Here is a 108,285-nt window from a genome sequence, read left to right as displayed (position 1 = left end):
GTGGGTTCAATTCCAGCTTCTTCCTGCTATATGTCAATTGTGCCCCTGGGCAAGGCACTTAACCTCCAGTTGCCAGATCTGTATATCGGTGAATGTGGCTATAGTGTAAAGTGCTTTGAGTGGTCTGTATGACTGGAAAGTTGCTATATAAGTTCAGTTCATTTAGCTTTGATCACCTTTTCCTTTTGGTTGAGGAGGTCCTTGACATTGCTGGTGATCCAGGACTTGTAATGTGGGAAGCTGCTAGTTTTTGTGGGAACAATAACATCCATGCAGAAGTTAAGGTTAGTCCATAATCAATGAGTTACATCTACAGTGTCCTACCTGTCTGAGTCTAGCAGCACGCTCCAGTCCATCGTGTCATAACAGTCCTTCAGGTTCTCCTCTGCCTCTGGACCAGACCCTGAATGATCATGTGGTGATGAGCTGCCTTAATACCAGTGGTTTATGTCTCTTATGATCTGATTTCCCCAGTGGCGGCAGTGGGATGCCTTGTATGCATCTCTCACATTAGCATATAGCAGACCAATGGTTCGGTTTTCCTGCTACAAAGACGGATAAAAAGTGGGCAGAAAGGAGTCCAGGCTTACATGATTATATCACCAGAAGAAAGCGACAGTGGAGTGGATGATGTCATTTTTAGGACATTAGATGAAAGAGTGATTCGAGCACTGGCATTACTGAACAACAAAACTCTGCACACACATGGAATAAATTCACAACTTTTCTCCAAAATATAAGAATTTATTAACTCCAACTTTTTACTAGGCTTGACCAATTCGGCTAAAACTTCCAAGCAAAATGAAGGAATAAAGAAAACTAATTAACTATGTACAAATAAAGGAACAACGGAACCAATGAACGTGATGCAATGATAGAACAGTTATTGGATATTTACGTTTTAAAACCAAGGTGTATCTTGAGGGATTTGGAAATGAGTTTAAATTAGTTTTACAACTGATTAAGAACAATAGTTGGTACCTGTTCAAACAACTAGACACAAAGCACAATCTGAAGGTAAGTTAAACATCATTTTAATAAAACAATATTTTATAGAATATTTGCTGAATTAGAAATCAACCCTTTTAAATAATTGATTATTAATGTTAAATTGGCGATCCTTATTTCAGTGAAATGACTTTTAAGGAAATATTTGCTGGATCAGAAATCAATGATATTTTGGACAATTGATCTTAATGTTTTAACTAGCCATCACATGGCGTCATGGACTAGTAAAATGGTGACGGGAAACTTTCTTTAAGAAGCTAGGGGGCAAACAGCCAACGTACAGATGGAGGGATCCAAGTCAGCAGCTGCTAACAAAGAAAATAGTTCATTTGACCACCCTATAAGTTTCCCATACTTTGAATGCGATTAGCACAAATATTAAGGAATATACGAGCGCTGACGGTGTATTGCATAACAATGACGGAGCAAATCAAGCGAGCTCTGCTGTAAACAACCTGTCTATCATATTGTGTTACCCAAGCTAGGAGCTTGTTGGCCGCTAGTGGGGACAACATCTGGCATGTTTAAGCAACTATTCAACCTAATTTCAGTAGGTTAGTTTAAGGAGAAGGAGGAAAAATACATGAATGAAACAAACTCATACTACTGGGCCATCAGTGTCCAGCGACGTCATTGAAATAAACTTGTTTTACTCTTAAAGCACAACTGAAGGCAAATAACTCGCCTTCAGGCTGAGGTCTGTTCACATTAGCTGAGAAATAGTTCAATCTTTAGAACCACACAAGGGAAAAACATCAGGAAATGAACAATAATTGGGTTGTTTTATTCTTCATTCATTTTCTTTGCCCAAACATCACCTCTCCAATGAGTGCTGGTTTGAGTAGCGAAGGAGGCTCGGTCCAACAACAGGGTGGACATGAACAAAGAAGCCATGGTGGCTGCTCAGTAGCCTGTATGTGGGGTAGCCTATGTTGGGTCGGCACACAACAGGCGTGCAGAGCTGCGGTTCTGACACCTTCTCCAGGCCCATGGGGTAGACTGCTTGGATAAGAGACAACATCTCTGCCGGGCCTTTCTGGCACAGGTTGCTTTTCTGCAGAAGCTCAGAAAGAAATGTTGAAGACAGATTGTCTTAATTGTCCATTTTTGCATGAACACTGGATTATTTGGACAGCAGATCCAACACAACTTTGGTTGCTCTTGATTGACAGATCCGCTAGCATCATATCGTAGTCACTCTGGATCCAAGTTTGAGAAACTGATCCAGTTTGCCAGCAAGCCGGACATTCACACGTGTTCCAACCAGCATCTTTGTTGGTGTACAGTTCAGAGTCCATGTTTCATCAGGTTTCAGGTTTTTACAACAGGACGGTGCTGTGATCATACAAACTGGACCCACAAGGTTCTGCTTCATGAACGTTATGCTGATTAGTTTTTTAGTTTTTTATTTATCTTGTTTCAGAAGTAAAAATACTTGAACTGAACTGGCATCAAGAATAGCAGAAATAGTCCTGCGGTCCCATGATGCGATAAATAAATGAGACCACACTGTTCTTTAAAAATAAACGTTATCTTCTACAACGATCTGTGAGCAGAACCATGTTGAGTCTGTGAGAGCAGGAACCGGCTCTGAGTCTAACCTAACCTACAAACCACTTCCTGTCTACTCAAGTGATCTGGTTTGTTTTTTTAAATGAGGCCAGCATGTACACACTGATCTTATTTACAACCAGCCACAAACATAACATGTCAGCCAGCAAAAACAGGACGTCTGACACCTGCAGCATGGTCACATGACCACCAAACACCTGCCGATAAAGCCATCAGTTTCAACCTCTGCTTCTTCTTACTTGAAGCCTGAAGTTTCATCTTCAGTTTGGTTCTGTCCTTCTGGGTTTGTGAGGAGAACATTTATGTTTCTGTTTTCCCCCATCAGCCTCTCTCCTCTCTGCATGTTGTTTCACGCCAGCCTGCGGCCTCAGCGTGGTTAGCGCTGTTTCCTTCGCTCAGCCTCTGTCTCAGCGCACAAACCCTCATGGTGTGTTTCATGGTGTGCAGCAGGGCATGCTGGGAGAAAAACGGTGCCACAGCAGCTTTGTGCTGGAACGGCTAGTAGACCAAAAGTAGAGGAGAACAGAGTTTCATGCTGAATGATGTTTTGTGAGGGCTTCAGCTCATCAGAAGATGCACAAGAGGAAATCCACAGCGTTCACTTTACTGAAGGTCATGTTTAAAATGCCAGTTCTACAGGTCCAGTCTGTGGTCAAAATGGACACAAAGACAGTGAGAGACAGCAGGAAAGTTTCTGAAAGCATGAAGAGCTTCTGATGTGGGGGTTACTGCAACCATGGGGGAAACCATCAGATGATCAAAAGTCCAGAAACACATAACTGCAATTAAAAATTGGTAGAACTGACACAATATGTGCATGTTGTGTTGCATACCCTCATCAGCCACTGCATTAGGTACGCCTTGCTGGATCCGAGTCGGTACTTCTTCATCTTTCAGAACTGCCTTAGTCCTCCTTGGAATAGATTCAGCAATGTGTGGGAACATACTTCTGAGGTTTTGCTCCATATTGACATGGTAACATCTCACAGTTGCTTCAGAGTTGTGGGCTGAACATCCATGACAAGAATAGTCTGTTCCACCACATCCCAAAGCTGTTCTGTTGGACACCAGGGAAGACCAGTAAACTCTTTGCCATGTTTCAGAAACCAGTTTGAGATGATCCAAGATTTTTGACATGGAACATTGATTCTATTAAAAATAAAATCTTTGACATACTCCTGAAGATGATTACTTCATCCTCAGCAAGTGAGACAACATTGGAAATAACTGCAGAACCTGATCTGTGTTTGGACTGTTCTGATCCTGTGGAGCTTCCTGAGTTATCAGAAATATGAGCTTCATCTAAACCTTCAACTTGTATGTTAGACCCAATCCCAACCAAATTATTTAAGGAAGTGTTCCCTCTGATTACCAGCCCCATTTTAGATATGATTAATCTATCTTTAGTAAATGGATCAGAACCACAGGCTTTTAAGTTAGCTGTAATTAAACCTTTACTTAAGAAACCTTCACTTGATCGAGATGACAATAAATTACAGACCTATATCCAATCTTCCATTCTTATCTAAAATTCTTGAGAAAATAGTTGCTAATCAAATGTGTGAACATTTATACAGCAATGACCTGTTTGAAGAGTTTCAGTCAGGTTTCAGAGCTCATCATAGCACTGAAACAGCTCTGCTGAAAGTCACTAATGATATTCTTATGGCCTCAGATAATGGACTTGTGTCTGTTCTGGTTCTGTTAGATCTCAGTGCTACATTTGATCCAGTCGACCATAATATTCTATTAGAAAGGCTGGAATATGCTGTAGGGATCAGGGGAACAGCGCTAGGCTGGTTTAAATCTTATCTGTCTGGCAGATTCCAGTTTGTTCATGTAAATGATAAATCATCTTTAAACTCCAGGGTTAATTGTGGAGTACCACAGGGTTCAGTACTTGGGCCAATTCTCTTTACTATATATATGCTTCCAATAGGTCAAATTATCAGGCAGCATAGGATAAAATTTCACTGTTACACTGATGATACTCAGCTTTACTTATCCATAAATCCTGATGAGCCCAACCAGTTAGATAGACTACAAGCATGTCTTGAAGATATAAAAACTTGGATGACTTTAAATTTTCTGCTTCTAAATTCAGACAGAAGTTGTCGTCTTTGGACCGGAGTCTTTAAAAAAGAAACTGCTTAGTCAATCACTTAACCTGGATGGCATTAAATTGACCTCCGGTAATAAAGTAAAAAACCTTGGTGTTAACTTTGACTAGGACATGTCATTTAAATCCCATATTAAACAGGTTTCTAGGATTTCCTTCTTTCACCTCCAGAACATTGCCAAAATTAGAAATATCCTGTCCAGGAGTGATGCTGAAAAACTAGTCCATGCATTTGTTACTTCAAGGCTGGACTATTGTAATTCTTTACTATCAGGATGTCCACAAAATACAGTTGAAAACCTTCAGTTGATTCAAAATGCTGCAGCAAGAGTTCTGATGAAAATTAAAAAGAGAGATCATATTTCTCCTATTTTAGCTTCCCTTCATTGGCTTCCTGTTAAATCCAGAATAGAATTTAAAATTCTCCTCCTCACATATAAAGCCCTTAATGATCTAGCTCCATCATACATCAGAGATCTGATTGGTCCATATGTTCCTAACAGAGCACTTTGTTCTCAGACTGCAGGTTTACTGGTGGTTCCTAGAGTCTCTAGAAGTAGAATGGGAGGCAGATCCTTTAGTTATCAGGCTCCTCTCCTGTGGAACCAGCTCCCAGTTTTAGTCCGTGAGGCAGACACCCTGTCTACTTTTAAGACTAGGCTTAAAACTTTCCTTTTTGATAAAGCTTATAGTTAGAGTGGCTTAGTTTATCCTGAGCTATCTTCCTTATTTTTTACCTCCGCCTTCTTCCCTCCCTGTTGGTTGGAGTAAGGGGGAGTCAGGTTTAGCCTAAACCGGCTCAGTTATGGTTGAGGTGCAAACACACCCTCCATTTCTGCTACCTGTATGACCCCTTCTCTTTTCCAATGGTTATAATCAGTCTGACAGAGAGAGGTATCCCAATCATTGTGGTTTTTAGTATAACAATGACCATCAGTGGGACCCTTTGTGGGGTTCCTTGAGACGACATTGTTGTAAATAAGCACCGTTTAACTAAATAATCTGAACTGAAACTATCTGTGTAGTTATGCTGCTATAGGCTTAGGCTGCTGGAGGATATAATGACCACTTTCACCCTCTTCGCTACATTCTCATACTACTCTCCAATTTTGCATTATTTGCTGTTATTTCAGCTTTTAACTTTGATCTCTCTTTTCTCTTCCTAGAAGCTACACCTGGCCTGACTCTGTGTCTACCTGTGACACCTTTCTGGAGAGGGGCATCGTCCAAGGTTCTGCTGGCAACAACTTAATGCTCACCTTCTACAGATGATCCACATGACCCTGTCTTTCAGTGTTTAACCCTTTCTCTCTCCTAGACATGGCTACTGACTGAGCTTCTACTGTAACTAACTCTATGTGCTCTCTTTCAGACTCTAACCTTGAAAACTGGCTCAGAGTTTATCTGTTCTTTCTTTCTAGATGAAACGACTAAAGGAGCTACATCCATTAACATTTACTTTTCCTTCCCATAGAAAGTACTCCTGGATCAGTGCTTCTTTGTTCTCTTTGTGTCTCTGCTCTGTTCTGTCAAACCTCCAGTCGGTCGTGTCAGATGGCCGCTCACACTGAGCCTGGTTCTGGTTCTGCTGGAGGTTTCTTCCTGTTAAAAGGGAGTTTTTCCTCTCCACTGTCGCTACATGCATGCTCAGTATGAGGGATTGCTGCAAAGTCAACACCAGTGACTGTCCACTGTCTCTACATGCTCATCCAGGAGGAGTGAATGCTGCAAGTCACTGACTGGATGCAATCTGCTGGGTTTCCTTAGATAGAAAAACTTTTTATCCAATTTGAATAAATAACTGAATCTGACTGTTTGATGGTTGGGATTAACTGGAATGTATGAACCTGACTGTTGTGAAGAACCTTGAGACGACATGTGTTGTGAATTGGTGCTATATAAATAAACTGAATTGAATTTAACATTATCCTGCTGGAAGCAGCCTTCAGAAGATGGGTCCACTGTGGTTATAAAGTTCATAGTCACCTTAATCTCCTTTCTTCTCCAGTCTGATGCTCGTTTTGATCTTCAACGAGTCGTCTTCACCATGTCGCTCTCCATGTCCACATAAATGTGCTGAGCTGCTGTTATGTAAATGTTGAGAACTTTGATTCTAAAAGAAACGAAAACATTTCAAGGAAAAATGTTCTTGAATCAGATCTTTATTAGATGAATTTGCTGTGAGTCTGATTCGTCGTTCAACTTCAGTTAAAGCAGAAGCTCTAAAAAAGTCATGAAGATCCTTTAATCTGCTTCTGAAAAATCACACCAATTTCTGTCTGTCAGGGAACCTAAACCGAAGACTTCAGGAAAGGAATGAGAGATTTATGCTATGAAAAAGTAAGATCCCAATCCTAATCCTCTGGATGGAAACCGATTGTTTCATCTTGTATTCAGTGACGAGGAACAAAGGGAATCCTGAGGGAGAAGAAAGGAACGTTCTGATCATCTTCAGCAGATTAAAGGTCTCATTTTATTGTTTCTCTGGCTGAAAAAGAACCTCAAGGTTTTCCCTCTTAATTTAGTTCTTAATTAACTAAACTATTGGAGACGGTTGGAAGGAAAAAGGTCCAAATGTTTCTGGCACAACTTCACCGACTTCCAAGGTGGATGGAGAGGGTCAAAGAGCTGGTGATGTGAAGAATCCAGCAACACTTGAAGGACTTGAAAGCAACTTTAGTAGTAGACCAGCATTTTTTGGCTTGTGGTCTTCATCAGGGTGTGAAACTGATGAAAGTTTGACTGGAGTCTTCATCTCACCAGAAGGAAGGAGGTCCACCTGGTCTTGATGCCTGAAAACACCTAAGCTAAGGACATTCTTTAACTTTCAGAGAAGAGTCCAGTTTCAAAATAAATGATGAAGAACCAGATACCAGAACCTGGAAGGAGACACCAAGGTCTCAGAAAGCTCTGAAATGTCCTTAGCAGTGGAGAAGATAAAGTTGACTAAGTTTCAACCTAACAAGAGAGAAGATACCTTCACACGTGTCCAAATAAAATGTTTATCATAGTCAAAGCATCTGGAGGACCTGAAGAGAACAGTCTGTGGAACAGAAGGTCAATTAGGTCCATCTAAAGTCACAACAGTGCTGGATGTTCTGAGCATCTATAATAATGAAACATTAAAAGAGTTTATTTCTGATTCATTATCATTTGTTCTGGACCAAACTACTTTCTTTGCTCAACCCATCAGGTTTTATTATCTAAAGACAGAAAAAAAGTCAATATTATTTAATAATGGCTGTTTAACCTGAATAAGCTGGAAACCTCCAGCTGTCTCCAGAAGGAGGTCAGGTCATGTGTCACCTGCCTGGCAGCAACATCACCTCACAGGAACCGCCTGGCCTGCATTTGAACCGGGTTACAGATAAGCTATAAATGGGCCCCATATGGGATAGGGTTATTATTAGCATCACGGATGCTTGATACTGGGTTCTGGTAAACTATTGAACCAGCTGGGGCTTCAGATACATTGTTTGGGCCCATGCACAGTCAGCCACACGAGAACAAAAAGAAAACAGCAGAACCTGTTCTTATGGGACCCATTTCAGCAAAATGGGGAATTTATAGCAACTAAAGTTGGCAGAAATTCATTGTAAAAACTGCAGGAACATTGCATATCACAATGTGGTATATTTAGTTTGATACTGAATATTTCACAGTTGCTAGACCTTATTTTTGTTTATGGGGAATATTTAGTTCCCCATAAACACCTATAAATTATATAGAAAAACAAATATAAAAAAAGTTTTAAACCACAGAAATACTGTGAGTGTGATCACGGTCTGCCGAATCAGGGTTGAAAAACAGACGCAACTGTAAAACATGTTAAGTTTTTTATTTAAACGTTTCCTAATAGTGTCTGCTAACACCTGGAGACGGTCTAGATGCCTGAAGAAGGAGACTGTTTCCAGACTAGAGCCATATGCTGAGGACTTGTGTCTATGTCTGGACATCTCTGTTCAAAGATGAGTGCAGATTTTCTACAATCCACTCTGAAATCCCTCCAGGTCCGATCCATCCATGTGTGCCTTTTGATGCAGGCCTGGTTGAAAAAAGGATGCTCCTGTTCAACCAAGTCCGAGTCAGCAGAGTGTTCTCCCTGCAGCACCAACCGTACACCACAACCAGCAGCCAGGAATAAACATGGAGAAAGAAAAATACTGTAACGGTTTCCTGATTGGGGGAGTTTACTGTATTTACTGTGTTTGGTCGACATGTTTAACACAACTAATTAAAATCTGTGCCGAGTTCTGGGAAAAAAGCATATCAGATCTCCATAGAAACGGGTCAGGAAGGGTAGTTTAGTCCCAGGCTGTTGTAGAACCCTGTGGGTTCTGCAGAGCATGATCGCAGTTTGTTCTGTGTGGCTCTAGCTGAAGTGCGTCAGTGGGAGGAATCAGGCTGTGAGCTGAAGGTTGGCGGGGCGACGAGCTCTCGAGCGCCTGTGTGGGTGGTTGCTGTGGTTACCGTGCTGCTCTCAGTGTTCAGGAGACCAAGTGGAGAAAATCCTGGAACCAGAGGAGGAAAACCATTCCAGTGGAACCTGTGAGCCATGTGTCCTTTCCTCTGTAGATCAGGAAGGATAATGAGGTTCTAGGAGGTTATTTCTCCATTGAACTAAACCCAGTGTTTGGATGGGACTCAGCTGCTTCTGCTGCAGCTTCTCTGGGAAGAGAAGCTCACCTCCGCCCCCGCCAAACCACACGGCTGAGGTTCCTATCTCAGCTCAGCATCGAAAACATCTTCAGCTGTGGTTTCATGTCTTTGGTTGCCTCCCTCTCAGGCTCTGATGGGAATCTGATGAGCCACCTGTTCACAGAGAAGATGTTCTTCTAAATCGTTCAAGGAGCAGCGATGGAGAGAACGTCTCAGACTGTTAGATGTATAAAGACAACATGAGGAACACTGATGACAGGGAAGCAGGAAACACATTGATCACATTTGTTGAAGCCTTTGGGACAAATTTAACTAAACAGCTTTCAGTTCAACGTTAAAGGTGGAGAAACATCTAATTAATGAAGATATGTGTGACTGGGTCAGAGTGAAATCACCAGGAACATTCTCAGATCTGCCTATAAAACACCTTTCAATCAGATGCTGTCAAGCCTGTGGCCCGATCCTGAAGACCGATGATCTCCAAGACATTTTAGCACGCAGACCTTCTTCAGGAAGGTCAGATAGATCACCTGTCCTCTTAAAGAGACAGCACAGCATGACTCCACCCCTTCAAGCACAACATGAGGACACAGCGAGAGGAGACATCAGCAGTTTGCAGCCAGAGCTCAGATAAAAAGTGATGCAGCAACCCATAAATCCTCAGCTGCAGAAGAACATCCAAAACATTTCAATAAAGCGTTAAATCCAAGTCCTCTGTGAGGCTGGGGAAGTTTCACGTTTCTCTTTCTAAAACTAAAAATCTCTTTGGTTTCAATTTCTCCCTTTCTGATGGACACTGGGAGGTGATCCCAAAGACAGGTCACTGTTATGGTGATCCAGAAGGTCTGACCATGGGACAACTCAGATTAGCTTGGTCTGACCACAAACATTTCTGCTTTATTAATTCACCATAATTTAGTTTGTTCCAGATAAATAAAAGAATGATAAAAACTACCCAAAGCTGAAGTTAAACCAGCAGGAATGATCAGATTGCTGCAGTAATAAAACACTGTGGCCCGAGGTGTAAATGATGAACAAAGTTCTTACATAAATGTGTTTTCATGAGGAAAAACATGAAATCTCCATGAGATGACATAAAGAAAACAGCCTTTTTATCCAAGTAGTTATAGTTATTATAGTGTTAGAAAAGCCCTATTAAAACAACTTATTTCCCTATAAAGTGAAGATTTACTGCTGTCTGAGCTGAGCGGAGGAGAAACCGTCTGCAGGCTTCCTCCCCTCCATCCTGCAGCAGCTGAGGCCCAGCGAGCTGCAGGCCTAAGGAAGTTTAGGAGGCCGTATAGAAGCTGGCTGAGCCTGCAGGATGTCCCTCTCACACTCGTATATGAACATCTATACGTACAGAGATGAAGTCTATTTCTGTCTTTGCACCTACACCCATGCATGAAACCACAGTGTAAAATCTCCTGATGCTGAATATGAGTGAAGCCACACCAAACTGAGCAAGTCTTTGAAGCTGAGGCTACAGCAGCCACATGAATGTTGCTCCTTAGAGCTTCCTGCTGCTCCTCCTCCTCCTCGTCTTCATCAGGCTGCCTGCAGCTTCTAACATGCTGCTGAATTTCTGAAGAAAGGTGATGCACATCGTGCAAGCAGGGTTAGACTTGTTGAGAAATGACTCGTCACCACATCCTCTTCGTTGACTCAGAATTCAGCTCCATCCTCTGACAACAATAAGCAGCTCCACTACCAGCAACCAGTGAGCAGATGTTCCTGTAAGATCTGCAGATTTTACTTCAGGAGGACGCAGGGACACCGGCAGGCTGGAGGTGACCCCAAGAAACCTGCTGTTTCTGCACCGCCATAATAAATCACTAATCAGACAGAGAAATCAAATACAGCGACCCCTGCTGGAATGACACACACACTGCACCCACATCAGTTAAGATTAACACACACTCCAGATCCAGCTTCTCATGACTTCAGTGTTCCTTCCTGTGATCCAGAGTCCTGAATCAGCAGTTCTGCAGAGTTTCTGATGGTCCTCCAGTGCTTTGGACGTTTTTTCACTCAGCTGCAGTCCAGTTATTGTGCATGGTCATGGCAGCATGATGATAGAAGTAGGAATGAATTCATTTACAATGATGTTCTGATGTCCTGAAAAGTTCCACTAAAGCTGTGTTGATCCCACATTAATCATGTGTTTCTAGAGGGAATAAAATGTGTGTGTGTTTTATGAAGTATACAAGAAGTCAAACACAGAATCTGAGTCAAATAAAAGAGTGAAGAACAGAAGAAGTCTCAGGATTAGACTAAACCGCAGCAGGAGATCCGTACCTGAGAGGCGGGTGTGAGAGAAACAAACTAAATCTACTTAATGAGCCTTCAGTGGCCCCCAGACCCGGTCCTCGGGTCTAATTTTCAGTCCATATACAATGTCCCCAAGTGGACCAGTCAGCATCTCAAGGTCTTACTGTTCACTGGGAGTAGAATGGTACGGGAAGCTGGGACAGTGCCTGTACTGGTCTGCTGGATAACAGAGAGCTGAGTTTAGTGGAGTCCCTGCTTCTCCGGATCACAAGGATCCAGCTGAGGTGGATCTCCTGGACCCCTTCCTGGGGAGGCAACATGTTGTCCTCATTTGGGAAGACAGATGGACAGAAGGACCGAGTATAATATCATGTCATGATTGAATGATCTTTGGTATCCCTCACTTGTATTTTCAGAGATCCTGACCTCTGCTCTCTGCTTCATTGTAGTTTTACAGTTGTTGTGCCTGAAGAACCAAACCCTGCATGGACCTACACACAATATGTCAGAAAATAACTGCCAGGAAAATACATGTTCTTCTGTTCTACCTGGACTGTTCTGTTCAGTTGCTTCATAAACTAGAACCTCTGAATAAACCACTGACTGCGGTCCTAAACTCTTTTTTCCCTGCAGACATGGATTGGTGCTAAGTCATTAAAGTAATGATTGTTGGGGAGAAGCAAAACTGATACATAGATGGTTTGGACCTCAGAACGGGTCACAGAAACCAGAAAGCTGCAGTTTATCAGCAGACAGAACCAGTAGAGCGTGAAACGTTCCCAACCAGCCGTGTTTACTGACAGGGAACCCTGCTGTGGTTCAGGACTGACGATGATGCTCCCTGCTGTTTAATGTTCAGAGTTTATTGGTGGGCTCTCACAGGATGTTTGTTCTGCTGAGGAAGCTGTGTGGCACCTGAGCAACAGGTAAACCACAGATGGTCTCCCACAGTGGGTTACAGCTGCTCCAACTGCCACCAGGCTGCTATGGGAATCATCTCAGTTCCTCGTTCACAGACCTGTTGCAGCTCTGAGCTAACAGACACTGCTGCTGCGTCGGAGCAGGTCTGAGATGATTAGTTAAAGTTGCACGGAGGAGGTGTTCCTCAGGTCATCAGGCTTCATGCAGCAACAATCATCATGTTGATCTTCATCATTACTGAGGATCAGATACCATAGGTCAGAAACCTGACATTAATCACATCATTCACCAGTTTGTGGATTCTTGGTTTTACATGAAAACCAACAGAGATGTTTCCTTAACTATCAGAACTGTGATCAGGTCAGAACCAGTTCTAAGTACTGTACTTTCATGTGATTCTGAAGCTGAATGAAACCCAAAACATTATGAACATTTAGTCCCCGAACCTCCCTTCAGTAAAGAAATATAACAGCAGTAACACATTCAGGTTAGTGCAGGTTCTCCTTCCTTCTGAAGGTACATTCTTCCAAGAATGAGTCGCCTAAGAGGAAGCTGACGGTCCAGAGGAACAGACTTAGTTCAATGAAATCATTCAGTGGGGGAGCGCTCAAACCAGCCAAGGCTTAGGAAATGTGTAAAATATCTGAGAACTTTATCTGGTTTCTCAAAGTAAATAGTCAGAGCAAGTTAAAACTGCAGTGATGATACGAGTTCGACTTTTTATCCAATATCTTTAAGGAATTAGTCCATTGGTCGTAGTATTGACCTTCCTGGTTATGTCCAAATGGTCAGACATTAATTCATACGTAAGTGGATCAGCTGTAGAAAGACATGAAGTTGTTGCCAGCAGAAGCTCGGACAATTCCCTTCTCCAGAAAGGTGTCACAGGTAGACACAGAGTCAGGCCAGGTGTAGCTTCTAGGAAGAGAAAAGAGAGAACAAAGTTAAAAGCTGAAATAACAGCAAATAATGCAAAATTGGAGAGTAGTATGAGAATGTAGAAGAGAGGGTGAAAGTGGTCATTATGTCCTCCAGCAGCCTAAGCCTATAGCAGCATAACTACAGAGATAGCTCAGGATAAACTAAGCCACTCTAACTATAAGCTTTATCAAAAAGGAAAGTTTTAAGCCTAGCCTTAAAAGTAGACAGGGTGTCTGCCTCACGGACTAAAACTGGGAGCTGGTTCCACAGGAGAGGAGCCTGATAACTAAAGGATCTGCCTCCCATTCTACTTCTAGAGACTCTAGGAACCACCAGTAAACCTGCAGTCTGAGAACAAAGTGCTCTGTTAGGAACATATGGACCAATCAGATCTCTGATGTATGATGGAGCTAGATCATTAAGAGCTTTATATGTGAGGAGGAGAATTTTAAATTCTAGTCTGGATTTAACAGGGAGCCAATGAAGGGAAGCTAAAATAGGAGAAATATGATCTCTCTTTTTAATTTTCATCAGAACTCTTGCTGCAGCATTTTGAATCAGCTGAAGGCTTTTAACTGCATTTTGTGGACATCCTGATAGTAAAGAATTACAATAGTCCAGCCTTGAAGTAACAAATGCATGGACTAGTTTTTCAGCGTCACTCCTGGACAGGATATTTCTAATTTTGGCAATGTTCTGGAGGTGAAAGAAGGAAATCCTAGAAACCTGTTTAATATGGGATTTAAATGACATGTCCTAGTCAAAGTTAACACCAAGGTTTTTTACTTTATGACCAGACGTCAGTTTAATGCCATCCAGGTTAATTTTTTGACCAAGCAGTTTCTTTTTGAAAGACTCTGGTTCAAAGACGACAACTTCTGTTTTAGAAGCAAAAGAATTAAACGACATTCAGGTTTTCAGCTACGTGCATCTCATGATCCAGAAGCTTGTAGAACCTGTTTCAGCAGTTCTGAGGCAAAGAGGACTAAATTTAGTCTGCACTAATATAGATCATCCGACGCAACACTTACTTATTACAGTTTCCACCCACTGTAGTTTCATTTCATCCAGTTTGTGGTTTCATCATCAGAGGAATCATCTTCAGCAGAGAATCCTGACACTAAAGGAAGGGCAAAAGATCAAACAAAAAGGAAAACGGGAACGTGTTGGATCTCCTTCATGTCAGGATTATTTTTCAGAAACATCTACAGTTTTATTCTAAGACTGAATTATCTTGTTTCTGTTTCACTCTGAGAAAATCAAACCGCATTGTTTCCATTAGTAACGCCCTGTCCTCTAGACTGCCTCAGCATGAAATCAATCCTGATGGTAGAAACACATCCATGGAAGGAGCTGTAAAAATACAACGATTAAAGTCCTGTAAGGTGGAGCTCAGAGCCACTGAAGAGCTTGCTGGAGGCGGTTAGGGTTTACTTTAAAACATTAGTGCTGATAAAATAAAACAGAAACTGATCTGATGATTGTTTAGGCTGTTTTAGGATATTTTAACTTAACTTTTTGAGGCCTTTACTTTGAAGGTCAGAAGTTAAAATGTTTGGAACATCTAGTCAACAGGTACTGGTCAAAAATTAGAATATCATGAAAAAGTTCAATATGTTTTGTTACTTATATCAGAAAGTGAAACTCATATATTACATAGATTCATCATACAGAGTCAAATGTTTCAAACCTTTATTTATTGTCATTTTAATCAATCGGGTTTACAGGTAAAGAAAACACAAAGTTTAGTGTCTCAGAAAATTTGAACATTGTTAATACCTGTAGCATATTCATAGAAAGTTGAGTGGAAGAAAAAAGTGTTGTAGGAAAAGGTGCACCAGCAGTAGGGATAACTGCAGCCTTGAGATGATTGTCAATAAAAATGTATTCAAGAATTTGAGGGAGCTTCACAAGGAGTGGACTGAAGCTGGAGTCAGAACATCAAGAGCTGCTACACACAGACGAATCCTGAACATGGGCTACAAGCGCCTTACCTGGGCTGAGGAGAATAATTACTGGAATGTAGCTCAGTGGTCCAAAGTCCTGTAGATGAAGTGAAAGCAGGGTTGGGTTCTACAACAACATCCCAAACTTTGAAGCTCTCCCAGAGCTCTGTTTAATCCATCATCTGAACATGGAGAGAGGATGGACCACCTGCAGACCTACCAAGACATGGACGTCCACCTAAACTGACAGGCTGGGCAAGGAGAGCATAAATCAGAGAAACAGCCAAGAGACCCTTGGTAACTCTTGAGGAGCTGCAGGGATCTACATCCCAGGTGGAAGAATAAAGATGTGGACTCCACTCATCTGTGCTTTATGGAAGAATGGCAAGAAGAAAAACAAAATGAGTCTTTTTGACCTCCATGTGTAGCGAAAAAACACCCCACATCACTCTGAACACACCATCCCCACAATGACATTTCATGGTGGGAGCATCATGATGGGGGCATGCTTTTCTTCAGGAGGGACGCAGTTAATGGAAAGGTGGATGGAGCTAAATCCAGGAGAATCCTGGAAGAAAACCTGTTAGAGGCTGCAGAAGACCTGAGACTCAGGTGGAGGTTCACCTTCCAGCAGGAGAACCACCCTGAGCATGCAGCCAGAGATACGGTGGATGGTTCTGTTTTGTTTCTTGTCTGAATTTAGAAGCAGAAAAAGCTGGAGGTTTCATGCATCATTGCTTAAAGATGAAGATTTCATCAAATAATTTAAAGAGTGGACTTCATATTTGGAGTTTATCGACCTCCTGGGGACATCATCTGCTCTCTGGGAGGCAGGGAAAGCAGTGATGAGAGGTAAAATCATCTCATTCTCATCACATAAGAAGAAAAAAGAAATGTATTCAGGAATGAAAAGAAACCATTAAATTGATTTCCCAGGAACAGGAAATGCTGAGCAAACTACGTAAAACCAAACTAGAATTAAATGAAATTACTGACAGAAAAACCCAATTCTTAGTACAAAGACTTCAAATAGAAAACTTTGAACATGGCAATAAATCAGGTAGCTTTTTAGCTAACCAGCTAAAAATAAATCAAGAAAAGACAAGTATATTTGCTGTTAAAGACTCGACAGGGAACACAGTTTATGATCCTGAAAGAATAAAAAGCACTTTCAGAGATTTCTGCAAAGCTTTATACTCCCCAGAGGTAGAACCGGGCGGAAACACCTATTTATCCGAGCTGCCACATGGCTGTCAGACGCATCGGATCTCCCATGAATCCTTTTTCCCTAGAAGCATCCACCACTGTTTTCAACACCGTCTCTTAAAGGAATGACTGTCCAGCCTTTCTATACTAAATCAAGCAGATGAATGGTTACAGAGATCAGCGCTGAGGCTCCCGTTGGATCCGCTCGGTGATTGAAGTGATCCTGAACGAAGGTCACACATGGTTTTTATGTCTGGTACTCCCTCCATGTGTTTATCAGTAGACTATGTGACACCATTCTGGTGTCTATCTGACAGAGTGTGTAGTAGCAGATGTCCAGTCCATCTTCCAAGTGTGGCTGCTGCAATCTAATCAACCCGGTTACAGAACGTCCCACAATCAAACCCAATGCACTAAACTTTATGTCAAACCGTGGGTCATTTGTCCTCATGGTCTAGGTCAATGAGGATTCTTATCCTAAGAAAAGTGGAAACATTAGCATTCATACTTTATCATTCTGGTCTGTGTGTAGAAGCTCATCTTTACGTAATAGTAAGGTTATTCCTAAATGATCAGATAATCAAGCGATGGCCCTGGATCTACCACTGACTTCAGCTGAAATCCAAAAAGCTCTCACCAGCATGCCCAATAAAAGGTCTCCAGGCCCAGATGGATTCCCAACAAACAAAATCAAAAAAGACTGACTGACTCAGTGTCTTTTACCATTTTTTTGTCATGAGTCATGAATTCATCCAGGTTGTGACATCAACACTGCTGGGCAACCAGTCCCACCATCCTGTCTGCCGAAGCTGTGAAGATGCTGTTCAAACTAATTGTGATGATAGAAAGTGCTACAAATCTGTTTATTACTCGCTCATAAATCCATATTCAGCTTTATAACCCAGTTACATGAGATCACAGGCAGTCTGGATACAGAAGAGAAACTATTATGGGATGAAGATCCATAGCTTGAAATGAAGCTGATCTCAGTGACTCTATGAAGAAAGCAGCAACAACAGTGAAGTCAATCATTTTATATATATTTCTGTCTTCAGAATTACACCAAGATCTCAAATTATTTCCATCAGCTGACAACAGAACAAACTTCATTTCTGAAATATATTCTGTGAAGGCTCTGCAGGTCCTCCAAGCAGAACATTTCCAGAACTGCAGCTTTCAGTCAAACCCAGAAACTATTTATACAGAAAATGTTTGAAAGTTCTGACGGATGAATCTTTATTACAGAGGAAGAATGGATCTGCATTAGTGACAACCAGGAAGGAAGATGATTCCTTCAGTTGTCCTGCAGCTACAGGTCATAAGAATCATCTTCAGCAGGCTGACGTAGAGATACCATCACTTCATGGCACGCTGCAGACACAGACTCTTCTGGCTGAACTACACCGGATTTAAATATTTTACACAATAGTGTCACCACAAACTAGACCAATTACACAGGAAGAAGATTAGAAACTGTCAAAATAAAAGCTGAACATAAAAGACGCCCGACAGGGAAGGAAATGTTGAGTTTTAGTAGAAATTCTGGTTCATATTCATCTTGATTACAGAGAAGTATGAAAAGTTCTGGATGGTTTACAGTCGTGTTTAAACAGAGGAATTTCTGCTTCGACCCGTCCTGATTCACATGGTTCTGGTTTACAGTCCAACATCTGCTAAAACAAACAGGATTTAAACATCTGGAGGCTCCATAAATATGGACAAGCTGTAGAAAACATGTTCTGACGTATCTCCAGCTGCTCCTCTTCCTGTTAGAGACCAGCTTTCTGGGGAAACGTGCAACTTTCTACCCAACATTCATCTGTAAAAACATCTCTGCAGCTCATCGTTGACCTTCACCCTCCAGCTTCACTAGCTTTGACCTCCTTTAATCAGTTTACTTCCTCTAACCTCAGGTATAAACTGCACTAAACACACAGATCAGATGAACAGATCCGGGCCGAACCACAGCCAGGAGCTGATGATCTGCTAGATGTCAAGATGCTCAGGAACATCTCAGAGGTCCTGCAGATCAGATCTGGAGGAAAGGGGCGAATGAAGTGAAGATTGATGTCTAGAGTCTGTGGATCTCTGAGACGTCACACCTTGATGAGGAAGTCCAGGCCGATGGAGGCGGGGATGTGCATGGTCTCCAGACTCAGAGCAGAGGGAGTGTATGGGAAGAGGACGGGGAAGGTGTGTTTGGTGTCCATCAGGAGGTGAGGAGGGTCGTTCCTCTCCTGGAGGATATTCTGCAGACACACACAGGCAGAAAGGTCAAACAGAAGCTCTGCATGCTGTGAAGAGCATGGTGAGCATACAGATTGGGTCACAGCAGAACCGGCTGCAGAACAGAACCCATTACACTCTCAGAACCATCCTCTGATCTCTGTATCTGGAGGAGGAAATTATCTAGACAGAATCTGCATTAAAGTCAGACCTGGGCCAGATTCTTGGTTTCAGGAATGTTCCTGCCAGTTCTCCGAGCTTCAGGTGGGTTTGGGTTTCTCCTATGAGGGGAAAGTACTGGCCAGAAATCAAGAGCCCATACATATGGCCCATTTATGATCAGGATTTCATTGTGATTGTACTCAGAACAACGTTCTCCTCCTGCTTGCCTCCTTCTCTCCACGGATCAAAACTATGACAGATTTTTTCACGTTGCCACAGTTTTGAGTTCTTGATAAAACGCTTTGCTGGCTGAGAAACCCGACGCTGATGGCCTTGAACCAAGATCACATTGGAAGAATTTTCTTATCGTCTAGTTGTAGTTCAGCCTGGTCTTCAGCCACGGTGGCCTGCATGTCTAGATGTTTCAGCACACCTGATGTCAGTTGATGGATGATCAGGTTTTTACTGAATCAGGTGAAATGTTTCAAACATGCAGGCCAGTCTGGCTGAGGACCAGGCTGAACTCTCAGGTGTTCAGTTTTATGCCCAACTGCTGACTTTAATATTAAAACATTTCTATCTATAATATTTAATACTAGCCTGCACTTCTCTGGCACTTTAACTGGTCCGAGGACCCCGGAGCACTTAACCATCCACCCACTGACAGTGGTGAGCAACATGTTAGCCACAGCTGCCCCGGGACAGACTGGCAGAAGCCAGGCTGTCATACAATCAGCGCCACCGGGTCTCTGACCTCCATCAGCAGCCAAGGAGGGGGAAGTGCCTTGCCCAAGGACACAACGACTGAGACGGATGGCTATAGTTAGTGCTAGAGTCTCTACTTGATTGTATGCTACAAGTCTGCCTCGTGTTCTGGTCCATCACGTTGCATCTGACTGGGACCAAGCTGTGGACCTTCAGGATGGATGACAAAACGATAAGGGCTTCAGCCTTAGATTTCTGAATAACTGCAAAGAACTCTAATTCCATGACTCTTTCCATTTGGTATTTTCCTAATCTGTAAAAATGTATCCAAGCATCCGATTCTGATTCTGCAGTGGGTCTGAGGTGTCCCAGATAAACCCAAACCGAGGTTCTGTTTCTTGCTTCCCCCCTGATATTTTATTTGACACCTCCAGACGCTCACATGCAGGACTTCCTCCAAGTTCCCAATAACACAACCACAGGAAAAACCTGAACATTTCGTACAAGGGGTGAGAAGTTCTGCAGGTTCTGAATCAATCCCCACTTCCCTGAACAGCACATCTGAACCCTGGTAAGAAATGAGATTTATTTTAATGGGAAACTTCATCAACCTAAAACATGTCGGTACAATGAGGACCAGATGTTCACGATGGGTTTAGCAGATATTTAGTGTCCATCGTGTAAATCAATGCAAAGCTAAAATCCTGCTTTAAGGTTTGACCGACTTTAAAACTGTTAAACTGACAAAAACAACCAGCTGCAGCTTTTCAGAACACCTCAGTGAACATCAAAGATCAGAGAGGGCTCCAGCTGGACCTGCATGATTTAGATGTTCCTCTTCTCCTATAAACGGACCATCAGCAGGTTTCTGCAGAACTTTAATGAATGAGGCAGAGGCTGAAGCTAAAGACCATCGGCTGCTAGCTCCTCCATCTCTTTCTCCACTTCCCTTTATACCTGCACTCCAGTTCTACACTGTAGTCTGATCCCCTCTGTCAGAACCTGCCAGAACATGACCACTGGTCTAGTGTCTAACCAGCTTAACTGTTTAGTTCTGGTCCAAATGATTTTCACTCAATAAACACAAGGAATGTTTAAACAGAACCAACGATGGACTGACCTGAATGTTTCTGATGAAGGACACGGTGACCCGCTCTTCAAACTCATTTAGAGGCGTGTACAGGTTCAGGATCTTCACGATCTGCAGGAATCAAACAAGAAGAGATCAGAAAAACCGGTTCTATGTGCAGGTTCTGACGGCTGGTTCCATTCGGGCTGCACAATAACAGGTCATTGTGATAATTTGACTGGATATTGCAACTATGTTATTGATTCCAATAAACCTTCATGGCGAACGTTAGCATCTTGACCAAGAAGCACTGTGGCCATCAGGGGATGAATATTCTGCATCCTTTCTGTCACGTTCAACCCACTGATTTGGTGATTTTGATTCCATGCGTTGTGTAGCTCTAGTTTACACCAATAAAACAAGAACATCAGATTCTGCAGGAGCTGAAGTCCAGAAGTTAAATCAAGATTTTTCTCGTCTAAAATCAGTTGCATCAGCAGAGCTTCCTTACAGCCAGTAGCAGTGTGGACTTACACACGGTTCTGTTTACTACGTTTTATCTGCTTCCCCTATGACGTCGTTCATTGATATATCATCGTTGTGCGAATGATATTACGCCAAACTGTGGGACAGTAAAAAAACCAAAGCTGCTGAAGCACCTTGACATACTGCTAAGACCTTCTAGCAGAAGACTTTAATGTAAAATCAATTGAACAAAACATGGGTTAAAATGATTTCCTAATCACTATTTAAGGGTTTCAACTTCTAGAACTCGTTAAGATGAGTTAGACTGATCTTAGCAACCTGCCTGATGTTCCTCCAGGGAAACAAGAAGCTGCTGTGTCCACTGACCTGCTGCACGTTGAGTGCAGAGCACAGCGAGCAGATGGCCTCGGCATCCTGAGACGTCTTCTTCTTGACCTGCAGCAGCTGAGCAGCCTGGATGATGGGCTCCAGCGTGGCAGAAGCTTTGCTTTGAAACAGGTTGTTGGCGCGGAGCCACTCCTCCATCTGACTGGTGTTATACCTAAGCAAACAGACAGGGGGCAGCAGTCGTGTGTTTACAGCAGCTCAGATAGAGTTCTAATCACCCAGATTCTAGAAGTCCATCGGTCGGATGGACCAGCGCTCCTTCAATGTCATTAAAAACTCAACTTTACTTCACATTAAGAACAGAGCTGTGGTTCCTAATGGGACCGAGCAACTCCCAGAAATGTTCTGGTCCGGTACCTGAGCTGCATGCCCGTGCTCCAGGAGCAGACGTCTTTGCGCAGCAGCAGGTTGTTGAGCGTGACGGCGTTGATGCAGTGGAAGAGCTGTCGGACCACCTGCCCTACGATCTCGGGGTCCAGTCCGTGGTCCCTCATGGTGCTGTTGAACTGGCTCAGCTGCCGAATCAGCCCCTGCAGAGTGTAGGTGGTGGGCCCGTCGGCGTCCGTGTCCATGCTGGACGAGCGGTTCCTGTAGCCCATTGGCTTGACTCCGGCCAGGCTCGGGATGCTCTCGCTCTCCAACATGGCCGACACTAGGAGGGCGGAGACATGAGAGGCGGGTCAGTTAGAACCTTCAGATACAGTGAGTCTGTTAAAGCTGATGTCTGTGCTTCATGATTCACTCAGACAGATCCAGATAGAATCCAGAAGCTGCTCGGAGAATAAAAACCAGAAACAGACGGACTGGGAACTGGATTTCTGGATTTCTAAAAGTCTGACCGCTCTGCTGCTTCCCTTCTCTTCTGCTAAATACTGTGACTGGATCGCTTCTTACTTATCATTCAGAACTGCTTCTGCTGTAAAATCAACCTTCAAATCATCTTCTGTTATTCTTAAGCATGGAGTTCTACAGGGTTCTGTTCTTGGCCCTGTTATGTTACTATATCTCCATGGTTTAAGATCTTTCAGTGGTACCTTCTAACTGCTATGCAGATGACATTCAGCTATTGTTTACATGTAATACATTTCTCCAGATTGTTGTGAACCTGGGTTTACTTTCATCCCTTCTTGCCAACGCCAAGTCCAAACATCTCAGCCTCACCTCTCTAACATCGTCTCTAATAATCCTGTTTCAAGTTTTCTCCCAAGAAGGAAGCCTGGAGGGCTCCGATTGGTTAAAAAAACGCCGGTTTTGTTGCTGTGCAGAAATGTTCTAAATGAGATAAAGTGCAGAGATAAGAAGGAGCATGACCTCGTTAATAAACACGGTCTATCATCATACATGAACTTCAGAGAAACCAAGCCCTTTCTAACCTGGTAACCTGTGTGGTTGCCATGGTAACCAGTGTAACCAGTCAGAGGACGATGTAATGATCAGAAGCTGCAGCCAAACTCACCTTGAACAGGAAACAAGGCTCTGCCGCCGCTGCAGAGCGCCCTGCTGCTGTCATTCTTAAACAGTCTGAGCTCTGCAGCGGCGGCTTCCTCCTCTCTCAGTTAAACTGAAATCCTCTCAGTAAAGAGCCTTACTCATTCATCACACGCTGGTTCACACAGAGAACTCATGTTGCGGTTCTGGTTCTGCTCAGAGGTGACATGAAACGCTTTAAATGTGTTCACAAACATCCTCGGTTCCAGCAGCTCAGCTGAACGTCCAGCATCACATACCTGAAGTTTATCTAATGATCTGAGGCACGTTTTCATCATGAACGGAGCAGCGGAGGAGCAGATCCTGTCAGAGGAGGACCCTCAGACACCAGAGAGCCTCGGCTGGATCCCTGGGCTCTCCCAGCTGGTCTCACCTCACATCAGGATGTGATCCGGATCAAATCAGAGTAACCATGATCTGCTCCAACATGGAGAGAACCAGGTGGTGAAATCCACCAGGAAACTCAGGAGCTCTGATGGCAAACACAAACCAACTGAATCCGACCGTAAGGAATCTGAGCGGATAACATCCCTGGACCATAAATGATATGAACGAACATCAAGGTTCATCCATCGGATCAGAACCCGTCAACTCACTGCTTTGAAATCAGGAAAAATAACGGATTTTTCAAGTTTAGTCGGATATTTTAAAGCAGCGTTAATGTGCCGTTTTTTCCATCTGAGGAAAACCTGGAGGAGGTAGAAAGATCAGAACAGAGAGCCGCAGGCGGACCGGGCAGCACCACTCAGCAAGCATTTAACCCAAACATTGTTTAAAGTGGGGGTGGGGAGCTGCTGACCTCGACTGAGGACATTATCGGGCGGTGGAAGAAGTCCTTCGAGGATCTCCTCAATCCTGCCATCACACATTCCCTGGTGGAAACAGAGGCTGGGGACTCGGGTTTGGACTCTTTCATCACCCAGGCTGAAGACACTGAGGAAGTTAAAAAGCTCCGCGGTCGCAAGGCTTCGGGGGTGGATGAGATCCGCCCTGAGTACCTCAAGTCTCTGGATGTTGTGCTCCAGGAGTATGGAATCAGGGGCCCTTTATTAGGGGCCATCCGGTCCCTGTACGAGCGGAGCAGGAGTTTGGTCCGCATTGCCGGCACCAAGTCGGACCTGTTCCCGGTGCATGTTGGACTCCGGCAGGGCTGCCCTTTGTCACCGGTCCTGTTCATAACTTTTATGGACAGGATTTCTAGACGCTGCCAAGGGCCGGAGGGGGTCTGGTTTGGGGACCAGTGGATTTCGTCTCTTCTTTTTGCAGATGACGTGGTCCTGCTGGTCCCCTCTAGCCAAGACCTACAGCATGCGCTGGGGAGGTTCACAGCCGAGTGTGAAGCGGCTGGGATGAAGATCAGCTCCTCCAAGTCCGAGGCCATGGTACTCGACCAGAAAAGGGTGGCTTGTCCTCTTCAGGTTGGAGGGGAGTTCCTGCCTCAAGTGGAGGAGTTTAAGTATCTCGGGGTCTTGTTCACGAGTGGCCATGAACTTTGGGTCATGACCGAAAGAACGAGATCCCAGATACAAACGGCTGAAATGAGCTTCCTCCGTAGGGTGGCCGGGCACTCCCTTAGAGATAGGGTGAGGAGCTCGGAGTAGAGCCGCTGCTCCTCCACATCGAGAGGAGCCAGTTGAGGTGGCTCGGGCATCTATACCAGATGCCTCCTGGACGCCTTCCTCAGGAGGTGTTCCAGGCACGTCCCACCGGGAGGAGGCCCAGGGGACGACCCAGGACACGCTGGAGGGACTATGTCTCTCGGCTGGTCTGGGAACGCCTTGGGCTCCCCCTAGAGGAGCTGGAGGAGGCGTCTCTGTTTAGTCTGCTGCCCCCGCGACCCGGTCCCGGATAAGCGGAAGACGACGAGTACGAGTACACAGAACCAGACCCAGTTTAACTTCCCCTACCAAGCCATGCTCGGTTCAAGGAACCTTGTCATCCTGACATTCCATGAATTTCTCAACTCAAACCTTCAGGACTAATAATTATTTATCTCCTGATGGATCTCAGGATCTCTGTACTCCACTTTCTCTGATCTTATGTGAATCAGGGGGTTCCTTAATGACTTCGCAGATCTTATTATGAATATTTATGCTGCATTAAACAAGCGTCACTGATTTACAGCGCAGGAAGATCTTCATGACAACCACGAAGCCTGCAGTGATAAAGTTGGGATACTTCCTGATGTTCAGAATTGAACTTTCTCTATTTGGTTCAAGGATCTGTAAAAAACCCAGCAGGAGCTTACCGATCATAGGCTGGATGATGCCCTCAGCCACCTTGATGAGCTGCTGGTAGATCTGGATGGACAGGTCGCTCAGAACCTGCCGGTACTCGGCCAGGTCAAAGTTCTTCAAACAGTGCTCGTTTTGTGTCTGCGTGTTCTGAGTCATGAAGGCCTGAAGAAGAAGAGGACAGGTCATGTCACAGAAGAGGCCACAGCAGGACGTTCCTGATGTTCCTCAGGCCGCAGAGCTCACCTCCTCTCCACTGTACTGCTTCAGGCAGTGAAGCAGCCGGCTGCTGTTGGCCAACCAGAACGACATCATCTCAAAGTCGTCATTGTTCCTCTGGAGAACCAGCAGGAACAGGTTAGAACCAGGCCAAGCGTCGGTCAGATCAGACAGCAGTGTGTGTGTGCAGAACAGACCTTCAGGACCTTCTTGATGGCGTTGATGGTGGAGGTGAGCAGAGACTCCACCTTCTGGTCATCATTGATGTAGTCGGCGTGGCGGATGCACATGAAGAGGATGTAGGCGGGCAGACAGGGAACGGTGGCCGACACCATGCTGGGTCGGATGTCTGATGACAGAAAAACACACGTTACTCTGAAAATCCTCCTGATGAGGCAGGAAGGTACAGGGTCCAGGTTGGAGATCTGCATGTTCCAACCTTTAGGCAACAAACCGGTCCAGTTTGGTTAAGAGTTCTCCAGAACTCTTCATGATGAATCTATAATCTGCTTGTAGACCTTAAGACCCAGTTTAGACATTCAGACCTTGTTCTGATACCAACACATCCTTGTAAGAAGGTTCTTCCTGATGCATTTCTCACACATCATCCAATCCCGAATTCAGTCAGAACCATAAGGTCCACTGAGGTTCTCACCTGTGATGAGGGTCTTGATGAGCCGGGCCTCGTCGTCCTTCATGTACTGCAACATCCCCTCAAAGTCCTTGTCCTTCCTCTGCAGGTTCCCCGGGGTCCTCGGCTCGGGTTTGTCCCTGCTTTGAGCTGTGGCCTGAGCAGCTGGAACAGAACCAGAACCAGGAACACAGTCAGGCAGAGACCGACATAAATGTAAGGAGACAATCTGGGAAAGACATCTACACAAAAATGTCCCTCAATGTCCAGCTGTTGAAAACGAAACGGAAGAAGACTTGAAGACGTCCATTTATGTCAAAATATGTTTGAAGAATAAAACGCCAATCAAAAAACCTCCAGGTGAGAATTTAGACCAACCATCTCATCCCAACATGGACCAGATGTCCACATGACTGTCTGAAAAATAAAACGTGACCAGACGTCTGCATGAGGACATCTGTCCACCTTTGGCTTTGAGAAAAACACATCTGGAGCCAGAGGAAGATGTTCACGGAGATCCAGCGGTTGGAGGATCTTCCTACCTTGCAGTTCCTGGACCTTCTTCATGTAGAGCCTCAGCTGCTTCTTCAGCTTCCTCTCGTTCTTCTCCAGTTTCTCCACCAGCTCCTTGAGGTCCTGCGAGCAGACAGAAACGGGTCAGGATGCTTAAGCTGGACTCATGATGCGTTTCTGCAGCGGTCCAAGTTCCTCACCAGGTTATCGTTGGTGAGCCGAGTGATCTCCTGTTGGACGCTGTACTCCACCTTGGCCTCTGGAGACAGAGACGAGGTGTAGTTCAGGAGCTCCTGCTTCTTCTCGATGTCATCCTTCAGCAGCTCGATCTGAGTGTGCAGAGCCTCCAGCTCATCTCGGTGCTGTCGGGCCTGGGTCTGCAGCTGGGCCTCCAGCAACCTGGTGGACCACAGAGTTCAATTAGACCCCAGCTAGTTTTACCCATAAACACTCAGTCTGACAGGACCAACTCAGGTTCTGGATGAAAACTCATTTCATCTCAAAGTTCACAGCAGACATCAGAACCTGACCCAGAGGTTCTTCACACCACGTTCACACAGAGATCTCTAGAGCTAACAGGGAGCACACAGAGACCTGGCTACTTGTTTCAGACCCTGGTAGGCCAGGCCCAGCTCTCCGTCTTCGTTCAGCAGACACCAGTCCTGCAGGTTACTGGTGTCCAGCAGCAGAGGACAGCAGAGACAGACACAGGAGGACAGAGCAGAGTGAGAACGATGCAGAGCAACATGTTCAAGCAGCATCATGAGGAACACAGTCAGAGGTTTAAGAAACCAGATTAGATCTGCTTGCTTTGTCCAGGCTGGAGGGCAACACGTCTTCTCAGGGTCCAATAACCCCCAAACTGTCAGTACCAACACAGCTCATGATGTTTGGTTTGGACCCGGTTATTGTTCTGACCCGTAACACCAGAAGAACGACAAACCTTAGAAAATTTTAAGAGATTTGTTGTGAGATGAGCTGCTAGAACTTTATAAAATGATCCCTAGTTCTGATCCCTGGTTCTGATCCCTGGTTCTGATCCCTGGTTCTGATCCCTGGTTCTGATCCCTAGTTCTGATCCCTGGTTCTGATCCCTGGTTCTGATCCCTAGTTCTGATCCCTGGTTCTGATCCCTAGTTCTGATCCCTAGTTCTGATCCCTGGTTCTGATCCCTGGTTCTGATCCCTAGTTCTGATCCCTGGTTCTGATCCCTAGTTCTGATCCCTAGTTCTGATCCCTGGTTCTGATCCCTAGTTCTGATCCCTGGTTCTGATCCCTAGTTCTGATCCTTAGTTCTGATCCCTGGTTCTGATCCCTAGTTCTGATCCCTAGTTCTGATCCCTAGTTCTGATCCCTGGTTCTGATCCCTAGTTCTGATCCCTGGTTCTGATCCCTAGTTCTGATCCCTAGTTCTGATCCCTAGTTCTGATCCCTAGTTCTGATCCCTGGTTCTGATCCCTAGTTCTGATCCCTGGTTCTGATCCCTAGTTCTGATCCCTGGTTCTGATCCCTAGTTCTGATCCCTGGTTCTGATCCCTGGTTCTGATCCCTAGTTCTGATCCCTAGTTCTGATCCCTAGTTCTGATCCCTGGTTCTGATCCCTAGTTCTGATCCCTGGTTCTGATCCCTAGTTCTGATCCCTAGTTCTGATCCCTAGTTCTGATCCCTGGTTCTGATCCCTAGTTCTGATCCCTAGTTCTGATCCCTAGTTCTGATCCCTGGTTCTGATCCCTAGTTCTGATCCCTGGTTCTGATCCCTAGTTCTGATCCCTAGTTCTGATCCCTGGTTCTGATCCCTAGTTCTGATCCCTAGTTCTGATCCCTGGTTCTGATCCCTAGTTCTGATCCCTAGTTCTGATCCCTGGTTCTGATCCCTAGTTCTGATCCCTAGTTCTGATCCCTGGTTCTGATCCCTAGTTCTGATCCTTAGTTCTGATCCCTAGTTCTGATCCCTAGTTCTGATCCCTAGTTCTGATCCCTGGTTCTGATCCCTAGTTCTGATCCCTAGTTCTGATCCCTAGTTCTGATCCCTGGTTCTGATCCCTAGTTCTGATCCCTAGTTCTGATCCCTGGTTCTGATCCCTAGTTCTGATCCCTAGTTCTGATCCCTGGTTCTGATCCCTAGTTCTGATCCTTAGTTCTGATCCCTAGTTCTGATCCTTAGTTCTGATCCCTAGTTCTGATCCTTAGTTCTGATCCCTAGTTCTGATCCTTAGTTCTGATCCCTAGTTCTGATCCTTAGTTCTGATCCCTAGTTCTGATCCTTAGTTCTGATCCCTAGTTCTGATCCTTAGTTCTGATCCCTAGTTCTGATCCTTAGTTCTGATCTCTAGTTCTGCTAAACTAACATTGTGTTGTTGTAGTTCTTAAACATAAGCAGCAGGTGGCGCCAGATCTCCTGGAACCACGTCAAATGAAGAGCTGGAAGTAAAATAAACTGAAGGACAGAAAAATAAAACAGAGATCTGAGGTTTGTTATTGACTGAAGAGCAGCAGCAGAAACAGAAGAAGGAGGACACAGATAACTCAGAACCCTCCAACAGGGGACAGAGGTTAGACGCTGCTGCAGGAGGACATGGACTTACTTCTTGGACTCAGACAGTCCATAATACGCTTTGAGGGCCTCGTCTTTGTCCACCGGCTCTTTGCTGTTGTTCAGCCCTCCATCGACCTCACTTTGCTGTTCAGACAGAGAGGAGAGGACATGTTGGACAACATGAAGAGGAACACTTTTAGTTTTGCTTCCAGAGCTCCGGCTGACAGAAGATCACAGAGAAATGTTCCCTTCAGATCTAAAAGACGTATTCATTCTCTACTGAAACCAGAAGGTTTCATGGAGCTCATTCATTCAACGCCACACAGACAGAACCACCAAGTATCTCAGGATCCATCAGGGTGAAGATTTTCATCTCAAAGAAGCTTCAGCAGTTTTCAGAAAAATAAATGAAACTTAACCAAGAAAATGTTGAAATAAAACCACAGAAAAAATGTTATTATTGTAATTAATATGCTTTCAAATATATGAATACATTTCAACTAATTTTATCTTCTCTTATTGCTGTTCAAACATGAAAGATGTATTAATAGCCTCATACATCAGTACAGATTATTATCAAGAGGTTCCTACAGGAGGATGAATGCTGAATCACACTGCAACACTTGCAAACATGAACTTCTCAGTAGATGATGTTCGGGTTCATCTGGCAAATATCTGATCGTCTCTCCTCTCAGTTTTATACTGAAACTCAAACTGCCTGAATGCATGAGACTCACAATGCGTTCGCTCTTCTCCTGCAGCTGGGCGTTGCTCACAATCTGAGTCCTCAGGATAAGCACCTCCTCCTTACGGGCGTCTAGCTCCTCACTGGCTGCTTTCAGCTGACTGAGCAGCAGGTTGTAGCTGTCCTGCAGCTCATTGGATGAGCTGTCCTGTGATGCGCGCTCAGCAATGGTCTTCCTCAGCTCATTCAGGTCATTCTTCAGTTTCTTGTTTTCTAATTCGAGCTCCTGTCTCTGAGGAACACAGATTCTGTTACCACCAACACTTTAACTGGTTTTACTGGTGACATCAGAAATGTTGAAACATCATTGTAGTCTTTGAACATCTAATTCTCAACAGTGTTGTTAAAGAAAGCTTTACAGCACCAACAAACTCTCTTTGGAGAGATATTAGAGATGAACTTCTCTGACATTTGTTCTCCAGTCGTACTTCCGTTCATGCATGGTTGCCTGTAACACTCTATGCAGACGACACCCAGCTATAAGTCTCATTGCCACCAGATGGCTCCACAGCTTCAACATTAATGTAACTAATGTTAGTAAATCCAGGAGATGATGAAGTCGGCCTGGTTCTCATTCAGTATGTTAGACTGAACAATTACAAGTAAATGGGTCGCTGAGAATTTTGAGGTCTGGCTACATTGTTTCCCACAGTTTGCAGAGTTTTAGATTCTCTATACATTTAAATTTTACAGAAAATTTCAACCTTAATCATGAACCAGTTCTTTTATTCACTGTGTGCAGTCTGATCTAAATGGGAACAGCGGGTGTGTCACATTTTTCCACCCAGACCATAAAATCCTTCAGCACCGAACTAGCTAATCAAAGATGTTCCAGGTCTGAACTAAAGCAAACTATAGTCAGACCTGGTAGACAAAAAGTATGTATGGTGTGAGCCAATCACAGACAGCTCTCTTCATCCAATCAGAGTGTTCCTTGAAAACTTTTATCTTCCAGCAGTTGGAGCCTCTGTGCTTTACCCAGCTGGAGGAAACAGTTACCAGCATGAAAACCCCCTCCTGTCCAAATGATCTCCTCCCAGCTGCATTTTCAGAGAATAAGTTGAAAGATGTTGAGTCTAATACTTCAGAGACGTTTAACAGCATATCCGTTCAGGTTTTTCAGCCTGTTTTAGACATACAGTCACTGATGAAATATAACATTGATTCGAATTTTAGGCCCATTTTAAAACTTCCTTTTTAATCAGAACATTTTGAAAGGATAGTTTTTATTCAGCTTGAGTCCTTTGTAAATTAACGCCACATTTTTTGAATGTTTTAATCTGGTTTAAAAGCCTTCACAGAACTGAAACTGCACAAGGTTTAAAGATGTTTCATTAGCTGCAGGTACAGGAGACTCAGCTGCTTAAAGGCCTTGACGGCTGTCTTTGATACAGCTGACCACAATATTTAGATCTCCCAGCTGGACCTAGGTGGTATCCAAGGCTCTGCATTGGACTGGATCAGGTCTTATTTGTCTGACAGAAGTTTCTCCTGAAGCCTCTGAGAATCTGTTTCCTCCTCAGCTTCCCTCACATGTGGAGATCCCCAAGGATCCCTTATAGGACCCATTTTATTTTCAATACATGCTCTGATCAGGTTCCATCTGAAGTAATTTCTCCGTTGTGAGATCAATAAAGTCAATCTTATCTTATCCATAGAAAATTCAACATCTCAAATGCAGATGATGCTCAGGTCTACTTCCAGCTGAAACACAACGGTCGTTTTCCACTAGAACCTCACCAAGGTCAAAGCTTGGATGACTTCAAATTTTCTAAACTCCAATGAAAATAAAACTGAAGTTATTATTTTTGGTCCAACTGGAAATCATAGCTCTTCTTCATCTCCAGATCTAAGGAAACTGGAGCAGAGCAGAGAACACCACTAACCTCTAAAACGTTCTCCTATAAGCTTCTTCTAAAGGTCACACCAGACTTCTAATGCAACAGAAATCTCTTCTAGCTGCTGGCTTCCTGCTTCTAGGATCATGTTTCAGATTAGCAACCATTTAGGATTTAAAGGAGATGGTGATGACTTCATGTAAAATCAGCAGCCCCGATGTTCTAAACTCAAACCTGCACAAACAAGATGGAGACGGTTCCTCTGAGTACCTTGAGGTTGTTGTAGGCCAGATCTGCAGTCTCCACGTCAGATGTTGGACTCTTGGTCTCAGGACCCTTCAGAGGAAGAAAAACGTGAATTATTTCCTGCAGAACGTTAAGGTTTAGTGGATGCTGCAGATGAAGTCCACATCAGCAGACCCTTCCTAACGCTGGCAGACAGAACGCTCACCTTACGCTTGGCGAGCTCCTCCATCTTGTCCAGGTTGACCTGCAGCCTCTTATTCTCCGTCTCCAGCTCCCTCACTCGTTTCTGCAGCTTCAAGAACACACTGATGTCCATCGCAGCCTTCTCTACACCCATCTCCTGAAAACCAGCCGCACCACACAGAATTGACCCGGTTCTAACAGAACACATCTTTCAACAGAAAGGAGAAGCTCCGCCCCCTGACTCACGTCCACCAGCTGAATGGAGTCCTCAGTGTCTCCCACCTCTGAGAGGGAGAAAGACGGGTAGTTCGAGTCCGACTCCTGGCTGCTCTGAGTGGACGGATTCCTCTGGTGGCCGGGGTGGAACTGAAGAAGACCAGAGGTTAACACGGACTGAAAGGACTCAGAACTTTGGTTCAGTCCAGTTATAAACATATATGTTTATCATGATTCTGTTCCTTCAACTGTTAAACATCACCCAGAGTTCTGATAGCTGCCCAGAAACAATCAATTAAACGGCCCAGAGAAGCGAAGCTGCTACAGACAGAAGCTCAGGGTGAAGAGCTGAGGTGGAGAAGGTCTCTGCTTGGCCAACATCTATTAAAAGACCAGAACTGGTTCCTTCAAGTGAAAGGAACCGTGTGTCAAACTACTGGGTTGTGACTTATTGCTGATAAAGAGCTCGGTATGGGTCTGACAACCTGGTTCACTTCGGGCAGAACCAAGCCTCTTCTCAGCATCGGATTCTGCTCTGCCATCTGCAACCTTCTCCGGATGCTCCTCAAGCTAAAGATCATTTCCTCCAACATCTGACAGTTTTACTGCTTCAAGTGATCCACGGGTCTACAGAGTTCTTCTGCAGCTGATCTGAGGTCAGTCTCACCTTGCTCAGAGACATCTCCTCTTTCAGGTTGTCATATCTGTGCTCCAGCCTGGAGAACTCTTTGACCAGGTTCTGGTAGCGCTCCCGCTCCTGATCGAGCTCAGTCAGCAGAGATGTGTTGTTCACCTCTGATGGACAAACAGAAGATGGTTATTGTGGAGAACATGAACCTGGATTATCTGGACCCCACTCCTGGTTCCTGTTTCAGCTCAGACTCTTACCAGCAGAGTTCTTGGACGTCTGCTGGATCCGCCGGTTCATCTCCTCCTTCTCAGTCTTCAGCAGAGAGTTTTCTCTCTCCAGCTCCTCCACCCGCTGAGGATCAAACACATCATCATCATCGTCATCGTTGAGTTCAGGTGACAATGAAGATAAATCTGAGACCTTCAGGGAGAACTCAGACCGCAAAACCAGCAGACCTCCGCACATTTACAGAACTTTGCTCCAGACCTGAACCTTCTAACCCAGATGTCTCCACGGATATCAGTGACATCAAAATCTCAGGTGTACTCTCACCTGAGTGAGGCTGAGCTTCTCACTGCCGTGCTCCTCCTCCATCCTCTTCCTCTGGGTATGCGCCTCCTGCAGCTCCTCCTGCAGCCTCTTCAACTCCTCCTGCAGCGACACCATCTGACCTCCATCAGGCTGCTGGTTCTGGATCAGCTCCAGCTCCTTCTGCAGCTTCGTCACCTCTGAGCCCAGTGAGGTGTTCTCCGTCAGCAGCTGCTTGATCTGGGTTTTGTACTCCTGGGACTGAAACCGACACAGTGTTGGTGGTGTTCCTGTGACCCTGTGGACCTGAAGGTGCGGGTGTGTGTGCTCATACCTGCTCGTCCAACCTTTTCTGCTGCTCAAAGATCTTCTTCTCCAGGCCTGTGTTGAGCTTCTTGTGATGTTCTGCGGTGCGAGCTTCGATTTTCAGCTCCTTCAGCTGCCGTTTGGCTTTTATTCTTCTGAAGGCGCACTGGATGATGATGGCGGCATCCCGCGCCCGCCTGAACTTCTTCCTCTGCAGCCAGCCGCGGACGTTCTTCTGGATGACCATGGCCTTGTGGTGCAGCAGGAACTGCAGAGGAACCAGTGATCAGTAACTAAACAGCAGCGAGGTTAAATCTATTTCAGGTCAGCTTATTATGGTTTGAAGAAAGGCAGCACGAGTTGAAACTAAAAGGTCACCAGAGAAGGTTCCGTCTGGACTTTCAAAGTAAAGCACACAGATTCTCTACAAAATAAAAGTCTATTTTTAAAGGGAAAGATTAAAACAAAAGAAAGACTCAAATTCCTATTGGGCAACACTGGTGATCAACAGGAGATGTATTTGTCCTTCAAAATAAGAGCCTAAGACTTACAGTATATACGTTAGATGATTAGGGTTAGATCAACAAGGGATTAATTTAGACTTTTAAAATAAAAGCCCAATAAGTCACATGTTAGACTCTTCACTTTATTGTGGGATTATGCTGGGCTTTCAGAATAATATTCTACAAAATAAAAGCCTCAATGATTGATATTTTAGACCACAGAAAGCAGCTTCTGAATTACTAAATGGGCTAAACCTGTGATAACGGGATGAAATTAGCCTTTCAGAATAAGATTCAGACACACTTCAAAATAAAAGCTTTGTTTTCTATGTTTGAGTTATTACAAAGGAAGGTTCCAGGTTTTTAGAGGGTTTAGGAGTGGTTTAGAACCACTGTCCTTACTCGAGATAACAAGGCGTACTTTGTTGCAGCCACATGATCCTGTTTATTATCTGTTTCTGCAGTAGAGCTCAGCTACCAGCAGATGGTGCACAAACAGAAACCTGGAAAGTTCCCTCAGCAGAGGTTCTGATGATGTTTCAATATGAAAGAGACAGAAGAATCCAGAGCACATGCTGGATAAACTGTGATCTAAAGCTCACCAGACTGCAGGAGTCAGATTACTTGAGGTTAAAGTGCAAACATCCAACATTTTGTAGAAGAACACGTCTATCGTCATTCTGACTAGATGTTTGACTGAACCTGGTGGAGTTTTGGCTTCAGTCTTCAGCCTGCTTCAGGTTCACAGTTTATGCAGGAAAACAATGACTGAGAGGCTGGAAGCACGGTCATGGCTGCAGGCTGCTGAGGGACACTTTTCCACAGAAACATCACCGTGGTCCATCTGCACCACGGATCAGCGCTCTGTGCTCAGGGAAAAGTTCTACAGAACATGCTGCCTCCTGCTGGAACCCTGACTCGTTACAACCTCTGATTACAGCTTATTAATGTCCGTTTACCTCATCAGAACCACTCAGTCATGAGCTTCTAAATGTGATGTGGGCCGATCAAGACTCAGGCTGTGGTGCTGGTTCTGTACCTCCCAGTAGATCCTGCGGGTGAACATTCCTCGGGTGTAGGCCTGGATGGTGACCACGGCCCATCTGATCCTCAGGTAGTTCCTCCTTTCTCGGACCATGCGGTACTGTTTCTGACAGATCAGGGCGGCTCGGTTCTGACGCAGGAACTCTGCGTACCTGCAGGAGAACAGCACGTGTCAGACACCAGAATCTGTTTGGACCAATCGGGGGCTGAGGAAACCTCACCTGCGAGCCAGGTAGCCTCGGCCGTATCTCTGTAGGCCGATGGCAGCCTTGCGGATCTTGCGGTACCGAATCCTCTGCAGCCAGCCTCGGACCGTCTTCTGGATCTTGATGCAGGCCGATCTGAAATTATCAGCCCGCAGCTTCTCCAGGTAGGCCACCTGACCGGCTCGGAAGAAGATCTTGGTCTTTCCAAACTGGAACATGTCGGGTTCCTGTTGGGAGAACAGACGGAGATTCGGACTCTCAGCGGGTCACATACCGACTCAGAGCAGAAGAGATGAAAACATGTAACACGTCAGATTCTGAACAGGACCGAGAACTTTGAAAAGCTCTGGGTCTCTGTCAACTAGGAACCTGAGAAACTTTGATATGGAACCCATAATGTGACAGAACAATCTGAGCCACCACCATGCCTGAAGCCCAGTTACTGTGTTCAGTGGTTCTGATAAAGGCTGAACTGTTCGAATGAAGAACATGATGACCAGAACCAAACAGAAGAACCTCTGAGGTGAATGTTCTGCATGTCTCCTCACTGGTTCTCCTCCTGCAGCCTGAAGATTTGGTCCATTTAAGGTTTTCCTTCATCTCTTGAATCTGGGAACATTTTTCATTTTTATCTTCCGTTTATTTCTGATTTGAAGATTTGAGGATTTTAACATTTACCACATTTAATCCGACATAAACTTATATTTAGTTTTATTTTAGTGAGACAAATAATCTGATCATCGAGGATGAAGCTGAAGGGCCTGAGAAGATGTGGTTCCACCTCCTGCTTCCTGATCCTTCATGCTGAACTTCACACAGTTCTTTAAATAATTACTTCAAAAGTTCAGCATCTAGAATAAATGATCTGATTTCCTGATTATTGTCTATTTACAGACCCGGTGTTGTGGTCCAGACTGAGTGTGTGTTACTGGATCAGAACCAGCAGCTCCTGTAAACTGTGTGCCATTTCTCACCTTTATCAGCGTCTCCAGCAGGTTCTTGCACACCTGCTTCTTATCTGCTGACGTGATGTCTGACTTCTTCATCAGAACCCGGTACCTACTGAAGAAGTCGGGGTAGGTCCACCTGCACACACAGAACGCACGTTATCCAGCCCGTCTGAATGCGGTTCTGAAGCTGATGAAAACAGGACAATCATCTGATGAACATGTTCCTCACCTGGACGGATACCCGGCCGCGCTGATCCGGATCGTCTCCAGAACTCCGCAGGCTCGGAGCTGCTGCACGGCCCGCTGTGAGTCGAACCTGCAGAAATACAAACATGTTAAAACTAAGACATAATGCGGTGTGACAGCCAGGTCGGGTCAGAACATGGAGGTTCCCCTCATCTTCTTGTTAAGCATCAGGACAAACTCTGCAGCAGCTGCAACCAGTCGACTGACTGCTGAAAGCGCAGCCCGACCCAAAACATGTGACCTTAATAAGATTTGTTCTGACACACACTCACATCACATTCCTGCACAGATGTTTATCTGCTGCAGAGGCGGACTGGGACAGAACCACAGAGCTGTTTAACCTCTGAATGTTCTGAAAGAGCTGCAGGAACAGAGGTTCTGGGCTTGATTCTGAACGTCTCAGAGAGACGAAGCTGAACGGACACAAAGAGAATCTCTGAGTCCAGTCTGAGGTTTAAACAGAGCGCCATGAACTTAGATTCAGTGTGGAACCACTCAGGATCAATCACAAACAGAAAGTTCTGCTGTGATGGACTGAGTTCTGTTGAATCCCTCTGATACCTGCAGCATAAAGGAACCAGAACCAGAAGCCGGTATTTAAATAGATTTATCTTCATTCCTTGATATCAGGACAGTGTTCCACCAGCAGCTCTGTAACCTGTCCGTATCTGAACAGAACCATCGTCCTGGCCCTGGACTGTAACGGTTCTATAAAGTTCTAACTCACGAGAAGGCCTCCTTGAAGTCGTTGGGTTTGATGCAGCGGACGTAGTGAGGCGTTGTGGCGTTCAGAGTGTCCATTAGGAGATGCAGCGACGAGCGGAACTGAAACAGAACCAACGTTCAGAACCAGAACAAGGAAATTAAGAGAATGTTCCTGCAGAACCAAACTCACCTGATGTCCCACGGTCTTCCTGTGCTCCTTGTTGGGAACTTTGGGAACAGTTTTCAGGGCCCGGACGTTCACCTTGGAGGGTTTAGAGGAGGAGACGTCGTCTTTGTCTTGGAACAGATCAGCAACCAGCTGAAACTGGGAGGAAACAGGAAGGACGACAGTTTATGGTCCAAACTGGGCTGAGACCACTCAGAACCTGGTTCTGGTTCCTACCGTGCTGGCCTTGAGGATGTTGATCTGCTCCTCATAGACTGTGTCTCTGTTCTTCTCCAGGAAGCCTTCACACTGATACTCCACCTGCAGGATCACACCACTCAGGATGAAGATGATGAGAGGAAGAGGAGGAAAACCTGAGACATAAACCCTAAAACCCAGTCAGAACCTTGATCCGATCCTTCAGGATCTCAGTCACACTGCCCTCTGCTGGATACATCTCATTTTAGTCCCTCATGTCAGGAAGTGAAGCTCAGAGATCCGTCACACTAGACTGAAATATGTCAAGCCTTTATTTCCTGTAATTCTGGTGACTCTGGCTCACAGATGTGAGGGTCCATGTCGCCCATGTTCTGAACGCTGTAGGTGGTGATCACCTCCTCCCTATGATTCTGAAGCTGCTGGTACGGGTTGATGGAGAGAATGAAAACCCAAAACTCTTCGTCTCAGAACATTAGAATATTGTGAAAAAGTGAAACATTGGAACATCATGGTGTCCCACCTTAATTAACTCCAAACACCTGCAAGGGTTTCCTGAGCCTCTAGACGGTCTCAGTCTGGGTCAGTAGGAGACAACCATGGAGGAGACAGCTGGCTGGACAGATGTCCAGAAGACAGTCATAGACACCCTTCACAAGGAGGAGAGCCACAAAAGGTCATTGCTGAAGAAGCTGGTTGTTCACAGAGAGCTATATCCAAGCATATCCCTAGAAAGTTGAGTGGAAGGAAAAAGTGCAGCAGCAACAGGGCTAACTGCAGCCTTGAAAGGATTGTCAAGCAGAACTCATTCAGGAATCTGGAAGCTTCACAAGGGGTGGACTGAGGCTGGAGTCAGTGCATCCAGAACCACTACACACAGATGGGTCCTAGACATGGGCTTCAAGCTTCTTATCTGGGCTGAGGAGAACCAGAACTGGATTGTTGGGTGTGTCATGTCATCTGCTGGTTCTGGTCCGAGCTCAACACAGCCATCTACCAGGACATTTTAGAGCACTTCCTGCTTCCCTCTGCCGACAAGCTTTATGGAGATACTGATTTCCTTTTCTAGCAGGGCTTGGTACTGGCCCACACTGTCATAGGTACCAAAACCTGGTTCAATTACCATGGTGCTACTGAGCTTGACTGGCTTGCAAACTGGCCTGACGTGAACCCCTTATGGAACCTATGGAGTTCTGACAAGAGGAAGATGAGAGACACCAGAACCAACAATGCAGATGACCTGAAGGTCACTATCAAAGCAACCTGGGCTTCCAAAACACCTCAACAGAACCACAGGCTGAGGTCATCCATGCTAAGCTGCATTGATGCAGTAATTCATGCAAAAGGAGCCCAGACCAGGTACTGAGTCAATAGAAATTAACAGTTTTCACAAACCTGACATTTCTCATTAAAATGTCATTTCTATTGATCTGATGTAATTCAGTGATGTTCTGAGACTAAATTTGGGTTTTCATTTTCAAGCAGAATCATCAGAATTACAAGAAATAAATGCTTGAAATATTTCACTGTGTGATGAATCTAAAGAATATATGAGCTTCACTTCCTGAAAGGGGGGCAGCACGGTGGCGCAGTAGGTAGCACTGTTGCCTCGCAGCTAGAAGGTCCTGGGTTCGATTCCCAGCCTGGGGTCTTTCTGCATGGAGTTTGCATGTTCTCCCCATGCATGCGTGGGTTCTCACCGGGTTCTCCGGCTTCCTCCCAAAAACATGCCTGTTAGGTTAATTGGTCTCTCTAAATTGCCCTTAGGTGTATGAATGAGTGTGTGCTTGGTTGTTTGTGTGTTGCCCTGCGATGGACTGGCGACCTGTCCAGGGTGAACCCAGCCTCTCGCCCATAGACTGTTGGAGATAAGCACCAGCTCCCCCGTGACCCACTATGGAATAAGCGGTAGAAAATGACTGACTGACTGACTCTCTGAAAGGAGGGACAGAAGGGTTTTTCACAATATACTGATATTTGACCCATACACCTGATCTAAGCTGATCTCTAGAAGTAGAATGGGAGGCAGATCCTTTAGTTATCAGGCTCCTCTCCTGTGGAACCAGCTCCCAGTTTTAGTCTGTGAGGCAGACACCCTGTCTACTTTTAAGACTAGGCTTAAAACTTTCCTTTTTGATAAAGCTTATAGTTAGAGTGGCTTAGTTTATCCTGAACTATCTCTGTAGTTATGCTGCTATAGGCTTAGGCTGCTGGAGGACATAATGACCACTTTCACCCTCTTCGCTACATTCTCACACTACTCTCCAATTTTGCATTATTTTCTGTTATTTCAGCTTCTAACTTTATGTTCTTTCTTTTCTCTTCCTAGAAGCTACACCTGGCCTGACTCTGTGTCTACCTGTGACACCTTTCTGGAGAGGGGCATCATCCAAGCTTCTGCTGGCAACAACTTAATGCTCACCTTCTACAGATGATCCACATGGCCCTGTCTTTCAGTGTTTAACCCTTTCTCTCTCCTAGACATGGCTACTGACTGAGCTTCTACTGTAACTAACTCTATGTTCTCTCTTTCAGACTCTAACCTTGAAAACTGGCTCAGAGTTTATCTGTTCTTTCTTTCTAGATGAAACGACTAAAGGAGCTACATCCATTAACATTTACTTTTCCTTCCCATAGAAAGTACTCCTGGATCAGTGATTCTTTGTTCTCTTTGTGTCTCTGCTCTGTTCTCTCTAACCTCCAGTCGGTCGTGGCAGATGGCCGCTCACACTGAGCCTGGTTCTGGTTCTGCTGGAGGTTTCTTCCTGTTAAAAGGGAGTTTTTCCTCTCCACTGTTGCTACATGCATGCTCAGTATGAGGGATTGCTGCACAGTCAACACCAGTGACTGTCCACTGTCTCTACATGCTCATCCAGGAGGAGTGAATGCTGCAAGTCACTGACTGGATGCAATCTGCTGGGTTTCCTTAGATAGAAAAACTTTTTATCCAATTTGAATAAATAACTGAATCTGACTGAACTGTTCAATGATTAGTATTAATTAGAATGTATGAACCTGACTGTTGTGAAGAACCTTGAGACGACATGTGTTGTGAATTGGGGCTTTATAAATAAACTGAATTGAATCCATTCTTCAGCAAACAAATAAGGTTCTAAGTTTGTCTCGGTTTTACCCGCCTGCACTTCAACCGGTTCTAAGCTCAGATTTTTCCTCCCGGAAATCATGATTGGTTCTGTGGACCTGATGACCCGTCTGGTTCTGCTCACCTTGTCAGCAAAGTGGATGATGATGAAGGATGTATTGGACATTCTGGGTTTCTGGAAATGTGCACTGCTGGCCTGCTGCTTGTAGAGCTTCTGGGCCCAGTTCTGATCAGTCCCTTTTGGAACCTGAAAAACAGTCAGTTAGAGACGAGCAGGAGGAGCTCAGAGGAACCGATCTGTGAGAACAGTCATAGAACTGTTCACCCCATCCGATGGATGGTCTGATGTTCAGCACTGAAGCCCATAGATAATGAAAGTGTTTGGTTCACTGAGACAAGCTCTGGATCTGCTTCTTCACAATGAAACATCTGCAGGAATGAACCTCAGTCGAGATGTAAATGCTGGTCCTCTGGAAGACTGAACCTTCTCTGTCCAGCAGGTTGGACCTCAATCTGGTGTGACGTTGCACCAGAATGTGGAAAGATTGTAGACATTAAGGTCAGAAAGTTCAGGCAGGTTCTAGTTTTAAAGGACAAGAGGCTTCACCAGCAGCCAATAAACAACAGCTACCAGAACCAGCAGAATTCTTCTTTGGTTTTGATGCTTTGTTCAAAAGATGGACCTGTTGCCACACTTTGGTTAAAAGACAAATGAGTTACCCCCAGCATGATAGGAGTTTCAGAACCTGCTGAAGAAATAAGTCCTTACTTTGCACTCCTCATCCAGCAGGTCCAAGATACCAAGCCGGGCCTCGATCAGGTCAATGCAGGGCTGGTTGTCGTAGAAGTCGATGAGGGTCCAGGGGATGTTCTCCTTCATGTATTCATCCTGCTCCAGCTTGAAGACATGCTGTGGACACGGAGCAGAAGGAGGAAGGTGAGAAACACAATCCAGATGACGCTGTGATCGGGTCGGTTCTGCAGAACTCACAGAGTTGAACTGTTGCTGGAGCTTCTCATTGGCGTAGTTGATGCAGAACTGCTCAAAGCTGTTCACTTCGAACGTCTCAAACCTGCAGAAACACAAACAGCCTTTACATGACATGAGCCTACCAACAGGAGGCGCTCTGTCAACTCTCTGTGTACCCGTAGATGTCCAGAACCCCGATGAAGGAGTGCTGCTTGGAGGAGGTCTGCAGCGCCTTGTTGATGTGCCCCACAATCCAGTCGAAGAGGCGGGCGTAGATGTGCTTGGCGAGAGCGTTGCGGGCGTTGTTCGCCTGTTTGCAAGACATGGTCTTCACGTAGGTCTCTGAGGCGGTGGCCAGCTTCCTGTGGCAGAGCCAGTGATCCATCTGCTTCAGCTCCACACCCAGAAGTCTGCAGAAGTGCTGCAGGTGGACGTCGTTCCTCTGCAGTACAAAGAGGACCGGGTCAGAGAGCTGACAGAAACCCAAAGATCCTCAGATATGCTGCTGGACTTACACCGACATGACAGGACTCTCCGTCCCGCTCTGAGATGATCTCTACATTCCCCAGGTGAAGGATGGAGGCCATGATCTTAAAGATGCCGCTCTGACTGCTCTCCTTTATACCTGCACAGACAATAACTGGGTCTTCATGCTCCTCCTTCCTTAGTTTAACACTTGTTTTCAGTAGAGGTCACCCCCCAGGGTTTAAAAAGCAGATGCCTCAGACAAGGTGATGAGATGTTTTACCCAGCAGTGTGAAGGCCTCTCTGGTCTTTTTTAGGTCTTCAGCATCATTAACTCCATCGATAAAGATGTTCTCTCCTAAAGACGTGTAGGTGAAGTCCTCAGCACTCACTGAGAGAGAAACTCAGAGAAATCAGTCACTGGAAACATCTTCTGAGGACACACCAACCTGATCAGCTCTCCAACATCCAAACATGAAATCTGTCAGATGGTCAGAGGTCGACTTACTGAGACCGAGCTCTTTAAACTCTGGTAAACTGGCCGAGGCACACAGCTGGTAGAAGATGTGATAATTCCTCTCATCTTCAGCCTAAAAAACAGGCGAAAGCCCTTCAGCTCAGACAGGAGGAGTTGATCAGCAGCAGGTGGTGCTGCAAGGAGTAGAACTCACCTGGAAGACGACGCGGGACTTCTCCAACAGGTACGTCCTCATGTTGGCTCCGATAATGTGGTAATGTTTGCTGAAGACGATCTGGATGTACTTCCCGAAGCGGCTGCTGTTGTCGTTTCGTGTGGTTTTGGCGTTCCCGATGGCCTGATAGGAAAAGTTGGGTTTTATGGAACAAATTTGACAAAAGCTTCACAGATGTTTCCCTGCAGTTTAACTTCAGGCGTGAAAAATCTTAAATGGTAAAAATGGTAAATGGCCTGAACTTGTGTAGCACTTTCTCTTGTCCCCAGAGCCCTTCCCACTACAGTCATCCACCCAGTCATCCACCCAGTAATCCACCCAGTCATCCACCCAGTCATCCACCCAGTTATCCACCCAGTCATCCACCCAGTCATCCACCCAGTTATCCACCCAGTCATCCACCCAGTTATCCACCCAGTTATCCACCCAGTCATCCACCCAGTCATCCACCCAGTCATCCACCCAGTTATCCACCCAGTCATCCACCCAGTTATTCACCCAGTTATCCACCCAGTTATCCACCCAGTCATCCACCCAGTTATCCACCCAGTCATCCACCCAGTCATCCACCCAGTTATCCACCCAGTTACACACCCAGTCATCCACCCAGTTATCCACCCAGTCATCCACCCAGTTATCCACCCAGTCATCCACCCAGTCATCCACCCAGTCATCCACCCAGTCATCCACCCAGTCATCCACCCAGTTATCCACCCAGTTATCCACCCAGTCATCCACCCAGTCATCCACCCAGTTACACACCCAGTCATCCACCCAGTTATCCACCCAGTCATCCACCCAGTCACCCACCCAGTCATCCACCCAGTCATCCACCCAGTCACACACCCAGTCACACACCCAGTCATCCACCCAGTCATCCACCCAGTCACACACCCAGTAAGCCACCCAGTCATCCACCCAGTCACACACCCAGTCACACACCCAGTCATCCACCCAGTCATCCACCCAGTCATCCACCCAGTCACACACCCAGTCATCCACCCAGTCACACACCCAGTCATCCACCCAGTCACACACCCAGTCATCCACCCAGTTATCCACCCAGTCACCCACCCAGTAATCCACCCAGTCATCCACCCAGTCATCCACCCAGTCATCCACCCAGTCACCCACCCAGTCATCCACCCAGTCACACACCCAGTCATCCACCCAGTCACACACCCAGTCATCCACCCAGTCACACACCCAGTCATCCACCCAGTTATCCACCCAGTCATCCACCCAGTCACCCACCCATTCATCCACCCAGTCATCCACCCAGTAATCCACCCAGTCACACACCCAGTCACACACCCAGTCATCCACCCAGTCATCCACCCAGTCATCCACCCAGTCACACACCCAGTAAGCCACCCAGTCATCCACCCAGTCACACACCCAGTCACACACCCAGTCATCCACCCAGTCATCCACCCAGTCACACACCCAGTAATCCACCCAGTCACACACCCAGTCACACACCCAGTCACACACCCAGTCATCCACCCAGTCATCCACCCAGTCATCCACCCAGTCATCCACCCAGTCATCCACCCAGTCACACACCCAGTCACACACCCAGTCATCCACCCAGTCATCCACCCAGTTATCCACCCAGTCATCCACCCAGTCATCCACCCAGTCATCCACCCAGTTATCCACCCAGTCATCCACCCAGTCATCAGCCCAGTTATCCACCCAGTTACACACCCAGTCATCCACCCAGTTATCCACCCAGTCATCCACCCAGTCATCCACCCAGTCATCCACCCAGTCATCCACCCAGTCATCCACCCAGTCATCCACCCAGTCATCCACCCAGTCATCCACCCAGTTATCCACCCAGTTATCCACCCAGTCATCCACCCAGTCATCCACCCAGTTACACACCCAGTCATCCACCCAGTTATCCACCCAGTCATCCACCCAGTCACCCACCCATTCATCCACCCAGTCATCCACCCAGTCATCCACCCAGTCACACACCCAGTCACACACCCAGTCATCCACCCAGTCATCCACCCAGTCACACACCCAGTAAGCCACCCAGTCATCCACCCAGTCACACACCCAGTCACACACCCAGTCATCCACCCAGTCATCCACCCAGTCACACACCCAGTCATCCACCCAGTCACACACCCAGTCATCCACCCAGTCACACACCCAGTCATCCACCCAGTTATCCACCCAGTCACCCACCCAGTAATCCACCCAGTCATCCACCCAGTCATCCACCCAGTCATCCACCCAGTCACCCACCCAGTCATCCACCCAGTCACACACCCAGTCATCCACCCAGTCACACACCCAGTCATCCACCCAGTCACACACCCAGTCATCCACCCAGTTATCCACCCAGTCATCCACCCAGTCACCCACCCATTCATCCACCCAGTCATCCACCCAGTCACACACCCAGTCACACACCCAGTCATCCACCCAGTCATCCACCCAGTCATCCACCCAGTCACACACCCAGTAAGCCACCCAGTCATCCACCCAGTCACACACCCAGTCACACACCCAGTCATCCACCCAGTCATCCACCCAGTCATCCACCCAGTCACACACCCAGTAATCCACCCAGTCACACACCCAGTCATCCACCCAGTCATCCACCCAGTCATCCACCCAGTCACACACCCAGTCACACACCCAGTCATCCACCCAGTCATCCACCCAGTCATCCACCCAGTCATCCACCCAGTCATCCACCCAGTCACACACCCAGTCACACACCCAGTCATCCACCCAGTCATCCACCCAGTTATCCACCCAGTTATCCACCCAGTCATCCACCCAGTTATCCACCCAGTCATCCACCCAGTCATCCACCCAGTCACACACCCAGTCACACACCCAGCCATCCACCCAGTCACACACCCAGTCATCCACCCAGTTATCCACCCAGTCATCCACCCAGTCACCCACCCAGTCATCCACCCAGTAATCCACCCAGTCACACACCCAGTCACACACCCAGTCATCCACCCAGTCATCCACCCAGTCATCCACCCAGTCACACACCCAGTCATCCACCCAGTCATCCACCCAGTCACACACCCAGTCACACACCCAGTCATCCACCCAGTCACACACCCAGTCATCCACCCAGTTATCCACCCAGTCATCCACCCAGTCACCCACCCAGTCATCCACCCAGTCATCCACCCAGTCACACACCCAGTCACACACCCAGTCATCCACCCAGTCATCCACCCAGTCATCCACCCAGTTATCCACCCAGTCATCCACCCAGTTATCCACCCAGTCATCCACCCAGTAATCCACCCAGTTATCCACCCAGTCATCCACCCAGTTATCCACCCAGTCATCCACCCAGTCAAACACCCAGTCATCCACCCAGTTATCCACCCAGTCATCCACCCAGTCACCCACCCAGTCATCCACCCAGTCATCCACCCAGTCACACACCCAGTCATCCACCCAGTCATCCACCCAGTCATCCACCCAGTCATCCACCCAGTCACACACCCAGTAAGCCACCCAGTCATCCACCCAGTCACACACCCAGTCACACGCCCAGTCATCCACCCAGTCATCCACCCAGTCACACACCCAGTAATCCACCCAGTCATCCACCCAGTCATCCACCCAGTCACACACCCAGTCATCCACCCAGTCATCCACCCAGTCACACACCCAGTCACACACCCAGTCATCCACCCAGTCATCCACCCAGTCACACACCCAGTCATCCACCCAGTCCCACACCCAGTTACACACCGAGTAACACACCCAGTAACACACCCAGTCACACACCCAGTAACACACCCAGTCATCCACCCAGTCATCCACCCAGTCCCACACCCAGTTACACACCGAGTCACACACCCAGTTACACACCGAGTCACACACCCAGTCACACACCCAGTCATCCACCCAGTCATCCACCCAGTCATCCACCCAGTCACACACCCAGTCATCCACCCAGTCCCACACCCAGTTACACACCGAGTCCCACACCCAGTTACACACCGAGTCACACACCCAGTCACACACCCAGTCACACACCCAGTCATCCACCCAGTCATCCACCCAGTCATCCACCCAGTCCCACACCCAGTTACACACCGAGTCACACACCCAGTCACACACCCAGTCACACACCCAGTCATCCACCCAGTCATCCACCCAGTCACACACCCAGTCATCCACCCAGTCCCACACCCAGTTACACACCGAGTCACACACCCAGTCACACACCCAGTCATCCACCCAGTCATCCACCCAGTCACACACCCGGTCATCCACCCAGTCCCACACCCAGTTACACACCCAGTCACACACCCAGTCATCCACCCAGTCCCACACCCAGTTACACACCCAGTCATCCACCCAGTCATCCACCCAGTCATCCACCCAGTCACACACCCAGTTACACACCCAGTCACACACCCAGTCACACACCCAGTCATCCACCCAGTCCCACACCCAGTCACACACCCAGTCATCCACCCAGTCCCACACCCAGTTACACACCGAGTCACACACCCAGTCACACACCCAGTCACACACCCAGTCATCCACCCAGTCATCCACCCAGTCCCACACCCAGTTACACACCGAGTCACACACCCAGTTACACACCGAGTCACACACCCAGTCACACACCCAGTCATCCACCCAGTCATCCACCCAGTCATCCACCCAGTCACACACCCAGTCATCCACCCAGTCCCACACCCAGTCATCCACCCAGTCCCACACCCAGTTACACACCGAGTCACACACCCAGTCACACACCCAGTCACACACCCAGTCACACACCCAGTCACACACCCAGTCATCCACCCAGTCATCCACCCAGTCATCCACCCAGTCATCCACCCAGTCATCCACCCAGTCACACACCCAGTTACACACCGAGTCACACACCCAGTCACACACCCAGTCATCCACCCAGTCACACACCCAGTCATCCACCCAGTCCCACACCCAGTTACACACCGAGTCCCACACCCAGTTACACACCGAGTCACACACCCAGTCACACACCCAGTCACACACCCAGTCATCCACCCAGTCATCCACCCAGTCATCCACCCAGTCCCACACCCAGTTACACACCGAGTCACACACCCAGTCACACACCCAGTCACACACCCAGTCATCCACCCAGTCCCACACCCAGTTACACACCCAGTCACACACCCAGTCATCCACCCAGTCCCACACCCAGATACCCACCCAGTCACACACCCAGTCACACACCCAGTCATCCACCCAGTCCCACACCCAGATACACACCGAGTCACACACCCAGTCACACACCCAGTCACACACCCAGTCATCCACCCAGTCATCCACCCAGTCCCACACCCAGTTACACACCGAGTCACACACCCAGTCACACACCCAGTCATCCACCCAGTCCCACACCCAGTTACACACCGAGTCACACACCCAGTCACACACCCAGTCATCCACCCAGTCATCCACCCAGTCCCACACCCAGTTACACACCGAGTCACACACCCAGTTACACACCGAGTCACACACCCAGTCACACACCCAGTCATCCACCCAGTTATCCACCCAGTCATCCACCCAGTCACCCACCCATTCATCCACCCAGTCATCCACCCAGTAATCCACCCAGTCACACACCCAGTCACACACCCAGTCATCCACCCAGTCATCCACCCAGTCATCCACCCAGTCACACACCCAGTCACACACCCAGTCATCCACCCAGTTACACACCGAGTCACACACCCAGTCACACACCCAGTCATCCACCCAGTCATCCACCCAGTCACACACCCAGTCACACACCCAGTCATCCACCCAGTTATCCACCCAGTCATCCACCCAGTCACCCACCCATTCATCCACCCAGTCATCCACCCAGTCACACACCCAGTCACACACCCAGTCATCCACCCAGTCATCCACCCAGTTATCCACCCAGTCATCCACCCAGTCATCCACCCAGTCACACACCCAGTAAGCCACCCAGTCATCCACCCAGTCACACACCCAGTCACACACCCAGTCACACACCCAGTCATCCACCCAGTCATCCACCCAGTCATCCACCCAGTCATCCACCCAGTCATCCACCCAGTCACACACCCAGTAAGCCACCCAGTCATCCACCCAGTCACACACCCAGTCACACACCCAGTCATCCACCCAGTCATCCACCCAGTCATCCACCCAGTCACACACCCAGTAATCCACCCAGTCACACACCCAGTCATCCACCCAGTCATCCACCCAGTCATCCACCCAGTCACACACCCAGTCACACACCCAGTCATCCACCCAGTCATCCACCCAGTCATCCACCCAGTCATCCACCCAGTCATCCACCCAGTCACACACCCAGTCACACACCCAGTCATCCACCCAGTCATCCACCCAGTTATCCACCCAGTCATCCACCCAGTCATCCACCCAGTCATCCACCCAGTCACACACCCAGTCACACACCCAGTCATCCACCCAGTCATCCACCCAGTCACCCACCCAGTCATCCACCCAGTCATCCACCCAGTCATCCACCCAGTCACACACCCAGTCACACACCCAGTCATCCACCCAGTCACACACCCAGTCACACACCCAGTCACACACCCAGTTATCCACCCAGTCATCCACCCAGTCACACACCCAGTCACACACCCAGTCATCCACCCAGTCATCCACCCAGTCACACACCCAGTCACACACCCAGTCATCCACCCAGTCATCCACCCAGTCACCCACCCAGTCATCCACCCAGTAATCCACCCAGTCACACACCCAGTCACACACCCAGTCATCCACCCAGTCATCCACCCAGTCATCCACCCAGTCACACACCCAGTCATCCACCCAGTCATCCACCCAGTCACACACCCAGTCACACACCCAGCCATCCACCCAGTCACACACCCAGTCATCCACCCAGTTATCCACCCAGTCATCCACCCAGTCACACACCCAGTCACACACCCAGTCATCCACCCAGTCATCCACCCAGTCACCCACCCAGTCATCCACCCAGTCATCCACCCAGTCATCCACCCAGTCACACACCCAGTCACACACCCAGTCATCCACCCAGTCACACACCCAGTCACACACCCAGTCACACACCCAGTTATCCACCCAGTCATCCACCCAGTCACACACCCAGTCACACACCCAGTCATCCACCCAGTCATCCACCCAGTCACACACCCAGTCACACACCCAGTCATCCACCCAGTCATCCACCCAGTCACCCACCCAGTCATCCACCCAGTCATCCACCCAGTCATCCACCCAGTCACACACCCAGTCACACACCCAGTTATCCACCCAGTCATCCACCCAGTCACACACCCAGTCACACACCCAGTCATCCACCCAGTCATCCACCCAGTCATCCACCCAGTCACCCACCCAGTCATCCACCCAGTCATCCACCCAGTCACACACCCAGTCACACACCCAGTCATCCACCCAGTCATCCACCCAGTCATCCACCCAGTTATCCACCCAGTCATCCACCCAGTCATCCACCCAGTCACACACCCAGTCACACACCCAGTCATCCACCCAGTTACACACCGAGTCACACACCCAGTCACACACCCAGTCATCCACCCAGTCACACACCCAGTCATCCACCCAGTCACACACCCAGTCATCCACCCAGTTATCCACCCAGTCATCCACCCAGTCACCCACCCATTCATCCACCCAGTCATCCACCCAGTCACACACCCAGTCACACACCCAGTCATCCACCCAGTCATCCACCCAGTCATCCACCCAGTCACACACCCAGTAAGCCACCCAGTCATCCACCCAGTCACACACCCAGTCACACACCCAGTCATCCACCCAGTCATCCACCCAGTCATCCACCCAGTCACACACCCAGTAATCCACCCAGTCACACACCCAGTCATCCACCCAGTCATCCACCCAGTCATCCACCCAGTCACACACCCAGTCACACACCCAGTCATCCACCCAGTCATCCACCCAGTCATCCACCCAGTCATCCACCCAGTCATCCACCCAGTCACACACCCAGTCACACACCCAGTCATCCACCCAGTCATCCACCCAGTTATCCACCCAGTCATCCACCCAGTCATCCACCCAGTTATCCACCCAGTCATCCACCCAGTTATCCACCCAGTCATCCACCCAGTCATCCACCCAGTCACACACCCAGTCACACACCCAGCCATCCACCCAGTCACACACCCAGTCATCCACCCAGTTATCCACCCAGTCATCCACCCAGTCACCCACCCAGTCATCCACCCAGTAATCCACCCAGTCACACACCCAGTCACACACCCAGTCATCCACCCAGTCATCCACCCAGTCATCCACCCAGTCACACACCCAGTCATCCACCCAGTCATCCACCCAGTCACACACCCAGTCACACACCCAGTCATCCACCCAGTCACACACCCAGTCATCCACCCAGTTATCCACCCAGTCATCCACCCAGTCACCCACCCAGTCATCCACCCAGTCATCCACCCAGTCACACACCCAGTCACACACCCAGTCATCCACCCAGTCATCCACCCAGTCATCCACCCAGTTATCCACCCAGTCATCCACCCAGTTATCCACCCAGTCATCCACCCAGTAATCCACCCAGTTATCCACCCAGTCATCCACCCAGTTATCCACCCAGTCATCCACCCAGTCAAACACCCAGTCATCCACCCAGTTATCCACCCAGTCATCCACCCAGTCACCCACCCAGTCATCCACCCAGTCATCCACCCAGTCACACACCCAGTCATCCACCCAGTCATCCACCCAGTCATCCACCCAGTCATCCACCCAGTCACACACCCAGTAAGCCACCCAGTCATCCACCCAGTCACACACCCAGTCACACACCCAGTCATCCACCCAGTCATCCACCCAGTCACACACCCAGTAATCCACCCAGTCATCCACCCAGTCATCCACCCAGTCACACACCCAGTCATCCACCCAGTCATCCACCCAGTCACAAACCCAGTCACACACCCAGTCATCCACCCAGTCATCCACCCAGTCACACACCCAGTCATCCACCCAGTCCCACACCCAGTTACACACCGAGTCACACACCCAGTAACACACCCAGTCACACACCCAGTAACACACCCAGTCATCCACCCAGTCATCCACCCAGTCCCACACCCAGTTACACACCGAGTCACACACCCAGTTACACACCGAGTCACACACCCAGTCACACACCCAGTCATCCACCCAGTCATCCACCCAGTCATCCACCCAGTCACACACCCAGTCATCCACCCAGTCCCACACCCAGTTACACACCGAGTCCCACACCCAGTTACACACCGAGTCACACACCCAGTCACACACCCAGTCACACACCCAGTCATCCACCCAGTCATCCACCCAGTCATCCACCCAGTCCCACACCCAGTTACACACCGAGTCACACACCCAGTCACACACCCAGTCACACACCCAGTCATCCACCCAGTCATCCACCCAGTCACACACCCAGTCATCCACCCAGTCCCACACCCAGTTACACACCGAGTCACACACCCAGTCACACACCCAGTCATCCACCCAGTCATCCACCCAGTCACACACCCGGTCATCCACCCAGTCCCACACCCAGTTACACACCCAGTCACACACCCAGTCATCCACCCAGTCCCACACCCAGTTACACACCCAGTCATCCACCCAGTCATCCACCCAGTCATCCACCCAGTCACACACCCAGTTACACACCCAGTCACACACCCAGTCACACACCCAGTCATCCACCCAGTCCCACACCCAGTCACACACCCAGTCATCCACCCAGTCCCACACCCAGTTACACACCGAGTCACACACCCAGTCACACACCCAGTCACACACCCAGTCATCCACCCAGTCATCCACCCAGTCCCACACCCAGTTACACACCGAGTCACACACCCAGTTACACACCGAGTCACACACCCAGTCACACACCCAGTCATCCACCCAGTCATCCACCCAGTCATCCACCCAGTCACACACCCAGTCATCCACCCAGTCCCACACCCAGTCATCCACCCAGTCCCACACCCAGTTACACACCGAGTCACACACCCAGTCACACACCCAGTCACACACCCAGTCACACACCCAGTCACACACCCAGTCATCCACCCAGTCATCCACCCAGTCATCCACCCAGTCATCCACCCAGTCATCCACCCAGTCACACACCCAGTTACACACCGAGTCACACACCCAGTCACACACCCAGTCATCCACCCAGTCATCCACCCAGTCACACACCCAGTCACACACCCAGTCATCCACCCAGTCCCACACCCAGTTACACACCGAGTCCCACACCCAGTTACACACCGAGTCACACACCCAGTCACACACCCAGTCACACACCCAGTCATCCACCCAGTCATCCACCCAGTCATCCACCCAGTCCCACACCCAGTTACACACCGAGTCACACACCCAGTCACACACCCAGTCACACACCCAGTCATCCACCCAGTCCCACACCCAGTTACACACCCAGTCACACACCCAGTCATCCACCCAGTCCCACACCCAGATACCCACCCAGTCACACACCCAGTCACACACCCAGTCATCCACCCAGTCCCACACCCAGATACACACCGAGTCACACACCCAGTCACACACCCAGTCACACACCCAGTCATCCACCCAGTCATCCACCCAGTCCCACACCCAGTTACACACCGAGTCACACACCCAGTCACACACCCAGTCATCCACCCAGTCCCACACCCAGTTACACACCGAGTCACACACCCAGTCACACACCCAGTCATCCACCCAGTCATCCACCCAGTCCCACACCCAGTTACACACCGAGTCACACACCCAGTTACACACCGAGTCACACACCCAGTCACACACCCAGTCATCCACCCAGTCATCCACCCAGTCATCCACCCAGTTATCCACCCAGTCATCCACCCAGTCACCCACCCATTCATCCACCCAGTCATCCACCCAGTAATCCACCCAGTCACACACCCAGTCACACACCCAGTCATCCACCCAGTCATCCACCCAGTCATCCACCCAGTCACACACCCAGTCACACACCCAGTCATCCACCCAGTTACACACCGAGTCACACACCCAGTCACACACCCAGTCATCCACCCAGTCATCCACCCAGTCACACACCCAGTCATCCACCCAGTCCCACACCCAGTTACACACCCAGTCACACACCCAGTCATCCACCCAGTCCCACACCCAGTTACACACCCAGTCATCCACCCAGTCATCCACCCAGTCATCCACCCAGTCACACACCCAGTTACACACCCAGTCACACACCCAGTCACACACCCAGTCATCCACCCAGTCCCACACCCAGTTACACACCCAGTCACACACCCAGTCATCCACCCAGTCCCACACCCAGTTACACACCGAGTCACACACCCAGTCACACACCCAGTCACACACCCAGTCATCCACCCAGTCATCCACCCAGTCCCACACCCAGTTACACACCGAGTCACACACCCAGTTACACACCGAGTCACACACCCAGTCACACACCCAGTCATCCACCCAGTCATCCACCCAGTCACACACCCAGTCATCCACCCAGTCCCACACCCAGTTACACACCGAGTCACACACCCAGTAACACACCCAGTCACACACCCAGTAACACACCCAGTCATCCACCCAGTCATCCACCCAGTCACACACCCAGTTACACACCGAGTCACACACCCAGTCACACACCCAGTCATCCACCCAGTCATCCACCCAGTCACACACCCAGTCACACACCCAGTCATCCACCCAGTCCCACACCCAGTTACACACCGAGTCCCACACCCAGTTACACACCGAGTCACACACCCAGTCACACACCCAGTCACACACCCAGTCATCCACCCAGTCATCCACCCAGTCCCACACCCAGTTACACACCGAGTCACACACCCAGTCACACACCCAGTCACACACCCAGTCATCCACCCAGTCATCCACCCAGTCACACACCCAGTCATCCACCCAGTCCCACACCCAGTTACACACCGAGTCACACACCCAGTCACACACCCAGTCATCCACCCAGTCATCCACCCAGTCACACACCCAGTCATCCACCCAGTCCCACACCCAGTTACACACCCAGTCACACACCCAGTCATCCACCCAGTCCCACACCCAGTTACACACCCAGTCATCCACCCAGTCATCCACCCAGTCATCCACCCAGTCACACACCCAGTTACACACCCAGTCACACACCCAGTCACACACCCAGTCATCCACCCAGTCCCACACCCAGTTACACACCCAGTCACACACCCAGTCATCCACCCAGTCCCACACCCAGTTACACACCGAGTCACACACCCAGTCACACACCCAGTCACACACCCAGTCATCCACCCAGTCATCCACCCAGTCCCACACCCAGTTACACACCGAGTCACACACCCAGTTACACACCGAGTCACACACCCAGTCACACACCCAGTCATCCACCCAGTCATCCACCCAGTCACACACCCAGTCATCCACCCAGTCCCACACCCAGTTACACACCGAGTCACACACCCAGTTACACACCGAGTCACACACCCAGTCACACACCCAGTCATCCACCCAGTCATCCACCCAGTCACACACCCAGTCATCCACCCAGTCCCACACCCAGTTACACACCGAGTCACACACCCAGTCACACACCCAGTCCAGGGTCCAAACCGGCAACCCCCTACCACCTGAGCCACAGCCGCCCCTTAAAGACAGTGTCATCTGCATAGAAACAACTCCAAAGGTTGATGTTACGCCTCATCATTTCTGTTTCTGTCCACAGACGGACCTCCATGATGGGGTTGGAGGCCAGGACTTTCTCCTCCACGTTGGCATCGCTGGATGAGCCGCCCACCGTGGCGAAGTATCTCATGGCGTACTTCGCTGAAACCGTCTTTCCTGCTCCAGATTCTCCGCTCACAATGATTGACTGATTCTTCTCGTCTCTAAAATGAAAGAAGCGACGGTGATCACATGACTTCAGATCAAACCTGTTTTCTATCTGGGATTTAAAAGCTGAACCTTCTGATTTAGTCAAAGCAACAAATCCCAGCCACTCTCTAGTTGTAATTTGTCCTCTGAGATGTTTTACACCATTTTCATCATCTGCTGTCTTGAGCTGCGGTTGCCTTGCTGCAGGCAGATTCAGAATCAGAAATCAACAGCGGTCAGCCTCCTGCATACCTGATCATCTGCTTGTAGGCCTCCTCGGCCACGGCGAAGATGTGAGGGTCCATGTCGCCCATGTTCTGACCGTTGTAGGCGGTGATCACCTCCTCCCCATAAATCTGCAGCTGCTCGTACGGGTTGATGGCCACCAGGACGATACCTGGAAACCACAGACATCCTTTAAGTGTTCTGATAACAGGAAACATCTGCTGGAGGAAGCAGCGTGAAGAACATGTAAGCCATCACTGATGGATTTATAGGTGGTGTGACGGAAATAATTATATGAAGCCATTTGTTGCAGCAAAACCTATGAGTGTGGGGGCGGAGCTTCAGCAACAGGTGATGAGAGACATCGTTAAATGACCCAGGAGACCTTGCATTAAACCAGTCATAAAAACACAGCTTTAAACATGCTGGTTTTAAATGAATAAGTAAAAATAAGAAAGTTATAAATAATCAAACAGGTTCAGATAAAAAAATTATAAACCATTCAATTATCAGGCTGATCATAGTGGACCATTGTGAGTTTGGTTCTGTGTGAAGCTCTGAGTGGACTGACCACAGTAGGTGTAGATGTTGTTGGACTCCAGGAAACGGACCCTCAGGTTGTGTAGCACGGCGGGTTCATGAAGGTAACTGAGAGCCGTCAGGTCGTTCTCTCCAACCAGGATGTCGGGATTCCTCAGGAACGGCAGCGCGTTGGACTTTGGACCCACCTGGTACTCCAGGGGCTGGACCAAAACACAAAACACAGTCTGGACCGAGATTTTCCCACAACTTTGCAGGTTTAGACGGATTAACTAAAAAGTTAATTTAGCTGTCAGAGTGTGGTACTTTTTCATTTCTGTACTTTAACCGTGAAACTGAACTAAATATTAAAACATGTTTGACCTAAACTGACACTAAAGACTGAAAATCAGATTTCTTTCCTGTCCGATAGGAGCGTGTCTGCTACAGCTGAAAATCAACAAGTCATAAAGCAATACAAATATTCTTCTTCCATGGTTTAAAGTCAGCAGCTGTCTCATCAGCAGAGTTTGGGACCGTGAGGAATGATTGGTATTTACCAAAGTTGATTTCTAAAATGAAATGATGCCAGAAAACAGATCTGAAGCGGGTTTAAATGTTCTGAAACTAAAGATTAAACAAACCTGAGTTCATAAATCATAAAACCAACAGACACGTGACCTAACAAGGTCAGACTGGATTTGAAAGCTCAGATATGAATGCCTTCGCAGTCTGAGCCCAAATCTCCATAAAAGGAAAACTGTTTCAGATGCAGAGCAGCCAATCAGAAAGCCCGATCAGCTCTGGGATCCTAAGCATTTCATTAGAGGACGGATTAGGACCCACAGAGCTCCAGGTCTTACGGTAGGTAGGTGTGATGTTTTCATCTGGAAACATCTGGAGGATCCAGAGGCCAGCATCTCAACTGGCTTCTTACATTAAATATGACGACACGGTTTTGTTTACTGTGACCATGAGCTGATCCTCAGCCATAATCAGTAATATGGTTAAACTCAGTCAGAACCTCCTTTCTGTCTGGAAGCTCTGATTAAAACAGGCTCAGATCCGTCAGGATCAGAATGAAGGTCCAGAACCACTGACCGTTCCATCCTCCAGCTGCAGGTGGAGGACCAGATCTCCCTCCTTGTAGTTTCTGGTGATTTCTGCAGCTTTCCATACTTCATCCTGGTCCGGGATCCAGACCCGTGTGAACTGAAACACAGAACCACACAAACATTAGGCTGGATGTTAGAGCAAATGATCTAGACAGGAAGTGACTGCAGACCTGAAACTGGAAACAGGGAATGAGACAGGGCAGATTTTACTGAAGGTACATGGTTCATGTTGAAACTGAAGTATCACTGGAAAGTATCCCAGCTGAGCTTCATGTCTGCACAAACCGGCCATGAGCTGCTTACTGGCATCAAGGTTTGTCATACTGGTCCTGCAGGTCAAAGTCCTTTTAGTGTCAGAGAAAGCACAGAGTGACCAGAAAGTTTCTCCTGCTGTGTGAAGCATGGAGTGAATCTGAGCTGCCTAAAGAAGATCATGTGAGATCCATCCAAGTATGCAGGGTGTTGTTCTGGAACTCATCAGAGAAACACCCTGGGGGAACAAACTGTCTCTGTAGCGCCACCTGGAGGTAAGTCTGTAGGGGTGCCGTCTCAGAGAAAGATCTTCAGGTAGAATATTACATCATAAAACAACTCTCCACGGTCGCACATCCTTCACTGTAAAACCTGCAATTAACTTTCTAATCAGCCTTACCTTCTCAGAGTCAGCTAGCTTGATGGTCTTCCATCCAGTTCAACCAGTTCACTGCTGAAGCTCAGACCAGTTGTTTTTCCTATGCTTCTGGGCTGGACTGTGTAATAAAGTTCCTCACACAGTATCACCAAAACTAGTTGTTTACTTCTACATGTACATGGACTTTGATGACATCCTTAACCTTTAAGGTCCAGTTTGTTGATGGACACATTGTTACCACCAACAGAAACTTGAACTATTCTGTAAACATCTTCCAAGGTTTAGGAGTGTCTTCATAGTTATCAGAACCAGAACTGCAGCCTCCGCTCTAATTCATCCCAAAGGTGTTGAGGAAGGTTGAGGTCAGGACTCTGAGCAGGCCAGTCAAGGTTCTCCACACCTGCAGCCATGGAAGTGACTGGACCATCAGAACCCATTGATCTGGTGGTGGGACCCAATATTTCTGTTTGTAGAGCGTAGATTTGGACACTGACACAAGTTTGTTTTTCCCTGTTTACTGAAACATCTTGCAGTTAGTCAGATGACGTGGTCATTATCAAGAAGCTGCAGACCTCCAAGCAGAACACCTTCATCGAAGTTCTGGACGTGGTCATGACATGGTCATTATCAAGAAGCTGCAGACCTCCAAGCAGGACACCTTCATCGAAGTTCTGGACGTGGTCATGACATGGTCATTATCAAGAAGCTGCAGACTTCCAAGCAGAACACCTTCATCGAAGTTCTGGACGTGGTCATGACATGGTCATTATCAAGAAGCTGCAGACCTCCAAGCAGGACACCTTCATCGAAGTTCTGAACGTGGTCATGACATGGTCATTATCAAGAAGCTGCAGACCTCCAAGCAGAACACCTTCATCGAAGTTCTGGACGTGGTCATGACATGGTCATTATCAAGAAGCTGCAGACCTCCAAGCAGGACACCTTCATCGAAGTTCTGGACGTGGTCATGACATGGTCATTATCAAGAAGCTGCAGACCTCCAAGCAGGACACCTTCATCGAAGTTCTGGACGTGGTCATGACGTGGTCATTATCAAGAAGCTGCAGACCTCCAAGCAGAACACCTTCATCGAAGTTCTGGACGTGGTCATGACATGGTCATTATCAAGAAGCTGCAGACCTCCAAGCAGGACACCTTCATCGAAGTTCTGGACGTGGTCATGACATGGTCATTATCAAGAAGCTGCAGACCTCCAAGCAGAACACCTTCATCGAAGTTCTGGACGTGGTCATGACGTGGTCATTATCAAGAAGCTGCAGACCTCCAAGCAGAACACCTTCATCGAAGTTCTGGACGTGGTCATGACATGGTCATTATCAAGAAGCTGCAGACCTCCAAGCAGGACACCTTCATCGAAGTTCTGAACGTGGTCATGACATGGTCATTATCAAGAAGCTGCAGACCTCCAAGCAGGACACCTTCATCGAAGTTCTGAACGTGGTCATGACATGGTCATTATCAAGAAGCTGCAGACCTCCAAGCAGGACACCTTCATCGAAGTTCTGGACGTGGTCATGACGTGGTCATTATCAAGAAGCTGCAGACCTCCAAGCAGGACACCTTCATCGAAGTTCTGGACGTGGTCATGACATGGTCATTATCAAGAAGCTGCAGACCTCCAAGCAGGACACCTTCATCGAAGTTCTGGACGTGGTCATGACGTGGTCATTATCAAGAAGCTGCAGACCTCCAAGCAGGACACCTTCATCGAAGTTCTGAACGTGGTCATGACATGGTCATTATCAAGAAGCTGCAGACCTCCAAGCAGGACACCTTCATCGAAGTTCTGGACGTGGTCATGACGTGGTCATTATCAAGAAGCTGCAGACCTCCAAGCAGGACACCTTCATCGAAGTTCTGGACGTGGTCATGACATGGTCATTATCAAGAAGCTGCAGACCTCCAAGCAGGACACCTTCATCGAAGTTCTGGACGTGGTCATGACGTGGTCATTATCAAGAAGCTGCAGACCTCCAAGCAGGACACCTTCATCGAAGTTCTGGACGTGGTCATGACGTGGTCATTATCAAGAAGCTGCAGACCTCCAAGCAGGACACCTTCATCGAAGTTCTGGACGTGGTCATGATGTGCAGACTCTCAGCTTTCATTTGAAGGTTTCCACCTTCAAACTGGATGTATGGTTTAGGAGTTTCAGCTCGTGGTGCCGCCATCTTTTTAAATGGACCAGCAGGCTACTTCATGGGCGGGTGAGTCAACCCCCTCGTTAAGTCATCATTACTTAAGCAGATGAAAGGCCTGGAGATGATTTCACGTGTGGTGCTTGTGCCTGGAAGATCTGCTGTGAATAGACGACATGTGGTGGAGGAGTTCTCCAGGCAGGAGAAACAAGCCATCTGAGAAGCAGCTGGAATGAAGAACCGGTCGGGAAGCGGTGGATGAACAGTTCTTTCATGTGTAAAATGACTTCTGAGGCCCTGAAATGAAGGGATCGTGTTCTGAGGTCCAGTCGTTTTGATCAACCCACATGAATGAAGGCAGAACGCCTGGAACAGCTTCTGAGTTTTTGTTAACCGAGTCAGAACCACCTCCCTGGTACCAGAGCACTGGGTGTTTTTACTGATGGTCAGCAGACTGATCCGATCTCAGCCTGCTGGAGCCAACACAGAGTTCTGACTTTACACACATTGGGTTCTGATCCATGTTAGCTGAAGCTGTAAAGCCCAAACCCACAGCAGCTCCTGGCCCAGATCTTTGGCTGGCTCCATGTAACGGTTCTGCTGTGAGGAAATTAAACTTAATGAACTTTTTCTCACTGAGGTTCTGATCACAGGAAGAACATTTTTATAATTAAAGGTCCTGTTTCAAGCTGATCCAGATTCGGCTCCATGTTTATCCTCAACAGATAATTCTGACCCAACCCATCTGAGTCAGCAGAACCAACCTTGACTGATGGATGCTGTTCATGGAGATGTTACAGAAAACCGATTTGCACTGAACCTGATGTTTCTCCACTCTAACTGACCCACTGCTCAGCAGAACGGAACCAGCAGCTTCCTGTCAGCAGACAGCTGCTCTCCCTGCTTTGACCTCAAACATCGCCACCTGCAGGCGTCTCTGGAGATCAACATGATCCTCAAACATCCCGGCAACCTGATCAGGACATCAGGATGATTATGAGCAGAGTCTTCTGATCCAGGTCACCTGATAAGAACCATCCTCAGTCCCAGAACATTCTGCTCAGCTGGTATCAGTAACTGAGTGCATGGTTTCCTCACTGTTCCTGCTGAGGCTTGATGAGTTTCCACAGAAGATCAAAGTCCTCATTAACTGATAATCAGCTCAGAGGAGATGACGGAGATGATGGAGGAGGATCACAGAATCACAGAGCTCAGAGGAGCAGCTCAGATTATAGGAGGAAGCAGCACCAGAACTTTTACCTAGCTGAAAACTTAACTCACAGTTCATCACATGATCTTCAACTGAGGGTCCAACAGGTCAGATCACACACATGAAATACTGTCACGACAGAAACCACTGAAACTACAAATCCCAGAATGCACGTCATCATGAGCCAATCATTAAAGCTTTGCAGGTCCAGCTCTCTCTGCTGAGCTCAGTCCAGGAAAACTGAGAACTTCTATCTGCTCAGTTGGTTAAAAGCCTTGTTTACACCATGATCTACTAAGGTTGGAGCTGAGAAGGTAAAGTTGGACCTTCTCAGTAACCTGTTAGCTGCTGACATGGAAACAGCAGAGGACAGACTGAAGCTGGACTTGGACCTTGTTCACTGAACTGTTTGAATGTTTCCAACACCAGGCAGAGATCCATCACAGGTATTCTTCTCAGCGAAGCTCACCTTTACTCAGCCTGGAGAATGTCCACCAATCAGACGATGATGGACCTGCAGCTCAGTGCAGAGCTCTGCTCTGGTGGCTTTATGTCTGAGCTGCAGAGTCAGATCCAGTTTCTCTTCATCTTTGTTGAATATTTGTTTTTGAAGTCAGGTCATGGAGGTCCTTCATGCTGCAGCTACCTTCCTTGATCCCACCAATGAGTTTCAGTCAGATTCAAATCTGAGAACCGAGTAGAACCTCTTCAAGGCTTCCCAGGATCTTACTGGAAGGTCTGATGATCACCAGTTTGTGGGCAGAAATGATCGCGTTTCTCCTAAAATTGTGAGGAGCTTCTGGGAATCAATCATGAGTTACCTCCATTCCTGGGTGTGGACCCCATCCCCCTGGTGTTCTTCACACCAGCCAACACAGGTGAGAGAGACTCAGCTTCTGAGTACTGATCCACAATCATCAGTAAGGTTTGGTCCTGAAGAGCTACAGCTGCTGCACTTCACATCCAGATCCAGAATCTGACCTGTTCCTGGACCCTATGATCTTGAACGATCCTATCCATGACCCTCTGATCTAACCGGTCTTATCTAGAACCATCTAATCCAAAATGATCTGTAACAGAACCATCTGTCTGAGAACAGTCTGATCCAGACCCATCTGCTTCAGACCTGCTCCAGATCCATTTTATCCTGAGTGTCCTCAGAATCAAGTGCTTTTAAACTTTCTTATCCAGAACCATCTGTCTCAGATCCATTTGATCCATTTGATCTAGAACATCTTGTTCAGAACTTTTTTATTCCAAAACATCTGTTTCAAAACAGTCTGATCCGGAACCATTAATCCAACATACAGAAACTTATTCAACACCCCTTTATCCAAAACCGCGTGCCCCCGATTTGATCCAGAACCTTCAGGGTTCTGGTGTTTTCTGGGACTGAGCTCCAGATGTTAGAATAAACTGAAATGTTTTCTGATGCCACTCAGTTAGAAAAGCCAGAACCGAACTGGAACGTTGGACCTCTGTGCTGATGTTACTTCACCATCTGAACACAGGAAGTGACATCAGCAGCTTCTCCCCCTTCCATGGAAATGTGCTCACAGGAAGCAGGAGCTCATTTCCATGCAGTTTACATGTAGGTGAGTCACCTCTGGTCACATGACCATCAGTAACTGATCACAGCAGGTTTCAGTGTTCGGCTGCTGGGTGAAGGTTTGATTCCCAGTCAGTCAGAACACCAGGTTCAGAATCTTCCTCTGTTCTGGTTCTGAGCAGTTAATATGTGAGGAACCTGCTGTGGTCCTGCTGACTGGTAAAGCCAAGGTGGGGACAGTTCAGCTCCTGCCAACTCTTCAGCATGAACTGAAGGTTTTCCCAGTTATTCCCAGCTCTCCGTGCCACGGAGCTGCAGGGTCATGCTGCGGCTCAGCCAATCAGAGGAGGCCTGGGGACAATATGAAGCCTGTTTATCTAGGACACACCAACACGACAGCCGATGGCTGAGCAGCATGTCGGCTGCATGCTGGAGAGTCTCAGCAGGAAACACACACACATCCGTGTTTTACTATCTTTATGAGGACTTTTCAGTTACTTCCATTGACTTCCATTCATTTTCTTTGATTTTTAGTGCCTAACCCTGATCCTAAAACCCACTCTAACCATAACTCAATTCATACCCTAGTCCTAAACCTAACCCCTGTTCCAAGGACAGAATTTGGAAAGATGAGGACCAGAAAATGTCCTCCCTTTGTCAAAATCAGAATCAGAATCAGCTTTATTGCCAAGTTCGTACATACAAACAAGGAATTTGACTCCGGAATACTTTGCTCTCTGGTTATTGTTTTTTGCATTAAAGAATATACAGTACAGACCAAATGTTTGAACACACCTTCTCATTCAAAGAGTTGTCTTTATTTTCATGAATATGAATATTGTAGCTTCACACTGAAGGCATCAAAACTATGAATTAAATCATGTGGAATTATATACTGAACAAAAAAGTATGAAACAACTGAAAATATGTCTTATATTCTAGGTTCTTCAAAGTAGCCACCTTTTGCTTTGATTACTGCTCCACACACTCTTGGTATTCTGTTGATGAGCTTCAAGAGGTAGTCACCTGAAATGGTTTTCATTTCACAGGTGTGCCCTGTCAGGTTTAATAAGTGGGATTTCAAGCCTTATAAATGGGGTTGGGACCATCAGTTGTGTTGTGCAGGAGGTGGATACAGTACACAGCTGATAGTCCTACTGAATAGACTGTTAGAATTTGTATTATGGCAAGAAAAAAGCAGCTAAGTAAAGAAAAACGAGTGGCCATCATTACTTTAAGAAATGAAGGTCAGTCAGTCCGAACAATTGGGAAAACTTTGAAAGTGTCCCCAAGTGCAGTCACAAAAACCATCAAGCGCTACAAAGAAACTGGCTCACATGAGGACCGCCCCAGGAAAGGAAGACCAAGAGTCACCTCTGCTGCGGACGATAAGTTCATCCGAGTCACCAGCCTCAGAAATCGCAGGTTAACAGCAGCTCAGATTAGAGAACAGGTCAATGCCACACAGAGTTCTAGCAGCAGACACATCTCTAGAACAACTGTTAAGAGGAGACTGTGTGAATCAGGCCTTCATGGTAAAATAGCTGCTAGGAAACCACTGCTGAGGACAGGCAACAAGCAGAAGAGACTTGTTTGGGCTAAAGAACACAAAGAATGGACATTAGACCTGTGGAAATCTGTGCTTTGGTCTGATGAGTCCAAGTTTGAGATCTTTGGTTCCAACCACCGTGTCTTTTTGCGGCGCAGAAGAGGTGAACAGATGGACTCTACATGCCTGGTTCCCACCGTGAAGCATGGAGGAGGAGGTGTGATGGTGTGGTGGTGCTTTGCTGGTGACACTGTTGGGGATTTATTCAAAATTGAAGGCATACTGAACCAGCATGGCTACCACAGCATCTTGCATTTCCATCCGGTTTGCGTTTAGTTGGACCATCATTTATGTTTCAACAAAACAATGACCCCAAACACACCTCCAGGCTGTGTAAGGTCTATTTAACCAAGAAGGAGAGTGATGGGGTGCTGCGCCAGATGACCTGGCCTCCACAGTCATCGGACCTGAACCCAATCGAGATGGTTTGGGGTGAACTGGACCGCAGAGTGAAGGCAAAAGGGCCAACAAGTACTAAGCATCTCTGGGAACTCCTTCAAGCCTGTTGGAAAACCATTTCAGGTGACTACCTCTTGAAGCTCATCAACAGAATACCAAGAGTGTGTGGAGCAGTAATCAAAGTAAAAGGTGGCTACTTTGAAGAACCTAGAATATAAGACATATTTTCAGTTGTTTCACACTTTTTTGTTCAGTATATAATTCCACATGTGTTAATTCATAGTTTTGATGCCTTCAGTGTGAAGCTACAATATTCATAGTCATGAAAATAAAGAAAACTCTTTGAATACAGTGTTGTTGAGGATGGTGAGGGGGGTGTATGGGGGTGGTGTTCTCCTAAAGTCCACCACCATTTCCACAGTCTTGAGTGGGTTGAGTTCCAGGTAGTTCTGACTCCACCAGTGGACCAGCCGATCCACCTGCTGTCTGTATGCAGACTCATCACCGTCCTGGATCAGTCCAATGACAGTGGTGTCGTCTGCAAACTTAAGGAGTTTCACGGACGAGTCCGATGAGGTGCAGTCATTTGTGTACAGAGAGAAGAGGAGTGGAGATAGAACACACCCCTGGGGGGCACCAGTACTTATTGATCTGGATCAGGAGAAGATGTTCCCCAGTCTCACCTGCTGCTGTCGGTCCGTCAGGAAGCTGTTGATCCACTGACAGGTGGAGGCTGGGACGTTGAGCTGGGCGAGCTTCTGGTGGAGGATGTCTGGTATGATGGTGTTGAAGGCCAAGCTGAAGTCTACAAACAGGATCCTGGCGTACGTCCCTGGACGGTCGAGGTGTTGCAGGATGAAGTGTAGACCTAAGTTAACAGCATCATCTGCCGACCTGTTTGCTCGGTAAGCAAACTGCAGGAGGTCCAGCAGGGGGCCTGTGATGTCTTTCAGGTGCTTCAACACCAGCCGCTCAAAGGATTTCATGACCACAGACGTCAGGGCTACAGGCCTGTAGTCATTTAATCCTAGGATGGAGGGTTTCTTGGGACCCGGGATGATGGTGGATCGTTTGAGGCAGGAGGGGACCTCACATTTCTCCAGTGACTTGTTGAAGATCCATGTGAAGATCGGAGCGAGTTGATTTGCACAGGCTTTCAGGCATGATGGGGAGACGTTATCAGGTCCTCCAGCTTTCTTTGTTTTCATGCGCTGAAAGAGCCTGTTTACATCTTCCTCGGAGATCTTTAGTGCAGGTAGGAAGATCTGATGGTGGGGGGTTGGTAGCTTTGTGGGAAGAACTTGTTCCTGAATGGGATGTGGAGGAGATGGTTTGAGGTGTGAATGGCTTCTTGTCATGTCTGCAGTAGAAGCCATTCAGACGGTTGGCCAGGAGACGACTCTGTTCAGGATGGGTGGAGGGGCTCCTGTAGACAGTCAGGTTTCTCAGACCGGTCCATACAGCTGAAGTGTCACCAGTAGAAAGGATGTTCTTCAGCTTCTCACTGTAGCTTCTCTTAGCTGCTTTGATCTCCTTTGTTAGTTTGTTCCTGGCCTGCCTGTACCGCGCCCAATCTCCACTGCTGTGAGCTTCTTCCTTTTCCCGGCGCAGATTCCTGAGGTGTGGAGTAAACCATGGCTTGTTGTTCAGAAGGTCTTGGTCTTGGTCTTGGTCTGCACACACAGGTCTTGGTCTGCACACACATGTCCTCACAGAAACTGATGTATGATGTCACCACATCAGTTAGTTGGTTTAAGTCAGTGGCTGAAGTTTCAAAAACAGTCCAGTCTGTGCATTCAAAGCAGGCCTGTAGCATCTGCTTTGATTCCTCAGTCCACTTCTTAACAGTGTGAACCTTGGGTTTGGAAGCTCTTAGTCTCTGTCTGTAGGTTGGGATGAGGTGGATAAGAGAATGATCTGAAAAACCCAGAGCAGCCCTGGTAACAGCATGATATGAGTCCTTTAAAGCTGTGTAACAATGGTCCAGTGTGTTTTTATCTCTGGTGGGACACTTAATATGCTGTCTGTATTTGGGGAGTTCATTTGAGAGGTTTGCTCTGTTAAAATCTCCCAGTATTATGATGAAAGAGTCTGTGTATTTTTTCTCCAGGTCTGTAATCATCTCAGCAAGATGTTTTTCAGCAGCAGAAGTGCAGCCATGCGGTGGAAAATATGAGCCGATTATTATAAACGAGGAAAACTCTCTCGGTGAATAAAACGGTTTACAGATTATGGAAAATGACTCCAGATCAGGACTACATGTTTTCCCCAGCACTTTCGGCGCAGTATCCCGTATAGTACTGCGGCTCCGCTTGCCAGGAGCTCAGTGAACCTCGGATCGATGAAAGATGGTGAAAAAATCCCAAGAGAGGACTCTCTGATGTTGAGATGTTCATCTCTGCTGAATGAGACCAGAGGATTGTGGCTCGAAAAACATAAAAACACACAAAATACACAAAGAAAGAGCAAAGCTCCGAGGCTGCCATCGTCGGCACCATCTTGTTTTAACTTTTGTTGAAATGTCCTCACTTTGCGATAAAAATACGAAAAATGGTTCTCACTCAGCAACAACAAGAACACACACACACACAACCAGCCGTGCACACAGGTGAAAATTAGGGAAACCTCCATGTTTACCTTAAAGCATTTCCCTCTTTTTCAGAAGGAAGTGTGTGTGTGTGTGTTCCTGTCTTGGCATCACAGTGAGAACCATTTTCCTGATTTCACCATCAAACTGAGGACCATTTGTACCAAAGTGAGGACATTTTGCTGGTCCTCACGACCTATTTTGCTAACGGTTAGGTTTAGGACTAAGGTATGAATTGACTTTAGGTTCAGGTTAGGGTTAGACATGCACTGGTAATGGTTAGGTTTAGGGTTATTGTCAGGGTTAGAGCATAGAAAGGGTTGAAAATGACTGAAAATCAATGGAAGTCAACACATGGTCCTCACTACATATAGCAAAACAAGAGTGTGTGTGTGTGTGTGTGGCTCATTTATCTACATTGCATATTTTGTCCTGTTTCAACCACAAACCTTTATGTGTTATTTGGGGATTTTACTGAAAAGGAAGGAAAATGATTTAGTTTTCAACATTTTTCACAAATAAAACTGGAAAAGTTTGCCGTGTGTTTGTGTTCGGTCACTTTCACTCTGTCACAACTAAATGAAATTCAGTGACACCAAATGTCTTCAGATGTTAGCAGTAAACAGAGTCCGTCTGTGTGTAACTGAACCCCAGCATAACTCCAGATGTTCTGTAAGGAAAGCATTCATTAGAGAAGCAGCCAAGTGGTCCATGGTAGCTCTGGAGGAGCCACAGAGAACCATGGCTCACGTATCTGACCTTTATGGGCGAATGGGGAGGAGAAAGCCACCAGAAGTCCTGTTTGCTGTGAGCCTTGTAGGAGACACAGCAGCATTATGGTCCACATGTGAAACATTACATGTAGAGAAAATCAGAAACACCTTGTGACCCTGAACACACCATTTCCACAGTGAAACATGGCAGTGGCAACATCATGCTGTGGAGAAGCTGGTCAGAGTTATTGGAAGATGGATGGAGATAAATCCAGGAGAATCCTGGAAGAAAACCTTTTAGAGGCCGCAGAAGACCTGAGACTCAGGTGGAGATTCACCTTCCAGCACGAGAACCAGCCTGAACATCCAGCCAGAGATACAAAGGATGGAATAGGTCAGAGCAGATTCAGGTGTTAGAATGGCCTAGTCAAAGTCTAGACTGAAATCTAACGGAGAATCTGTGACAAGACTAGAAAACAGATGTTTTAAGAAGAAGGTAAAATGTCAGTCTGCAGATCTTTGAAGCTAGTGGAGACAAATCCCAGGAGCTGGACCTCCAGCCAAAGATGGTTCCACAAAGGAAACTTAGGTACTCCACACCTTTCAGATTTTAATTGTTAAAAAGGTTTAAAACCATGAATTTGTTTTCTTCCAGGTCACAGTTAGAAGATATGAAGAAACGCAGCATAGATCAGGAGGTCTCTACATCTTCCAGTCTCTCGGGTCTCCAAATGATCAGGATGATCACAACCTGATAGCCAGGATCAGATGTTGCTTCTGTCTGTGTTTATGAGCTGGGACTGAATCTGGGATCAGCTGGCTCTGCAGGATTGTCCTAAGTAAGCCTCAGGTGATCAGGTTCACGCTGTCTGTGGTGGATTCAGTTCCTGCTGCGCTGGCAGGAGTGGTTCTGCAGGTTCTGACTGAAACATGACCCTGCAGGTTGGATCTGTCGGGTTACCAGACTGCGCTGAGACATTCAGGTGTCTGAGCGTCTCTTCAGGCTCTTCCATTCAGGACGTGTTTCTATGAAAGCAGCTGAATGGAAACACCTGGACGCTCCAAACGCCTCCTCATGTTCCCTCTCGGTGCTGCACAGGTGAGGCTCCGCCCCCTGCTGCGTCAGCACCATGACATCAGCCTCAGGGCAAACTCTGGGTGTGTCGCACATAAAGGCAACCGCCACCCACCTCTTAAGGAACTTTGATCTGAGCAGCAGAGAGGTGAAGCCAAGTTCAGGGACAGACACACCTGAGGACAGGTGTCCCTCTGACCCTGACCCGTGAGAGACATGCAGAGAGACGGGTCAGGTTTTAATCAGCTTCAAGTCTGCTGAGAGACCCTGAAGACATCAGGTTCTGCTTCAGACAGTCAGCAGGAAACTGAACCTCCACCAGGCTGAAGATGGAAGCAGAGCAAACCCAAATTAAAGAAAGATAGAACAAGTGCTGATGTTCTGCAGGGACTAAACCAGGTCAGCTCTGGGGATCATAGAGATAACACAATTCAGAACCGGTGTCAGTTCACTGGTCCAGGATCACCTGAACATGCATGGTGTCAGGAGGACTCCCAGAACCGGACTGACACATGCATCAGCTTAACACCTGCAGGTAGCATGAACTTTGACCTCATTATGGTGAACATCTCAGGGCAGCAGCTGGGAGGCCAAACACATTAAAGTAGTGGGCTACAATATGGCTCATGATGTTCTGATCCAAATCTTAACAAAAACTGTACAATATTATTGAAGTTGACAGTTTAGATATTTTTAATGAAATTATGCTTTATGGTCTGAATGTTCCATCACAACCGATCCAATTCCTTTTCATATCAAACGGTAAAGTTCATCAGAACTGGAACCAGAAGACACAAAAGTGTCTCCTAAGGTGGACGGAGGGACAGTTTTACTGCAGAGACACAACATGGCTGACAGAGCTCTCTGCTGTCAGACTGGTTCCCAGAGCTTCCAAAGGTAAACCCCAGAACCAGAACCCATCGAGCAGAAGCTGAGTGTAATCAGAATGAGATTGTGTCTACAGTCCAATGGAGGAAGGTGGTAAACAGCTCCGACTCAGAGGAAGTTCAGGTCATCTGGACTCGTATCATAAAATGACCACTTCCTGCCAATAACACCAACGGCTGACAGAAGCTCTGATAAATCAGGTTCTGGTTTACTACTAAACTCACAGAAAGATCCAGTTTGATTTGTTTATCATCTTAGAACAGAACCATGAAAGCCCACATGGTTCCAGCACAGTCCCTGAGGGGTTCAGGATAGTCCTGCAGAACCAGGAAATCTTCATCTCAAAAGAAAACCCACTCAGACCTCCCTCACAGGATCATCATCATCATCATCATGATCACACAGTGTTCCCCCTGCAGCAGAACCAGGAACCTTTCAGAGGACCTTTCTGGAGGCTTCTGATTGGTCAGACAGATCATCCGCCAAGGTTTAGAGTGTCTGCAGCTTCTGGTTCAGGAGATGGCAGCTGAGACCATCAGTGGAGAAGGTTTCCGGTTGGTTTAAGTGTTAAAGTCCAGATGAAGATGGACAAAACAACCACAAAGCTCAGAATGTTCTCATCTCTGCAGCTTTGAAGTTAAAAATGGAACCAAGGTTTGGTTATTTCTTCCAACCTCCCTGAAAGTTATTTTCTGTCCTCATGTGGACCGAGCCCATCTGAAGATCAGACCACAGCCCAGATGGACCTCCAACTTCTCAGTACTGATGGGACTCCACAATAATATCAGATTCCAAACTGCTGTTCCTTCACAGGAGCTGCTCTAACAGCAGAAGAGGAGAGAGAATCCATGACTGAACAGATGGAGCAGCAGGACCCCCTCAGAGGAGGATTAGGTGGGCTCTGGTGGTGTGGGGGGGGCTTTAAGCCCATCCTCCTGAAGAGTCCAGCAGCAGAATCAGGGATCTGCTGCTGGAGACAAACTGTTGTCTGGAGCAACAAACTATCTGTACCTGATCAGGATGAAGAATCAATAACTATCTGCTCAGACTGATCTGAGATCATCATAATCTGACCTGCTGCTGAGACAGAGAGAAGTTCTCATGGTGGAGCTTCTGAATACATGAACTCCTCAACCAAATCATGTGACTGATGCTCCATCTGTGGATGTTTGAAGGTTTGTTTTAGCCAGTCAGATTCTGCTCCATCTTCTCTAAAATAATCTTCTCAGACAGAGACTGATGCAGAATGAAGATGCTGAATCCCTCCAGAACGTTCTGAGGCTCTGCAGGAACTCATTCACCTGGTAGCATCTCTTCTACCTGTTTAACACGGAGCAGTAATAAACGCTGGGTTCTCAGTGGTCAGGAATCAGAGCTGCTGACAGGCTGCTCCACCGTCACCACCATCATCATAATCATCATAATCATGTATTCAGGTCTGTTTTAATAAAACATCTCAGCTTCACACACTGATGTTCAAACATGGAGAATCAGACCTAAAGATTCCACTACTCTCCACCACCAGAACCCAGCAGGTTTTCCTGCTAAATCATATCTGTGATCCTAAAGCATCAAAACGGTTCCTATAAAAAATAATGAGTGAAGCAAACCCAGAAACTGGAGGTGTGGCAGGGTTGTTGCTTTGGCTTATTGTTCCATTCTTCATTCACGAAAACATCCAGAATTCTGGATTTTCACTTTAAAACATGATTAGGTCCAATTATTGTTCAGTGTCCAGCAGCACAGATGCTCTGATACGTTCTAGATGCCCAGATATGTTCTAGAGGCCCAGGTACATTCTAGAGGCTCACGTTCTAGAGGCCCAGATACATTCTAGAGGCTCACGTTCTAGAGGCCCAGATACATTCTAGAGGCCCAGATACATTCTAGAGGCCCAGATACGTTCTAGAGGCCCAGGTACATTCTAGAGGCCCAGATACGTTCTAGAGGCCCAGATACATTCTAGAGGCCCAGATACGTTCTAGATGCCCAGATATGTTCTAGAGGCCCAGGTACGTTCTAGATGCCCAGATATGTTCTAGAGGCCCAGGTACATTCTAGAGGCTCACGTTCTAGAGGCCCAGATACATTCTAGAGGCTCACGTTCTAGAGGCCCAGATACATTCTAGATGCCCAGATATGTTCTAGAGGCCCAGGTACATTCTAGAGGCTCACGTTCTAGAGGCCCAGATACATTCTAGAGGCTCACGTTCTAGAGGCCCAGATACATTCTAGAGGCCCAGATACATTCTAGAGGCCCAGGTACATTCTAGAGGTTCTGATGATGTGCAAACCAAACACAGAAATCAGACCCAGTTGTTGGATATGCTGCAGAAAAATCAGAAGTTCTGAAAGCTCAGATCTTTATCACATCACTGCAGCAGCATCCTTTCTGGATGGAATTTGGAGCCTTATTCACTATGACCTTCCAGACACATCTGAACAACAAGCTGTGGTTCTTCTGATTAATGTGAGGAAGTGACAGAAATGATTCCCACCAGTGGAGAAAAGGGACAAATAGCCAGAACCTCCACCAGGAATAAAATCAACTTTTGGGTCAGTGCTGGAAAAACTAAACTTTCACAGCGTCTCACAGTTGATTTGATATGCTGATGAACTACATGATGTCGGGAACATCAGAAAATATTTCCTCTTGAAATCAGTGTCCCAGCAGCAGGTTCAGTCCTGACCCTGAACTTTGTGATGAATCATCATCACCTGTGCTGCACTAGGCTGGATTTCTAGTATGACAACCCAAACCATCAACAGTTTAACTGGTCCTGGACCAGAGTTTCTGCTCCCACACATGAAATAAACCAGTTAGAGTGGACTCTGTGGTTCCAACACCTGTCATCTCAGCCTCCTTCAAAACTGCATCTAAAAACAGCTGAATTTAAACAAAACGTGACACAGATTCAATCTGATGAGGTTTGCCTTGAAATAGTGAACTTAGCAGAACTTTACAGAACCTCCTCCTAAATTCGTTTCACACGTAAACCCTCATATCTCAAAGCTGTTATGTTTTAACCCCCTTGTTCTGTCTCTGTCCTCAGAACTTTAATCAGCAAGACCAGTATTCACACTAATCTGTACCGTGTGTAAATCTGAAGAAGTTAACTCGGACGTTCTGAACTCATCAGAACTCTGCTGACCCTCCTCTTGAATTCGGCTTACAGATAAACGTCCACATCTCCACGGTTTTCTTGTTTTTAACCTTCTTCCTCCCTCTCTGGGTCAGTCCTCTCACCCTGAGGAGCTTCCAGCCTCAAGCAGCAACAGGTGGATCACAGCCTTAAATTCTCCTGAAACAAGATGAGGTTCGGTTCCAGCGGAGCGGACTGGACCTCCTCTGGGTGACAAGTTTATAGCGGCAAGGTTCACTCAGAATAGGTCAGAAGTTGAAGGGAGTTCTGAACGGCAGGTGTTTTTCAGGTAAACTGGACTCACCTTGGTGAACAGCTCGTTCACAGACATTCTTCCTCTCTGTTCCACAAACCGTCTAAAACTCTTATCTGATCCCCATTAGGAGTCCATTTGAGCCCCCTATGATAAGGTTCGGTCCTGGACCCGTTCCTGACCTCCCAGGCTCAGGTTCGGGCAGAAGCAGCAAAAGTCCGCGGCAGTTTCGCTCACTTTGTTGGGATCAGCTCAATTCCTTGAGGCGGCAGGTGCTTTCAGTCGGTACCGCCTCTCTCTGTGAATCCGACTGTCTAATTCAGCCCAGCTGAACCGGAACCAAGATGTAGAACCTGAAGCACCAGCAGGTGTTGAACCGAGGTCGTCCGGACCGGTTCTTCCTGACCGCCGTGTTTTCTGCCAGCAGCCCTCTGATTGGCTGCTTCCTGAATCCCAGCCAGGTTTCTACTGAGGGCAAACGCACACGCACGCGCATATGTGGAACCGCAAACAGACACGCGCAGAGACACGCAGCAGTGGTTCAACGTGAGGCTCGGGGACCCGCAGAGGGTCGCGGGCTCAGTGTGAGCGGTCGGAGCTTGAAAACAGCAGCCTGTTCTTTACTTTCATCACATTCGATCTAATAATCATGTTAACAGCATTTATTCCACAAATACAGACTGTTCCTGAAATTATAAAACAGAAGATTATTTAAATTACAGTAATTAAGATATTTTTTGTCTTTTAAAATGAAATGTTCACAGAACCTTTTGGTTAAACCATACATTTTTACAAATAAATAAATAAAAATAAAAATTTCATTTGTCATTAGGAGTACATAGTTCATTTAAACTGAAGAAAAGGGGAAAATAAATGTCAGTAACTCTTAATAAATATTTGCCACCAGAAATTATGTGCTCTGTGTTACCCATTGGGAAAGACTTTTATTTTGAAATAATGAACTGATTTTTTTGACCAGAAAATAAAAGCAAAAGGTCCATGAGATTCAACCTTTAAAAAACATAGAATTTATTGCAGAACTTGTAATATTAATGTTGTATCTGTCAGTGGGAGATTTTCAACCTAAAAAATAACATCAATTATTTGAGTGATTTTAAGACCTCTTGCCAGTTATCTTTGAATCATATTATAATCATATATTGAATCATATTTTCCAGTTTTCTGTGAAAATTAGATTTTAATGAGACATTTCTTACCTGCATCAATTAATTTGTGTTAGACTTAGTGGTTTATTGTTATAATATAAGAAAGAAAATGACTGAAATGTTTTGTTGCCACCAGTAGTTTAATGAAAACTAGAAAATAATAGTTCTGTAAGAAATGATTTAACTGCAATGTTTGACATAAAAATCTGAATAGATTTTTCAAATGAAAACTTTAAAAATGAAGAGACAGAATGAGACAAGAGGGGACAGTGAGGGTCCTAACACTGAGGGGCCCTGACAACGGGGGGCCTGGTGGTGAGGAACCCTGTTGGTGAAGGACCCTGGCAGTGAGGGGCCCTGGGAGAGGGGGGCCTGGTGGTGAGGAACCCCGTTGGTGAAGGACCCTGGCAGTGAGGGGCCCTGGGAGAGGGGGGCCTGGTGGTGAGGAACCCTGTTGGTGAAGGACCCTGGCAGTGAGGGGCCCTGGGAGAGGGGGGCCTGGTGGTGAGGATCCCCGTTGGTGAAGGACCCTGGCAGTGAGGGGCCCTGGGAGAGGGGGGCCTGGTGGTGAGGAACCCCGTTGGTGAAGGACCCTGGCAGTGAGGGGCCCTGGGAGAGGGGGGCCTGGTGGTGAGGAACCCTGTTGGTGAAGGACCCTGGCAGTGAGGGGCCCTGGGAGAGGGGGGCCTGGTGTTGAGGAACCCCGATGGTGAAGGACCCTGGCAGTGAGGGGCCCTGGCAGTGAGGGGCCCTGGGAGAGGGGGGCCTGGTGGTGAGGAACCCCGTTGGTGAAGGACCCTGACAGAGAGGGGCCCTGGCAGTGAGTTTCTAAAGTCTCTAGCAGGAAGCTGTCATGAATAAATTCACATGGCTCCTCAGACTGATCTCCTGCTGGAATTCCTCTGAATCTGTTTGTGGTTAAATTAACAATTAGAGTTAAAGAAAAGGAAAGGAATCTGACAGAACCGGGCCGACTATGGAAAAAACACCCAGTCAAGACAAATTCCTGCTGACAGACGGCTACATATGTTTAACCTTCTTTGTTGTATTATATCCAGGTTAGAAAGTTTCATTAAAGCCGACCGAGTGAGTAGGTGTGAAGTGACAGCCACTCAGTTTCTGTCCCGAAAGGTTGAGGCAGCTTAAAGACTATCTGGTCTCTGCACCGCTGTATAACATGTCTTCAAATAGGAGAACGCCAGAACCCCATATGAAGCAGCCCACTGGGAATGCTTCCAAAGTTCTGCTGGATCTGTCTGCACTTGAGTGACATTGCAATTTTTTTATCCCTAAAGCAAAGCTGAACAAATCAAACCTAATTTTTTATTTATGACAGATTAATCTGCCCAGGTTCCTCATTCTATAAATAAAAATGATCTTCTGCAGGATCATTAAAGGTCCACATTGTTTGACAGACACAACTCTACCAGCTGAACTTCTGACCTTCTGGATGTTCTACAACCTGTTTGGTCCTTCAGACTCTTTAAAACCTAATATTTCTTATTTTTATACCATCAAACACAATAAAAACATAGTTTATATGTAATTCATGATGATCCAGACAGGAAGTATGGCTCTAGAACTGGATCAAGAATCCAGTACAGAACAATTCTGCTCAGATTTGCTGTAAATCCGCTCTCACTCTGTTAACAACCTGAAAACAAGAACGAGGTAATTTTGATGTTTTCAACCAAAGCTGTCATCAGAACCAATCAGAACATGTGAATAAACCTGAAAAAAGTTCTGTCAGAACCAACTTTGGGAATATTTCCCTACAGCAGCTGCAGTAGTTTTATATATTAACTCCTCCGAGTTCAGAAGTTTAGGTGACCTGGCTGCTATCAGACCGCTTGTGTAATGTCATGATAAGTGAACTTTGACCCCCACCCTCCCCCTCAGTCAGAACCCACAGCGGCTCGGCTCCTTACCTTACAGTAGGGGTTATAATCAGAGGCCATCCTGTGGGCCCACCAGTACCTCCTCAGTGATGCATTCAGGTGTCTGTTGGGTTCAGTCTCAGACCTGTCTGAGCTCAGCTATTATTCTTACACCAGCTTATGAGTCCACTCCCAAACCACTCCTGCTGCAGGTATGAGCTGTTTACCTGTCGGCCCGCCCACACCAGCCTTTATCAGGCTTCACTCAGACGTGGCTCACAAACAGATGCATCCTACTTAGGCTGAGGGTCCTGGATAAAACCTAACTCTGACACTCTGGGTTTATCTGGGTCACAGTATGCTTGGCAGTCAGAAGGCAACAAGGTGAACAATAAACCTTTACTTCAGGTATGGATCAGAACCAGGAGTGGAGAGACAACAGGAAGCAAAACCACCCTGAAAAGCAGAGATAGAAAGTATCAAGTAAAACGTTACCAACAAGAGCTAAAACTAAAAAACAGAACCAGTCAAAATCCAAAACTACATTTGAAGATTTATCAGTGATTTAACAGGGAAGCACGGGGGTGGCAGTATCATGGTGGTGATGAATTCATGTTTTTCGTTATTTGTATTGATTATTTCATTGAGCTGTAATTAAGTCTTTTTCTGAAACAACCTGTAGGTTTGTCACCAGAGTTTGATTAAAATGGACTCATGGAGCAGTGAGGACGACTCTGGTTCTTCAGCCTCTCCACAGCAAGAAAGGAGAGAGAAGAGCTGGCCTGATGCAGAATTATCCAGAACCATTCAAAGTGGAGTTCAGGATATCAGAGGTTCAGAGGTTCAGACTAATGGCTGAAGGCAAACCTGGAGGCTCCCATTAAACATCAGTGTCTCTGAGACCCAGACACAAACCTCAGGTTGGTCCAAACTCTGAAGAAACTTTTGGTTCATCGGAGGCTGATGTCTGTCCAGAATCAGAACCGATTCAACTCCATCAGCAGCAGCTTCAGGTATCAGGTATATCAACTGGGGGAAAATCTACTGAAATAAATCGGTCAGAAGATCTAACTTGGGTCAATGAACTTCTGGGTTTCAGGAGAATATCTGGGTGAACTCATGAGTTCTGGGTGGGAACAAGACTGGGAAGGTGGGAGCTTCCTGGTTGCTACACAGATATGTCAGGAAAAGAGAGTGTTAGCTGAAGGAGACAGGTTGATGGTTTCAAGCAGAACAGAAGGAACGTTCTCGAAGTCCGAGTTTCAACTGTTATCCCATAGAACCATCCCAGAAGGAGCTGGAACCGGACCAGAAACTGCTCCACAAGGCTAAACCGGGGTGTCTTTAAATTAATGTTCAGGTCTCAAATATTTAGTGGAAAGATTTATTTGATATTTAATAACGTTTGTGTGGTTACGTTTAAATAAATTCAAATCTGATTCATTTCTAATAAAACTCCCAGATCGTCACGTCTTCTTATTTACAGCGAGGTAGAAAAGTATTTACACCCTCATAGATTTACCTGAGGAAAAACTAAAAGCAGTTTTCAAATTATGATTTCATTCAATAAGGAACAAAAGCTCCAAACCAACCTGAAGTCAGGGAAAAAGTATTTACCCCCCTGTTACAGAATTCACAGAAGGACTAAACTACATTATTTAGAAAGCTGAGCTCAATTTGACCTGACCTGTAGAAATAAATCATTTTAAAATTCAAATTTATTTTTTTTTTTTATATTTTAATTCGGTTTTTCCTCCAAAACAAAACATTGCCTGAGACAAGTGATAGAAAAACAACATAAAATAAGTTATTACTGCATAAAAAATATAAATGTGCATAAATCTATGGAAAAATTTAAATAAAATGCATTTCAGAAACATCCAGATTCATCTCATGCTGAGACCAATTTCCAACATTTTCTACAATCTGTCATATTTGTCATTTTTTATACACCTGTTTTTCACTGTCTTCCAGTGAACAGTACTGACTTTCTTGGCAATCAAGGGTAAAATACGTAAAATATGTCTTTGGGCCGCAGTGAAACGATATAACAGAATAAATAAAACAGTACATTTGAGGGGACTTCTCTTTTCACTTTATTCTCAATCTCTACTTTAAGGTTTTTCCAGTACTCCAAAATGACCGGACAGTCCCAGAATATATGCGTATAATAACCACTTTTACCACTTTGTCTCCGACATAAAGCTGCTGAGGAATCCTTCACAAACGTTAAAATAACCAGAGGAAAAATATCAGATTTTGAGTTTCCAGTCGAAATCTTTTCTTGGGATCAATTCTTTCTGTTTCTTTATGATTGTGTGAATGACTTTCAATGCGCTTCTTGAAAGAGTTGATTAAAAATAAGCTGCACATTTCCTAAAGCCATAGTCCCACATTGAGGATGGAAAATCTACATCTTTTAGCATTTTAAAAGTCTTTACAGTTTGTTTTGTCCATTAATTTCCAATCTTCAATTTATTGACATGGCTTAGGTCTATAAAAGCTAGGGCAGGTAACTGTATGCCTTTGGCTTCACCCCGAGTCCACTTTGCCTCTCATTTCCGCTAATCCAAGTCACAATTATTGCTAGTTCAGCTGCCCAATAATACATTTTCAAATATGGTAAGGCCAAACCTCCGGTATTTTTAGTTAGTTGAAGGGTTTTAAGTTTAATTCTGGGTCTCGTGTTGCCATATAAATTGAAAGATGAATTTATTTAGCAAGTTAAAAGTGGAGGTTGGAATTCTTAGAGGCAGTGACTGAAATAAGAAGAGGAGACAAGGAAGCATATTCATCCTTACTGTTTCAACTTTGCCAAACAGAGATAAAGGGAGAACTTCCCAGAAAATTTGACCATTCCTTATTTGTTTAATTAAATTATAGTTTGCATTGAAAAGTTTTGTAGGTTCAGGGGTTATAATAATTCCTAGGTACCTAAATCCATGTTTAGATCAGTGAAATGTCACAGTCTCATTAGTTTGATCCGGCCACCTTCCTAAAACCATCATGGCTTCTGATTTCAAATCTTTTAGACACTGCATGAGTCGAGGAAATAAAGTAAGAGGATGTTTAATAAAGAGAAGGACGTCATCTGCAAAAAGGGAAATTTTATGAACTCTGCCCCCACCATCCTCGATGTGAACGTCTTGCCATTTAACCTCCACCAGAGGCTCAATGCTGAGATCATGTCAAGGTGTCTGATTGGAGTGGACCCCAGAATGCAAACAGACTGGCAGAGTAACGGTAAGTAAAAGGTTTAATTTTAAGCAAAACAAAACTCACTCTCAGGAGGAGGCAGGAATAAACAAACAGGCTAAACAGGAACAGATGACAGAGAGAAGTGATGTTTCCGTGATGAGTAAACAGAATGATGGAGTATATATGGAGCGTGGTACAAGTGAAACAAAAAAGACTGATTGCATGATGCAGGTGGACCGAATGAAGCTGAATGCCGGTTGACAGATGCAGGGAGTAAAAATGTGACTGGGGCAAAATAGAAATCCAATGATACAAACTAATAAAGAGAAACATAACTTGCAAAACATGAACCAGAGAACAATAATCAGAAACTAAGGCACAGAAAAATAATAAACAGAAGCAGGATCCAAAAACACAAACTGGAATAAAGAATAAATAAAACCCAAACAAAAACCCAAACACCCTTAAATCATGACAGAGCAAAGAGGATGGGTGAGAGAGAATCACCTTGTTTTAGTCTCTCTATGTCAAAAAGTCAGAACAATTTCCAGTAACTCTAATTTTGATAGGACAATAACTACAACACTGTAGTGGAGCTATTCCTACCTGATGCCGGACTGCCTCCGACCATGATTCTGGAGGGTTCCCTGACGTAATACAGGACTGAGGTAAACTCATTTCGACCGTTTGTATCTGTGATCTCGTTCTTTCGGTCACGACCCAAAGCCCATGACCATAGATGAGGGTAGGAATGGAGATCTACCGGTAAATCGAGAGCTTCGGTTTTTGTTGTGATATGAATATATTATTTAATTATTTAATATTAATATTTTAATATTTTATCAAATAATATTTGGGTCTGTTAAGGGTTGTCCTGTGAATACCAGCCCAGTAAGGTGATGGTATTAGGACAGAATAGAAAGGTGTGAGACGAGCTCTTACATTATTGAACAGCATAAACTCTGCACATATATGGAATAAATTCACACAATTTCTTAAAATACAGGAATTTATTAACAAAAATAAGTCAACTCAAAATCAAACATATTTCAATCAACAAACTCTTTACTTTGCTAAAATAATCCAACTAAACTACCAAGCAGAATTAAAGAATAATGAAGACTAATGGATTATGTACAATATAAACAAGTTGATTAAAGATGATTGATAATTATGACCAAAAGAGTGATGCAACATTACCATGAAATGTTTATGTTTGAGAACCAAGGATTATCTTGAAGAATCTGGAAATGAAGTGAAGTTAGTCTTAGGACCAACTTAGGAAATAATCAGCAAACGTTTAGACAACCATTCACAATGTAAGATCAGATAAAATATTATTTTAATTAAATAATATTTTAAATAATGATCTGCTGAATAAAACCAACCTTCTGGATGACTAATTTTCAACGGTGTTTAATTAGCTGCCTTTCTTTATTAAAATAATATTTAAAGAAATATTATTAAGGAAATACTAAAATAATATTTAAGGAAATATTATTTTGAATAAGAACCAAATCTTTCTGGAGAAATGGGCTTTAATGGTGTTTGCTTAGTTTTCAAATTTAGTAAAATAATATTTAGGGAAATATTATTTCCTAGATTGAAAAACAACCTTTTTGGGTAAATGATCTTTAGCAGCTAGCACGTGTTCTTAGCTGTTAGCGGTTAAAGCTAACAAAAGAAGCTGATAGCTTATCATCAGAATCAAACACATACCTTTAAAATAGCGTCAATAAAAGGGTTAAAATGCATAAGCGTGAACGGCGCGTTGTGGCCGATCTTCTGTGTTTAAAACCAGCCTTTAAATAAAGTTTGTCTTAACTTTAAAAAACAAAAACATACACAGAACACAAACTGAGCACATGTGCTGAGCAGATAGCCTGCTAGCACTAAAAAAGCTGAGTTTCAACATAAACAAAACCAAATGTCATACAACAAAAAATGTTTAGATTATTTCATTCTAAATTACTTCTCTCTGCCCAAAACACAACCTCTTACGTGAACCGTGCTGAGAAAATGTTGGCCGGGCAACGAAGTTGAAGGAAGCATCCACAGTGAACAAAGGGTTAGCTGCAGCTAACCTCCGTAGCCGTGGGGAGGGGCGGCTCGTTCTGTCGGCCGGCCAAACTGCACGTTACTGCTGTAACCATGGTGATGCGGTCCAGTTGTCCTTCCTTCAGACCGTGAAAACTGCTCCACTTGGCGTCGTAGAGACGAGGTCTCTGCTGGGAACTCTCTGGAACACAGTTTGCTTCTGTAAACCTCAGAGAGAAAGTCAAGCAACGCCTGTACCTTAATTACCCCGTTGATGAATGAATACCGGATACACAAACAGCAATTCATTCCTACTTAACTTAGTGTATATGATCGTGTGATCGTATGACACTCTTTGATCCAGTTTGAAGAGTTATGTCTGTTTGCCCGCAAAGAGACATTAGTGCGCTGTGTCCCTCCATCCAGTTCCGCTCTGGACCTGCGTGGAAGAGGTCAGTTTGTTGCAAAAGCGGAGTTTTTATTCAAACAGCCTTTTCCTGGCTGTGCTGGAAGTAGGTTAATGCGCTTTATTTTGAAAGTTCCAGAAAAGTTCTTACTGGCCCATCGTGTTGTAACCCATGGCTATGGTCCCAACATTTTTGACTCAGCTCTGTCTTCACCACGACAGACCGGTACAGCGCCCGCATCACTGCTGACGCAGCACCAATCCGTCTATCGATCTCCCACTCCATTTTTCCCTTACTCCTGAACAAGACCCCAAGATACTTGAACTCCTCCACTTGAGGCAGGACTTGGAGCACTGATTCTCATCACGAGCTGATGAAGTCAATAGGACCACATCATCCGCAAAAAGCAGAGACGCAATCCTATGGCCACCAAAACAGATCCCCTCAACACCTTGGCTGTGCCTTGAAATTCTGTCCATAAAAGTTAAGAACAGAATCGGTGACAAAGGGCAACCTTGGCGGAGTCCAACCCTCACCAGAAACGAGTCCGACTCACTGCCGGCAATGCGGACCAAGCTCTGACACCAGTTGTACATGGACCTAACAGCCCGTATCAAAGGGCCTGGTACCCCATACACCCGGAGTACCCCCCATAGGATTCCCCGAGAGACATGTAGACTGGTTGGGCGAACTCCCATGAACCCTCCAAGACCCTGCTGAGGGTGTAGAACTGGTTCAGCGTTCCACGGACAGGACGAAAACCACAGTGCTCTTCCTGAATCCGAGGAACAATCGTTTCTTTACCTATTTTTCTGTAATTGGGTTTACTGGCGTAGAGGCTTCATCCGTTGTCAGTTTGTCTGATTTAAGGTTTTTAAAGAAATTATGTATTTTTTCATCTTTTGATTCCTGGAGTTGACCCTTATATAATGTTTCATAGGATTTAACAAAGGTATTTGATATTGTTTTAGGGCTAGTTTTAACATCATTGGAATTAAGCTGTTTAATTTTAGGAACCATACGACCAGCTTGTGCATTCTGTAATTGAAAACTGGCTACTGGCTTTGATTTTTAATTCATAGTATTTCCTATCAATGAACCTAGGGGCTCCTTCTGCCTTGTATGTCAGTAGCTCATCCAATAACAATAAATTATGTTTTTATTTATTTCTATGCTTGGTCTACATGAACCTTTAATTCAACAATCAAAGTTCTGCAGATCTCATGTGTGTATTTATTTACATGTTGTTTAGGTTCTGTTGCAGCAATCATCCAGCCGGTCCAGTTTGAAACCAGTAAAGAACATTTTGTTGATCTGTCTCCAGGTGAGCTGGGAAGGTTGTGAAATGTTTCTCTGTAAAACCTGCCTGTGTGTGTGTGTGTCAGAGGGTTTCCTAACATAAGGATCAACAATCTGATCCAAACAGAGCTGCATGTAGCTGAGAGGAGCGTAGCGTGAATGAATCAGTCAGAGTTTCTCACGTTTCTGTGGTCACATCCATCCACTCCCACAGATTCAGGAAGCTAACAAAAAAACACAGAAGGTTCAGTCCCTCTGCAGGCAGCCTTCATAGTTCCTGCAGCTTCATTTCAGTTTATTTATTTAGCACCAGTTCACAACAGACAAACAAAGGGAGTAAGTTCAATCCAATCAGACAGATTCCCAGTCAGGTTCATACATTCCAGTTAATCCTAACCATCAAACAGTCAGATTCAGTTATTAATTCAAATTGGATAAAAAGTTTTTCTATCTAAGGAAACCCAGCAGATTGCATCCAGTCAGTGACTTGCAGCAGTTGACTTTGCAGCAATCTCTCATACTGAGCATGCATGTAGCGACAGTGGAGAGGAAAAACTCCCTTTTAACAGGAAGAAACCTCCAGCAGAACCAGAACCAGACTCAGTGTGAGCGGCCATCTGCCACGACCGACTGGAGGTTTGAGAGAACAGAGCAGAGACACAAAGAGAACAAAGAAGCACTGATCCAGGAGTACTTTCTATGGGAAGGAAAAGTAAATGTTAATGGATGTAGCTCCTTTAGTCGTTTCATCTAGAAAGAAAGAACAGATAAACTCTGATCCAGTTTTCAAGGTTAGAGTCTGAAAGAGAGAACATAGAGTTAGTTACAGTAGAAGCTCAGTCAGTAGCCATGTCTAGGAGAGAGAAAGGGTTAAATACTGAAAGACAGGGCTATGTGGATCATCTGTAGAAGGTGAGCATTAAGTTGTTGGCAGCAGAAGCTTGGATGATGCCCCTCTCCAGAAAGGTGTCACAGGTAGACACAGAGCCAGGCCAGGTGTCAAGTTCTCAGTATTATACAGAAGATTTAATGCAAGGAGCTTTATTAGTTTCAGCGCTTTCCTGCCCAGTCTGATGAGCTACCTTCATGTCAGTACAGTTACATGATCTGCCCAAGTGAAGCTGTGAAACAGTCCAGGTGAGATCAGGGGTTCTGTCTGCAGCATCAGAACTGCCTCACATTCAGAAAACTGAAAGAGTGACACGAGAACAATTTTCTGGGTCATTCAGAACGTACAATTGAGATGTTCAGCTGGAGGGAAGAAACCATATCTTCCTTTGGAATCACCCTGCCACCAGAGCACAGCTTGTTCCTCAGTGGCAGCAGGTGGGTGTTAGAGCCTCTCCAGGAACCACACACGTCTGTCCAGAAAAACCATATAAGACTGACTAGAATTCTGCAGGAACAAGGACAGCAGAACATATTTTCTCTGGTGGGTCCTTCTTCCCAGTGTTTGGAACTCCTGGAGAAGAAAGGCTGAGAGCTGCCATTTGTCCTGTGTGGTACCATCAGGGAAACATCATCATGCAATTCATGTGTGGGGTTGTTTCTCCTCTAAGAACTCTGCCATGGATAAAGGGTGGGATCAAAACAACCCAGGAACAGTTTGGTAATGATCTGTGGATGTTCTAGTATCATGACTCAAGGTTACAGTCAGAACTAAGTGGCTCAAAGATCAGAACATGTACAGGTCCTTCTCAAAAAATTAGCATATTGTGATAAAGTTCATTATTTTCCATAATGTCATGATGAAAATTTAACATTCATATATTTTAGATTCATTGCACACTAACTGAAATATTTCAGGTCTTTTATTGTCTTAATACAGATGATTTTGGCATACAGCTCATGAAAACCCAAAATTCCTATCTCACAAAATTAGCATATTATTAAAAGGGTCTCTAAACGAGCTATGAACCTAATCATCTGAATCAACGAGTTAACTCTAAACACCTGCAAAAGATTCCTGAGGCCTTTAAAACTCCCAGCCTGGTTCATCACTCAAAACCCCAATCATGGGTAAGACTGCCGACCTGACTGCTGTCCAGAAGGCCACTATTGACACCCTCAAGCAAGAGGGTAAGACACAGAAAGAAATTTCTGAACAAATAGGCTGTTCCCAGAGTGCTGTATCAAGGCACCTCAGTGGGAAGTCTGTGGGAAGGAAAAAGTGTGGCAGAAAACGCTGCACAACGAGAAGAGGTGACCGGACCCTGAGGAAGATTGTGGAGAAGGGCCGATTCCAGACCTTGGGGGACCTGCGGAAGCAGTGGACTGAGTCTGGAGTAGAAACATCCAGAGCCACCGTGCACAGGCGTGTGCAGGAAATGGGCTACAGGTGCCGCATTCCCCAGACCTGGGCTACAGAGAAGCAGCACTGGACTGTTGCTCAGTGGTCCAAAGTACTTTTTTCGGATGAAAGCAAATTCTGCATGTCATTCAGAAATCAAGGTGCCAGAGTCTGGAGGAAGACTGGGGAGAAGGAAATGCCAAAATGCCAGAAGTCCAGTGTCAAGTACCCACAGTCAGTGATGGTCTGGGGTGCCGTGTCAGCTGCTGGTGTTGGTCCACTGTGTTTTATCAAGGGCAGGGTCAATGCAGCTAGCTATCAGAAGATTTTGGAGCACTTCATGCTTCCATCTGCTGCAAAGCTTTATGGAGATGAAGATTTCATTTTTCAGCACGACCTGGCACCTGCTCACAGTGCCAAAACCACTGGTAAATGGTTTACTGACCATGGTATCACTGTGCTCAATTGGCCTGCCAACTCTCCTGACCTGAACCCCATAGAGAATCTGTGGGATATTGTGAAGAGAACGTTGAGAGACTCAAGACCCAACACTCTGGATGAGCTAAAGGCTGCTATCGAAGCATCCTGGGCCTCCATAAGACCTCAGCAGTGCCACAGGCTGGTTGCCTCCATGCCACGCCGCATTGAAGCAGTCATTTCTGCCAAAGGATTCCTGACCAAGTATTGAGTGCATAACTGTACATGATTATTTGAAGGTTGACGTTGTTTGTATTAAAAACACTTTTCTTTTATTGGTCGGATGAAATATGCTAATTTTGTGAGATAGGAGTTTTGGGTTTTCATGAGCTGTATGCCAAAATCATCCGTATTAAGACAATAAAAGACCTGAAATATTTCAGTTAGTGTGCAATGAATCTAAAATATATGAATGTTAAATTTTCATCATGACATTATGGAAAATAATGAACTTTATCACAATATGCTAATATTTTGAGAAGGACCTGTATATATATACATATAGATATATGTATATATATTTTTTTATATTAAATTTAAGTCATATTTCTTCCTTTACCTTTAGACATATTTATAATATAATTTATTCTATCTTGGGAGTTTTAGTTTTTATTTCTGATACATCATTTAATAATGAGAGTGGTTGATTGACAACAAACACGTTTCTGTCTGTTTTACACTAAACATTTTCATCTCTTAACATTTTTTCTACTTTTTTTCTGTTTTTATTTTAATCCTCTCTGTGTTGCGCATCGTTGAACAAGTTGTTGGATTGGTTGATTTAACAAAATAAGACCTTATGAGAGAAGTTTAAAATCACATCAATCACACCACCACATTTATTTAATATCTAATCATAAATAATTAAAAACAACTACTAATTGATTCATATCTCTTTCCTCTGCTATGTGACCTCCTCTGGTGCATTAGAAGGTGGAGGAAACATTTAGATCTTTATGAATCAGCAGAACTACAGAATTTAATTTAGAAACAAACTAAAAAATATTAACATGTTGATGTTGTGTTGAATGCCATCTTTAAAAAGAGTTTTTATGAGAACAAATCAGTTGATCCTCTGATATTTTAACCTCTACTCACAGTTTCACTGATAAATTCAGGATTTTCTCCCAGATCTTTGAGCTCTTACAAGCCCCAGATGTAAAACAATGTAGATCAGAACCCTGTAGAACTCAGTTGGACTTTATTGGACTTCTATCAGGATTTATTATTGGCTTGTTCTGCAGCTCACGGTTTTTTAGGTAAAGTTTGGATGTGTGGAGTTCCTCTCTTGGTGTCTGCAGTCATCAGCGCTCTCCTGAAAGGATGGGAGCAGGTCTCCATTTTGTCCAGAATCTGGTCTCTCCTGTGGCTGTAGAGCTGCTCCAGGATCAGCCCATGTTGGTGCTCTCTGAGAGTCTGAGCCTGCTGTGCGCTGCAGAGCTGCTGCTGATGCTGCATCTGAGCCTGCAGGTCAGCTTGATAAGCTGCTGCAGCCTGCCTGCGACTGCAGAGAGAGAGAGGGAGGCGGTTAAACAACAAGGAATCAACACCAGATCCTTACAGCTAACCTAGCAACATTTGATACAAGAAAAAATGTTTGCATTGTAAATGTTGGTGTTCCTCAGGGTCGTGTTTTCAGTTCTCTTCTTTTTAGTATGCATGTAAATGGTTTTTACTGAGGTTTGTTGACATAATGTTGCTCAGCACACCGTGACGTTTTGATATATAACGAGTATATATGATGATTCACAGATGTGCATAAATGCTGTGTTCAGCTGTCGTATTATTTAGTGATAAACAAATGTTCTATGCAGCATTTAATAAAAATCCATCAGAAACATGCTTTAAAACTACAGAATAAAAAAGTCAAATTCATATAATTCCAATTTTTAACTAAATGCATTTATTCCCGGAGATGTTTTATTAAAATCTGAGTGGGTTAGCTCTACCTCTGCATAATAATTTAAAGTCCAGAGCATTCATTTTAATGCAACAATCAAATAAAAAGTTGTCCATGAGAGCTGGAAGCAGAGAAACAGTACAATCAAACACAGGAAACATTCATTTGGGCAGATAACTTTCTCTAACAACACATTCCAACAGAAACTGTTACTTTTCCTGCTGTTCTTTCTACATCTTTCCATATTTTTATTAATAGTCTGTTTTCTGAACAAACAAAACAAGAAACAGTTTGTAGTGTTTAAATGATATTAGAAAACACATTTCATAGAATCAGCATCTGCTATTTTTCACAACAGCTTTTCTTGTGTTGTATTTTGACTTTCCTGTCTTGTCTCTATCTTATTATTATTATTATTATTATTGCTTATCTTTATGTGCATAAATGTGCTTTCATTCTCCTGTCGCATTACTGCTGATCCAACTACATTTCCTCACTGATACAATAATTAATTCTATTCTATTTTAAATAAGTTGATCTTTTTTGTCTAAGTTTCCTCTCCGTTCTTGATTATGTCGCTTTTGTTTGTACTGTAGCTCATAATCCCACCAGAAACTGTGAAAGAAAATAATACTGAAGGATAAAATGAGGCTTCTCAGATTAAAAGTGATGGACTGAAGATCTTCTGCTGATTTTTGTCCACTGATTAAAACAGCATGTCCACCAATCTGGCTCCTACCTTCTTCTCTCCTCCTTTTCCTGCAGAGTTGCCTCCTCTGCAGCTCGCCTCAGCTCTTCCTTCTCCTTCTGTAGCTCAACTTGTTTCTGCAGGTTTGCATCCACTGTTCAAACAGAGAAATGATTCCAGTAAAAAATAAAGACTTATAAGTAAATAGTTAAAGTATTTCTCAGAAGGTTTAAATTAAACTTATTTTGTACATTATGGATAAATATGTTCTGTAGTGATGATTTGGACTCTGAGATGGTGTTCTGACTGATATAAAACCGGATATGAAGCAATGCTGCTGTAGAAAGCTGCAGCAGCTAAACGGGTCTTACGTTTGCTCTGGATCTGAAGGCGGCGCGCCTCCATCACCTCCTTCATAACCCGGTTTCTGACCTCTCTCTGCAACCGGCTCTGCTCGTCCCGTTTCATCCACGTCTCCTTCAGCTTCTCCTCCAGCAGCAGCTCTGTCTCCTTCTCTTCTCTTCTCTGCTTCTGGAGCTCTTCGGACAGATACTGCCGGTACCTCCGCTGCTCCTCCCGTATCTCTGCCTGAAACAAACAGAGAGCATCACCAGGACGGACCTGAATCATCTGCAGATCAGATCTGAGGAGTCAAAGTTTGTTCCTTTGTGGTTTTACTGAACAGCAGGATCTTCTTCTTCTGCAATGAGGTTCTCCAGGTGTTTAAGTTACCTTCCTCTGAGCTGCCTCCTGTGTCTGGTATGCCTCCTGTTTGTGCATCTGCTGCAGGATTTTCATGTCAAATTGTAGCTCCTCCTGCTGCTGCTGAGCCAGGCGTTTCATTTTGAGCCGTAAGTCTTGATCCAGCTGCCAGCAACGGTTCTGCTGCTGCTGGAGCTTCAGCTGCTGCTGTTGCTGCTCCTGTAGGAGCTGCATCTGCTGCTGCTGCTGCTGCACGATGACGCAGGACAGAGGTCAAATTTAGCTTACAGACAGAGGAGGAGTGTGAAGCTTCAGCGCTTACCAGGAGTCGGACCTCTTCCTCCTTCAGCTCCTTCTCTTTCTGCCTTCTACTTTCTGCAGCCTTCATCTGCTCCCTCAGCTCCTGCAGGTGCTCTTTGTCTCTCTGCTGTCGCTGTTGGACTCGCAGACTCTCCTGCTCCTCTTTGGCTCGTTGGTCGGCCTCCCACAGCTCATCGAACAGTTGCTCCTCCTCCTGCAGCCGCCGACGCTCCTCCTGTTGCTGCCTTATCTGAGCAGCACGATCCTGACACACCTGCTGCTCAAGCCGTTGGCTCTGGATGCTCCTCAACTCTTCACATTGCTCGCTGAGGACCAAACACAGCACATCAGCACAAACACCTCATAGCAACGGTCAAGCACAGTGGTGGAGGGCTGATAATATGGGCTTGTTTTGGAGCCACCGAACCTGGGCACCTTGTAGTGAATGAGTGGAAGCTGGGTCCATGTGTATGGCAGCTGAAGCTTGGTCCAAACCGGGTTATCAACAGAACAATGACTCCAAACACAGCATCTGGTCAACAGCTTGAAAGTTCTACCCGACCTGCAGACAGGAGCCCACTAGGAGTCCAGAACGAAGCAGTCCAGAACAGCCATGCGGTCCAGGGATGGTTTATTGACAAAGCATCAAACAGCAGCAGGGGACGCGGCCCCTTTAAGAGTGTGATAGACAGCTCAGGCCTGTGTGCTGTTCTGATAGGAAGCTCCCGTCTCTCTGCTCGCTCGGACACTTTTTCCCCCTGATCTCTGTTTGCTGGCATTCTTTTACTCTTAACTTCTGATCTCTCAGCCAAAACCTACAGAAAGGTTCGACTAAATCACTTTAAGTCAGTGACACTCAAGGATGTTTCATTTCAATCGTTTTGAGAACACTAGGAGCAGCTGCTCCTAAGATGGCTCCTTTTCCAACAGATGACTGAGACAAACGTCTCCAGAAAATAACAGTGATGGAAATGGTAAATGCTGGGTGTGACAATGATACAACCCTATTGGTGAAAACAGTGATGAGACTGACCAACAGACTGACTAGAACCACCAAGAAACAGAATATTATAGAATAATATACCGACTAACAGTCCTCTCTGGAACTCTCTCGGCGAAGCCGAAGGATAAATTCAAAGATGGCTAACAGGAAGAGCCCTGCACCTATTTGAACCAGCTAGGCCGCCTATGCAGAGAAACGACCCCTTCGAAGGAGAGCTCATCTTTCACCAGCAAGAGGAATGAAAACAGATGGACCTATAAACGGTTTCCTCCTAAACGTCTTCAGAAAGAGCCAGCCAGCAGGCCACAAACCTTATTAGCGGGCGATGGAGCCGTGAATGAGATTAAACACTTCTGCAGCAAGAAAACCACCAGAGTACTTGGTTTTGTCAACAGCATGGAGTCTGATATCTCAGAGATAAAACTGATGAAGATGGAAGAGCATCCAACAGTGAAAAACGTCATCATTTACACTGGAGCAGCTGATGTTGTGAAGCAAACATCAGAAATGTTGAAAGAGGATTTTATTCAGTTGCAGAACAAAGTTCAAGATCTCTGTATCAAAGTGTTTCTCAGTGGACCTCTACTGACAGCTTGGGCTGGAGATGAGAGGTTCAGTGGACTGCTGAACCTCAACAAATGATTTAGAAAGCATGTGCTGCAAAATCTGTGAACTGGCTTTGATTTTCCTGAAGATGTCAGGAAAATCATTTTTAATCAATAAGTACATTGTCGAGCATTATCTTAATGTTATATTTCTAACAGAAACATGATTAGATAAAAATAGTGAGACTCCTACACTGACCAGTAACAGTTTTCTAAATGAAAGTGTAGCACTTGAATAGGTCATTCTGAAACTGCTGATGCACATGTTAATAATAATTCATTGATTACGTTAATAATAGTTAAAACAATCAATACGTTTATTATGTAGTTACACATTGATTCCAAAAGGTGGCACTATTGGCCCACAGATGTGTTGTTTTTGTGAAGACAAAAAAATACCAGGGCAGTCTGGGATGGCAAATACCGTGGTGCTCAGTCTGTCTGTATGCTGATGATGATCGGAGGTAATGAAGAGCTCGTTCTACACCTTTTGTCCTTGAGTGGTGTAACAGGTTCCACCGAGATTTTTGGATTACCTCACAGAGAAGGACAGAAACAACCGACAAGATGGTAAAAGAACTGTGCGAGAGGATCCATTTGGCCTTACAAAGGCGCCCTCAGCTTTTCAGCGTAGCAAGGAGGAGAGCCTTGAAGGCCTCAGGGACAAAATATGTACTTCATACTTAGATGATGTCTTAGTGTACAATAAAACCTTTGAACAGCACATTGAAGATTTGAGATCTGTCCTCAAACGTCAGCAAGGTTGGGGAATTAAACTGAGGCCTGACAAATGTGACTTTTTAAAAACGAGGTGCTATGTGGGCAAGATAATATCAGCTGATGGATACAGAATGGATGATAAAGAGATATCTGCAGTCCAGGCGCTCAAAAACACCCCTCCTACCAACATCAGAGAACTACGCAAACTGTTAGGATTTTTAGGGAATTACAGGAGTTATGTACAAGACTTTTCAAGACCTGCGAAGTGCCTGTATGACCTGCTCTCAGCTGAACTCCAGACCTTCAGTCACAACCAAAGATTTACCCAACCAAGTCAGGTCAGCCTGCACCAACTAAAAAAAGACAACTATTACATGAGTGGAAAAGACTTTATGTATCTGACGAAGGACTTTTAATGTGCAAAACAGCATTGTACGACCAAATTGTTACTCCCAGGCCAATACAAAGAACTAGTGTACAAATACCTTCACTGTGAGATGGGTCACTTAGGGGTAGATGGTGTCACGAACCTGGCTAGGAACAGGTTTTACTGGCCTAGTATGCAGAAAGATAATGAGTTTTTTATTACTCAGGTGTGTAAGTGCAACGTCCAGAAAAAACCTGCAGTTCAAAGTAGAGCCCCTATGTGCCATGTACCTGCTACGGCACTTCAAATGCTTTCAATAGACTATCTTCACCTCGAAAAAAGCAGGGGAGGGTATGAGTACATTTTAGTGATAATTGACAACTTCACTAAGTTTGTCCAGGCGTACCCCACTCGCAACAAATCTGGCATAAAATACATCACGATCAGGGCAGAGAATCTGAGAACCATTTATTTAAACAGTTGCAAAAATACACTGGTGTTGAAAACTCAAAACGTACGCCCCACCACCCCCAGGGGAACCCAGCCGAAAGGTTTAATCGCACCTTACTTTCAATGCTGCGGACCCTGGATGAGGAAAAGAAAGGGAATTGGAGTAACTATGTAAACAAAGTTGTTCAGGCTTACAACTGTACAACTAGTGACTCAACAGGATATTCACCCTTTTACCTACTTTTTGGTTGACACCCACGTCTTCCAATAGACTTAATATTTGGACTCCTGAGACAGAACAATGTAAATCACATGAGGACTCTGTAAAAAAATGGCAACAACAAATGAAAGAAGCAGACGACGTTGCATCCAAAAAACATCAAAAAGACTCTAGACTTATTATGATAAAAAAAAAGACAACGTGCAGCACTTTCACCCGGAGATAGGGTTCTTGTAAGGAACATGTCAGAGTGGGGAGGACCAGGAAAGTTGCGTTCATATTGGGAGAATCAGGTTCGTGTTGTAGTCTCTCAGAAAGGAGACAATAGCTCTGTTTATGAGGTCAAACCTGAGCGTGGCACAGGACGAGGCAGGATTCTTCATCGCAACATGATAATGCCCTGTAATGTTCTGCCACTTCCCCACAGTACCAGAACTGAACTAGACAGCAGGAAGCCAAAACACAGATCGAAGGACATACGTCCGAGCTACAGATGTGAGGACACAGAGAGCTCGGATGAGGAGGAACATTATTGCACTCCAGAGGTAAGGTGCCACCATCAGCAGCCGAGACAAGAAGCTGTGACACCTCCAGTGGCATTAGAACAAACATGCCAGTCGGAGCATCCTGATGATGCTCAGGGAGAGGTTAGAGACGCTCAGGAGCTCCGAGCAGATGCTGAGGAGTTTAGGATGGACGAAGACTTTACTGAAAAAGGCTACAGGAGAAGCTCTCCCAGCTGAGTGTGCCCGACTCCACCTGCAGGTGGATCACTGACTTCCTGTCTGACAGGAAGCAGCGCGTGAGGCTGGGGAAGCACGTCTCTGACTCCCTGACCATCAGCACCGGTTCCCCCCAAGGCTGTGTTCTCTCTCCTCTGCTCTTCTCCCTGTACACCAACAGCTGCACCTCCAGTCACCAGTCTGTCAAGCTTCTGAAGTTTGCGGACAACACCACCCTGATTGGACTCATCTCTGATGGTGACGAGTCTGCGTACAGATGGGAGGTGGACCATCTGTTGGACTGGTGCAGCCAGAACAACCTTGAGCTCAACGCTCTAAAGACAGTGGAGATGGTTGTGGACTTCAGGCAGAACCCAGCCCCACCTGCCCCCATCACCCTCTGTGACTCCACAATTGACACTGTGGAATCTTTCCGCTTCCTGGGAACCATCATCTCCCAGGATCTCAAGTGGGAGCCAAACATCAGCTCCCTCATCAAGAAAGCCCAGCAGAGGATGTTCTTCCTGCGGCAGCTGAAGAAATTCAACCTGCCAAAGACTATGATGGTGCACTTCTACACAGCCATCATTGAGTCCATCCTCACCTCCTCCATCACCATCTGGTACGCCGCTGCTACAGCCAAGGATAAGGGCAGGCTGCAGCGTGTCATTCGGTCTGCTGAGAAGGTGATTGGCTGCAGTCTACTGTCGCTCCAGGAACTGTACACCTCCAGGACCCTGAAGCGGGCAGGGAAGATTCTGGCTGATCCCTCCCACCCCGGTCACAGACTCTTTGAGACTCTCCCCTCTGGCAGGAGGCTGCGGTCCATCCGGACCAAAACCTCACGCCACAAGAACAGTTTTTTCCCATCTGCCACCAGCCTTGTTAACAAAGCCCAGAAACCACCCTGACACTCTCCCTTTAACCTGTAACTCTATGAGTTACATTAACGCTCAGCTTGGACTCCTGCTTTACTTGCACAATGATCACCTGCACTGTTGTATTGCTCTTGCATCTTATACTGCTCTATATTTACTCTCACTCACTTAAAACTGTGCACTTATATTTATATTATATTGTAGATATGTTTATACTGTTTAATTTGTATTGTATTGCACCGACTACGCCAAAACAAATTCCTTGTATGTCCAAAAACGTACTTGGCAATAAAGCTTTTCTGATTCTGATTCTGATTACAGAACCAACACAGACTGTTCTCTCTCTAGTCCAGCCCAGTAGTCCAGAGCCACACATGTTTGACACTGTGCTGAGGAGATCTCAGAGAGAGAGACGCCCAAGAGAGACACTTACGCATGATGCACTAGGTCAACCTGTCCAATGGGCGATTGGACCTTCAGTTAATCCAGTGTATGTGGGTACAGTAGCTCCAATTTATGGACAATATGGTATGCCTTAGATATCTCCACAAATGCCTTTTTATCCAAACTTGGGGCCTGTGGAATATTACTGAACAAATGTGCATGATAGTGTATTTGTCTTTTGAGTTTCAATCAACTTGCTGGAATATGCATCAACACTTATCTGGTTTAACCACGATTTGTGACCTGGAAGTGAAATGCACTGCTAAAATCAGATGGTGAAACGACAAAAATGGTTTGAAGTGACATCGAATTAAGGCAAATGTCTAAATGAGGTTACTGTCCAAGTGTAAAGTCTCCGGAGAAGCTAATGAAGTGATAGTAACAACAGTCAAAAAGTAATGTAATGCTGATACTACTGAATTAACAACATGGTTATGAGCTTAATGCTTGCCTAAGTTATGAGTAAGAAGTGATTATATCACATGATATTCAATCGTAAGATCCGATGGAAGTGAACATGCACTTTACTAGCATTTTCTTTTTGCGTTGGGTCAGAACCGCTTTCTGAGTATGTCACAATGTATGTTTTGACGTTATCATCTTAACCCTGTTTCTGTTACGATGTGTTAGCGGATATTGGAGACAACATTCATTTAGCAGCGGAGGATTGTAGCACTTGAATAGGTCAATTGTTAAAAACATTCTAAAACTGCTAATGCACATGTTAATAATAATTCATTGGTTACATTAATAATAGTTAAAACAATGAATACGTTTAGTATGTAGTTACACACTGATTCCAAAAGGTGGCGGTATTGGCCGACAGTCTGGGATGGCAAAAACCGTGGTGCTCAGTCTGTCTGTATGTTGATGATGATCGGAGGTAATAAAGAGCTCGTTCTACACCTTTTGTCCTTGAGTGGTGTAACAAGAGCAGGAAGCTGAGGAGAGGAGGAGGGGCGACCATCTTGTTTCATGGTTCACTAAAGTCTAAAAAGGTTTTCCTGAGCTAATTTGACTCTTGAATATCTGTCTGTCCAGGTAAAGCTAGAGCTTTGTTAATGAACGTTTACAGGCCTCTGAAAGCCAAAGCAAATTTTTCATGGTTTTTCTACCTGTGATGTGTGTTGATTATAACTGTTAAATGATTGTGGGAGACTTCAACATCCACACTGACAACCATCAAGACAAAGGGGCAAAACAACTATGTGATACACTTAAAAATGTTGGTTTGACTCAACATGTTAAACAGTCAACACACAAAGAAGGACCTAACCATCAGTAAGGGTCTGAACATTTTCAACGTCTTTGTAACTCATGTTTTCCTATCTGACAACTTTTCTGTTTTTCTTTGAAAGCATCGTTTCCTAGACCCTTCTGCTTCTACATGTTTGCCTTCAACCATATCAGAAGATGCTGATGTTTCCTTTGCTTCCACATTCCACCTGTGTGTCTCAAGAAGTCAGGTGAAGAGACAACTGGAGAGACTGAACAAGAATAAGGCTGCAGGTCCAGATCATGTCAGACCTAGAGTTCTGAAGGTCTGTGCAGAGCAGCTCTGTGGGATTCTGCAGCACCTCTTCAACCTTAGCCTGGCCCAGAAGAAGGTTCCGGTGTTGTGGAAAACCTCCTGTCTTGTTCCAGTACCAAAGAAAACTCACCCATCAGTCCTCAATGACTATAGACCTGTTGCCCTGACATCTCACATCATGAAGGTCCTAGAGAGACTCCTGTTGGCCCACCTGAGTAAGCAAACAGTAAAACATCAGGACCTCCTTCAGTTTGCTTATCGCTGTGGAGTTGGAGTTGAAGATGCCATCATACACCTGCTTCAACAAACCCACTGTCATCTGGACAAAGCCAGCAGCACTGTGAGGATCATGTTCTTTGATTTCTCCAGAACATTTAATACAATCCAACCTGATTTGTTTTGTCAGAAACTCCAGAAGACTCAGGTGGAGGCCTCAACAATCTCCTGGATCAAAGACCACCTGACAAACAGACCACAGTTTGTGAGACTGAAGGGTTGTGAGTCTAACCAGGTAGTCAGCAGCACAGGAGCACCACAGGGGACTGTACTCTCACCATTCCTTTTCACTCTGTAGACCTCAGACTTCCAGTACAAGACAGACTCCTGTCATCTGCAGAAATACTCAGATGATTCTGGAGTCGTGGGGTGGATCAGAGATGGAGAAGAAGCTGAGTACAGGAAGGTGGTGGACCACTTTGTGGCATGGTGTGGAAACAATCATCTCATTTTGAACGTTGACTAAAACAAAGGAGATGATTGTAGATTTTAAGAGAAACAGGAATAAGTCAAAAACTATTTCTATCATGGGAGAAGAAGTGGAGGTGGTGGAGGAGTATAAATACCTCGGTGTTCACCTGGACAACAGACTAGAGTGGAGATGCAACTGTGAAGCCGTTTACAAGAAGGGACAGAGCAGACTGTACTTCTTGAGGAAGCTTAGGTCCTTTGGTGTTTGCAGCAAGATGCTGCATATCTTCTATAAGTCTGTTGTGGAGAATCTGATCTCTTCTCCATCATCTGCTGGGGAAGCAGCATCAGAACCAGGGACTTAAAAAAGCTCAACAAGCTGATAAAAAAGGCTGGTTCTGTTCTGGGGACTCCTCTGGAACCTCTGGAGAACATTGTGGAAAGAAGGACTCTTCATAAAATGAAGAACATTATGGAGAACCCTGAGCATCCTCTTCATGAGACTGTCCTACAACAACAGAGTGTCTTCAGTCAGAGGCTTCTTCAGATCTGCTGTAAGACGGAGCTCTACAGGAGATCCTTCCTGCCCACAGCCATCAGCATCTACAACGGCTCTTTGAGGAAACCTTCATAATTTGAGCTATAACAACATTTAATTTCCCTTTGGGATTAATAAAGTATTTTTGAATTGAATTGAAATGAATTGAATTGACTGGAACACCTGGAACCAGTGCTTTGGAAGGTGGAGGGAATACTTTAGGCTAGATGGTGTTTGTAGGTATCAGAACAACTGGGTCAGGGGCTTTTAGTACACATGCAGATAACGGGCCTTTTTGAGAGAATGTTTTATTCCCAGTCCACTCCAAAGACCAGCTCCTGACATGAAACACGGAGACTGATGAGAGGACAGTGGAGTTTCTGGACTGATGTTCTTCCCAGCAGCAGTTCTTACCTGAACAACTGGTCCAGTTTCTCTGAAACCAGCCGAATTCGCTCACTCTCTCTCTTCTCCTTCAGGACTTTAGCTCTTTCCCTCATCTTTGCCAGCCTCTCTACTGTTGTTTCCTTCATCTCCTCCAACTCCTGCAGGAGCTGCTTCTCCTCAGCTTCCAGCAGCTGCCTGAGCCTGAGGGAGAAACAGGAGGACACTGATCAAACAAGACCATGTTCCTGCAGTGACACCAGACTGAAGCTGGTTTTACATCTGAGACCTGTGTCTCCTCTCGCTGATGTCAGCCTCATGCTGCTGCAGCTCCGCTTGCACTCGTCTCTCCACGGCTCCTCTGACTAAGCGACGCTCGCTGCTTTTTAGCCATGAAGCCTTGATGTCGCAGCTCTGCACGTCTCTGCTGAACTCCAGAACCTGGTCTCGGGCCTCCTTCTGTCTCCGTGTCTGCTGGATCAGGTGGTCTTTGGGCCTTAATGGAGGCGACTTTGCTATCTGAGATACAGAGACCATGGAGATAGCAGCAAGTTACTGTTACACTGTTCACGGATGGATGGAAGGATGGATGGATGGATGGATGGATGGATGGATGGATGATGCATGGATGGATGGATGATGGATGGATGAATGGATGATGGATGGATGGATGGATGGATGGATGGATGATGCATGGATGGATGGATGATGGATGGATGAATGGATGGATGAATGGATGGATGGATGGATGATGGATGGATGGATGGATGGATGGATGGATGAATGGATGGATGAATGGATGGATGGATGGATGGATGGATGAATGGATGGATGAATGGATGGATGGATGGATGGATGGATGGATGAATGGATGGATGATGAATGGATGGATGGATGGATGATGAAAGGATGGATGGATGAATGGATGGATGGATGAATGGATGGATGGATGATGGATGGATGGATGGATGGATGATGGATGGATGATGGATGATGGATGGATGAATGGCTGGATGGATGATGGATGGATGGATGGATGGATGAATGGATGGATGGATGGATGGATGGATGGATGGATGAATGATGAATGGATGGATGGATGAATGGATGGATGGATGAATGGCTGGATGGATGATGGATGGATGATGGATGGATGGATGGATGAATGGATGGATGATGGATGATGGATGGATGAATGGCTGGATGGATGATGGATGGATGAATGGCTGGATGGATGATGGATGGATGATGGATGGATGGATGGATGATGGATGGATGATGGATGGATGAATGGATGGATGGATGAATGGCTGGATGGATGATGGATGGATGATGGATGGATGGATGGATGATGGATGGATGATGGATGGATGAATGGCTGGATGGATGATGGATGGATGATGGATGGATGGATGGATGATGGATGGTAATATCATTTCTCCCAGACTCCAACAGGACAGGTTCTTCTCATCAGAAATCTAGAATTGTTTCTCAGATCAACAATAAAAACAGTTTTAACTTCAACATATTTTTTAAAGTTTTATGCTTTTCAACTCAGATCTTTCTCCCATCAGTAGTTTTTTACAGCAGAACCCTGCATCGGAACCAGAGCAGTTTCTCCACACTATTAGTTTTATTAGAACTTCTGATCCTGAAGAAATAACCTTCTCAGATAAATATTAGCCATAAAGTTACCAACTACGCTCCTCGTAAATGTTCCTGTAATGTTCCTGCTCTGACAGGAAGCACTGGACTTCGTCTTTAGGAAGCTGAACCCTAACAGAACTGTGGTTCTGACAGCAGATATCTCACCACAGCCACTGAATGCGGCGTCGGGCCGGTAAACTCTCGACATCTCGGTCTCCTCTGGCTGAGCAGCATCTCCGCAGCTTCTCTTCTCTCTCCAGGAGTTTATTTCTCCACAGCTGGATCTCTCACGGAACCAGAACCGTTCGAACTTAACTGTCTCTGCAACAGACCGAGCTTCGGTTACCGTGGTAACGTGAAAACAGGAGCGGGCTGACGTCAGACTGTAGGAGAAAACTGTGCGTCTAACAACCATTTATTAACTAAATGTATATTATTTAATCATTAAATCAATATGCAATAAGAAATACATTTAATACAAAAATGTTTTTTGCCAAATTTTGTTTTAAAGAAAATAAATTAAAACAGGAGGTTTGATTTTCTGTTGTTCAAAAGAAATGAGCAGAAATTATTTGCATATTATTTAAATGTAATACATATTTAGAATTAAATCTTTGAAAAATAACCAACATGTCTTCTCATACTCCGCCACCAGGTGTCCTCGTCGAGACAAATGCTCTAATTAACCGACAGAATCCCGTGGAAGTCCGGTCCAGTGTTTCCCAGCAGAACTTTATTCATTTCAATTCAATTCAAAAATACTTTATTAATCCCAAAGGGAAATTAAATGTTGTTATAGCTCAAATTATGAAGGTTTCTTCAAAGAGCCGTTGTAGATGCTGATGGCTGTGGGCAGGAAGGATCTCCTGTAGCGCTCCGTCTTACAGCAGATCTGAAGAAGCCTCTGACTGAAGACACTCTGTTGTTGTAGGACAGTCTCATGAAGAGGATGCTCAGGGTTCTCCATGATGTTCTTCATTTTATGAAGAATCCTTCTTTCCACAATGATCTCCAGAGGTTCCAGAGGAGTCTCCAGAACAGAACCAGACTTCTTTATCAGCTTGTTGAGCTTTTTTAAGTCCCTGGTTCTGATGCTGCTTCCCCAGCAGATGATGGAGAAGAGATCACACTTTCCACAACAGACTTATAGAAGATCTGCAGCATCTTGCTGCAAACACCAAAGGACCTAAGCTTCCTCAAGAAGTACAGTCTGCTCTGTCCCTTCTTGTAGATGGCTTCACAGTTGCATCTCCACTCTAGTCTGTTGTCCAGGTGAACACCGAGGTATTTATACTCCTCCACCACCTCCACTTCTTCTCCCATGATAGAAATAGTTTTTGACTTATTCCTGTTTCTCTTAAAATCTACAATCATCTCCTTTGTTTTAGTCACGTTCAAGATGAGATGATTGTTTCCACACCATGCCACAAAGTGGTCCACCACCTTCCTGTACTCAGCTTCTTCTCCATCTCTGATCCACCAACAACTGCAGAATCATCCGAGTATTTCTGCAGATGACAGGAGTCTGTCTGGTCCTGGAAGTCTGAGGTGTACAGAGTGAAAAGGAATGGTGAGAGTACAGTCCCCTGTGGTGCTCCTGTGCTGCTGACTACCTGGTTAGACTCACAACCCTTCAGTCTCACAAACTGTGGTCTGTTTGTCAGGTAGTCTTTGATCCAGGAGATTGTTGAGGCCTCCACCTGAGTCTTATGGAGTTTCTGACAAAGCAAATCAGGTTGGATTGTATTAAATGTTCTGGAGAAATCAAAGAACATGATCCTCACAGAGCTGCTGGCTTTGTCCAGATGACAGTGGGTTTGTTGAAGCAGATGTTTGATGGCATCTTCAACTCCAACTCCACAGCGATAAGCAAACTGAAGGAGGTCCTGATGGTTTACTGTTTGCTTACTCAGGTGGGCCAACAGGAGTCTCTCTAGGACCTTCATGATGTGAGATGTCAGGGCAACAGGTCTATAGTTATTGAGGACTGATGGGTGAGTTTTATTTGGTACCGGAACAAGACAGGAGGTCTTCCACAACACCGGAACCTTCTTCTGGGCCAGACTAAGGTTGAAGAGGTGCTGCAGAATCCCACAAAGCTGCTCTGCACAGGCCTTCAGGACTCTAGGGCTGACATGATCTGGACCTGCAGCCTTATTCCTATTCCGTCTCTCCAGTTGCATCTTCACTTGACTTCTTGAGACACACAGGTGGAAGGGGGAAGCAAAGGAAGCATCAGCATCTTCTGATATGGTTGAAGGCAAACATGTAGAAGCAGAAGGGTCTAGGGCTGAGGTGGAAAATAAAAAATGTGAGGTGTTACTGGACAGCTGTGGGTCCTGTGGGTCAAAGGAGGGTGAGATGTCTGTTTGGCTGTGAGCAGGAGAGGAGGATGCTGAGCTTGTTTCTGAACTGAACCTATTGAAGAATGTGTTCAGTTCATTGGCTCTGTCCAGACCTTCATCGGTCTGATCATCCTTCTGCTTGAAGCCTGTGATCTTCTTCATCCCTGTCCACACATCTCTGATATTGTTTTGCTGGAGCTTGCTCTCCAGCTTCTTCTTGTACACCTCCTTGCTGTCTCTTATCTTGACTTTAAGTTGCTTCTGTAAACTCCTCAATAATTATCTGTCTCCCTCTCTGAAGGCTCTTTTTTTCTTGTTAAGCAGGTCCTTCAGGTCACTGGTGATCCAAGGTTTGTTATTGGGGAAGCATCTCACGGTTCTGGTGGGGATGATGTTATCCTCACAGAAGTTTATATAGTCGGTTACACACTCAGTCATGGCATTGATGTCCTCTCCATGTGGCTGGCACAGTGTGTCCCAGTCTGTAGCCTCAAAGCAACCATGCAGAGCTTCTTCAGCTTCCTGTGACCATTTTCTCACAGTCCTCTTTATTACAGGTTGCCTCTGAACAAGGGGCTTATATTTCGAGCAGAGAAAAACAAGATTGTGATCTGATTTGCCTAGAGGAGGTCTTGCTGTAGAGATGTATGAGTCCTTGACATTTGCATAAAACAAATCCAATGTTTTGTTTTCTCTGGTAGAGCAGCTGACCAACTGTTGAAACGTTGGAAGTGTAGCAGAGAGTGAAGCATGGTTAAAATCATCAGAAATTGCCACAAAAGCATTGGGCTTTTGTGTCTGTAGCTTAGCAACAACTGAGCTGATGGCATCACATGCAGTGTCAGCAACAGCGGAAAGTGGAACGTAAACTGTTACCAAAATAATACTGGTGAACTCTCTGGGTAAATAATATGGACGAAAACTTACTGCCAACAGTTCATCTGGACTGCAGAGATGACACTTCACAGTAACATGTCCTGGATTACACCATCTGTTGTTCACAAATACTGCTAGTCCACCTCCTTTACATTTGCCGCTCCTCTTTATATCTCTGTCTGCTTGTATGGTTAAAAAGCCCGGCAGAGAGACGCTGGAGTCTGGGATATGATCCTGCAGCCATGTCTCAGTAAAACACATGATACTGCATGCCGGTACTCTGGCTGGGTCCTTTGTAGGGCTTGGAGTTCATCCAACTTGTTTCCCAACGATCTCACATTGCCCATCATAATCGACAGAAGAGATGGTTTGAACTTCCTCCTTCTCTCTCTTCTCTTAGCTCCTGCTCTGCATCCACGGCATCTCCTTTTCAACTCATCAGGGATTTGGGGTTGTAGCTGAAGTATTATTTGAGCTTTTGAGATATTAATCAGCTGCTCCCGGTTGTAAGAAACCACCCCGTTGCCATGGCAATGCCTCATAACAAATGTCCAAAAATAGAAAGTATTAAGAAAAATCCTCCAAGCTGCACAGCATCCGACACTGGAATGGACAGTCATCCAAAAAAAATCAACTGTACAAGAGGAATAGTTCCCAAAAAAGAATAAATCAGAATCAAAAGTAACAGAGTTACTCCAACCTGCTGCCACCTTGAACGGCGCAATTCATTATCATTATTTATCAGGAGCCTAATATTACTCAGCTTTTAACTCAGACTCTTCAGAATCTCCAGTCATATAATTTAAACTCATCTCTGTTGTTCTTTCAGTTCCTGACCTGCAGGATGGTTGGAGAGAGGAGTTCAAAGTTCAAAGCTGCAGCTTCTCTGCTCCATCTCCCGTCCATAAACACCAACTAATAGGGCAGCATGAATCTCCCCAGGGTGATCTGCTAGTTTTAACCTGGAGCTGGAGCCTTCAGTCAATGTGCTCAGTCAACGCTGAAGGCGGCAGAGTCAAGTTTAAAGTTAGAGGAGACAGAGGCCTGAGGTAGGTCCTAACAAAGCTGGACTGTGTGTCTGCTGCCCTCAGAGTCGTGAACGCTCGCTGTGTTCAGGTTAACACAGCAGCCTTTTCTCTGTGACATCTCTAAAGTCCGCCTTAGACTTTAAACAGAGCTGAGCGAAGTTACCTCCACGTGCTTAAAGAAGACTGTGTGGTAAACAGGACATGAGGTATTAGCCATATGAATTAGTAGAGGTCAGGAGCTCAGGGACTGAGGTGTTCAATAACCTGGAAGTGTGTCAGAATAGGAGGAAGAGTGAAAGACGTCCCAGAATTAGTTTCTTTTCTGCTCCATGTTTTCTTCTAGCATCCATCATCCAGGTAGTTCTTCCTTTTTAATGTCACAACACTGATGGTTTACCGGGCCCAGAGAGGAGGAGTGTTTGGAGGAAGGTGGAGATGTTGATGACTGAGGGTAAGGTTCTAAAACAAGGAAACTGAATCCTTTCCTTTGGTTCTTTGTCCACTTGGAAACGGTGGAGTAAATGATGGGACCAAAAACGTGATCATTAATGGTCAAATGTTGCCTGGTTTCCTCCTGAATCATGTAGTGAGTCAGTAGAGTAAGACGTCTGCACAGAGAGACAAGACTGTCCCATTCTGCAGCTTGGGATTCATGTTCAGCTAACTCTGGGCTGCCCTTCGGACTTGATGTTTGATCCAGAAGGTTGTTCTTGGTCCTCAGCCTTTTAATGTGGGAGGAGCTTGTTGAGGCTATGGAAGATGACCTGCAGCCTGTCTTGAAGGGATTCTGGAGAAGCTTGAGATGCATTTTGCAGAGGAAGCTGTAGCAGAGGGGACAGAGAACTGCCTCTAAAAGGTTACAAAGTGTGTGATCTGCTCAGGTGGACAGACAGGTCGGGTCTTCAGGAAAAGCTCCCTATAATTCCAGGTGATGACAGCCTGAAAGGTTTCAGTTCTTCTCGTCCACACAGTGATGAAATGGAGCAGATCAATAACGTTTAGCCCACAGCCACTGGGACCAGTATCAAGGCCAGCGCTGCAGGGTATCAGGGTCCCTTTAACTCGGTGGTTCTGCCCCTACTTTGAAAACCTCTGCTCCAGCTGGACACCAACTGTGGCCCGTTTTTTCTCAGTTGGTCTGATGTTACAGCATGTTACTGTTGATGGTTGTGCCTAGGGACCATATTTAACAGTAAGAATAGTACAGGTATAGTAGAGTGGATGTTCGACTGCATGCCATCAAGCTTTCTGCTTTGTCCTTTTACACAACAGAGAAAATCAAAATGTTTTGTTCTACCGGTCACAATAAAAGGGATAAATGAAAGATATTACTTATCAATATCACTTTCAAATGAAAGAAACCTGAATGTGTCTAAACTGTTGTCATTTTTGTATTAAACCCTGTAGGAAAGCAGATAAAGTTTTAATCTCTGGACAGAAATCTTCTGTTTTACTTCCTCTTAGCCCTAAAAGCCGCAGAGAAAACAATTCAGTCCAGCAGGGGGAGCTATTGTAAATAGTTTAAGTACATTTCAACCATCCAGACTCTGCCTCTGCATAGCAACAGGAACATCTCAATAATCTCAATCTCAGTAATGTTTTGTATGGGTTTCTCAATGAAATGAAAATGATGCTAAATGTTTAACAAACAGGAAACAAATGAAACAACAGCTCGATCTGATCTGTGGCTGATTCCAGAAACATTCAGTCTTGTTTAATTAGGATCAAATCTACTGTTTTCACGCAAACATGTTGTATAAAGAGAATTAATAATTTAGGTTTGAAATGATGATTTACAGATGGTCTCATAAGTTTACATACCCAAGCAGAACTAAAGGTATTTTGATCATCATTAAAAAAAATGAATTATAAAAACACTTTTCTTTCTCTCATGGTTGGAGTTTGTTGAATGAAGTCATTGTTTTCAATCAACTGTTTGCTTCTTCTTTTTTTCTCTTTTAACTGTGTCCTGTCCAGTAGAGTCGCTCAGAGATGTCTGAGTGCCAAGAAGAAGCCCAACAGGTTTACTTTCACAAGTGGAGCATTACGGCTAACGCTTTAATGCTCTGCCTGACACATATGACAAACTTTATTAGAAACTGCTTCGGGATTGTTTCAATTGCAATGAACACGGAAATGTAAGAAAGAGAGAGAGGTGGGGCAAAAAGGAAACAGGGAGAGAAGGAGAAAAGAAGAGAGGAGAGAAAGAAAGAAAGAAAGATGAAGAGAAGACAAGATACCAGAAGATTGCTTCTACACCTGCAGAAACATAAAACAACAGCAATGTTAGTGAAAAGTGGATGATGGATGGATGGATGGATGGATGGATGGATGGATGATGGATGGATGAATGCAAGATGTATTTGGTGGTAAATGCGGCTCAATATAGAACATCTGTGTGTCAGTTAACACCTGAATCCAAACAGTGTGAGCGTCCTCGTGTATACAAGGTTTCTCCATAAAAATATGCAATAGTGAGTGTGAAGAGCCACAGACCTGGACCCGGGACAGATACTGAGGAGATCCGAACCATAGACATCCAAAGGCCCCCAGAGCGTAGGAACCCCAGGAGAACTTCCGCCGGGACTAACGCAACCCCCCCAGAGAAGAGCAGAGGAGAGCACCAGGGGAACCACCCAGCTGCCACAGTGCAGAACCCCCAGAGCAGCTTTGAGCCTACAGGCCCCACCGGCAGCCGTCTACACCCGGGGCAGATTCAGCCAGAGACCCGAGACCCCGGGGCACATCAATCCCCAAGCAGAGGCCCGACCGAGCCCAGGGGTCCAGACCCTGGCGAGCAGCCACCAGGAGTGAGCCAGCATACACCAAAGCACCCAGCCCCGGATACCAAGAACCACCAATACACCAGTGGGCAGAGACACCAGCCACCAGCAGAGAGTGTGACAGGGAGGAAATCAATCCCACATTTGATGGGGGGCCTAAGCTGATCCAGGAGAGAGAGCAGCCAAACACCCAACCGTTTGCAGAAAATAGCCAATTGGCTCTGATATACCTTTAGAGCCTTTTTACAGTATCATGTATTCCCCACTAATATCAATGACTTAAAGGATCTTTATCTGCTCAGATGGAAAAGTTCCCCATTCCTCTAGCTGCTGCAAGTTCTTGGGCTGTCCTGCAGGGCTGAGATCTTTTTAAAGTGTCTCAATGAGACTGAGTCCTTCTCATCTTTGCTCCTCTCTAGATG

At 45.9% G+C, this 108,285-nt stretch overlaps 2 protein-coding genes across 4 annotated transcripts; both read right to left on the bottom strand.

The window, feature by feature from the left end:
• Positions 1–17,642: 17,642 nt before the first annotated feature.
• myo5b (myosin VB) lies at positions 17,643–77,492 on the bottom strand. 2 transcript variants are annotated; one of them, XM_047371803.1, is made up of 39 exons: positions 77,389–77,492; positions 58,065–58,175; positions 57,016–57,187; positions 56,472–56,616; positions 56,077–56,233; positions 43,218–43,361; positions 43,055–43,136; positions 42,830–42,937; positions 42,597–42,706; positions 42,258–42,523; positions 42,103–42,184; positions 41,881–42,021; positions 41,236–41,358; positions 38,030–38,113; positions 37,817–37,951; positions 37,649–37,746; positions 36,905–36,991; positions 36,700–36,811; positions 35,741–35,952; positions 35,515–35,671; positions 34,001–34,240; positions 33,691–33,927; positions 33,396–33,489; positions 33,175–33,302; positions 32,538–32,657; positions 32,314–32,448; positions 32,133–32,198; positions 30,017–30,256; positions 29,329–29,423; positions 26,944–27,142; positions 26,773–26,866; positions 26,255–26,395; positions 25,797–25,948; positions 25,627–25,716; positions 25,395–25,545; positions 22,016–22,310; positions 21,638–21,812; positions 20,837–20,917; positions 17,643–18,872 (listed from the first exon to the last, which is right to left on the bottom strand). In XM_047371803.1, the coding sequence occupies exons 1-39, from the start codon at positions 77,416–77,418 to the stop codon at positions 18,720–18,722; spliced, it is 5,442 nt and encodes a 1,813-aa protein (XP_047227759.1). In that variant the 5' UTR covers positions 77,419–77,492; the 3' UTR covers positions 17,643–18,719. The 2 variants fall into 2 exon arrangements, with proteins under 2 accessions (XP_047227759.1, XP_047227760.1); XM_047371804.1 differs by lacking the exon at positions 77,389–77,492 and adding an exon at positions 74,346–74,718.
• A 10,732-nt stretch (positions 77,493–88,224) lies between these two features.
• cfap53 (cilia and flagella associated protein 53) lies at positions 88,225–101,183 on the bottom strand. Of its 2 annotated transcripts, none has more exons than XM_047371839.1 (8): positions 100,997–101,183; positions 99,474–99,703; positions 99,215–99,388; positions 90,658–90,961; positions 90,366–90,584; positions 90,005–90,221; positions 89,685–89,787; positions 88,225–88,549 (listed from the first exon to the last, which is right to left on the bottom strand). In XM_047371839.1, exons 1-8 carry the CDS (start codon positions 101,063–101,065, stop codon positions 88,291–88,293), a joined length of 1,575 nt encoding a protein of 524 aa, XP_047227795.1. In that variant the 5' UTR covers positions 101,066–101,183; the 3' UTR covers positions 88,225–88,290. The 2 variants fall into 2 exon arrangements, with proteins under 2 accessions (XP_047227795.1, XP_047227796.1); XM_047371840.1 differs by having other exon boundaries at positions 90,366–90,581.
• Between the last annotated feature and the right edge of the window lie 7,102 nt (positions 101,184–108,285).

This window comes from Girardinichthys multiradiatus, chromosome 8, assembly GCF_021462225.1.
Source record: "Girardinichthys multiradiatus isolate DD_20200921_A chromosome 8, DD_fGirMul_XY1, whole genome shotgun sequence".
In the NCBI taxonomy this organism is placed as follows: Eukaryota; Metazoa; Chordata; class Actinopteri; order Cyprinodontiformes; family Goodeidae; genus Girardinichthys; species Girardinichthys multiradiatus.
Note: the sequence above shows the minus strand (reverse complement) of the source record. Positions and strands in the feature narration are given on the sequence as shown.

Excerpts from the sequence above, each read along its gene's own strand:
- cfap53 (XM_047371839.1), bottom strand. The coding sequence starts at position 101,065 with ATGCTGCTCAGCCAGAGGAGACCGAGATGTCGAGAGTTTACCGGCCCG. Across the intron at positions 90,585-90,657 it reads AGGAAGAGGTCCGACTCCTG|CAGCAGCAGCAGCAGATGCA; the intron begins GTAAGCGCTGAA and ends GTCATCGTGCAG. Across the intron at positions 89,788-90,004 it reads CCTTCAGATCCAGAGCAAAC|TGGATGCAAACCTGCAGAAA; the intron begins GTAAGACCCGTT and ends CTGTTTGAACAG.
- myo5b (XM_047371803.1), bottom strand. The coding sequence starts at position 77,418 with ATGGCCTCTGATTATAACCCCTACTGTAAG. Across the intron at positions 43,362-56,076 it reads CCTCCAACCCCATCATGGAG|GCCATCGGGAACGCCAAAAC; the intron begins GTCCGTCTGTGG and ends TTTTCCTATCAG. Across the intron at positions 41,359-41,880 it reads TGCTGGATGAGGAGTGCAAA|GTTCCAAAAGGGACTGATCA; the intron begins GTAAGGACTTAT and ends ACTGTTTTTCAG.